The sequence below is a fragment of the Aotus nancymaae genome, unplaced genomic scaffold, assembly GCF_030222135.1.
Source record: "Aotus nancymaae isolate 86718 unplaced genomic scaffold, 86718_ANA_hifiasm-v0.15.2.pri h1tg000022l_1, whole genome shotgun sequence".
NCBI classification, from domain to species: Eukaryota; Metazoa; Chordata; class Mammalia; order Primates; family Aotidae; genus Aotus; species Aotus nancymaae.
The window spans coordinates 37,235,553-37,379,731 of NW_026988435.1; the positions used below are offsets into that span (position 1 = coordinate 37,235,553).

At 42.5% G+C, this 144,179-nt stretch overlaps 2 protein-coding genes, 1 non-coding gene and 1 pseudogene across 8 annotated transcripts; 2 read left to right on the forward strand and 2 right to left on the reverse strand.

Annotated features, from left to right (window-relative positions):
- The first annotated feature begins 6,446 nt into the window (after window positions 1-6,446).
- Window positions 6,447-74,843, forward strand: MRPS6 (mitochondrial ribosomal protein S6). Its single transcript, XM_021669390.2, has 3 exons — window positions 6,447-6,614; window positions 59,685-59,824; window positions 74,225-74,843. Exons 1-3 carry the CDS (start codon window positions 6,570-6,572, stop codon window positions 74,415-74,417), a joined length of 378 nt encoding a protein of 125 aa, XP_021525065.1. The 5' UTR covers window positions 6,447-6,569; the 3' UTR covers window positions 74,418-74,843.
- Window positions 7,091-39,412, forward strand: SLC5A3 (solute carrier family 5 member 3). 6 transcript variants are annotated; one of them, XM_012446008.3, is made up of 3 exons: window positions 7,091-7,453; window positions 7,548-11,249; window positions 27,740-39,412. In XM_012446008.3, exon 3 carries the CDS (start codon window positions 28,072-28,074, stop codon window positions 30,226-30,228), a length of 2,157 nt encoding a protein of 718 aa, XP_012301431.1. In that variant the 5' UTR covers window positions 7,091-7,453; window positions 7,548-11,249; window positions 27,740-28,071; the 3' UTR covers window positions 30,229-39,412. The 6 variants fall into 6 exon arrangements, with proteins under 6 accessions (XP_012301431.1, XP_012301425.1, XP_012301442.1 ...); XM_012446057.2 differs by lacking the exons at window positions 7,091-7,453; window positions 7,548-11,249 and adding exons at window positions 11,258-26,773; window positions 27,008-27,050; XM_012446002.3 differs by having other exon boundaries at window positions 7,091-11,249.
- LOC110567989 (small ribosomal subunit protein uS7-like) lies at window positions 69,817-70,400 on the reverse strand (annotated as a pseudogene).
- A 35,030-nt stretch (window positions 74,844-109,873) lies between the features above and the next one.
- LOC135276473 (U6 spliceosomal RNA) lies at window positions 109,874-109,980 on the reverse strand. The gene has a single exon (XR_010344008.1). It is a non-coding gene; the product is annotated as a U6 spliceosomal RNA (small nuclear RNA).
- Between the last annotated feature and the right edge of the window lie 34,199 nt (window positions 109,981-144,179).

The following is a 144,179-nucleotide window of genomic DNA, read 5'->3' on the forward strand; positions in this document are numbered from 1 at the left end:
AGAACAAAGGCTAGTTGGTCAAGAATGTTTCTGGAGACCTCACTTGACACTGGTCCCACAAGCTGCCCTTCCCCCATCCCAGCACTCGCCAAGCCCTGTGGATTCTGGGCTCCACTGCTCCTCTCTGTGGCCACCACAAAGCCCTCCTCTGTGTTCCAAAGCACGCACACCTGCCCCCTCTGAAGCCATTTAGGCCTCATCTCCTTCTGTCCTTTCATCTCCAGCCTTAAAATTCCTCTGTGCTGAGGGGGCCTGGCACACCCAGCTCTCCTGCCTGCCCCTGAAGACTGCCCCCACAAGTTGATTTTGTGGGGTACTCCTGAGGCCCTTTGTTTAGCACCTGGCCTGGGAGGCCCACCCCCTGGAGACCCCAGCATAGGTGGTCCTCCCCGCCCCCAGCCCTCTCCAGCCCCTGGCCTTTGTTCCCTTTACCAAATCCAAAACACTTCCACGTGTGTTCTTCTGATTTTGCACTCGTGGAAAAAGAACATGAGACTGTTTAATACCTCCAACTTTATTGACATTTAACATTAAGAACACTTGTAGGCCTGTCGGGGGACACTTTACAATCTTGTTACTAGAAAAAACTAACTCAGCAAGTAGTGATGCAAGCAGCATTTTTTGTCTTTTTAAAGCCATAGAATTAAAAAAAAAGTAAGTTCTGTCTTTCCTAAAAAAGATATTGTAGTAAGAAGAATATCTCCCAAAAACACCCCATACTTTTTTTTTTTTTTTTTTTTTTTTTTTTGCAGGGTAAGGTGAGGCAGGACTGGAAATAAGAGAACATGACATTTAGGCAATCTTTAACTTTTTTCTTGTAAGTAGAGCCCAAGTTGAACCACGCCCCCCTTAGTTGATAAAAGTTAGAAAAATAATCATGAAATTGGTGGATTAAAAGAAAGAAAATGTTCAAAGAGCTCTCCAAATGTCTGCCCTAAGAAGAGAAGTTCCATACAGTATTCCATCGTGCAAGGAACACAACCATTAGCACTTGCAAGCTGGCAGAGTTAGACAGGTACAAAGTAGCCTACATAGCACCTGGGGGTTTACAGAGAAGAAAAAGAAGAATCGAAGCAAATGGGCATGACCAAGAAGGTCTGAAAGGGTGAGTGAGGGTGTGTGTTGGGGGATCAGGAAATACCAGCGGGTTCACTGATAAAACCGTTACAAATGAAATACAATTGAAATGCTGGGACTTGCATTTGGGCCATTGGCTGAGGAACACAGAAAACATGCAGGGCAGCTAGGCAAAGAAATGGGGTTTTACAGGTCCAGGTCCTAGGAGTTAGCTATGGAGCAATCCCAGGACTTAGTGACCCAAAATTGGGGAGATGGAGTATACTTTGCCATGAATAGAGGCTCACTTTTATCTAGGAGAAGATGATAGACTGATGAGAGTGATGATTGACAGCTGAACAGATGATTTGGTGCTACTGTGGGATCACTGTCTCCATTAACTGGAAACAGTCACATTTCTCCACTTTCTGGGGGCAGTATTTAGAGACACAAGGTTACCTAAGCAGAATGATGATTTCTGTTTATCTTACCTCTTCCCAATGACAGTTAGAACCCACCTTTTAGGGCCAGGTGCAGTCGTTCAGGCCTGTAATCCCAGCATTTTGGGAGGCCGAGGCAGGAAGATCATTTGAGGTCAGGAGTTCAAGACCAGTCTGGCCAACGTGGTGAAACCCCGTCACCATTAAAAACACAAAAATCAGCCAGGCATGGTGGCGGGCACCTATAATCCCAGCTACTAGAGAGACTCTGTCTCAAAAAAAAAAAAAAAAGAAAAGAAAAAGAACTCACCTTTTACGATACAGGAGTATCACACTCACAATGGATTAATCCATTAGCAACAGTAAAACTGTCATCATAGTATGAAGCGCCTGGGTAGGAATGAGAATATGGTAAGCAAAAGGTTTTTCTTTGAGTTGTGCCACCCCAGGGTTCTATGGCTTGGGATAAATAATGTACCTTGTTTTCTTATCAGATTCTTTATCTACAGACAGGAGATCATTCATTTATACACTTTCCATTGCCCACCTGTACTGTTACAGTATACCAGGATTTTGGCAGGAAAGATCAGTTTAAAGCTGTTGAGGGCCAAGCTCCAATGCACTTGGATCATGGGAACTCATGTTATGGGCGAGTCTTGCCTTAAATCCTTGTTGCTGAGACACGTCCTTGCTTTGCGGAACAGCCACATTTAGGGAAAGGAGGGGAAAAAGTAGCCAGATACGGGGACCAAGGAGGCAAAGGAAAACCCCAAGAGTACAGGATCATGGATGGCTAAAAAGAGACCCTCAGGACTGCAGAGAGGTCCCTGACAATGATGCCAGGGAAACTGCTACTTGGTGGGCAAATGGAAGACCCGTGGTGACAGTGTGAGGGAACACCGCCTGCAAAGGCTGGGAGATGCAGTGGGTCTGGGGAAACGTGGCTGTGAGAAGAAAAAAAAATGACAACTAGAGAGGTTAACATGGTCATAGAAAGGCTTTGTCCCCCCCTCGCTAGAAGATACCTATATATGCTTCAGGGCAGAAGGAAGAAGTCTGTGAAAGGGGAGAATCTGGGGACTCAAGGGAGGGTGTTATATGAGTACAGGGAGTGGGAGACTGCAGTCACCCAGGGGAGAGGACAAAGTAGGACTACAATAAAATTTGGCTGATTGACAGATAGTTGCTCAGTTTGTACTGGCTCAGAAACACTATGCTGTGTGGTATTAGGGTTAAGCATGCAGGCTCTGTGTTCTGCATGACTTGGGGCAAGTTGCTGAAGATCTTATGAAGTCTCCTTTTCCCTATATGTAAAATGGGGGCAGTTAAAATACCTAGCTTTGTGGTGAGAACTGAGAGTTAACACATGAAAATCATTTAAAATAGGTTCTGGCTCATAGTGAATGCTCAAAATGTTAGACTTGGTAATAAAAGTAATGACCATCTTTGAGGATTAACGATTTAAAGCTCAAGGTCAAGTCTCATTAGGCAGCAATATAAAATAAGAAGGTAAAGGTAATTAAACTGAGCCAGGGTCTATCTTGAGGTTCCCTTTTAAAAAATAGGGCTGGGTTTCAACTTCTGTTCTTATTCTTCTTTCCTGTTCCCCCTCAAAAAAACTTACTTGAAAATTAATCAAACTTGTGGTTAATCAAATCTGAAACTCAGAGCATAATAAATGTTTTGGAGAACCTAAGAGGTAGAGTAATTTTAAAATTAATAGATCAAATGCTACAGTATTGTTATACTTCTACTATGCTGACTATACATAGTGTCAAGTTAATTGTTTTGGTGAATTTAAGTTTGTAGTTATAGTAGGAAGGCACTAAATCTGCAACAGCATTCCTCGTGATTTAAAAAAAAATCTTTTTTTTTTTTTTTTAAATGAAGCCCAAGCATTCTCTTTGGCGCTTTTTATTTTTCATTTATCTATTTTTCTGAGATGGAGTTTCACTCTTGTTGCCCAGGCTGGAGTGTCATGATGTGATCTTGGCTCACTGCAACTTCTGCTTCCCAGGTTCAAGGGATTCTCCTGCCTCAGCTTCCGGAGTAGCTGGGATTACAGTCATGTCCCACCACTCCTGGCTAATTTTATATTTTTAGTAGAGATGGAGTTTCTCCATGTTTGTCAGGCTGGTCTCAAACTCCCAACCTCAGGTGATCCACCTGCCTTGGCCTCCCAAATTACTGGGATCACAGGTGTGAGCCACCGCACTCAGCTTTTTAAAAAAAAGTTAAAGGGGAAAATGATGGTAGCTGCCCTCTGTCTTCCTCTAAGAAATGGAATGAGTCTGTGGGTGGCTACCAGATTGGGAGGGCTTGGGGGTGCTGACTCTGTGGTGAGGCATTATGCAATCAGGCTAATTTCCTTATACCACTTGTCAAGTTAGAAAGAGGAGTAGAGAAGATGCCAGGTCTTCACTCATCCCTGCGCATTAGGGGAAAACTAGAGAGCTTCCAAGAGGAAATGCTCAGAGTTGAAGTCAGCTCATTGTGCTGCCTCCATCTTTGACTTGGCATATTACTATGGGGTCTATATTTACTCATTCCTAAGCTGGGTCATGTAATTGACAACAGGAGGGGACAGTCGAGGTGAGACCTTTCTAGAAAATCTGTGACTTTTTTTTTTTTTTTTTTTTTTGAGATGGAGTCTTGCTCTGTCGCCCAGGCTAGAGTGTAGTGCAACCTATGCCTCCTGGGTTCAAGAGATTCTTCTGCCTCATCCTCCAAAGTAGCTGGGATTACAGGCATTCGCCACCGCACCCAGCTGATTTTTGTATTTTTAGTAGAGACGGGTTTTCACGATGTTGCCCAGGCTGGTCTCAAACTCCTGATCTCAAGTAATTCCTGTTTCCTTATTTATTTATAGCATGCTACTTGTTTAAACCAAACATGAAGTTACTTGACACGTAACCAGGCATTTTGGATTACTTGTGTGGCTTCTCTTTCAAAGAATACGGGTTGCAGACAAATCTAAGAATAGAAAATGTGGAAATCCAGCTATCTCAGAAAAACTTGGGTTCATCTTCTACCTGCCATATGCCACAAAAGATGCATGGGAGACAGATGTGAAATGGTAACATCTCTGGGTAAGGTGACAAAGAGACTTTGTTCTTGGTTTACATGGACTACATGGTTAATCCACTGAATAACAGCAGCATGTTGATCTGTGTGGCAGGAGAACCAGAGGCCAGAAGGGTAGAGTGGCGGGTAAAAGTACTTTGTTTCTATTACTGACTGTATGACCTTGGACTAGTTACAAAACTTTTTGTGCCCATATTTCCGAATTCCTAAAATGGGGTTAGTAGTGCTTGGCCTCTGTTAAAAAAAAATTACTCAATTATGCTTTCTAAAGCATGGTAAGGAAGACTTTATTCAGGACCAACGCGATGGGTACAGGGATCAGGGCAACCCGGTCTCGCAGTGGGGAGACAGTGGGCTCAACTCCGAATGCAGCGTGGGCCAGTGGGAATTTATGGCCATGTCAAATCACTAAGCGGAACCATCGGGGGAAGAGGAATTCTGGCTAAACGAGCTAAAGGATTCTTGTAGAAGACAAGCCAGCGTGAAAAGACATGAGGAACCTGATCTGCTACCAGGGGCTGGGGGTTCCATGCTAGAATTAGATTTTAGAAGGAAGTGCACAGATGGCCCTAGAAGATTCAGGAGCCTGACTAAAGTTTGGCCAAGCAAAGAATCGTTGTCACCTCAGGGCTGTCGAGAGAATTTTAGGAGACACCTTCATCAATCAGCCTTGGCAGGGGGCCTGAAGCAGAGTAAGTGTTCACTAAACTTTACCTAGTAACATTAAAGCACTTTAAGTTGACAAACATTTCACTTACAGAGCTTTTTAACGGGACAAGCAAGGGGCAGGGGCCTCAGCTGCAGGGGACCTCTAAGGAGAGGCGCCGGAGAAAACTGCATTTGCGGAGCCAGTGGCTGGAGGGCGGAGAACAGTGTGTGTGTAAAGGGGTGGGGGAGTGCATAATGCGAACCACCGCCCACCGCAGACAGTTGCTAAAGGGTCTCCCAAGCATTCAGCTTAGCAGCTGAGCAAACATTTAAAGAAATGGGATAGAGTTAAGGTGTTCGCCTGCCCTCGGCTACAACACGTGGGGCAGGTCAGGCGCACACCACAAATGCCCGTGTGGCGCCTGTGTGTACCAGGCACCATCCTCGGACGTTTACGTGCATCCACTCACTCAAAGCATCGGGTCCCCACTTTCCGCACAGGCAGCCGGCCCAAGGTCACGCGGCGCAGAGGGATGGAACCAGACCCGAGCCCGCGCCTCGCGGAGCAAGGCCTGTGCCAGCGCGCCCCTCGCCGGGTAGGGGGCCGAGTCAGCCGCGCCAGGCCTGAGGGCTGTGGTTGGGGATGCCAGCGACACCCCTCAGCCGACCAAGGACGGGAAAGTTCCAGAACCCCCGCGAGCAGCCGTGGGCCGCAGAGCCCCCAAGCCGGCTGCGACCCCGCCTTCCGCCGCGAAGGTCCCTAGCGCCCGGGAGTCGCGGGCGAGGGGCGCGCGCACGGACGAGACCGCACCGCAGCGCACGCGCACTGGCGGGCACTCACTAGCCCGCCGCCCGGTAGGAGACGGAAGGCATGGAAAGTTCCAGCCAGTTCTACAGCTGTAGGTAGCAGGCACGGCGGGCGGCGGGAGGCGGGGTGGGGGGAAGCAGGGTCGCGAGGGGGCGTGCGGCCGCCGCGAGCCGCTCAGGACCGAGTCCGCAACGCTACCCCAGCCCCTGCCGGCGGGCTGGGCTGGGGTCCCGGCGGGGGCGGTGCGGTGGGGGCGGGGCTGCGGAGGGGGCGCGGCGGCAGCCCACGGGCGGGGAGGGGGCGGGGCGGCGACAGGGAGCGCGGGTGGGGCGGAGCGCGCCGAGGGGGCGTGGCGCGGCGTCTGCGCAGCTGCCAGTGCCTTTAAGCCCGGGCTCGCGCGGCCGGAGCGTGCTTTCGCCGCCCGGGAGCCTTCCGGCCCAGTAGCTTCTAGGTCCCCGCTGTCCCCGCCGTCCCGCCCCTTCGCGTCCCGGGAACCGGCTCGCTTCTGAGCGGCACGCGTCGAGCTTCCAGGCATGCCTCGCTACGAGCTGGCTTTAATCCTGAAAGCCATGCAGCGGGTAAGTGACCTTCCCTCAGAGCCGGTCTTCCCGCGCGGGCGCCCCCGCCGTCGCTAGGCCGCCGTCCCCCCGCGCGCCCTGGCGGCCGGACCTCGGGCCTCCCTGCGCTGCCCGAGGAGGCCGGGGCGGCGGGCGGGCGGCGGGCGACAGGCGTCCGCGGGGTGGGGGCGCGCGTGGGCCGGCCGGGCCCGGCCGCGTGCGCGCGGGAGGCGGGGGTGTGCCTGCGCCTGTGCGCGGCCTGGGAGGGTGTGCCTTGCTAGCCGCCGGCCGGGCGGGGGGCGGGGGGCGGGGCGGCCCGAGCTGGCTCCGACCCCGACCCTGATCCCGGCGCCTGCCCGCGGGAGTCCAGTGGAAGGTCCGCGGGAGGACACGCGCGAGCGCTCAGCCCGGCTCCGGCCAGTCCCCGCCCGTCGTGAAGCTGCCTCGTCGCCGGCCCCGCCGCTGCCGCCTGCTCCGTCCCGCTCCGCCGCCCGCCTGCCGCCCGGAACGTCCGCGCCCAATAAAGCGTTCCTCCAAAGCGTGTTTGTGCCGTTATCTGTATCCCGGTCGCTTGCGATCACTCTCATGTTAAAAAATCTTTGACTTTTCTTTTTCTGACTTCAGCGAAAATCCCGCTCCGGGTGTCCTTAGCCCAGTTTCATTCATCCAAGTTGTGGCCTTTCTTGCGCCTCCAGAAGACGCTTTCTCTCCCCTGCTTTTGATTGATCTTGAGGTAGGGTATTACAGGTTTGGAGGGATGCTAAAGGAAGCAGCAGCCCATTCCCTTCAGGTGACGGCGTGGCCAAGGACAGGGGCCCGTGGCCCGGAGGCAGCTCTCTTCGTCCTCTGTTCTGGGTCAGGTACTCCTCAAGTCATCGCCAAAATCCCCATTCTCCCGTGAATTTGGAATTCGGTAACGTAGTGTGGTGTATGCTTTTTTTTTTTCTCCACCAGGTGTAATAAAAATCAGTGTACCACGTCTGAAGTTTGGAAGCGCAGCTTCCCACATACAGCGCTAGAGGAGTGGACGCATTTTTACGTTTGAATCAGGCTCCGGGTCAGTTGCAAGGAGTATTACCAAGTTTGGTTGAACTTAAGTTCAGTTGATAAACTAACAATCACGGAGTGTCGGGGGATTGTTTGGAAGTGTGCTTTGCACAGTTAACTGGGAAAGGACTCCAGTGCCTCTTTATCAGGTCCAGACAGCCTGGCCCGGCTTTCCATTGTGTCCCCAGCTTGTTCTTCATGGATTTGGGAGAAGTTAAGTTTGTATTGTTCAGCTCCTTGAGTATCCCTCTTGGTCCTCCTCCTTCCTTAATATACAACTCGAAAAGGATAGGAGCAGTGAAAAGAAAACTTTATTAAAAGAGAAGATTTTTAATTATGTAGAAGTTGTTTAAGCCCTCCATTTAACCTCTTTTTTGGGAAATGTGGAACCTGTGACATTAGTTACTGAAATTCTTTTTGTTTACTTTCCTTGTGTTGGGGAAGTAGCAGGTGATACTGAAAGAGGCAACCTGTAGGCATAATATTTGCTCATTCCGTAAACCTTTGAAATGAAGACTCGAGCTCCTCCCCTTTGTTTCTGCTGTAGTTGCCAAGTATCTTGGTTAACGTGGCTGCAAATATTAGTTAAATATATTTCTTTTATCATGTGGCTTATTTTTTTATGTCCTCTGATAACCAGGGCTCCTGGCCTTTGGATGTGGAGCACACATTTTTTACTCTAGTTCATATAAACGGAGTGCAGTTTAGTTAAAATAATAAATAACCTTCCTTAAATGTTTGCATGACTGCAAGGGGCAAAAAAAAAAAAAAAGCCCTAGAAAGTAGGGTGAATTGCCTCTTGGAGAAAGAGGTCCCATGGCAGGAGACAGAAGGTTGTAACAATGGTGAAGTTATGTACAATGGTGAAGTTCTGTTGAGATCCTTGACCTAAATAAAGTAAGATTAAAAAAAAGAACCTTCTCACTTATTTGTTCAAAACCGTTATCTGTAACTTGTAAATGTTTTAACAAACACAAAGACTTCCAGGTTTTATGCCAGTTTTCTTGCTTTCAGTTTAGGAAAATAGGATTCTAAAATAGGATGGGTATTTGGGGGAAACGAATTTAAAAAGTTAACTCTAGGCTTATGAAATGAAAAATGTGACTGAGCTTACACACCTGTAGCAGGCCCTGGAGAAACCGCAGTTCTAACCTGAGGCATTTTGTGCTTGTGTTGCAAGAAGGGGGTATTATTGAAGCTCCTCAATTCTAAGTTGCGCATCTTTCACGTTTTTAGATTCCGAAATGTATATCTCTTTACCCCTTCAATACGATGTATTTTCCTTTCCTCCCCCAAATCATTTTTTGCATCTTGGAATTGAGGAAAATGCTGTCTTAGGCAACTTTAACAGTGGGTATGTAAGTTAAGAACTATAGTTTTTCCAGCTTTTTCTTGGACTCCCAGAGCTGTTCTGTTTCTTCTCTGTGGTTTTCATAGCCTGGAGAGCATTTAGTCTCTTTGGAGAGTGTTAACGCCTCCCTGTTCATTACTTTTTTTTGACCCTAGTTTGACTCCTTTAGATTGAGCTTAAAAAATTTTTAAATTAAAATACAGGTCCTATGCGGGTTCTCACAGTATCTGCATTGTAGCAGAGTCACTTGTGGAAACTCCCATTGAAAGATTTCAGAGTGTATTATGTAGAATAAGTCCTATTGAACTGTACCATTGTACAGTTAGTCACTCAGAAATTCTAATACTATGTTTTTCTCAGTTTCCAAGTGGGAGTTGATTATAATGAGTATCTACTTTTGTACTTCCAAGTTTGGGCATTTATGAACGTAGATGTTAGCCTTCCTAAGAAGAAATGTATTTGCAGGTATCATTTAGCTTGATTTTTTAAAAACGTGTGTATATAAAATTATTTCTATTTTCTCCCTACTTTAACATGAGAAGTAGGTAAAAGTGTGGTTAAATTCTGAAATATGACAGTAAAGTAATGGATGTTGTGACACTAGGCTTTTAAGGGTGACAAGCAATTTGAAAAAGTTGCTTAGACCAGTCTTAGACCATGTTTATAGAAGAGTCTCCAGAATGAAAAGATTTTAAAAGTCCTGTTACACCCATATCAGATAGCATCAAGGGAGTTTTATTCACTTCTGGAAAACACAGTATTCAAAGGCTGTATGTAATGTGAAAGGATGTAGCCACAAAGGGGAGACCAAGGCTGCAGTCCCAGGTAGTCTTAATTGCAGTATGAGGAAGACCTCTGACAATGGAAAAAGATATGAATTTCCTGTGAGATGGTGAGGTCTCTATCCACCTCCACCCTGCCCTCCTGCAGAGAGAACTTTGAGGTAGATGAGGAGAAGGGGGTCATGCATTTGGTGAGTGCCCTCTCTTGAGAGTGGGAAAATGGTTGAAGCCCTTTGGTTTCACTTGATAATTAGATTTTAAAGGTTGGTATTTCAGTTAGTTTAGTAAAAGACTGAAGTGCCAATACATGAATGGTAAAGCCATAGAGGAGCTTAGGAAAAAACTTTGTAGACAGTTTTTATGCCTTGGATGTACAGAAAGAAGAAATCTGAGGAAAGAAATTATGCAGTACTTATTGCTTGGTTACTTTAGGAACACTAATTACATCTCATGCCCTTTACCCAGAAGGTGTTCACAGTTGGCATATTTAGATTTATGAAAGCCCTGGGATAATACTTTTCCTGAAATCTCACTGCTGTTCAGGAATTTTTACGTGACTTAAAGGTTAATGGCTTAATAACTAGTTCACTTGCTAGATGATCGTATGTACAATAAAATAGCATGTATATCCTCCTGGATATATTTTTCTAATAGGAATAAAGTAAATGGCTATTTTGAAAATCTTAAGTTCTTATTAAACAGATTAGTAATTTTTATGTTCAATATTCAAAGCAGATTATATTTTACATTAACTCTCACTGAAATAGTACTTTGTGTAGGGTAAGGAATTTTATGTATTTTGAGTTTAAGTTGTGACTTGGTTTAATTTAAATGTAGAAAAGTGTAAAGATAATCAGCTCCTAAAGTTTAGAAAGCAATTGGTTTTTTGGTAGAGTGGTGAAGAGTTTTTCTCTAAACTTGAGCCTTTTTTGGTTAGAACACCTGGCAAAAGGTTTTGTATTTGTTCTAGAGTTCTGTTCAAGTTAGGATGTTCTGAAAGTAATTCCTACAAAGTGCCTGTATTTCAGATACCTTTTGAAGATGGAGGGTGCTACTCATGTATGGGTCAGGTCAACCTTAGGTCCTTGTAGCTTGCTTGGCAACCATTTGATAACTAGGAAATAGTGAAGTTTCTGCTGTGTGTTGATGGGAGACATCAGTTCAGAGTCATAAGTTCAAACGGAAACATCTAGGTGTCAGGTGGTCGTCTGGTTGTCTTTTTTTTTTCTTCCCATGGGCCCTCCGTAAACAGCTTAGCCTTGTGTCTTTAATAATCTCTTTGTGTATTATCCGCTTGAAACCAGGCAACTTAAAATAGCCAATAATAGAAGACTTGACCCTGTGGACAATATTATACTTTCATTTGGTATTAAATTTTCTTGGGTTACAGCTTATTGCCGCAGCAAGCTATTGAAGAAGGAAGGAGTCCTGTTCCTGCCCCTGAGCTACAGCTAAAGTACAAGGAATGGCTTGGGGGTAAGGAGTCCTTCCTCACCACATAATGGTTTGTATCTATGGAGACTGCTTGTCAGAAGTTGACATTCTGCACTAATTTTTCTTTCTTAATTCATAACTTACATATTCAATACTGATGTTTCTAGATTTTAAAGACCTAGGTTATATCTAGTAATTATATGCAGACTGCTATTGAAGCTTCTAACCTTTTAGATTATAAAACCACCTTAAAGAAAATTAAGAGTTAAAAAGCAATGATGGGGGAATTCTGAGGTAATATTTTTCATCTAGTGCCTTTGCTGTGTTTGTACTACTACATGTTTAACTCATCTGAAAGAAACCTGGAATACCAGAATGGGGTTTAACATCAAGGTGGAAGGAAGGGTGGAGAGCGGATGATAAAAATACGGTGTGATTACTTATTTTATAAAAAGCTGTTGCAATTATCAAACTTTTCCTAATTCATGTTCTTAGCTTTGTGTTAGAATTTCCAATATTCTCATGAGTTTGTTTTTAGTGGAAGGCAGTATTTTTAAGACAAGTGTTGTTAACACATGCAGTTACCTCTTATTTAGGGGAGTCCTTTTTTAAGGAATTAGTCAAACGAATGTCTGGTAAGTTATCAACTTATCTAAAGGAAGAACTACCCTTGGGTTTGGAAAAGGACGGTGAATTCACTGCTTACCCTTTTTGTTGCTCTTAGAGCAGGGGTTGGCAGCCTGTGGCTTCCGGGCCATATCTGACCTGTCACCTATATTTTTATGGCTTGTGAACTAGGAAAAGATTTTACAGTTCAATAGGTGGGGGAAAAAACAGCAAGTTTTATGACAGTAGAATTTCATAAAACTTCCACATTTCAGAGTCCATAAGTAAAGTTACATTGGAACATCACCCTGTTCTTTTTACATTTATTATCTGGTCCTTTACAGAAGAAATTTGCCAGCCCCTGATTTAGAGTATATAGACACAATTTGCTAGGTGCAGCTTTTTTCTTGGCTTCCTATGGTACTGTTTTCTAATGTTTGTCCCTTGATTTCTTCCTTCCTCCTCTTTTTTTTTTTTTTTTTTTAAGACAGACTCTTGCTCTGTCGCCAGGCTGGAGTGCAGTGGTGCAATCTCGATTCACTGCAACCTCTGCCTCCTGGGTTCAGGTGATTCTCGTGCCTCACCCTCCCAAGTAGCTGAGATTATAGGCATGCGCCACTAGACCCAGCTAATTTTTGTATTTTTTTTTTTTTTTTTTCAGTAGAGACTGGGTTTCACTGTTGGTTAGGGTGCTCTCGATCTCCTGACCTTGTGATCTGCCCACCTCGACATCCCAAAGTGCTGGGATTACAGGCTTTCTTCCCTTTATGTACAATTTATTTGACCTTTGTGTGGATGATTTGCCGTCTTTTTTTTAACAGGCTGACAATTCTGGCTTTTCCTGCTGTCTTCTGTGCTGGTTATAGCCTCCTGAAGGTCCCCTTGGCACTGCAGACTCAGTGTGGTTAAATACTTTACGTGTTGCCTATTCCAAAAGTTGCCTCTGTTACTGCTTATTTCTTTACATTGCTTCTTTGTCTTCTGTCATCTGGTGCTGAACAAATCCAGTTCTTTCTGTTCCTGCGTTCTCAATCCCATATAGTCGTCTCTGCCCTAGTTGAACTGATCTTGTTTGTTTCTTCCTTGGAGTCTTGCAGTTTCTTAGCTGGTGTCTTCTGACATGCTACCTAGAAATATGCTTGTAGTGCAAATATATGTCCTTGAGATACTTTAAAACAACGAAATAAGTGCACTTTTAACAAGGAAATAGTAGAAAGCATTGTTAAGTGGTGGCTTTCTGATTCCCATACTAATTGATTGTATCAACAACACGTTGCCCAATTACTGCATACTTATCATTTTCAAATACATGAAGCGTGAAGTCGCATCCAAGGCTGCCTCTGATATGACTCCCAACTTGTTTTTTTTTTAACCTCATCTTTCAGTTTTTTTCCACTCTATTTTATATACCCAGTAAACAGAGTTGTGCAGATCCTTATAAATAAAAACCTTTTATTTTGTTTGGTGCTGGCATCATGCTGCTTTTCTGTTTGGAGTGCCCTCCCTTTCCACGTTACCCCACCACCTCCGTGAAAAACTAGTCTCATGTTCTTCCAAGTTCATTTTAACCCATTTGGTACGTTAAACAAATATCAAGGACCTGCACCATTAGGAGTATAGACTAATCATTCCTTGGTTGCAAGGATCTTCACATGTCTCTTATCACACGGATCACTTTCTACTTTGTGTTACAATTAATTGGTGAATATGTTTTACCTCCTTTGCTAGATGACAAATTCTTGAGAGTTGTCTTTCATTTCTATCCTGCCATGCTTTGCACATATGGTAGATACTAAGCTGCCTTGAGTTACTACTGTCGTCTCTCTAAAACGGTGCTTGCTATGATACAGCGTGTTGACCTCATGTGCTAGTAGTTTGCTTTCAAGTCAGTGCACTTCACTCACACTGGGCGAGTTGTATGCTTACCAGAAGTTGTGTTGATTTCCAAGACTATTTTATGACAGGTAATCTTCTGTAAAATACTTTAAATATCATGTGAGCTGATGAAATGAGTGCAAACCTTTATTTCCTGAAAACCAAGTTGGATTCTTTGGGAAGACTTGATAAAAGGTGAGTCATTAAAATAATGGCCATAGAATTAGATATGGCTGAAGTAACTCAAAGTTTGAGAGGAAAAATAGCAATAGGAGAATTCTGTATCTGGAGTGTTCTACTAGGATCTCTTAAAACTTTCCACTTTAATGAAGCTGAAACTGGAAATTGTAGATTATGCCATTTGTAGATGTTGCTTAGATCAAGCAGAAGGAACTCAAATCATCATTGATCCCATTCTGCAAATGCTTTGACGCCCATATTGAGGTTTGCAAATAAATGTATGTTTGTGTGTTAAATACTTAAGGTACGTATATATGATTTTATGACTGGATATAGCTTTGGGTATGAAGGCTTCTGCTTTAGAAAAGTGCTCTGATTTTTTTGTTTTCTATTATATATGAGTTGAAAACCTTTTAAGATCTGAAATGAAGATAGTGCATGTGTTACCATAGAACAAAAAAAGACTGGTACTGAGAGACTAGAAGGAGCTTTAGAGGAGATGGAGTGGGTTTTGGATTCTAGCACCTACTTCCTAAGGATGTTAATCTTTTTGGATCCTCAGTTCCTCCTTTGTAAAATGGAAGTAATTAATCTGGGAGGGCGTTTGAAGATAAAGTGGTTAAGTGTAGTCCTGACATTAAAGTAGCTGTGATCTCAGTCAAGTTGCTGTGAACTTCATTGCCTAGTTTTTCATTCCCAGTTTATTGATGAAGAAACTCCGAAAGATGAAACTTATATCTAAGTTTATTTCATCAGAATCACAAACAGTCAAACCTGAAATACAGTTCTTGCTCAGTAAATGTTTGAATTAGTGGTGTTGATGTTACTACTATGCTCCCATCTATTATTGCCATGAGGGGTGTGGGCCTGGTTTTGCTAGCTTTTTTTCTGTCATCTTACTAACATCCAGAAATCCAGATTTTATAGGAAATCTGTTTTTTTTTTTTTTAAAGATGTTGCCAACTAATTGAAGAATACTTAGGTACCATGGATCAAATGTAATGTGTCTATGGGTTGGGTTGGTGCTCATTTCATAATCTAGATATTCAGATAATTAGCTGTAGGTGGCCTGTAAACCTCTTAGCATTTATGTTGACAAAGCCCACCTTGTTAATTGGTCACTGGTTTACAGTAGGACTAATTTCAGTAATGGCAGTTCTTAAAAGTAGAATCTATAGTTTTGGATCGTTGGCTTTTATGTGTCCATTTACGCTAAACTGTAGATGTAGCCTTCAGAGTTGCACAGTGTAAACTGTCAGGGAGTGATATTCATAATCCACTTTTTCTTTCAGTGTCTGAGTGATTGCTTATTTTAAGCATGTATTAGTACTTTTAGTTTGTACCCATTGTATCAACCTCTTAGGTGTTTGAAATACTACTGGCATGCAAAGATTGCTTTGTTTAGAAAATATTGTTTTTGCTCAGTGTGTATCTATGGAATTAAAAGTAGTTTACCCATGATCCTGGAAAATAGTATTACCACAAAAAAAATTCAGGTGCTGTCTTAGTAAAGAGTATAGAGCCAGGGGGGTGATGAGATTTTTATTTGTGACCAGGCTTTGTGTTTCCATAAAATAGAAGCCAAGTTATTAACTTGACTAACCATTTTTTTGTCTTTTGTTTTTTCCACTCCCACTCCAGATAGATGACATCAAATTGCAAATAAAACTAACTCAGATCCCAGGTTGTTCTTACCTACCTTTTGACCCATGGTATAATTAACTTGTTTTGCTTCCCCTTCCAATCATTTTTACTATGATTACAGTCAAAGGTAAGGGAATTTCTATCCACTTTGGGCATACTTCAGTAGAAGTTGATGTAGATGAAAGCTTAAAAATGAAATTGCAAGTGAAAGCACAAACTTAGCAAAACTTTATTGGAACCCTCAATCCTCATAAACTGGCATTTATCTGCTTCTGCCCCAGAATTAAGAATTACTGGTTTTGCTTTTGTTTAAACTTCAGTTTTTAAAAGTTTTTCCTACCTGGTAGTTTCACCTACCCTGGTGGTTAAGTGCTTTGTCAGGTGAAGAATCCAGGTGCAGTTATGGTAGCCAGGTTGCTGTGGATATATAATCCAGTTTGAGAAAATTCTCATCTTGGTAATCAGAAGTACAGTGTTGTGGTTGCATTTCAGCTGCTGGGAATATGCTCCTGTGAATCCATGTGTAGTCTTTGCTTCTGTTAGAAAGGTGCCGAATCAGTATTAAGTTCCAGATACCTGCTCCCTTTTCAGTTTGTGCTCAGATGTCCTGTATATGAATTCTGAATATAAAACATCTGTTCAGTCTGGTTTTGGTTCAGATTTAAGGTGAATTTGTGTTGCTCAGTTGAAAAGCTAAATTTGAGAGCAGGCTCTTTGTCAGGCATGTTGTAGGAAAGGCTCTTTGTCAGGAATGGTACTGAAGAGTGTGAGTTTTTCTGGAGTGCAGTGGTGTGATCTCGGCTCACTGCAACCTCTGCCTCCTAGATTCAAGCAGTTTTCCTGTCTCAGCCTCCCGAGTAGATGGGATTACAGGTGCCTGCTACCATGTCTGGCTAATTTTTTGGAGAAACTGGGTTTCACCGTGTTGGTCAGGCTAGTCTCAAACTCCTGACCTCAGGTGATCTGCCCACCTCAGCCTCCCGAAGTGCTGGGATTATAGGTGTGAGCCACTATACTCTGTGTGGTTTTGTTTTTTAATGCTGTTAAGTAAGCAAATGACCCAGTCATGGGTTGTTTTGATTGCCATTCTTCTGTTGGTGTACTGCTTGCCTTCTGTTTTGTGTACAGTCATATGAGAAAACAATTGTATGAAGTATAATATCTTGAAGCTTTAAGACACTAAGTTTCCATTAGGGAGTATAAATCTGGAAGACTTTGGTAGCACTATTGGTCTCATGGGAATGCCATTCTCATGTGTGGACTAAGTAAGGGCCAGGAGTTTTTGCAAATTCCGTGTAAAAAAATTGAAGAAAACATTTTTCCTAATGTCATTTTCTTAAGTATTTTATCCGATTAGGATGGACTCATTGGAAACTATTGATAACTTCAAGATTTCCTATCATTTGGCATCCAAAGAAAACAGATGTGATCCCATTTCTCTGGATTTCTGTATTCCTCTACTTTTCCTATGTTTGCAATACAAGAGGAAAATCCAGCTGCCTTTATAATCTAGAATACCATGCTTCTGTTTTTATTTCTTAGGTTTAATTCAGAACATAATTTCTACAAGTCCCACCAAACACTGTTAAAGTTACCCTATTTGTGCTTTTACTTCTTGAGTGTTATATTCACCAAACCTGGGGAAAATTAGAAGATTTTAAAGTTTTCCAACTTAAAGTATCTTTCAGAGGAAATACCCCAATTTCTGAATCTTCTAATTATAACTTGGCCTGGAGAATTAGAATATGGTCTAACAGGAAGATGCTTGTGCCTAGGTTTTCTGCCTTAGTCACGTGGAAAGTTGAGTAGAAACTGTTAGTATCTGTTCTTTCTAGACACAGTTTTTTTCTAGGAACATAAAATTGGAACCAAGTAGGCTGAGAACAAAAAAACCCCACAAAGTTGTGACCTGGTTGGATGTTTTACCTCTACAGCAGCTATAAACTTTATAGTTACTAGCCTTTGAGGGAAGATAGATGAGTTGGTTAATAATGCCTAACCTTAGCAATTGATTGAAGTAGGGGTGCAGGGGTAGGTGTGTATATGTATTTAAGATATATATATATATAAACATACATACATATTACACACATAGATATATAATTCTCTTGAATCTTCAGCCATCTTAAGGTTAGGTAGAGTGATTTCCATTTTACAAATGAAAACTGAAGAATTAAAACAGACTTGGGCATATATAACGGTAAATACAGTAGTTTAATGAAACTTGGTATTGTATCTATCACTCAGCTTCATCTGTTAATCTTGATTTCCAGTCTCCTCACTTCTATTTTCTTAAAAGTTTTTTCTTTAATTTCCCTTGGCTATCATGACTAAAAGAAATTCAGACTGTAAGAGCAGTTCATTTAACACTCGTATGATTTTTGGCTAGATCAGTATAATTGTTAGAATATGCCGTATTTTCTTTTTGATAATCTGCATTATTTTGAGAGTTGCAGACATCTTGACATACTTTTCTTAGGAATGAGGGAGGGCCTTCTTCCTAACTACAACATAGCCATCGCATTCAAAATTAACATTGATACAATACTACCACCAAATGTTCAATTCATATTGAAATTTACACTGTTCTCCAGTAATACTTTTTAGTGTTTTAATTCAGTATTCAGTCAAGGATCATATATTTACTTGTTTAGTCTCCTTGAACAGTTCCAAAGCCTTTGTCATTAATATCAGTGGCTCTTTGAAGAGCTTTGGAGTCCAGGCCCACTGTTTTGCATAATCCTTCACTTTGTAGTTGTCTGTAGTTGCATTTTCATGATTAGAGTTAGACATTGTTGACAAATGAATATTCCATAGGGATGTCAGTCCATCACATCGGCAGGCATGCCACTTTGTTAAGCAATCATTTGGTTATGTGGCATTCACCAGAATGCCATAGGGTACATAATTGTAAATGTACCCTATTTCCCTTTTGTATTAAGTGATCTATGGAGTAACAAACCTGAAACTGAATATTTTGTTCTCCAACAATCATTCGTTTTAGCATCTGTTAGTGACTGAATTGTTTATTGTAGGAATACTTCAAAGCAAACGTAGATATATCATTTCATCTGTAAGTAATTAGTATGTAAGAAATAAGGACTTTTAAAAAAACAACAGTAGTGCCTTTATCACACCTAACTACAATTCCTTAACATCTAATGTTGATGTTCAAATTCCCTGAATTGTCTAAAGTGTCTCTTAGAGTTTTGGTTGACTCTGAATCTAAACAAGGTCCACAAGTTATGTTTACTTAATATTCTTAAGTCTCTTACTCTGTAACAACTTCCCACACTCTTTCCCTCTCTGGATTTGGCTGATCCCTTCTGCTGTTTTTTATATGTTGTTCTATTCCAGGTAATTTCTGTAGACCCATAGGTAGAAATTTAATTAGATTTAGGTTTTGTTTTGTAAGAGTACTTAAGTGGTCTTGGGAGGGATAGATCACATCAGGAGGGCACATGTCTGCTTTTTAGAGATAAGATTAATTGCTGGTGTGGGTACAGATGTTGTCAGTGTCATCCATCCATTTTGAAGCCCTCCAGCAGCCATTCTCCTGAAGGTTTTAGCATCCCTGTACTCATAGCCTAGGTGCATTACTTCAGGTCTTACCAATGGTGATTTTTCTCATTGCATTATTCCGTCTGCATCAGCTGGATTTTATCTGACGTGTGTTTATTTCTAGTTTGTGGGTGTGTGTATGTGTGTGTGTGTGTGTCTTCCTGAAAAGTGTTGTAAAAGGGTGCATTCTTCTTTATTTCAGAGAGGGTGTTCATGAACTCCCTTAGTGATCCTCTCAAATGTCCTCAGTTTTCTCATTTGTAAGTTGGGGATCATTATGTCTACCTCTTGGGGTTTTTGTGAGGATTAGATGAGCTCAAACATATAGTGTGAAAATAGTGCTTGGTGCATGGTGTTTGGTAAATGCTAGTTACTAAGTTAACTTATTTGGTTTTGTGGGAACTCTGAACGCAAGTGTAATGGAGAGGTGAAAGAGGGAGTTCTTCATGAGTTGACATCAGGGTGCTTGGGCTTGTGTCGAGTGAGCTGAAGGGAATTGTCGTTTGCAGGCACTGACCTACTCTTTCAGCTGTGTGGAAACAGTTGCGAGACAAACACGCACAGGGATGGTCTACACATAGCACTGCACACTAGGTGGTGGATGTCAACAATTGCAGCGGTTAAACCTGGAACACATTCCACAATGGAGTTAGCACAGTGAAGGGAAGTGGGTCACTCTGGTGGTAGGTTGCGAGAGAGATGGTGGCTCCAGATACAGGTTTTTACTATGTCATGGTCCACTGAGTTTTTTTTTTTTTTGGAGTGGAGTCTTGCTCTGTTGCCAGGCTAGAGTGCAGTGGCACAATCTCAGCTCACTGCAACCTCTGCCTTCTGGGTTCAACCTGCCTCAGCCTCCCGAGTAGCTGTGAATGCAGGTGCTCGCCACCACACCCAGCTAGGTTTTGTATTTTTAGTAGAGATGGGGTTTCACCATGTTGGCCAGGATGGTCTCTATCTCTTGACCTTGTGATCTGCCTGTCTCGGCCTCCCAAAGTGCTGGGACTACAGGCGTGAGCCACTACTCTCGTCGGCCCCACTGAGATTTTTATCTGAATGAACATAGTTGTTTAGTTCAGTTTGCCTTGTCATTCCACACACCCTCAACTGGAGCTATTCAAGATTGCAGATCACTGGTAGGGGAGGGAGGAGGCACTTTTTCTCTTTAGGCCTCTTTAATCTGCATGTCTTGTTGCTTAAAAAACCCACTGTTGATAGTAATATAGGATATTGGAAGTTTAGCAGTCCTGATGGTGAAGAACTTAGTTGTTAATATTTGACTTGTTTGTTTAACAAACATTTGGGCACCTGTAGTGTGTAAGATGGTGTTCTGGACACTAGGACACATCAGAACAACACAGACAAGATTCTATCCTCATGGAATTTACATACATGGTAGTGAGGAGACAGAGGACACTTAAGTTTTATAGCATATTAGGTGTTGAGTGCTATGGATAAATAACAAGGCTGGAGAGGAGGTGTTGAGATGGTCAGGGAAGTTACTTTTGTGCAAAGACATAGAGGAGGGCAAGTTTTGTGGAAATCTAGGGGTATAAAGTTGCCTGCATAGGGAATGGCCAGTCCCAGTGGCTGGTTTGGTCCATTGTGATGAAAGGGGTGACTGCTTGCTGTGTTAGTTTCCTGTAGTGGGCCAAGGGCAGAAGCATGGAGACAAGGGGCCAGGACAGTGATCGGGATGTGGTGGGATGGTGATTGGAACCAAGGTGCTAGTAGTTGTCTTTGATTCTGGATATATTTTAAATAGAGCCAACAGGCTTTGCTGATGGATTGATTGCATATGGGTTGAGGGGGAAAGTGAGCAGTCAGGATGACTAAAATTTTTGGACTGAGCAATAGTGAGGATGAAGTTACTATTCTGAGATGGGGAGGATTGAGAGTAGAACAGGTTTTATGGGCAAAGGCAAATTATTCATAACCCTGAACAACAGGATAGGCAACTACAACACTTCATCCATTAAGAGCAGTGGTCTATAGATTTTACTGTGAGAACCCTTGCATCTGTAGATTGTACAGCTAGTTCTTTTGATGTTTTAAAGTTGTGGGAGTTGATAAAGATTGGCTCAGATAGAATCATATAGCCCCCGTGGTGACTGGGTCAAGTATAGAATAGACCTTAAGACATATTTTTCACCCTTTGGTGGAATGACTAATTAACACTGATAAGAAGAATGAAGGCAGAAAGCCTTGAACTTGGATGGTGAGAACATCAATAAGTTCTGGTCTTAACAGCTGGCTCATCAGGGCTTTGCTGCTGTATGTGAAGTCTATGCCTGGGACTTCTTTTTGCTTTTAATCTCTTCATTTTCTCCATACACATCCATTCACATGATCACACAAAGAATTTCAACTGGTTTTTATCTTATGTGCTGTTTGCAGTCTTATTTTGTTAACAGTTGCTACATAACCATCTTGGGTTTTCTCTTCGAGCACAACTTTTTAAACATGCATGTTCTTGAATGATGAATGATCTTTTATCAGTATCATTAGTGTTCCTGCCTGTCAGTAAGGAAATGTCCTTTTCATCAAAAGTGTAATATTGCATAGTGATTAAGGGCAGAAGCTATTCAGATACATAGATGTGAGTGCACGTCCTTGCTTTATTTAACACAGACAGCTGTGGCCTGGGGTGAGTTATACTACCTACCTCCTTGGCTTCAGTTTTCTCATCTGTAAAATAGTCATAATAATTGCACTTATCTCATGGTTATGAGCATTAAGTAATGCATGTAAAACTAGACACAGTACCTAAATAGTGTTAGGACTTAGGTTAGTGTCAGATTTTTAAAATTTCCATTATTTATAACTCACTTATCTTTGATAAACAATCTTTTACAAGCAGATAGTGTTAAGCCTCTTGAATTCTCATTGAGTTACACAAATGTTTGGTTGCGATTACATGGCAATAGGCACTGCTGCTCTGTTATTTCATATTTTCTTTTCGAGATTGTCTTACTCTGTCACCCAGGCTGGAGTGCAGTGGCGTGATCTCGGCTCACTGCAGCCTCCGCCTCTCTGGGTTCAAGCAATCCTCTTTCCACAGCCTCCTGTGTAGCTGGGATTTCAGGTGCATGCTACCACACCCGGCTGATTGTTATGGGGTTTTTTTTGTTATTGTTGAGATGGGATTTTGCCCTGTTAGACAGGCTGGTCTGGAAGTCCTGGCCTCAAGTGATCCACCTGCTTTGGCCTCCCAAAGTGCTGGGATTACAGTTGTGAGCCACCATGCCCAACCTGTTGTTTCACGTTTTCATTTATCTTTAACAAAATGGGTTGTTGGAGTTTGCTCCAAATGTGATCTAGTATTCACATACATGTTAAAACCAGTAGTAGTTTCATAGTTGTTCTTTCCTCCCCAACTGCCATATCTAGGTCTTATTTCTCTGAAATATCTTCAAAAAAAATTCATGATGAGCCAAACTTATTGATAGAATCAGGTTAAAAAGAATAAAATGAATATATCTTGGGCGGAGTGTATATGGATGAAGTAAATCTGGTGGTTTATGAGCTTTTCTAGTTGAATAAGATTTTGAGGAAATAGTTTACTTGGAAAATTCCAAATCCATTCTTCACCCCTCCTGCTCCTGCCCCAGGAGAAACTGGTAAAAGTAGAGCTGTTCTGGTGGTAGAGGGTTGGGAGGAGAGCCACAGTCCCTCTCTACTCTGCCTCCACTTCACTGTCTGAATACAGCTTGAGCACTGTTTGAGTCCAATCAGGGCTTCATATAATAACTTTTAAAAACTTGAAGGGTGCAAGTTTAATAGAAATGTTTTGTCAAAAAGATTTAAGGGCAAATTTTTTATATTTTAGGGATGATTAAAACAATATGGTACAGGTTGAATATCCCTTATCTGAAATGCTTGGGACCAGAAGTGTTTTGGATTGTGGGATGTTGCATAGTACTTAGTGGCTGAGCATCCCAAATCTGAAAATCCCAAATCCAAAATGCTCCCGTGAGCATTTCCCTTGAGCATCATGTCAGTGCTCAAAAAGTTTAGGATTTGGGAGGAGCATTTCAGATTTCAGATGTTTGGATTAGGGATACTTAATCCATAGTGTTGTCCTTAGCTCCACTTAATTTTAAAACTGGCTGGAGTTCATGTCAGTTATATTAGAGAAACCACCTGTTTTGCTCTTTGTGTCATTGATGAACCACTACAATATCCTTGCTCCACATTTTTAAGGTAAGTAGGGGTGAGGACAGTCCTGGTGTGAGTACACATACACTTTGCTCTTTACTGGTCGTCTATCCACGACTGGAATTTGCTTTCCTAGACCTTGAGTCAAGGTGACAAAAGTGAAAGCATGTACGAAAAGTCTTAAGAATTTTATGTAAATTTTTTCTATTTTACTTTAGGAGGTAATAGTTGATGAGGTAGTTGGGAGTCTAAAATGTTGGAAAGAACTGCATCTTTAATGCATTATTGTATCTAATTCTTCTATATAAATAACTTGTGAAGATTCTAATATGCCTTGTACATAGTTGACAGTTTGAAAGGAACCAGTATCACTTCTAGTATATTCAGGATATATATTCTAGTATATTCAGGTTGTAGGAAGTAAACTGACGTTTACTGAACCACCTTCGTATTGTACTAGGCAATACTAGCTTTTTCTGTGTTACTTATTCCTTATTAAACCATAAGGAGCGAGTTGGTTTCATTTTAAAAGCCAGACAGTTGAGACTTGTTGAGGCTCTTAGGGATGAAGTTGTTGCCTGAGATCCTACAGTTAGGAAGTGATAGAGCATGGAATGCAGCCCTTCAAAGCTGTGCTGTTTTCTTCTGTACCATGATCTTACAGATTATGAAATCTGTCTGCTGGGGTGGGAAGAAAACAAGCTTGGGTATGCCCCCCCCGACTTTTTTTTTGGTAGGTTACACAAATGTGATTGTAATTCAGGTAATTAGGTTTTCAGAGGTGTCTATGTGTTCTATACCCCTTAAATTATTAGCTAGTTAAGTGAAGATTTTTCATTTTGATCAGAGGATGAGCAGGGCTCATCAAGCCTACCATTGACAGAGTGCTGGGCTAGGCCTCTCATATCGTACCTTGAGTGGGTGGTTTGTAAATTGAATCCAAAGCTAAAGAGGTGATTGGTCACATTTAAGGTTATTGTATACTACCCTTTGCAGGCCTGCGTGTGTCATTGAACTTATGACTTGATTGAGTTTAGGAGATCATTTTCCTTGTTCCTTGTTTGGTTTTTATGGCATATGGCAGGTGATTTTTTTTTTGATAGAGTGCCCGTATATCCTGCAGTTTACAGAATTATTGTTCCAGAATAATGTTCTGGTTTGGAAGATAAATTATGTGGTTATCCAGATACTACAAGAGAGATCTGGTCATTATAACTAATTATACTTTGGTCAACGTGGTTATATTACCTTAAGGAGTGCTTATTTAAATTTGGTCTTACCTTTTTTCTCTTATTTGGTCAGATGCAGCAAATATTTATATTTACACTTCTCTATTTGGATTAATTCTTCAGTTGCAGTTTAATTTATCCAGATAAATGGAATAGAACCAAAATTGCATTCTAATTCTGTGCAAAACAGTAAAATACTTTCCGAGAAGGATGCCTTTTCTTTTGGGAAGAGGGAGAATCTGCTCTGTTTCAAAGCACCTTTGTGTTCGAGGTTTGGCCAAATACGTCCATCACCACTAGAGGACTGTTTGTTTTTGCATTCTACCAGTATTACTTCCATTACAAAAGTTTTTTTAAGGAAAAAAAATAGTAGTACCAAGGAACCTGTCTACATGCTTTTCATAACTATACCTATTTTATTGTCTCAATTTTTACTTGAGAGGTTTGCCTGAATGGTGAACTGTGTGTGACAAAAGGCATATATAAATATAAAAATACAAGTTAAAAAACCTCATGTTAGTTGAAGATTCTTCCATGTATATTCTTGTAAAAATAAGGGAACCCTGGAACCCAGTGCTCATTGTATTTTGTTGAAGAAATGTTCACTTCTTTAAAAGGAAGGAAAACATATACATAACTTTATATTTTATTTGGAACCATTTTAAGGCATGTATAGTTTATCTCTTGAAAGACTGAAATTCAAGGCTGTGACTATGACTAGAGTGTAAAATTTAGCTGTATTGCATTATAGTGTTTTATATATTTCTGCAAACTAAATTGACCTGTTTTTTGGTTTTGTTTTTCCTTTTCCAGTCTTTACCAGGTGCTGGTCTATGGATGTATTTTGTTTAAATTGGAAAAAATCTAAAAACCTACCCACAGACTGGTATGGTATCCAGTGAGAAGGGAACTGTCCACAGTGGCTTTGAAGGATCTAAGGAAACCTAGGCAGAGAGTTGAGAATTCAACCTTGAGCTAATGTTTGGCTACTCTGCTGCCTCTCCTTGTGGGCAGAGCGACTTTACTAGAGAAGTTAGGAGTTAGGGCTAGCATGAGAACTTGATGCAGTTTGAGCATTCAACAGGCAGCAGAATATAGCTTTTATATCAGAATTGACAGTGAAAAAGTGTTGCTGATAGTAACAGTGCTTCCCAGTGATTGAGGAAGTGCTTGTTTTCTTTTTGAGCAGCAGTTACTGTGACATATACCCCACCCTATTCCACCCTGCCCCCAGATAAACCCAGAAATACCCACTTGTTCTTCTCTCCCTTCTTTGGAAAGCACATGGTTGCTGCTGCCATTGGGAAGAGTGATACTCGATCAGCCAGCTAGCCTCCTGAAAATTGAAACAAGTGGCCAGAGGATGACTTGGATGGATGTTGGGTAGCAGAGAGAGCCCTGGAGGCAGGGTTTCATAACTGCAAACAGCAGTTTTCATTGTAATTGATGAGCTTCCCTTATGCAGAAACATTTAAAGGTACCCTTTTAAATAATGTTTACTAATCATCTGATTAAATTTTATTAAAAATTTGGATGATTCTTCATAATATCACAGTGTTTAAAAACTTGAAAGTGTTTAGGGGTGGGGAAGGTGGTCATAGAAACATGATCAGCTTCAGGATTTGGCATGTATGAAATGATAATACATTTCAACTTTTAAGATTTTTTTTTTTTTGCTTTTCTCTGACAATTTTATTTATGTCAGCCATTGAGACTTAGAAAGGATTTAAATCACTTTTCATAGCACAATTATTGTAGTGCTTAATTCTTTAAAAAGGCATACAGATGGGATTGAGACATTCCTATCTAGGCAGTTTTTTCTGCATTAGACCTAAGAACCTGATTTTGTAGGGCAGTAGTCTCCAGGTATTATATCTAGCTCCTTTTGACAGTGAGAAGTGTGTTTTAAAGTTTTTAATACTGTGGTCGGTTTTGAACAGTTTTGAGAAGAGGTGGCTTCAGTATCATTTATAGGACTCAAAAGGAAAATGCCTTGGAGAAAGTATGGAAAAACATTCTGCTCTGAGGTTGCCTTATTGCAAAAGGAGATATCATTTAGAAGTTCATATTTGGAGGGCATTAGGTTGAATAAAAATGTTTTTTTGTATTGACCTATCAGCTACAATTACAATTAACTTCAAAGATTCAGAATTTGTCTCTTTTTTTCAGGAGAAAAGCCATCAAATTAATAAATTTAATTTTAGATAAATTTAAATGTCTGTTTTGCAGAGTGGTTGTCTTAATCCAGAACTGAAAAATTCCTGATGGTCTTACTGAAGATTTATCTAATGGTCAACAAATATCTGTTTTGTTGAGGTTTGGTGGACATAATAATCATTTTTTAGTCTTCAGAAAACTTTTCTCCTCCTCCCTCTTTTCTCTGTTTTCTATACCCTTCAACAAAAAGCATTAAAAGGAAAACATACTCAATAAAATCAAACCTTTAGTCAGTGCCTTTATCTTCTCAGAGATTCTCTTGGAAATACTGCCTGATGAAAAGGAAGAGAAGGAAATTATCTCTTCTAAAATTTTCTTTTTATCTTCTTGCAGCATCTTCTAACTAGCAGAAATAATACAATTTTCAAGTTGTTTTGTAAGTTGGATGTTTCTAGTTTTGTGTGGAATGTCTTGTTTCCCGTTAGGGCAGTGGGTGTCTTCAGAAGTTCTAGGTTACTGTATGACAACTATATCCATTTACAGACATTTAAGAAGCTTTATAACAATATATTTCCAGAGAGTAGGCAGTACTTGATTTTCTGTATTTAAATTTTCTGAGGCAGATGGTAACATCTAGTAAACACCACCTGCCTATTCCATCCAGGACCCTAACTGGCTATAAGGTTAGCCCCAAACTCTGTTAGGATTCGTAGTATTTTAAGATTCATTTTTGTGTCCTTTATTATGAATAGAATTAGTATTTTCTCCCCTTTAGGGTGCTTTAAGATATTAATACCTGTTCCAATATGAGACTACCACAGTAAGATAAGAAAGGGCAATGCTGTAGTAGGCAGTTAGTTAAGCGCTTAAGTTAGGCCACTTTGTTATGAGGTTGATGAGTTTTTGTCCTTAGTTCGAAATGATTAATATTCTCACTGACAGAAGTATCAGCTGTGATCATACAGATTGCTCTTTCCCGTGGAACTGAAGTGTATTTTAAAAGTTTTTTTTCTTTTTATAAAGAATGTCTTGTTGTGCCGTGATTGCTAGACTGAAAGTTTCCTCATCACGTGGTGAGACCCTCCTCTAATTCAATCTTTGTCTTTTGTCTTTGCTGCCTTGCAGGGTTGGTACAGTAGGCTTCACTAGACTTAGCTGCAACTCAGAATTTCTCCTCCAGCACCTGAGTAAATGCTGATGGTCTTGTGGAGAGTGGATTAAGAGTACGAGCTAAGTTCTCAATCCCAATTAAGAAGCGGAAAATTTAAACTGTCTTCTTCAAAGTTTATCACAACCACCACCATCAAGACAGCAAACCAAAGGACAAAGACTTTGACCTGCTGTGTTGCTCTGTATAGTCCAGTTCACGTATGGTTTACAGACTTGGCTGGGGTTACTAAAAATAAATAAAGTTGGACACTTCTGTCATTGGATGCTATTATTCACAAGTTACCAGAATGAGAGCTGTACTGGACACAGCAGACATTGCCATAGTGGCCCTGTATTTTATCCTGGTCATGTGCATTGGTTTTTTTGCCATGTGGAAATCTAATAGAAGCACCGTGAGTGGATACTTCCTGGCGGGGCGCTCTATGACCTGGGTAGCAATCGGTGCCTCTCTGTTTGTGAGCAATATTGGGAGTGAGCACTTCATTGGGCTGGCAGGATCCGGAGCTGCAAGTGGATTTGCAGTGGGCGCATGGGAATTCAATGCCTTACTGCTTTTACAACTTCTGGGTTGGGTTTTCATCCCAATTTACATCCGGTCAGGGGTATATACCATGCCTGAATACTTGTCCAAGCGATTTGGTGGTCATAGGATTCAGGTCTATTTTGCAGCCTTGTCTCTGATTCTCTATATTTTCACCAAGCTCTCAGTGGATCTGTATTCAGGTGCCCTCTTTATCCAGGAGTCTTTAGGTTGGAATCTTTATGTGTCTGTCATCCTGCTCATTGGCATGACTGCTTTGCTGACTGTCACCGGAGGCCTTGTTGCAGTGATCTACACAGACACTCTACAGGCTCTGCTCATGATCGTTGGGGCACTTACACTTATGATTATTAGCATAATGGAGATTGGCGGGTTTGAGGAAGTTAAGAGAAGGTACATGTTGGCCTCACCCAATGTCACTTCTATCTTGTTGACATACAACCTTTCCAACACAAATTCTTGTAATGTCCACCCTAAGAAAGAAGCCCTGAAAATGCTGCGAGATCCAACAGATGAAGATGTTCCCTGGCCTGGATTCATTCTTGGGCAGACCCCAGCCTCGGTATGGTACTGGTGTGCTGACCAAGTCATCGTGCAGAGGGTCCTTGCAGCCAAAAACATTGCTCATGCCAAAGGCTCTACTCTTATGGCTGGCTTCTTAAAGCTTCTGCCAATGTTTATCATAGTTGTTCCAGGAATGATTTCCAGGATACTGTTTGCTGATGATATAGCTTGCATCAATCCAGAGCACTGCATGCTAGTGTGTGGAAGCAGAGCTGGTTGCTCCAATATTGCTTACCCACGCCTGGTGATGAAGCTGGTTCCTGTGGGCCTTCGGGGCTTAATGATGGCAGTGATGATTGCAGCTCTGATGAGTGACTTGGACTCTATCTTTAACAGTGCCAGTACCATATTCACCCTCGATGTGTACAAACTTATCCGCAAGAGCGCAAGCTCCCGGGAGTTAATGATTGTGGGGAGGGTATTTGTGGCATTTATGGTGGTGATCAGCATAGCATGGGTGCCAATCATCGTGGAGATGCAAGGAGGCCAGATGTACCTTTATATTCAGGAGGTAGCAGATTACCTGACACCCCCAGTGGCAGCCCTGTTCCTTCTGGCAATTTTCTGGAAGCGCTGCAATGAACAAGGGGCTTTCTATGGTGGAATGGCTGGCTTTGTTCTTGGAGCAATCCGTTTGATACTGGCCTTTGCCTACCGTGCCCCAGAGTGTGACCAACCTGATAACAGGCCAGGTTTCATCAAAGACATCCATTATATGTATGTGGCCACAGTATTGTTTTGGGTCACGGGACTCATTACCGTAATTGTGAGCCTTCTCACGCCACCTCCCACAAAGGAACAGATTCGTACCACCACCTTTTGGTCTAAGAAGAACCTGGTGGTGAAGGAGAGCTGCTCCCCGAAAGAGGAACCATACAAAATGCAAGAAAAGAGCATTCTGAGATGCAGTGAGAATAATGAGGTCATCAACCACATCATTCCCAACGGGAAATCTGAAGACAGCATTAAGGGCCTTCAGCCTGAAGATGTTAATCTTTTGGTAACCTGCAGAGAGGAGGGCAACCCAGTGGCTTCCTTAGGTCATTCAGAGGCAGAAACACCAGTTGACGCTTACTCCAATGGGCAAGCAGCTCTCATGGGTGAGAAAGAGAGAAAGAAGGAAACGGAGGATGGAGGTCGGTACTGGAAGTTCATAGACTGGTTTTGTGGCTTTAAAAGTAAGAACCTCAGCAAGCGGAGTCTCAGAGACCTGATGGAGGAGGAGGCTGTTTGTTTACAGATGCTGGAAGAGACTCGGCAAGTTAAACTAATACTAAATATTGGACTTTTTGCTGTGTGTTCACTTGGAATTTTCATGTTTGTTTATTTCTCCTTATGAACTTACGGATATGGTGAGACACTAACTTAAGACAATACTGACTGGTCTTTGGGGAAAAAAAGTTACGTAACTGTTGCATCTCTCAGGCATTGTTTACGCTGTAGGTTTTAGCCAAATTTTACTTAGCAGAAAATCATCTATTTACAGGACTTTATTTTCCCAGAGATGGATGAAAGTAAGTCTTCAACTTAAATGAAGCAAAACTTAACAGACTGAATTGTGCAAATGTGGTTTTAAATTTTACATACCAAAGTAAGGAGAGACCAATTATTCTCACAGAGCACTTAGAGCAGAATATATGTTAAGTTACCATGAATTAAGGTATACTGTCTGCACTGCCAAGTCTTGGCAGACCTTCTTACCCTGAAGTGTAGAAGATTTGCTCATTTCTAAAAATTTTTTCTGTCTCTGTAATCCCCACCATTTTAAAAAACTGATTTCTTAGACATTGTACAATCAGTTATGTACTGAAAATCTAATGTGCTTGTGTGATACTTGTTTCAGGACAAGTTTGTTTGCCAGGTTCATTTTGTTAGCATGAGCCTATGGATTCTGATTGCCAAAAGAAAGAATGTTTTCCTGTAGGTGTTTTTGTACCACAAGTATAGGGAATGTTAGGGAAAAACGTTCCAGTTCCTTTTTTTTTTTCCTACTTGAAGTTTAAGTGAACCATACTGAAATGAGCAACAAGTCTGCCTGTAAAGTTACATGTCATGATTGTATTGTTAAATAATTATGGGGGAGAAAATGAAGTAAATGTTGCTGATGATCCCCATATTTATTGATCAGATTAAGGTCGTTCCTATAGTTTGGAAATGACCAGCCCCCAAGCAGTGTTTGACTAACTTATGCTAAATGGATGATTCCTCATATATTCTGCTAATTTTCTAGCTTTGTTCTTGTTATTTGGAAAAATTATTAGCCATATGCCTTCCTTGGTGGATCCAGTTGGAAGATATGTCCAGAAACCTGAAGAAAAATTGACGCTGCCTTTGTGTGCTGGATTGCTCTACTTGATATATCAAGGTTGAATTTTTAGAGGGAAAATATAATTCTGTTATCTTATTTCATCCTTGATACGTTTTTTCCCTGATTTTTTTTTTTTTCCTCAAAAGACTTGCCATCTGTACACAGCCTCTTCATTTTTGTTATAGTAACTTAGCGCATGAGGATGTTTCAATGCAAGCTGGCCATCAGTAACAGAAAACTCAGTGCATACTTTGCTGTTGATAGGTTGTCAGTATAGTCTTTCTGTAGGATGGATAGCATGTTTGAGAGGTGTCAAACAACTTTTGGGGTTAGTAGTGTGTCTTGTGGAGGGTATTGCAGGACTGTGTAATCATAGAATTCTAGCTTGACGTGGCTTGGCACCCAGTTGCAACATCTGTGGGTGGGAATGTTTTTCACAGGCTATTTCTCCGTAGTGGGTACAGGGTACAAAAGATGTTAGAGAAAAGCTCTACAGATTATGTACTGTGTCTTTGTGTGCTCAACACTGTCCTTTGTCCTCCATGAAAGATGAAAGAAGCAAATTATGTATGTACTTTCTTTGACTTTCTTTAATCTCTGATACTTTTTAGATTGCATGATTTTGCTAGGCTTGTATTTAGGGAAGTTACTTTTATAAATACTTTTGTAGATTTTGAATCAAAACTCAGTCTTGATTTTAATTTTTTTGTAGTCTGTAAACTAGTTTCATTATGATGGACTTGATTAGTCCAAAGTTAATTTTAGAAATTATCAGGTAGTGTAGTGTCTTCCCATGATCAGGAGGCTTTCTGATGGACTGAGTTTATAAATGAAAAAATAATTTATGTACGAATAGCATGTATTTCTGAAGAGCTTAGAGTGCCTTGTAGAATTTTTTTCTCAATTTTATTCTTGAGGTTTATAATTTGGGGGCCAAATAGAGATCATCCTTTCCTTGTTTGGAGATTGAGGCTGTGACATGTCCAAGGTTATGAAGTCTTATTTGGGAAGAACAGAAATCAGGTCTCCAGATCTGGACTCATGGTTTGTTCAGATGTGTCTGGACAAATGATTGTCAGTGTTTTGTTCTGTTTTCTCAAAGGAACTGATCTTTCCTTGAGACAACCTTTTGGTGTTTGGATTTTTCAAATTGCAATTAAGTTATAAGAATTAAAATTTTCTTTGAACCACACTGCTGTGTAATTTGGCAGTGATAATTGACATATTGGCCGGGCAGCCTTTCTATCTCTTCCATATCCAGCATAAATGACTAGGAAGTGTTTGTGATTTTTTTTCCTCCTTTTATTTAACATTGAGTCCTAGTAGTTTGGAGAATTAGGGTCCCTCTACCTTCTCTCTGCTCTTGTCTTAGTAAGATACATAAGGTACATCATGTTGTGTCTGTGTGTATATAGCAGTAGGTCAAGTTTAGAGTACTAAAGTCTGTAAATAAGGAATGACTATTAGCATATTCATTAGAATTGTTTATTCTTGCCAGTATAAACATCACTTTATTTAGACAAAAGTCCCTGAAACTTGTCTTTCTTATTGCTTCCCAGTAATAGATAATGTGCTCGAATAAGTATGTGAATTGCTGATTGCAACTTCATTCAGGGACCAGTCTTCAGTCTGTATTTCATTAGAATGATTGTTGCTGGAATGAAACATGGACTGTCTTAAGCTAGCAAAATGTTCGTACTTTACACTGACTAAATGGGTCCTAAGTGACATTGGTTTTTAGACATTAACGTGTGCATATTTTTATATTAGCTCAAGCTAAGGTTCAGAATTGAAGATTGATATTGACTAGAATAGCTAAAAGTCAAAATGAGATGAGGACACTGGTCTTGGAAGGTAGAGAAAAATACATGTCTTACCAGGTGTTAATGGTATCCCCGGTTCTTAGACTTTTTTGTCTTCTCAGGCAATTAAAATTAGTCTCAAGAGCTGATGAGAAGAGTGTATTACATTTCATATGCTGGTTGATTATTGTGTATTTTGTGGGACCTCTAATTTCCCTGGTCATCTTTCAGAATATTCTGTTCTGTCACCCCCAGAGAGTAAACAATTGAGTCAATTTCTTCCCCAGCTATTCTTTCCTGGGGGTAATTATGTTTTGTCTTTAGGTTAGAGAAGCATCAAGCAATAGCAGTGGTGCTGTGTCCTTTGGCCTAAATTCAATAGATCTGATCTCCTAGGGCTTCCTTTTCACTTAGCTCAAAGGATCCATTGTCTTTTGGCACAAAGAGGCTGGCTAGGGTCATGTAGCCATAGCTCTTAGGGATAGTACCTCAAGAAATTAGCTGGGACCCATCACTCTTTGAAACTTCACATTTTAAGAACTGAGTTGAGGCCTGATGCAGTGACTCACACCTGTAATCCCAGCACTTTGGGAGGTTGAGGTGGGCGGATCACCTGAGATCAGGAGTTTGAGACCAGCCTGATCAACATGGTGAAACCCCATCTCTAGTAAAAATACAAAAATTAGCCAGGCGTGGTAACGTGCGCCTGTAATCCCAGCTACTCGGGAGGCTGAGGCAGAATTGCTTGAATCTGGGAGGTGGAGGTTGCAGTGAGCTAAGATTGTACATCACTGCACTTTAGCCTGGGTGAGAGCAAAACTCCATCTCAAAAAGAACAAAAAACAAAACAAAACAAAAAAACAACAAAAAAATGAGTTGAGAGGGTTGTTATGCACTTTTGTAACCTGAGGCTAAGCAAGGGGTTAAGTCTTGTCAGGGTAATTCCAGTGTGTCTGTATTCGCAGCCCATGGCTTATTTTCTCTATCGTGGGCACATGATCTTCCCCTCTGACCTTGAATATCATTTGGTGTAGCCTATGGGTTATTTTCATTCTTTACCACCAAATACTTTGGCTTATTAGCTCCCCAATTATTTGCTACTCAAAGGTTAGGTCTTCCCTGTTCCTACTTGACAGTGTTAAAGCTTATGGAGTTGCCTTATGTTGACTCCTCTGGCTCATTTTCATTAGAGGCATGATGACTGGAAAAGGGATCACATGGTTCAATGATGGTGACACCTCACTATTTCCTAGGTTTGGGTAGAGAGAGTATACAAGACCATTCCTGTTCAATGATGTGACTACAGAGACTTGCCAGGACAAAATTTTCCTAAGAAATCAGAAAAATGATTACGTGAGATAAGTACCTGGGTGACACAGACATTAGCACATTGGTAAAAGACAACAGATACTAGCTTAAAATCTGCAGAAGTAGAATCATTTTCATTGGATTCTAGAACTTTGAAGCACCTTGGTTCTCAGCTACTTTAAACTCCTCCCCATATAAATTAGGGCACTAATAACTAAGTGTCAGCTTGTTAAACCTGGTTTGATGTTAAGCATTGTAAAGAACAAAATTTATTAACACATTAGGGATAATTTAGTAGAAAAATGTTTTGAGGCTTCAGTATTTGTAAAATTTTGCATTAGCCAGGTGCTAGGTTGCTGAAGCCATTGCAGTGTGTGTAATAGCCTGAGGAGACTTCTTTACCAGTAGGATATATTTCTGTATGTGCATATGCCTGCTTACCATTAGAGAGACTGGATTTTCTCTTTGTCTTCCTTCACATTGCTGTGTCAGTTCTACACCTAGTCTTTTCAACACTTAGCAAGTTCAAATTTTGATTTTGTCAGCTTAGTTCACTTTCAGGCATAGTGCCATTTTGCCCCAGTATTGAGGACTTTTAGATCCAAATAATAATTCATTAAATACAGTTATATTTTAAGTATACTGAATTTCTGTTAGCTTAAAATGTTAATTCTCAAGAATGATATTCTCACACTTTGTGTTGGCTGATAATAAAAGCACTAATAGTTCATCAGTATTTTATTCTCAAAACTCCTTTTTCAAAAATTAGGGAGAGAGCAGTAGTGAACATTTATGTGAGCCCCTTTGAAATGATGGTGTCAGAGTGCAGAGAAAAAGTGGAGTTTTTATGCCAAAAGGCATATTGTTTGCTGTAAAAATTTGGAATTAGTTGGCATATAGAGGAACCCTTTTGTACTGGAAGATATGAGGCTGGATTGTGAAAAAGTAATCTTTTGATTGCTAGACTTGGTTAACTTGGGGCTGCAAATCTTTTTCTTCCATTAAGGTCGCTTAACGTGGAATGTTTTTGTCAGACTCTGTCCTCTGTTGGAATACTTTAGCTTTTCGGCTACTTTGACTCCTAGGAGAGAATTTAGTTAAGGTTCAAAGTAATTAACAGACTTTGCCAGTGATGAGTCCCACACCATTATTCACTTAGTAGTCATATAAATGTTATTTAAACTTCTCTTTCTCCAATGCTGGGAATAAGGTTTTAAATTACTGATTCACCTTTAAAGAAATGTTGTGAGAATTGATGTAATTTCTGTTTGTTTCCATCTAAACTTCTTTGTAAAAAGAAGGATTAGTTTTTTTGTTTTGGAGTAAGCACCTAATTTATCTGGTAACCAACAACCCTAATCATTGGCATATAGTCTTTCACTCAGAAATAAACAAAACAGTTTGGTATATCTGTATCATTGCTGATCTTGTACATTTCATTTTTTAGGGCAGTACCATACATGATCTGAGGCTGTTGACTTAAACCAATAATCTTACTTTATGTAACAACTTTATGTAAAGTAAGCAGCTGAAGAGCAAATCAAGACAAAGCACAGTGGTCTCACATTCTTCATAGTGTATGAACAGTGGTTTTGCTCTATACCACAGAAAAGCACTGTAACGTAGTTGTTGCCCCTGATAATGAAGATCTCTCCCTCACTTCTACGTGGTTCAGGTTCAGAGCTCTGTTAATAAGGGAAATACATACATATTATAGTGAATTCAGCAATAGCACAAGTTGGCAGTAGCTATCCCCAGCCTAATTTATCTTGGTAAATTCACCTTGTTCCCTAGTGCTGCTGGAAAAGGGAGTGTTTACTTTTTATTGCTCTTTAACAGAGTAGTCAATTTATCAATGTAGCCTAGACTTCTATAAGTGGAATGTTTGTTAGTAACTCATCTTTTTGTTATTATAATTGGAAATAGAAATGAGGCTTATTGCTATTGTAGAAATCCCGAACTGGCAAAGGCCAGTATATATGGTATTCCATAATATAACCAGCTTTTGAAATTTATGTGTTTGGATGAGTGCCTTCTGGTTACCAGTATTGACTCTGCTAGTTTGCACCTTTCTGTTCTTAACAGAAATATTTGCTACTCCTCTTAAATTTTGTTGTAACTAGTGAAGGAAGTAAAAAACAAACCATACCCCTTATATCTACATACTTTATGTGTAGCCTTTATTTAGGTTCAGTGAAACCAGGTAGTTCTTTATTTGTGTTGCAGCCTGAATGTTAATTATTTGTTTCTTTTATATCCATAATTAAAAATTTCAAGTTACTTATGTTCTGTGATCTTGATTTTGTTGTTTTTCGATTGTCGGTTTGATAGGTATATCTGAGAACAGGTTATGTGACAGCAGTTTATATTCCATGATAGAGAAAAAGCTAAAGTCCTTAGAAAGCACAAAATCGTGTTCACACATTAGTGTATCCACATGTAGAAAGCACAAGACTAATAGTATTCTGAGTATCCCACAAGTGCCAGTCATAAAGGACACCAGGTATTTGTCTCAGAGTTGCTATGAGGACTACAGTATTGATAAGCCCAAGACAATGCGGTATCTAAGTTATTGGTCCTAAGTGGTAAGGGATCCAAGGGAATAATCTCAGTAAGTTTGTGCCACATCGATGGAGGAAGAAAACATAAATGTCAACAATGCCAAAATTATATTTGGAGGGTACTAGCTAAAATGGGGTTGGAGGGCTTTTTACTGCAACTTGAAACTAGAGAAACAGGGACGAATGTCTAGATTTTTGGTGTGTGGAGCAGGTGACACATTTCTGCTTTAAGCTGTAGTGTCATTGGAGTTTTTAAAAAATCTTAAATCTTTTAAGAAATATTACGTCTCATCAATAGTGCCCCCCGCAAACATGCAGAAAGTCATACTTTAAAAGAGCAAATACTACTTGTCTTTGATTTTTTTTGTGTAGTTTTGTATGTGAGGTAGGAAGTTACCTTTATTTTTTTCATATACTTGACTGTGCTTCATTTTAATAAAGGAGAATTTGATCTGAGTGTTCTGAACATGAGACTAATTCTGAAGCACATTTGCCAGAGGAGCTACTTTGCTTTTCACAATGGGATGGAGAAGATTGTTTTACCTGTTCCACGAACCCTCTTCTAGTCTAGACGAGATGAAATCTGTGAATGTGTGTGCAGAAGAAAACGTATGTTGTTCTACTCAGTATTGCCCTTTTCCAACTCGTCACTTCATCTCTGAGTAGCTTATCAAGAATGAATGAATGTGTTTGTCTTAAATTTTGCCCATGTGTCAAAAGATGTAATTCTCAGAATGGGAGAGAAATGACTACCTTTGTTTCTATTCTTTTCTATTTTATATAATTATCTTTTTAGGGAAAGACCTGGTCAACTCTAATATATCTAGAAGGAAGACTATATCTAGTGTAGACTAATATGAGATGTTTTACAAGAGTTAACCTGAACACTTTGAGGGAGAGATTATTCCTGCCAGCAAAAAGCTAGCCAGGTGTGAGCCTACAACATTATTTGAGAATATCAAACCTCAGGCCTGCGGGGATGAGGGCAAAAAGAGTACCAGAAATGTAGGAAAAAGAAGTTTGAGGAACATCCTTGGCTTAGCAACATGTGATAATGCAAAGCTGTTATAACCTGTTAATCCTACATATTATATGTTCTGTACCTTTACATGTTTTTAAATTTAAAATCGTTTGTAAGAACTGTACAAAAGAATGCTTTTAGAGATTTCTTTGGCAGAAATGCCTTTCATTTATAATTTCATGAAAAACTGCTTTAATTAGCCTGGGTGAAAAGTAGTCCTAGCAGTGTAAATATGTATAATTAGAGTTTTCTAATTTCACTGTGAGATCTCTAACTTTTGAGTGGCAAACAGATCAAGTCTTTTGCTCATAGACTTTTCTGTGGGGTTATTAAAATGCAAAAGCTTTATTTTTTTTAATAATGCCATACTCCATTAGTGTCAGATGATGGTATGGAATTTGTTCCCTGCTTTTCCCCACTGTTACTGCTTCAGTTTATAGATTGCCAGGAGAGTTCAGAAATAGAGCAGGGACTTACCCATTCTTTGCTTGGACATACCGTTTTCTTTTGTCCAGACCCATGTTGGCAATCATGTATGAACTGTGTTACACTTCTCAGTGCTTTTTTTTTTCTTTTGATAAGATGGTTATCAAAAATAGTTGCTGTGCAAAAGTTAGTAGTCTTCTTCAAGAAGAAAACCAATTCTTTTTCTAATAGTATCCTGTGAAATTGCTTCATTCATTCATTTATTTTTAAGCCAAATGTCAGCAGAGTGCTGCTGCTTTTATCTAGTAATTTTGATATGTAAGTATTAATGCATTTTTAAAAGATGTCTACATTGAAAAATGTTCTTCCCAGTGTCCTGCTTATGTTGCTTTGTTCAGACTTTTTTGTAACAGACCAATTAATACACTGGGAGTGTGTATTGTGTACATGTGTCATTTTAGTTAGGCATTGTAGACCAAATGTGATTATAAATGAAGTTGATGAACATTAATTTTATCAGTGAGTTTTTTGAATTGTTAATGGATTTCCAGTTTACCCTCTGTTGTCCACAGCTTTTTTAATTTTAAGGTTTGACTAATTGGATCCATCTCATTGTACAACGTTTTAGTTGCAAGCAGAAAGTAGAATTTGGTATAAAGCAGGTTATTTCTATATCGAAAGGAGTACAGTTGAAATTGTAGATTTAAGAGTGTTAAAATCATTCACGACAATTCTAACTTGTTTATTCTAACCTGTGTACAATCTGATTTTTTAAAATTGTAAACATGTATGATCTTGGTTTCATGTGTTTTTGAAAGTGTTATTGTTTAAAAAATGAAAAAAATGAAGCATATCTGCTAAAGAGCTGTCAGTTTTCATTACTGATTCTGTAAAATACACTGTTCTTTGTGTACTGTGTGTTATTTTGCCAGCTGCTGCATTAGCCTTCAAAAGTATTTGGAAACTTAAGATGAACTACATTTCTTGCAAAGTACATTCCTTTCTGTGGTATTTTGTCCTGTAACTGAAGTATAGTAATTATTTTATGGAAATGTTAGCAATTCTGTACCAACTTTGAATAAAATGAAAAATTTATATTTCTGTGACTAAGTATTTTCGGTATGAACGCCTCCGCAATTTAGTGTCCTGGGCCTCAGAGTTGAAGAATTTGTACCTCAGTTTCCTTTGCTCTTGGCCCATGAATGGTTTCCAGTGAGTTTCCCCTACCAAGTTTTGTCACTTTTAATGTTTGTAAACACTGACTCCCAGGTATTGACTGAGAATAGGATTCTATTTAAAACATTGAGTAAATTAAAATACTCTTAGTTTTTTCACTTCTAATTTTGAAATTTCAAGTTACAGGAAAGTTGTAAGAATGGAATGGGGAATTTAGGACCTGACTTCATCCAGGGTCACCAGTGGTTAACATACTGCCTGTCATATTGGCTTTGCCATTCTTCTGAAGCATAAATATTTTTTTCGAAACCATTTGAGATACTATTTGCAGACATCATTCGCCTTTACTCCCTGAGTACTTTCCGGGTATATTTCTTAAGGACAGTCACTCATAATTATCAAACTCTGTACAGAAACTGATTTTAAATTGGGAGACTATTCAAATATTGCTGGTTCTAGTAATGTCTTTTTAGCAACTTCCCCCCGACCCGCCTTCAGAAGCCAGTCCGTTGCATTTAGCTTTCTTGTCTTTTGCCCCCTTTAATCTGGATCATTTCTTGGCCTTGTCTTTCATGATATTGAGTTGTTTTTTTGGGAGATGCAGCTTGCTCTGTCACCGAGTCTGGAGTGCAGTGGTGTGATCTTGGCTCACTGCAGCCTCCGCCTCCCGAGTTAAAGCGATTTTTGTGCCTTAGCTCCCCGAGTAGCTGGGATGACAGGTACATGCCACCACACCAGCTAATTTTTGTATTCTTAGTAGAGATGGGGTTTTGCCATGTTGGCCAGGCTGGTCTTGAACTCCTGACCTCAGGTGATCCACCCACTTTTGCCTCCCAAAATGCTGGGATTACAGGCATGAGCCACTGCACCCAGCCAGTATTGACATTTTTAAAGTAATAGAGGCCAATCACTTTGTGACTGTCCCTTTTCTTTTTGGTTTTATCTCTTCTCTCATTATTAGATTCACACTGTGCATTTTTGGCAGAAATAAAACGTGATGCTGTGTCCCTAAAGCTTCACATTTTAAGAGGCATTTGATGTATTGTCCCATTATCATTGACATTAACTTTGCTAGTTAAGGTGGTGTCCACCAGGTTTCTCCACGGCTGCTATTTTTTCCCTTTGGTAACATGTAATTTGTCGGGGCCGGGGGTGGGATACTTAAAGACCATGTAAATAACCTATTTCTCATCAAACTTGAACCCCTGATTTTAGCATTCATTTGTCTATGAATCTTGCCTAAATTGTTACTGTGATGGTTATTTTCCAACTTTTTTTGGATGGGGAGGTTACTGAACTCAAGCGTTTCCCCTTTTCCCGTTAATTTGTCAGTGCGAACTCTTGGATGATTTTGTTCGGTGAGTTATTACCCATTACTGTCATTATTTTGCTCAGATGTTTCCAGATTTAGCTGGTGACACCTCTTTCATTTTTTTTTTTTTTTTTTGAGACGGAGTTTTGCTCGTTACCCAGGCTGGAGTGCAATGGCGCGATCTCGGCTCACCGCAACCTCCGCCTCCTGGGTTCAGGCAATACTCCTGCCTCAGCCTCCTGAGTAGCTGGGATTACAGGCACGTGCCACCATGAGACCCCTTTCAATAGTTTCTTTGTCCTTTGTGACGTTTCCATCAGTTCTCGAGTGCTTTGCATTTTCCGGCACACTAAGGTGTTATGGGTGCACTGTGTCATTACCCTGCCTCAGTCTGGGGATCGGGCATTTAGTAGAGTGGCTTGGAGTACTCGTTGCTGCAGGGGTATCATGGCTTCTGGGCCCTTTCAGCTTACAGAACTAGGAAATACACATAGAGTCACACGTCTTATAATGGTGTTTTCAGTCAACAATGGATGACACCAACAGTATGATAGTGGTCCTATAAGGTAATGGAGCTGAAAAATTTCTGTAGTCTAGTGACCTTGTACCGTACTATAACTCCTGTTTGTGGTGGTACTGGTGTAAACCCTGCTGCCAGGCATATAAAAGTGGACAGTAATGTCTTAGGCTTTCACATTCACTAACCACTCACTCACCCAAAGCAACTTCAGTCTTGCCAGCTCTGTTCATGGTAAGTGCCCTTTATGGGTATACCATTTTTTATCTTTTATACCATATTTTGGCTGGACCTTTTCTAAGTTTAGATGCTCAAGTATCGTTGTGCAGTTGCCTACAGTATTCCCTGCAGTAACTGCGCGCGTTTGTAGTCTAAGAATGGTAGGCTATACCACTTAGCCTAGGTGTGTAGTAGGGCATGCCATCTAGGTGTATGGAGGTACACTTTATGATTGTACACAACAAAACTGCCTAACTACACATTTCTCAGAACATGTCCCTGTTGCTAACTGTGCACATCTATGGATGTGCAGTTCTAAACCAGCACCAGAGGTTTCTTTTTAGCCTTACCTCGGTGTTTGTATTTCTCTTCTCCAGCTGTAAGAAACCTGCTGATAATACTGATGAAACTTTTTTTTTTCCCAGATGATAGAAAATGGTATAACCATAAAGGACATATACCATGAATGGAGCTGGCACTGTTGCCCAGGCTGAAATGCAGTGGCACGATCTCAGCTCACTGCACCCTCTGCCTCCTGGTTTCTAGCGATTCTCCTGCCTCAGCCTCCTGAGTAGCTGGGATTACAGGTGCCCGCCACCACACCCAGCTAATTTTTTATATTTTTAGTAGAGCTGGAGTTTCATCAAGTTGGCCAGGCTGGTCTTGAACTCCTGAGTGATGTGCCTGGCCACAACTCATTTTTTTGAATACTATAACTTCTTAAAATTAATTTTTGCATGGATAGAGTCTTTATTCTACCTCATATTTGTTTGCAAGCTTGGCTGAATGTAGAATTCTAGGTTAGAAAGCACTTTTCCTTCAGAAATTTGAAAGCGTAAGACCATAGGAATTTTCTAGCCTCTAGCCCCTGTGCTCTGAAATTTTAGTTAGGTGCCTTGACAAAACTTTTTCTTGGACAGTACTGGCCATTGGTGGGTTCTTTGAATGTAGCAGCTCCTCTCGGGGACTGTGGTTCTCCCTGCTGTCCTCCTTAGAGCCCCTTTGGACCTCCTGGACTGGTACACTTGGTTTCATGTCCTTGCTCTTAATTTTCATCTCTTTGCTCTTTCTAGGGCAGTTTCTAAACTTTATCTTCCAATCCTTCTGTTGGAATAAAATTTCTGTCAAGTTTTTCAATTTTAAGAGCTCTTTTGTTCCCCAAATCTTTTTTATAGCCTCTTATTCTTGTCTTATGGATACTGTATTTTCTCATCTCTGAAGGTACTGTTGTTTTCTACTCCTGCATTATTTACTTCAAGATAGTTTTTTTCTGTGTTAATCTTCCATGTTAAAGGCTTTTCTCCGATATATGCTGATCTGCTTATTTTTAATAGGGTGGAACATGCTGGCATCACAATTGGGCCTGCACAGCCTGACCGTGTGTTGGGTTAAGTCCTGCAATATCTTTAGAACAAGTCAGGTTTTCCAAAGAAAGTTCTTTGAGTTTTAAACTGAAGGGCAAAAGGCCTTTTGCCATGATTGTGAGAGCCAAGTTGGGAGAGAGCACATTCACAGCCTGCAGTTTTTCCTTACTCTCTTTTGGTACAGTACTACTATTTACCATTGGATATCCCCCAATGCAGAGATGTCTCTCTTTTTTGTCTGTCAATGCAGAGATGTCTCTCTTTTTTATTTGAAGTATAAACCTTCAAATACGCATCTCAGGATCCAACTAGTTCTTAAACTTTTGACCAACTGTATGTATGTTAGTGTCACTTCACCCTCACTCCAGAGGTGCCCAGTGTTGGTATGGTTGATTCTTGGTTTTTCCCATTGTTAGTTGTCTACGTCTACTTCCTTTCTTCCAAAATTTTATTGCTGCTGTTTCTTCTCATATTCTTGTAAGGTTGTACCTGTGAAAAAAAATCCTGCTCAATATGTGCATCGAAACATCACGTTGTATGTACCTTGAATATCTATCATTTTTATTTGACAATCATACTTCCATAAAGCTGAAAAAAAATCTCTTTATAGTAGTTCTAGTAGGTTTTCAGGTGGTACTTGTGTTGAATCCTCTGGCTTGCCTGGAAACTCTGGTACCCACTCTTAAACCTTCTGAAGGTTGAAATTTTCAGAGCCTACTGCCCATTTCTGTCTTTCCCTCAGATAACAGGTTGACTACAAGAAGCAGAGTTGGAGTTTTAAAATTCTGCTTATTTCTAAGAGCAAAACTATGCAGATTGTTCACATTTCTCAAAGAGGCCTTAAAAGCTGTGTAGGTGGCTGGGCATGGTGACTCATGCCTGTGATCCCAGCACATTTGGGAGGCTGAGGCCAATAGATCACTTGAGCCCAGGAGTTTGGGACCAGCTTGGGCAACATAGTCAAACCCCATATCAACAAAATATACAAAAATGAGCCACCTGTGCTGATGAACACCTGTAGTCACAGCTACTCAGGAGGCCAAGGCAGGAGGATTGCTTGAACCTGGGAGGTCGAGGCTACAGTGAGCTACTGTGTGCCACTGTACTCCAGCCCAGGCAACAGAGTGAGATCCTGTCTCATTTAAAAAAAAAAAAAATAGGCTGTATAGGTGATTTGTTTACACAATGTGTGAATACCACCCATTAAAGCTATTTTATTGTGAGTTTTACCATATTCTGTAAAATGACACAAATGTACAGTGTAGTAAACACAGTTATTGGTGGTAGTTATGTTCTGTAAATTTACCTCAAATGCTGCACGAGTGAATTCTGAATCATTGCCCATTGCGTTAGATTCCTTCCAGTGTATGGTCATTTCATTTTGTCAATACATTTTTGTCAATCAATACATGACCTCGCTTTATGTGTGTTTCTGTTTAAAGATACCATAATTACTAATTGTTGATAACATTGCTAACAATGATAATGTTGCACTCAAGACCGAAAGCACTAGAACTCATGCTTGCATGAAGCTTATCTAGCACAAATTTTCTCCCTAAGGCACATCACATCCTTGCGCTTAGGAACACTAGACGGCCCTTCAACACTACACTTGAGAGCCATTTTAAACAACGAATGACCACCAGAAAGCACACATGCAAAAAACTTGATACTAAGCAGGTGGCAGAAGGACACTTGTTTATAATATGTGAGCTGAAACGAGGGCAGAACATTACCTTTTTCTACCTCAGCTGGGAATGTGTGCAATAGGCAACTCAAATTTTCCACCACACTCTACGTGTGTGCATATCTACACATGACTGCAGTATTGCTGGGAGTATTGATTTGGGGGTTACAAATAAATTTTAGCAAGTAGGCAAAGGGGCATGTATGGATTCCATGAGTAATGGGAATCACCTGTAATTAGCGAATACCTATGTAACCACCACCCATAAGAAATAGAACATTACCAGTACCACCACCGTCTTCTTGCCAAGGAGGCTCATTCCACTTTCAGAAAGTTGTAAACTTTAAGGGATTTTCTCATTGACCTTAAATCTGTCCCTGGCTTTTACTCCCAAGTTCTGCCTCTGAAGTGTTATTCCCTTCCCCACTTTTTTTTGAGATGGAGTCTAGCTCTGTCGCCAGGCTAGAGTGCAGTGGCACCATCTCGGCTCACTGCAACCTCCACCTCCTGGGTTCAAGCAGTTCTCCTGCCTCAGCCTCCCAAATAGCTGGGACTACAGGTGTGTGCCACCATCCCCAGCTAATTTTTGTATTTTTAGTAGGGATGGGGTTTCACCATTTTGGCCAGGATGGTCTCAATTTCTCTATCTTGTGATCCGCCCACCTTGGCCTCCCAAAGTGCTGGGATTACAGGTGTGAGCCACTGTGCCCAGCCCCTTCGCCACTTTTATTTGAAGAGAAATGTTGAAGATAAATGTGCTCCAAAGTCTCAAAATCAGATATAATGTTCTTCACTCCCTGGGTTTATAGCACAGGGCATAGATTTCAGACCCTTCACCATCTTAGTCTTCTGTTTTTCCTCTGGATAACTTTGAGGCAGTTGAGGTTCCTTTTCATATGTGGCCTCCGTGTTTCAGTAATTGAGGATAGACACTGCTAATAATGCAACAAAATGAGAGCCACTGTTCCCTCAGGCTTGCCCCCCTTCCAAGTCTAATTTGCAGTCTCACTGTCACACCCTAAGGGAGGCCCCTGTAAAGTCCTGTTGTCTCTTCATAGGGCTTGCTGACCATTTCTAGAAGTTTTCCATGGCTTTTCAGAGTTGAGGTTTTTTTTTGTTGCTGTATTCCCACATGCTTCAGGAGTTGAACATCCACTGGGTTTTGTATTTTATCTCAAGAATTTTTAGAAGTTTGGATCACTGTTAAGTGTTTCTGCCTGTGCCTTTGCCTTTGTTTCTGTCTTTTGTCTTATTTCTAGTTCTTTTACTCTCTATCTGTCCTTTTGACTAGTGGAACGTTCATTAACTTCATTATGCATCTCTGTCTTTCAAAAAATAATATGTTTTCCTCTTTGCAGTGAAGATCCTACTCACAAATTTTATGACTCAGTTTAATCCTTTCTTCTTTTGTAGTTGGATTAAGTACAGTTAGCAACTTTTATTTCTCAACTCTCCATTTATTCTTTGACTTACACAGTCATCAAACGTTTATTGAAAGTGTATTATGAGTCAGGTTCTTTGGACCTTCGGCATCTAATAACCATGAGTAAGAGGGAACCTAGAAGAGTTTAAGGAAGGGGACAGACTCCTAAATAATTACACTTGCAAGATGTATGTGGAATGAGAGAGATACCTGTGGGATTACAGGAGAAAGGCACATTTATAGAAAGTAGCTGGATCTTTTTGAAAAAATAGTTTCATTGAGATAAACTTCATATATCATACAGTTCACTGATTTGAAGTGTACAGTCCAGTGGTTTTTAGTTTGTTCAGGGTTGTACAACCATCACCACAGTCAATTTTAGAACATTTTTTGTCACCCCGGAAAGAAGCTTCATAATCATTAGTCATCACTCCCCAATTCTCCCTCCCCACACCTTTTCTCTCCCCACTACCCACTAGCCTAGACAATTATCCACTTTCTATATTTGTGGATAACCACCTAAGCCTCTGATAACCACCATTCTAGTCTCTACTTCTATGAGATCAACCTTTTTAAATGTCATGAGTAAGATCATACAGTATTTGTCTTTCTTTGCCTGGCTTATTTCATTTAACATAATTCACAGAAACACAAAACCACATTGAGGCCGGGCATGGTGGCTCATGCCTGTAATCCCAGCACTTTGGGAGGCCGAGGTGGGTGGATCACTTGAGGTCAGACGTTTGAGACCAGCCTGGCCAACATGGCGAAACCCCCATCTCTATCAAAACAAACAAATGAAAAACAAGATACATCGAGATACCACCTTATACCTGTCAGGATAGCTTTATGAAAAAGACAAAATAGAAATTTTGACGAGGATATGGAGAAAAGGAACTCTACACCATTGGTGGGAATAAATTAGTACAGCTGTTGTGGAAAACAGTATGGAGATTTCTCAAAATATTAAAAATAGAACATATGATCCAGCAGTCTTACTACTGGATAAACAGACCAAAATCAGCATTGAAGAGGTATCTGTATTCCTGTGTGTGTTGCAACACTGTTCACAATAGCTGAGATGTGGATCAACCTAAGTGTTCATCAGTGGATGAATGGATAAAGAAAGTATGGCATACACAGCAGAATACTCTTCCGCCATAAAAAAGGAAATCCTGTGCAACAGCATGCATGAGCCTGGAGGACATGCTGTGAAGGAAATAAGCCAGACACAGAAAGATAACACATGATCTCTATCATATGTGGCATCTGAAAAAGTGGCTGAATCTTGATGCATGTTTTTAATCCTATAATTCCTTTGTATTTGTGCCCTTTCTCTGCTCTGCAGAGTAGAGCAATCAATCCATCACGGTGCCTTCCTCCCACCACTTGAATGTAAGCATCACCGCAGTGACCTGCTTGGTGGACGTGCTTTTGGTCTGTTGTTGAGCAAATTAGGCAAATCTGACTTTCTTGTCAAAGTCCATGTTTGTCATTCTATTAATGCATGATTTTAAGAGCTTCTCTTAACCCAATCCACCAGGTAATATTTTTGCTAAACCTTACATGAGTATGTAGAAGATTCATTTTCTTAAAAACCTTTTGTCTCTACCATCTGAATCTTTGGTTGACTGTTCCCTCCCCTGGTTTTCCTGTCATTCCAGTGTGTCTCCCATCTACCCTGTGAAGAGGTTGAAATATAAGGTGAAGGCAGGGAACTTAATTGTGTATGAAGGCGAGCAGTCAACAAGGCAGGTGGCTCAGTGATGTCTACCTGATTCTTGCTCCCACTATCCATTTCACAAGCTTAGGCATTTCCTTTATTTGCTGTCATAGTAACCAGGACTCCTGCCAATCTTCCTGTTTATCTTTTATCTGTGAGTGCATTGAAGGGGGATGGGGAGTTTAGAAATGAAAACCTCCCAGCAAGAGGATCATGGACTTCAAAATGTCCTCAGAGTAGCAAACAGGGTACCTTCATTTCAGTGTTGTTTCTAGCTTATGCAGTAGTATTTACCCCAAATAGTCACCCACTAGGGTTTTCATTTCTCCATTCATGTTCAGACAAGACTCCAATATTATTGTGAGAAACAGTGAAACTTTTATGTTCCTTAAATTAGAGTTGGAGAAGATTATTGCTTAAAATCTTTTACAAACTGCAATTCAGCCAGAGTCATTCATCTTTGGGAGGACGAGAAGCCAGCTAGCTTCCTACTAGAGTGCGGTTCTCACTTTTGTCTGCACCTGGGGAGCTTTAAAAAAAAGTCTTAGTGTCCAGGAGTTTTGAATCCCTAAGCCAATTGAATTGAAATATCTGAGAGTAAGATGGAGGCATCTTTATTTTTAAAGCTCCCAGATGATTCCAGTGCTCAAGAATTCCTTGGTGATTTCTGCCCTTTTTTATTGTCTAGAATTTTTGAATCTCGAAGCCAATTGAAATATCTGAGGGTAAGATGCAGGAATCTTTATTTTTAAAGCTCCCAGATGATTCCAGTGCTGAGGAATTCCTTGGTGATTTCTGCCCTTTTCCTTTGACTTACTCAAATCATGAAAGGAATGATTGATTATATGTAAGTGAGCCCCCAAATTTGTCCTTAAATGAATGATATCTGAATGGTATTCTTTGATTTGAAACCTTGAAAATTAGTTGATTAAGGAACAAAGGTACATTATCACTGAACTACAGAGATTAATGCAGTTAATCATGTGGTTAATAATGTGGTTAGGCACATGACTAACACATAACTAATATATAGCTGACAACTAGTCAGTTCACATAGGTTGGATCTCCTATAATTATGTCTTTCCTCTTGCTCAGTGGGTTCCTTTTTTAAATTTATTTGCTGATTTTGATGAGCCTTTTGATTCTAATGCTGTTATTGATGGCTCAGCCTGCGCTTGGTGCAGGGATCCCTTGGATGAGTAAGCCTTGTTTATAACTTAAAGACATTTTGCCTACCTTGCAGCTCAAGTTGCATGGTCAGTCATCCTACTGCTTTTTATATTTGAAGATTCAGCTGTGCATTATCTCACTGAGAAGATAACAGTGCCCCTGCTTTGTTCTTGGTCCTTTGTTTTAGCTCTTATCAGTTGCTGGACCAGTCATTGTCCTCTTGATCCTGTTTTGTTTTTTTTTAACCTCCATTCTTCCCTGAGTTATTTTCATTTTTGTCGCATAGCCCAAAGAATACTTTTTAATGTTGGATTTCCCAGGCCTCAAGAGTCTTCTTCCTGGCCGCATGGCCATAGAATGGGCAAGCTCCTGTTCCCGCATCTCTTGGCTTCATTGGCCACTGTGGTGTCATGGACAGACTTGGTCTTCTCCTGTCATGTCTTTTTGGTGTGCTCTGATTCTGGGACCAGTATTTCTGGATTCCAGTTTTTCCTCTCATTCCCTAAGAGACAAAATAACCAGTTGTAAAAATTAATGATGCTGGTGGAAGTACCAGCTTGCAAGGCTCTTTCAGTAACCTCTGGAAGCCACCTGTTTATACCTCTCAGATTATTATATTATTAAAAGCCTGGATGGACATGGAGTCAGTGAATGAGTTTTCAGTGTTCAAGTTTAGATCTGGGACTTGAAGACAGAATTTACAAATTATGGCATCCGTGGCAAGACAGCGGTTGAGATAGACTTAGGAAAAGAAATTCTTTTAAGAAAAAATTGAATTTGTCACCAAAGAAGTTTGTCTCTGTAACACCTTTTAATTGCTCATCATAAAAGAAATCAGAGTGTAAAAGAAAAAATGGAATACTCCACTTGTTTTACTGCCTAGGGAAGACTAATGTCTTGCATAGTCATCCATACTTTTTTCCATGTTTGTCTACATAGTCCTTTTTTCTTTTTGAAAAAATGTAGATGTACTCTCCATGCCGATTTTATTTTATTTTATTATTAAAATGTTTTTACGCCAGTATGTAAGGATCATTCTCCCCCTGCCCCTGACAGGGTTTCACTCTGTTACCCAGGATGGAGTGTGGTGCCGCAGTCATGGCTTTCTGCAGCCTCTTCTTCCCTGGGCTCAAGCAATCCTTCTATTTCAGCTTTTCTCAGTAGCTGGGACTACAGTTGTGTGCCACCATGCCCAGCTAATTTTTTTTTTTTTTTTTTTTTTGTATTTTGTAGAGATGGGATTTAACCCTATCGCTCAGGCTAGTCTCAAACTCCTGGGCTCAGGCGAATGCCCGCTGCAGTCTCTCAGTCATCCATGTTAATTTTTTTTTAAATTTCTATAGGTGTTTTTTGGAAACAGGTTGTGTTTGGTTACATTAATAAGTTCTTGAGTGGTGATTTATGAGATCTTAGTTATTTAAATGGTTGTATAGTACTTATTCAGTCAGTGGAGATCATTTATTGAACCAGTCTCCTGTTGGACAATTGCCATTTATTCACTATCCTAATAATTTTATGATGAGCATTTTTCATAGCTAAGTCTGGTACATGAGTATGGTGGTTTGCCTAAATTCCTAGAATGCCGGGTCTGTCCCGCAGACCCTGGCCAACGGATGAAATGAGTACTCAGACATAGGTATGCAGTGTAAGAGCAGCTAGGTGACTGTCTGGCCCTAGTGGCCAGAGTGCATCCGCCAGAAGCTGGAGCTGCTTGCTTTTATTCAGTGTAGGCACAATGGCAAAAACCTGGAGCAAACACAACCTATAGGTAATTAACATTCATTGCTCCCCTTTCAGGAAACATCACTGCATGATGATCAAAGGTCAGTTCCTGGCCGACATAAGTAAGCAAGCCTGTTTAAGATAAATTCCCCTACACTCTCTTGTACCTACTCCTTGTCCTCTGCCTCAGGGTTATAGAACAGATGCCTTCAGCTGTTCTCCCCCGGGGCTCTGCATAACTTTCCGACCTTTCAGAAGATTTGTGTCCTTTCCCTGTAGTTAGTCCCACCACTCTGAACAATCCCCCACACTAGAAGTGGCTGTGGGGTTGAAGGGATGCACATTTTAAATTAATATACTTTGCCAAATTGCCTTGCAGAAAGTTTACGTTTTTACCAACAGTGTAGGTGAGTATTTGAAGAAGCTGAAATCTTAATGTTCTAGGCAAAATAGTGCCATGGGTGGAAGAAAACAATGGCTTCTACCTGTACCAAATATAGTACCCATGTTGATTCTACCCCAAATATAAATTTTATCAGAATTTTCTCCCTGCCTTTTTTTGTCTGCTGTTAGTTCAGACCCACTCTGGTGAGAGCACCTGAAATGGCCCTCTTTTCCCCTCCTGACAGGGTATTCATTTTTCAGGGTCTGGCTGAAATCTGCCTTCTCTAACCAACCAGTTAGTAGTAGTAATTCCTTTTTCTGAGTGTTTGTGACATCATTGCTTTCCACAGCAGTGCTGTCTGTATTTCAATCTGCCTTTCATTAGTAACTTAAAAGGGTCTGTCTTCCTATCTGTATCGCAGACTTTTTAGGGACAGAGACTTGGTGTTCCCGAGTCAACATCAGTAAGTAAGCCTGTTTTAGATAAAAGCCTGTGACCAACCTTTTGAAGATGGACTTCACAGCGAGCAGCTTGGACATACTTATCTTGAGGAAGGCACTTTGAGAATAATGTTTCCAGATAAATGTTAAGTTGAACCAAAATGGCAATTTCTTAAGTTTCAAACTACATTTCTGATGCCTGCACAATTTGGTCTGCCCATAAGAGATCATTCAGTTTGTCCTCTCACTCCACATGCAGGTGTCAGAATGTTTGTATCTCCTCTCTACACCTGACTTGTGCCATTTAAGTTATTTTAAAATGGCTTCCCCATAAAGATGCTTAATGTTTTTCCCCTGTAACTATTTCTCAGAAAGATGATTATATAAATACCATATTCATGAGTGCTTTTCAGTTAATAAATACTTAAGCAATTCTTAAGATTCTGTACTATAACCTAACAAATGACCACTTGAAAAGTCTGACCTATGAATCTGCAGTATTCTTTTTCATCATTATTTTTAAAATTTTAAAATTTGGGTATTTTTGTTTTTGCAGAGCACACAGCATTGATTTATTAAAAAGAGTTTTTCTCTGTATTACACTATTTGTTATTTTCTTATTACACTTTATGTACAGGCAGACCCTTGAACAGTGTAGGGGTATGCATAGTTGAAAATCTGTTTGTAAACTTTGACTCCCCAGAAACTTTTCCAATAGTCTTCTGTTGACCTGGATGCCTTACCAGTGTTATTTTGTATGTTATGTATACTATATGCTATATTACAATAAAATAAGCTAGAGAAAAAGCAAGTTTTTTTCCCAGAATGTTGGGACTCTTCAAAAAATTTTCCTATGTATTTATTGAATAAAATCCACTGTGAGTGGACCTGCACAGTTTCAACCTGTATTGCTCAAGGGTCACTGTATATTGGTTCCTGTCTCTTCTTTCCACTTCCATTTACCTACTTTTTAAAGCCTGTTACATCTTTATTCAGTAGTTACTCCATTTTTTTTTTTTTTTGAGACAGAGTCTGAGCTCAATGCAACCTCCTTCTGGCTCAAGCAATTCTTATCTTTTTTTTTTGAGACGGAGTTTCGCTCTTGTTACCCAGGCTGGAGTGCAATGGCGCGATATTGGCTCACTGCCACCTCTGCCTCCTGGGTTCAGGCAATTCTCCTGCCTCAGCATCCTGAGTAGCTGGGATTACAGGCAGGCGCCACCGTGCCCAGCTAATTTTTTGTATTTTTAGTAGACACGGGGTTTCACTATGTTGACCAGGATGGTCTCGATCTCTTGACCTCGTGATCTACCCGCCTCGGCCTCCCAAAGTGCTGGGATTACAGGCATGAGCCACTGCGCCCAGCCCAAGCAATTCTTGAGCCTCAGCCACCCAAGTAGCTGGGACTACAGGCATGTGCCACCATCCCTGGCTAATTTTTGTATTTTTGGTAGAGATGGGGTTTTGCTTGGCCAGGCTGGTCTCAAACTCCTGGCCTCAAGTGATCTGCCTGCCTCGGCATCCCAAAGTGCTGGGATTAGAGGCAAGAGCCACTGTGCCCAACCTACTCCAAATTTCTTACATGTGGCCTGTTAAATATGATTCATAAGCAAAGTAGTATAGCATTTAAATTTTCGTAAGTATTTTCTCTCTTTGTTACTTTTCTAGTCACTTCAAGTTATGACTTCAAGTTCAGGCCTGTAGAGGTAAGTAGTCAATCACATTTGCACATGTACTTAGGCATCTTTACGTTTCTTAGTGTTCTAGACCTGTCCTTACTGAATTTTATTCTAATTTTAAAAATAGTTTTTGTTTGATAATTTTTATTTCTTAATTACTTAGAGGACTGCAACTCCTGATTCAACAAATTGTTGGGCAAAAGGAGTTCTCTCCGTTGAAGATTGTTTGATCAAACAGTTCCTGTGGAATCAATTTCATAGTTGGGCTTTGTATATGTCATTAGGCAAGGCTGGCACTTCACATATTTTTACGTAGATGTTTAAGCCATCTAATTCTCCTAAGGTCTGCTAGAGCTTCAGCCACTTTCCATGAAACCCATTTGACTGTTGAAAAGTTAGGGCTCACAGATTTTCAGATTATTGTGAGAATGTCAATGCAGAATTCACAGGGACAATCTATTTGAAAATTTAAATTGCAAGGAAATTTTTTAAAGGAGGCAGGATTTGGAATGAAGATTCAGCAAAGACTTTTACATGCAAAGAAAGATTGGAATTAAGATTCAGCAAAGATTCAGCAAAGACTTCTATGTGTACATTTTCACAGGTTTTGACAGTTGTCTGTCTTGGCTCTGCCTTCCCTGAGTCCTGCCTGCTCTTGGGTATTGTGTAACTCTTTGTAACACGAGGAGGGCAGACTGTAGGTAGATGCTGCATGGCATTGAATGTTGTGGATTCTGTGTGTGTTTTATTTTCTGGGAAACTAGGGTGTAGTAGTGCTAGCTGGGTACATTGGAGGCCACTGGCTTAAAACTGTCTTTCCTGTGGAGTCTAATTTGCAAGATAATTTTGTTGAAAAGTTTCTCTTCTAAGACGAAAATACGTTTAATTAGGTTAAATGTTGGTCATTGAGCCATGGTGGTGGTTATGATATTTCCATGAATTCTTTGCTTTAACAGCCTTCCTGAGTAGGGATTTTGTTTGGGGGACAAGGAGAGAGGCCTTTCTTCCTTTTGTTCTCACCATCTTTTTGCTCTCCTCTTTTACTATAGCACCTTTTCTCATTGGCATTTCTAGAACTGTGATTTTCAAAATATGGTTTGAGGACTCTTGGGCTTTACGGGGGACCCTTTCAGGAGACCATTGTGAAAACAGTAGTGAGTAGAATAGCTGGGACATTAGCAGGAATGTAGTCAGCAGCATTAACGTTTACTAGTCATGTATTCTTCACCGCTATGCAATTGCAGCTTTCAAAACTAGCTTCACTGCAGAACGTCCTTCAGAATGATAGTGGTAAAGAAGTAGTATTTAGTCTTGGTAAGGACTTTAAAAAGTTGTTGAGTTCAGCCTCTCACCCATGCAGATATTAATCTGACAGCCATCCTGTATCTATTTGTGTATTTCAAGTGATGAGAAGGTCACTACTTCACAAGGCAGCCCACTTCATTTTCATACAGCTATATTTTTTGGAAATGTGTTCTTTTTTGCAAAATACAGCTTGCTTTCTCTCATTTTTACCCTTTGATTCTAGTCCACCCTTGGGATCCAATCAAAATAAAACAAATCTACCTTTTGCATAGTAGCCCTGCAAATATTTGAAATTAACTGTTGAGTCTTCCCTAAGTCTTCTTTTGTAGGCTAAACATTAGTTTTAGTAATTAATAATATCAAAAATTAGTTTTAATTTTTTCCAGGATTAATGATTTTTCTTTTTTTAAATATTATACTATTTAGTTAAATTTTTGGATAGTACTTTATGTTATCTTATCAGCAAATAATTATATGAATGTAATTTTAACATTTATATTTATATGTGTATTGGAATTTGATATTTGAAATGTATAAAATACTTAATTTTACTTCTAGATAAATTGTAGATCTTTTTGAAATACAATATTGGTATGAACAGCATTTTGCTCTTATGCGTAAAGGGGAAAACAATAGTATTGTAATTTTGCTTCAGTGTTACAGTCGCCACCCTGGCAGTGAGCTTTGTTGTATATGAAAAGTGGCTTTAAGTTATATTAGAGATAGAAGGAAACTTAGAATTCCTTGAGAAAAGATAGGAGTAAGTAAGCAAGAGACCCTTTTAAGGAGGTACAGTTGGCACAGCTATTTGTAGCACGTGTTCCATGACATGTGGATCATTTTAGACTTTGGGAATACAGTTATGTAAAAGATAGACAAAGGTCCCTGCTTTTCTGTCGCTTACATTCTAGTTAGTGAAAGATTATTTATAGATTGCCGCAGTGCTGTTAGAAGTAAACATCAGGAGAACTGGGGGATGGGGGTGTATTTTGGGTGATGAAGATATCAGAATGGGGGGCATAAAAAGAAAGACTTTCATCAAACTTTGTATGCCTCCAGCAGATGTTGAGAATTGCAATACAAATGTTGTTTATTCATGTGAAGCTTGTAGCAACAGGAAAACTGAGAACTACCAATTTAGCAGATAAGGAAACTGAGGTACAAGTTTAAAATTGACAAATTTTAATAACGTGTGCAGGTTCACATAACTCATTAGTGAATGAGCTAGGACTAGAATCCTAGTTTTCCTAGTTCCCATTCCCATTTATTCTTTACTGTATTTTTTTTTTTCAAATGAATGTTTTCAACCCTTCAGTCCATGCCTTGCCAAAAGTGTGTTTCACTGATGCATTTGGTAGGTTGAAGGAAAGTCTTGGGGAGTTGCTTTCAGGTAGAGTAAGAGAAGCCCATCAGAAACCTGCATAACTTCTCTTAGAATAGTTGGAATTAAATGGTTCAGAGATCTTATAAATGAGAATTATGACAGCAAGATCATTTGCTTCCTGTAAACTACATGCTTTTCTAAGGTTAACATTGTACTGGATTGAGCAGAACTTTTTCTCCCCTAAGTATAAGAATTTTATTTTAATAGATATATAGGTTTCATCAATTGAGGAACATTGAAGTTGGCAACCCAGGTTGATAAAGACATTAGGAACTTGGTGGATGGAATAGTGGGTTTGTGGAATCATTTCTGAGCCCTGCAATGAGTTGAACAGCCAGGCTGATGGTGTTCATTAGGGGGTACCCTGTGTATACCTGATGACACATCCCATGAGGAATACACGCTCTACACTTCAGTGGCCCAGGCTCATGGTTTTATTTGTGGTGCATTTTAGGGTGACTGGATTAAGCTTCCCTTCACCCAGGGGCTGGCCAGGTAGTAAATAGTTTAGGCTCTGGGGCCACATGGTCTCTTGTAATTACAGATCTACCTTTAGCACAGAGGCAGCCATAGACACTATGCAAATGTATGAGTTGGCTGTGTTCCAGTGTAACTTTATTTGCAAATACAGGTAGCAAGCCAGATTTGGCCCACAAGCCCTGGTTTGCCAACCCTGCTTTCTTGTGAGGTAAAGTATATGGGGTGTTATTTTTGTTCCTCCTTCTTTCTTTCTTTTTAAAACTTCTGGGTGTTTTGAAATTAAAGTGAGATGAATGTGGCCATTCCAGTAGTTTACAGTTTGACCTTGACATACCAAAGTCAAATAAGATGTATTTTTGTATTTTCCTAAGTTACATTCTTGTTAGGTAGCCTTTCTGCTTTTTGAGACAGATGTAAGAAGAAAATGTTTTTTACTTGATGAGCTCTTACTTCAGAAGAGGGTAATGAGTTTTATACTGTAAACACTTCAGTTGGAACTTAAACAAAAGATACTGAGATACATTCTTTTTAATCAGGCAAAACTGGAATTAAAATTTATTTGGGTAGCTAATCAGAAAACTAATCAATCAAAGGATTTTTTCCTTTTTTTTTTTAGTGCAGGTAACAAAGCTGAGAACCCCACTCTTTATTTGGATAGACTGGAAGTTCCTTTACCTTATCATAAGTTAATTGATGTAATGCCAGGTCAAGAAACAGTATTTTCAGTGAAATGAAATACTGCGCTACTGTTAATAATGAGTCCTCTGCAGATGTATGGCGATGTCTTTGTGAACTATAATGAAATGTGGGAAGGATGTAGTCTTCATGTGATTAGAACTGTCTAGGAATGTGTTTGATTCAGTCATAAGGATCAATTGCCATGGACTTTTTACCTAGTGTTAATGGGAAGAGATTTTGGCCCCAATTTTTACTGTCTTCAGGAAATTTCTATTTTATCTTAAGGTTGGTTAAATATATAAACAACGATTCAGTAGGAATTTTTTAAATCCCTGATGGGCTTCAATATGAAAAGAAAGTAAAGAATGTTTTTTTGAAGCCTTAAGCCATACTTAACACATTTCATACTATTTTAGCAGTACTCTTAAGAAAGAAAAATAAAATATAATAAAATACAGCGGATTTTGTTTGGTTACCAGAAAGCATATTTGTTCTGCAGTTTTCTCTTCATTTGACCCCCAAATGAAACACTGGGAGGTAGCCTTAAGTTTCCTCTTGCACTTTAAAATCTCCCTGCTTGCACCCCTGCACTTAGGTCTTTGAGAAGTGCTCCTTGTCTTTGCCAAGGTGTGGCCCTGGCCTCCTCCCCCACCGTTTCCACAGCTTTCCTTTTCCTTGCAGCAGGCATTTCCACTTACCAGCTGCCCTGTCGGCATCTCTCAGAGGCCCAGTCCCAAATCTGTAAACCTTCTTGGCTTTTTTTTTTTCTTTGGTGAAGACAAAATATGTAACAAGACACTAGGCCAATTTCGAGGATGTAGCAGTTATCCAGTAAATCATAGCTGTCATCGTTGTTGTTATTTTAGAACTCCTACATTTTATCCTCTTACCTGGTCCACTCCCTTTTGACTACCAACTTGCTCACGTGTTTTCTCCTGAAACACCACCGTTGCTCAAATTGCTTGTCCCTGGAGCCCTGGCGTTTTCTCCTTCACCCTGTGAGTGGAGATCCTGTAAGGAAGCTATTGCTCACACAGGTTTTCCAAGTCCCTCACTATTGCTACTCTGTCCATCAGGGCCTCTATCTTAGGTTTCAGAGCAAGCAGGGAGATTTTAAAGTGCAGGAGGAACTAGAATGATAAAGGTTCCATTGGAACATTTGCAGTCTGCCTTCTGGCCCCATCTTGCTAAATGCCCTTGCAGCTACCACACTGCGACTTTTTCTTTATCTCTGTCCTCTACCCCATCGTCATTCTGGACAAGACAGTCTCCCGATTTTCCTTGTCCTGTTTGACTGTACATTTTCTATTTGCTTCTCTGACTTTGAGTCCTCTCATTAGCCCCTAAATGTTTGTTCTCCCCAAGGTTCTGCTGGGTGATCTCCTTTCCTCTCCCCCACCACCCTTTCTAATGATCTCACCTCCTTCTCAGGCTTCAGATAGCTGGCTGTGCAGGTGACTATGAAATGTGTATTTCTGATCCACCTGTTTTGAGCTTAAGATTTACATCTGGAGAGGTCAACCTAGGAGAACCGTGGCATCTCAGACTCCACGTGTCCTAAACCAGATTCATCTCTGACTGTCCTCACCAGCTTCTCCAGCTCTCCTCTTAGCTGTAATGACAGTTCCACTCTCGCAGCCACCAGATTGTAGTGCCCTTCTTTGCCACATTTTGCCCTCATTCTCCACATTGTATTTGCTGCAGTTTTCAGGCTTATCCTTATAAAGTATCTTTTCTTCCAAAAATTGCTCATGTATACATATGCATGGAGAGCTATCTGGAAAGAAATTCACCAAAAAGTTTAATTCACCATCCAGTCTATCTCTGGATGATGGGATTCTGTAGTGTTCAAGCTTTGTTTTTTTATAACAGGCCTTAATTACTTACAGACTTGTGGCCAGCCTATATCCAGTCTGTCTTCTTAGCTCTCCCTTGCCCTGAACCTCACCACTGGGGCGCCTTGCTGTTTGCTCAGTGCACTCATGCTTTCTTGCCCTTGCTTCTTTACTCAGTTGATGGTTCATTCATTCTTTGTATCTCTGCTCATTGTTTTCCAGGCTCCTTTCAAGTAAACTTTCTTTAGTGAAACCCTTCTCCGAGCTGAACGTTTCTACCTTCCGTGAGCCCTCTGGTCTCTAGACATGTGTGTTTTGTGTTCTGTCCTTTATTAGATTGTAAGCTCCATGAGGGCAGAGATTGGGTCTTACTCATCCTTTCCCCCTTTTGGTTACAATCTCCCAATTTTACTTTGGGGGACAACACCTTTTCCTCCTGGCTACAGTTTGGGTGGGATGGGCAGTTCAGGTGTCCTGACAACAGGATGCTCTTCCCCTGGAATTTGAATTTTGAGTCATGGGATACGAGGACTGACAGTGATTGGCACTGATTCAGCCTGGCTGAGGTGCTCTGAAGAAGCCACTCATTAGTTCCTGCCTCCCAGATCCCTGGTGCTGCCCTGGTCCCTGAACTCTACGAAGCCTGATTCTTCAGATATTCCTTCGTATCTGTGAGCCATCTCATATCCTTACAATAAATTCTCTCTTTCTTTTATTTTAAATTAACCAAAACCAGCTGCTATTGCTTTTACCCAAAGATCCCTACCAGTAGAGCTGTTATGATTGGAACTGACCAGACTTAATCATTCTAGTTCTTATATTGATACTGATGCTTTTTTTTCTTTTCTTTAAAAATACAAACAAAAACAGCCAGAGACTGCTGCTGCTTTGAAACGTACGATAGAGGCCCTGATGGACAGAGGAGCAATAGTGAGGGACTTGGAAAACCTGGGTGAGCGAGCGCTTCCTTATAGGATCTCCGCCCACAATCAGCAGTACAACAGTGGCGGGTAAGTTTCTTCATGAAGTGCCTGGAAAACATTTTTGATAGGTTCAGTGAAGAGCACTGTTCAATTAACATTAGAAGTTCTTACAATTTCACAGTCAGACCCCCATTGCGCCTGAGTGTCCTTTGGGTACACACGCTGGCAGTATTGTGTTGCACGTGGGATATGGTATGCTGGCCCTTAATGGACTATGATCTGAGTTCAAAAATGGGCACTCCTAGGAGCAGTGGGCTTGTAAAGTCTAGCTTGTGGGAAACTTTTCTTGTCAACCTTAGTACTGTTTTCCCTGGCATTTGTTTAACTTTTGCCTTTAAAATACCTTAGTGAAGAGTGCTGTCCATATATATAGTGTATCCGTTTTAAACATATGAGTTTCAGATAACAGAATGTGCTGCTTTTGACTAACATGTATGTAACCCGAGCCTAATCCACAAGAGAAAAATGGTTATACCTACTCCAAGTAGTGATCACAGTTTGGAATTTTGTCTACTACTGTGTACAGCAACTTCCTCAAATACACGCCACAGATTTGATTCTGTAGTAATAACTATCTATGTAGAAGTTCTTTGAGAACAATTTGTAGAGTAGGTTTGAATCTTCCTAAGTTGTAGGGTTTCCTAGGAGTGGGTGTTAGAGAAGATGGGAATCAGGTTTTAGCACAGTGGGGAGAGAGTAGAAGAGTTGTCTCCCTCTGGCACTCAGGAACTCTGTGACCTTGAGGAGGTCCCTTCTCTGCTTCCGGCCTCTTTGGGCACTGAACTCAGTTAATGGGTCTCCCATCTGCATTGCCACAAGGACCCAGCAAGACAGTCTCTGCAGATGTGCTCTGCGGTGAGAGTGCTGCATTTAGTCATGTGGATTTAGCCGTCTTGTGCAGGTACACTACGTGTGATAGGGCCTGAGTGGAGTCACGTCTCACATCGAGGCTTTCTTACTGCATTTAAACCTTCTACTGTGCTGCACATTTCATCTTTTGATTGCTTCACCTTGTTTTATGCTAGTGTTCAGCTTCTTGAGAACACCTCTGAAGAGAGTGCCTGAGGTGTTGCTAGGCAACAGGAAATGCACAGTGGCTAGGCTTCTTCCACAATCGTAACAATGAGGGATGGAGACCCTGCACGTGTCTGTCTGTCTGTTCTTTTAAACTTAATCACAAATGGGTGTGGTTTCAGCAGCACAGTTATGAATCCTTTTGCCTTTTTATTTAAAGAGGAGCATATAAAATCTGTCCAAGAATTATTAGCACAGTTCTTGGATGGAAGGCAGTGAATGGAGAGAGAAGTCAGTTTCTTCACTCATGTAGTACTTCCAGGCGTTTCTGCCCTTTTTCCAAGTAGAGGATTTTACTTGGTTTAAGGTTGGCATGGCCAGCATCCTAGAATCTGCACTAACACATAGCCTGCGTAATGCTGATGTCGTTGTCTGAGGACCACGCTCAAGAACCGCTGTGTTAAGTCAGTTCATTTTCAGACCTCTGTGTGCAGTGCTGGGGGTTGGGGGTGGGTGGCTGTTTTTCTCTTTATGGGTGGAATAAATTCAGGTCCTAGAACAGCCCATCCGGGACCAAGCCAGAACTGCTGGGAATACTAGCCCTGCTTCTGGGTTCCCCCTGACAAAGGTGCATGTACCTCACTGAGGAATACATTGCAGTCACTTAGTTCATTGACATTTAAAGATTTTATTTCTGTTCTTTTACTTTCAGACTCCTCAGTAAAGGAGAAGTAGCATTCTGTATTCATATTTTTATTTTTATTTATTTATTTATTTTTTCATATGTTTATTATATATAGACAAAGAAAGGTGGTGCCCAGCTGCAGTGGAAGAGGTTCATGCTTTAAGCCTGTTTTCTGGATAAGTCATTGTTTGGTTTTTATTTGTTTAAGGTAATGTTTTTTAAAGTGTGGTCTCGGGAACACTAATTCTTTAGAGATGTTCCATCAAAAAAAGAAAAGTAGGATGTGTGTGATCAGTGAGATGTGGGAAGCCTCACATGATCTAATTCCTTCTAGAGATTCACAGTGCACATTGGCACATAAAGGATGAGAAGCCCTTCAGTAAGATCCCTTCCGTAAGATCCCTTCATTGATTCACTGTATTTGATTATGTTACCTTTTATTTCTAGAACACTCATTATTCTCCACAGTGACTTTTGGGAAATGAGGATATGAGAAGCAAGCGTAGTTTGGAGCTACCTGGGTGAAGATTTGGAATTGGGTGGTATGTTTACATGTCTGCAGTGTGGAGCTTAAGGTTAGTCTGATATTCTCTTGGCTTCAGACAGTGCCCCCATGATCACTAACCCTAACCACATCAGTACCAGGCATTTTGTTCATAATTCTTCATGTGCATTAGTAATAGCTACAGAAATCGTTAGAAACATGTAGTAAGGATTATGTGCTGGGAGGCTCGCTTTTCTCAAGTGGTTGAGAAGAAACAGTGGTCTTACTGGTTACATGTTTAGCAGTCAAAGTTTTGGGTCTTTTTGAACAGCCCTGGAGGCCATGACACGTATCTGAAATTATGGTGAGGCGCTGATTTAAATCCTGTCAGTGTTGTGCGAGAGCCAGCTTTTGGCTGGCTAATAGAGTGAGCATAGATGTTTCTGAGAATTCACATTTTCTCATGGTACTGTTGGTATCGTGTGTTTGTTGCTTTTACGTTTTGTGGGGAGAAATAGTATGTCCTAGTGGCGTCCACAGGTCTCAGATTGATTCTCACGATTGTTGTGGTTCCTGGTCTCAAGGAGTTTTCAGTCTAATCAGAGAGTTGGCTGCATAGTGCTAAACTAGGCACCAGCTAAGGGAGCGTGTGTGAAAGTGCCCAGCACAGCAGGGAGTAATCTAGGCCTGGGGCTGACAGGTAGGCATCTCTCTTCTAATGACTTCACTACATATTGGGCAGTTGCCTCTACTCTTCTCCCATGCCCACCCCCCAAATCAATCCCCCTACCCCCAAAATCAACGCCATTATCACATACATGCCCAGTAGGCTGGAAGAAAAGAGTAGGTAAGAGAGAGCCTGTTACTTTAGGGTTATCTGGGAAATCTGCCCAGAGGAGGAGGAGGGTATACTTTGGAATGATACCTGATGTTTATTATTATATCAAGACTATTTCCAGCTTATGCCAAAAAGAAAAATATAGTCATTATATTTCAAATATTAGTTTGGTCAGACTCTACTTTAGAAACAGGTTATGTTCCAGAAATTTGTCTGTAAGTCCGTTGTTTATAACTGAGAACTTACTTTCCCAATGGAACAACTTGATGGTTAAGTTCCCAGACTAGTCCACAGAAATTTTCTTAATTCATAATCTCTGAAGGTCCTTAGAACTGGGGGAGTCCAGTCAGTCATTCGTGTTCAGCTGAGGACCATTTTAAACTTGTTTTTGAAAATGCGATTCAGTGTTCCCCCTGGCAGCAGAGTGGGGCCTGGATTGGGTCACCCTTATCAAGGATTGGGACGGTATCTCAGGCATCTAACTTACTAATACTAAATAAATCATTGGCACATGACCTGGAGCTGCGCTGCTCAGAGGCCTGGGAGTCACTCCCAGCTCTGGATTTGCTGGGGTCTCTTTCAGGCCCCCGAGATTACCTCCCCTTTGTGCCTGCACATGCTCGCCCTGACAGTCTAACCTGCTCTGTGGGACAGACAAGGTGTTGGTGTGGAAAATTCTTACCGTATGCCTGGGTGTCTGAAAGTAGAAGATGTCATTTACGCTCGAGGGAGCAGTAGTAGGAGAGGCTCATTTAGACCCATGATAAAAAGGGGCAGGCATCTTACTGAATCATAGTAACAGTCACCCTTTTCCAGAACCACGTCACTCATTCCAGGGCTGCACGGAGTTTACGGTTTTCTTTCCACTAGATGGGGCTGAACTGAGACTGAGAGGAAGCTATACAAGATAAAATGTGGTCCGTATTTCAGTGTTGGGCTTGCGCTGCTTTGTAAAAGGTTGCCTCTGCCCTTTCTACCAGGTCTGATTTTACGGCAATGAGATTGGGCTGGCTTCCAAATGCCTGCACATAGGAACTCTTAAGGAGAAGATGTTTTTCTTGCCCGTTTTGCCCCTTCTTTGCCTATTCTCATCTGCTTTAAAATTTGGATAGGTTCTTATAGCAGAGATCTGCTGGCCTACATATAAGATGCCCTTCTATTTACGGGTAAGCAGAATGATAAAAATAACCAGCTCCATGGTGAATCATTGGAATTTTACTGACTTGCTTCCCAAATGTGTCTGCAGCTTACTCCAGGAGCGCTGGCACCCTCTCTAGAGGAGATTGATTCTCCTCTGTAGTTTTCCCGTTAGCTAACATTTCCATGTTCTCGTGCCTTCCTGCCAGCATCCTGACCCTGTTCTCGTGTGTAGGTACTCCACACCAGGTTTTCAGACAGGGCTGCTATGGCCTTGGAGGTTTCTTTTTAGTGGCACTGCCCCAAGATATGTAAGGATTCTGCAGCAGGTTTAGTGTTAGTGGTTTTGAGAATGTATGAGACCCAACAGATGTAAAAAGAAATGGGGCTTTTCCATGCACAAGGTACCTCAGTTTGAAGGTGAATAATTCACTGCCTCAGTGAACCTGAATCCAATAAGGTTTAACTGAGACAGTCTAGGAACTGGCATTCAGACAGATCTGTTTCCTATCTTCAAAAAGGCTCAAGGATGCTTCAGGGCTGCAAAACCCTCCCCTCCTCCTCCCCTCCCCTCACCCACTGTGAGCCACTGAGTGCTTCAGTGGAAATTTCCACTTGTCTGCTAGGGAGAAGGGGAGGGTGAGAGAGACAGAGACAAAGAATGTAACTCAAATTCAGGCAAGCTCTTTTTATGGAAAACTTGTAAATACAGGGTTAAGACAAAAGTGAATAAAGAATATATAACCTTTACATTTAAGGGCACTATAAGAAAATACGTATTCCCCTTGGACAACTAGGGGAGTGGGGGAAGGCCTGGCAGCACCAAACAGTCTGTCTGCATGGGTGACTGAGTGGTGGAGGGGCAGAAAGGACATGAGAGCTGCTGGCTCTCTTACGACCATGCTGCTGTGAATGGAGTGTTTTTGGCGGCATTGTTTTGTAGTATTGGGCACAGTCTGTCTTGGGGAAGCCATTTCTCTGAGTGTTTTCAGATCTCTAGAGGGTTTGAGCCTTGTAGTAGAGAGTTCTGTGGCATGCGAATGTCTTAAGAAATACAAAGAGGGCACATTGTCATCTTGAAGACTACGTGGACAAGTTCTACCTCGGAAGAAGTTCACCATTGCTCCAGCTTTTGAACATTGGTATCTGCAGTGAGAAACGCATTTGTGTATGAAACCTTTCTTCGTTCCTTGTTGCCTGGAATCACTCATCTCCTCACTTCCACTTCTGCAAAGTTAGTGTGCATAAGTTACGTGCTTTTCTATAGAAAAGAGAGATGCTTTTGTGAAGCTAATACCAACTTTATAGGTGAAGTGATTTCGTAATTAGCACCACACATGGGAAAACAAACCTTTAAAATGTAAACACTGCTTGGCTTTGTGTTCAAGGCGATGCTGGTGCTTGCATCGACCCTGGCTACCTTGTATGCGGAACTGGGTCATTTGTACCAGGTAGCACATGGTCGAAGGTGCTGGGAACGTGTCATGTAATTAGATTTTAGACTGTTTTCCCAAAGTGATCTGTCAACTTATTGATTCAGTCACCAAGAGTAAAAGTGGAAAATGGAAAGCTAGCTATTTGGGGAGCTTTTGTTCAATAAGAACGTCAGCTTTGGGGCATGTCTGCGCAGTTGTGATGTAGTCAGATCCACACTTTTGTACCTGGAGTGAGGAGTTGATTGTGAGTTCACATGCGTTGGGACTTCTGGCCTTGTGTGTTTTGGTTCTGCCTGTTTGGCGAGGGAAAGAAGCAGGGACTGACAGCTCATTGTGGCTGCAGAGTCCTCTCGATTCTCCTGTTTCCCAGGGTCAGGAGGAAGGTGAGGTAGAGGGCTCTCAGACTCCCTGGAGACACTGAGCCCCCTTTCTGGCCACCTTCCCTTGAACAGCAGCTCCTCTGAGTGTTAGAATGGTTTCTCCATGGCAACCTTCATGAGGATGTAAGGAGCAGGTATCAAGGGAGTTCCAAGGCCATTTTCTTCAGCCTAACTCCCATTTTTGTAGGTCTCTTGTGGACCTTTGCTGTCATGAGAAAGGGGTCCTCACAGGCATCAAAAGCTGCCCAGCCCACCACTCCACACAGGTTGTTTCTAGGCCTTACTTTCTTCATGTGTAAAAATAGAACTGTGGGACTGTATTTGGTGCTGTCATAGTGTAAAAAGTCTCATTCTTAGTCCTCAGGTTCTACCTGTGGTTAGCAAAGCCCAGCGGTGAGTCAGGAGTCCATGACCGCCATGTCTTTGCCTAGTCTCCCACAGGACTTGAGGGGAAGGCTGGGTTTCTGCTCACGCAGCAGCTCTTACAGCCTCTCTGCCCAGTTGGGCTGCATATTCCAGGAGGATGAGACCACGTGTGCCTCATCCTTTTAGCCTCCTGAGGTTTACCTATAGTAGATGCTCATTAACAAGTTAAGTTTGCCCAGATAAATAGTTAAGAAGAAAAGGATATATACTGGAAGCAACCAGGAATTGGTCAAGGTCCTTCCTGTGTGAGAAAGCCATGATGGACCACTTATCTGTGTATTGGGCCATGGAAGCAGACAGAGATTGACTTTGTTCTGGACTTCTGGTCAGTTCTCTCATGGCCTGGGAGGGACAACTTGGTTTCCTGGGAGAAGAGGTCGGGAGGCGGGTGGTAAGAGGTTCAACTTTGAATGGAGAGTGGCGAATACAGTACGGTCTGCCCATCTCGGAGTCACTTCTCACCTTTGCCGTTTTGGTGGCGTTTCCTTTCTGTGGAACCTTCCATGGTATAATAAGGAGCGGTGGGAGCGGAAGCAGTCTTTGGCCACATCAGCCCCAGGCGCAGATCAGTAAGAAGACAAGCATGAGATGCCGGTCACCAGCTGTGCATGCTGGCTTGTGACTTGTTTGATTGCTTGCTGAAGGAGTGTTGTCATGCCTGGTGGCAGGAAATCAGAGCAGTTAAGAGGGTGAAGGCAGGAGGGGTTTTGGTAGCAACAGAGAGCCTCCTGAAGCTAGGAAAGCCCAGTCTTAGGATTTCTAGGTCTTTATCTACTATTTCTTTTTATCCTTGAGAATCCTCCAGTATGCGGGTGCTAGGTAGCAAGAGATAGAGTATACAGAGTAGGGAGCTGTGGGATCTGGAGTCCAGAGCTTGACTCTCACTTTGTAACCGCGGGCCTATCAGTTCCCTTCTGGGCTTCAGTTTGCTCCTGTGAAAGGTTTGGGCTGGATTGTCTTTATGGTGCTTTCCAGCACTTCCATTCTGTGATTCTGTAACCCATTTGGTCCTAAAGCTATCTGTGGTTTCTTGTGTCCTGGAGTCAAAAGACCTGCTCTGTTTGAATCCTGGCAGTGACCACTTCATAGCTGAGTGACCTTGGGCTAATGACTTAACCTTTTTGAGCCTCTCTTCTTAACTCCATTAAATTGTAAGACTCAAAGGAGGCAACGTGTAGGAAACCACTTTGAAGACCTCTAGAGGAGTATTGTTGCTGGGAAGAGGGCTGCTGGGCCCCAACCCGTACTCGGCACCACTTCCTCTTCTTCCATTTCCTCAATTGCTGCACGGAGTGGAGCTGACACTTCTCTTTCATCCTCTTCCTCAAAAGCCGTCTGAAAGCTGTGAAAGCACTTTGAAAATTAGAGAGTCCTAAAGACACTTCTAAGTTCTGAAATAAAAGGTTTCTGATATATCTGGCTTCCAGTTCCCGTCCTTGGGTATTCTTTTTACCCTTATCACAAAATAGAATCCAAAAGCTTTGGGTGTATTTCTTAGGATTATTTAGTGAGTGCTAAGTATACAGACAACACTTTCAGGAGGGCTGGGTGAGAATTGATTTGTGGGAAGTTGAGTTGGTTGTTGGCATCTGTAAACACACTTTCTCTTAGAACATATTTAGACTCCTAGGCTAGCCCACAAGCCTTTAACCCTGTGCAGCAGTTGAATGGAAAATGGAAGAAAGCAGTACTTGCTATGAACAATATCGTAAGTAAAACCAAGACAGCCCCAGAGGTGCTATTTGAATAAATTCAATACTTGACTGTAAGGAAGGGCAGCCTTAACCTGTGGACTTGCTGGAGGGAGGGGAATGGCGCACTCAGCAGTGGTGGTGTTTGGGTTACTTGATGCCCAGAGCATGTCAGGCCCTTGCTAGGCACCTCCCTCCTGATGCATGGCATTTCAGCAGCACACTACTCTTAAGCACAGGGCTTCAAGTGGAATGAATCAAGGAGGAAGCCTTCTAGGGAAAGTGGACAAGGCCAAGGAAGAGGAGGGGACTCAGAGAAAAACTACCTGCTATAGACTTCGGTATGGTGGGAATGTTGGCAGGCAGGGTGAGGTCGTAACTTATCTGTGGTAGGTTGAAAGGACATTTTGATGAATACCGAGTGAAAGAGCAAATGGATAAATGGGAAGGAAAAAATGTTGGGACTCTGTTGGGTCAGAGATCTGTGTCCTGGCCACCAGGTGGCCAAATGGAATTATTGTGGGGCAGTGGGAGTGACTGGGTGAAAGGCTGAGGGTTGCAAGGAGGAGGTGATGTGAGGTTGATCACACTATTTTAAACTCTGTTCTAGCACCCAACTCGAACAAATAAATTCATATGTTGGGTCATTGCAACCCTATTACCTGCTATATGGAATAGAAATAAGCCAGTGGAGTTAAACCTTGGAAAATGTGGCCAGGATTATGTGTAGTTTCAGAGTGAGCCCAAGCGGCAGTCTTATTCCTGAGCAAATGTGCAAGTCACTGCTTCAGGAAGTTGTGAGATAGTGGATTAGTTTGTACCATTTTTATTTCGTTGCTTGAGGAACCCTGGGAGTCTTCATCAGCTATAATTGCTCCCCTGTTGTCCCCGTCCCACATCAGCTCATTCCTCACTCCTGCCCATTCAACTTCTGAACTGCCATTTTAAAATCAACAGCTTTATAGAGATAATTAGCATACAATAAACTGCATATATTTAAAATGTATAATTTAATAAGGTTTGACATGTATACACCCACAAAATCACCACAATCAAGATAATAAACATATTTGTTACCCCTAAATTTTCCTCCTGCCCCTTTGATTCCTTCCTGTACTTGTCCTTGATCCCAGGCAACCACTCATCTGCTTTCTTTCACTGTAGGTTTTCTTCGACTTTATGATGGTGCGAAATTGATGCAGATGCAGTAGAAGGCGTACCTGAGTACCCAAACAACCATTCTGTTTTCACTTTCAGTACAGTATTACTGAGCTATTCAACACTTCATGTAAAATAGGCTTTGTGGTAGATGATTTTACACAACTGTGGGCTAATGGACGTGTTCTGGGCGTTTGTCTAGGTGATGTTAGGGTAGGTGTATTAAATGCGTTTTCAACATAAAATATTTTCAACCTACAATCGGTTTATCAAGATGCATATATTGTAAGTTGAGGAACATCTTTATTTTTTAGGCTTACATAGATAGAATTGGACGGTATGGACACCTTTTACTGTAGTTTCTTTCACTCAGCATAATTATTTTGAGCTCAATAGTGTGTATCAATAGTTTACTCCTTTTCATTGCTGAGTAGTATGGCATTGTGTATTTATCATTTTACATGTTGATGAATATTTGTGTTTTTTCTACTTTGGGGTTGTTATAGGTACAGCTGCTGTGAACATTTGTGTACAGGTTGTTGTGTGGACATACGCTTTAATTTCTTTTGGGTAAATACCTAGGAGTGGAATGGCTACATCATAATGGTAGGTGTATGTTAATTTAGGCAAATGCCAAACCATTTTTTCAAAATCACTGTCATTTGCATTCCCACTAGCAATGTATACGAGAGCCAGTTTTTCTTTTTTGTGTGTGGTGAGGTGGGGCTGCCCCAAAGGGCGGCCTGGTTTATTGGCAGCAGCTGGGAAAATCAGCGGTTGGACTTGGCCACACACTCCAGCTTGTCCTTCTTCTTGATGCCATAGGAGTTGGAGGAGCTCTTGGTAGCACTGATGAGCTCTTCTGCCAGGCACTCAGCAGTGGTCTTGATGTTCTGGAAGGTGGTCTCAAGGAGCGCCTGTGCACAGCAGCCAGATGGCCTGATTCACGCGGTGCAGTGGGGACACGTCCACAGCCTGTCATCTCACAGTCCCTGCTCCCCCGATTCGGTGGATCCCTCCCAGGGACCACCGTTGATGATGATGTTCACCAGGACCTGCAGAGAGTTCTCGTCTGTGAGCAGGTAGATGAAATCGAAGGCATGCTTGATGATGCGCACAGTCACGAGCTTCTTTCCGTTGCTGTGACCGTGCATCATCATGGAGTTAGTGAGGCGCTACATATGGGGCACTGAGCTTTGTGGAATCGTTTGGCGACATACCGCACAGCACTGTGAGCCAGGTACTTGGCATACTTCTTCTTCACTGCAATGTAATCTTGCAGGGAAATGTTACTGATTTGCACATCATCAGTGTTCCACTTCCCAAAGGGCTTGATGTCAGGGTTCTCTGCCATTGCTGGTGCTGCTGTCTCCCACTCAGTCACCCTGAGGTCACAGCCCGAGTGTCTGTCGCTTGGCATGGACCACGTGCTGCCCTGGAGTGCCAGTTTTTCTACATCCCTGCCAACACTTGCTGTGGTCAGTCTTTGTAATTTTACTGCACTCTAGTAGGTATCTCTTTGTGGTTTAAATTGCAGTTCTCTCACAACTAATGATTTTAGGTATCTTTTCATGTTCTGCTTTGCTATTGTACGTCTTCTGTGAAATGTCTGTTCAAATCTTATGACCATTGTTTAAATTTTTTTTAAATTCAGTTTTGAGAGTTCTTTTTATTCTAGATGCAAATCCTTTATCAGACTTGTAATTCACAAGTCTTAGTGGCTTATCTTTTATTCAAAGGGCAGTTTTTAATTTTGGTGAAGTTTAGTTTATCAAGTTTTTCTATTACGGATTTTGGTTTTGGTGTTGTGTGTAAGGAAACTTTGCTTAATCCAAATTCACATACACTTATAAGTTTTATAGCTTTATATTTTACATTTAAATCTGTGTCCCATTTAGAGTTAATTTTTTAAATGGTACAAGTAGGGAGTAAAGTTCCCTTTTTTTGCATGTGGATACTGGATTATTCCAGCACCATTTGTTGTAAATCTCTGTTTGGGTACTCTCTGTACTAGTCTTTCAATCTCTCTATTTGTACATGAATATCATACTGTCTTGATGGCCATAGCTTTATAATAAAGTCTTGAAAATCAGGTAGTATTAGTCCTTCAACTTCCATTCTCTATCAGAGTTGTTTTGGCTGTTTTAGGACCATTACGAACTTTATAATCAATTTTCTAGGGTTTTGATTGATTGAGGTTCTACTGAATCTCAATAGATTTTATTTCAGTAAAATAAATAATAGATCTCAATTTATGTTTAACTTGGAGAGAGTTGACATCTAAATTTTGAGTCCTGTTACCCATGAACAAGATATGCCTGATAGGTTTTGTTTCTTTCAGCAACATGTTCTAGTTTTACATACCTTTTGTCTGATTTCTCTGTAAGTATTGAATGTTTAATTTCAAGATCTGATAATTTGTTGCTAGTATATAGGAATAACATTGACTTTTGTAACTTGCAATCCTGCTAAACTCATTAGTTCTACTTTTTTAATAGATTTCTTAATATTTTCTCAGCACAATCACATCATATGCAAATAAGACAGTCTCACTTTTTCCTTATCAGTCTGGATACCTATTGTTTTTCTTGCCTTATTGCACTGGCTAGAACCTCCAGTTCAGTGTTGAATAAAAGCGACAGTGGACTTCTGGTTTGTTCCCAGTCTTAAGGGAAGAGCATTTAGGTGTTCACCAGTTGGTGAAAAGTCAGCTGTAGGTTTTTCAAAGATGCCTTTTATAAGTTTGAGGGAGGTCACTTCTAATCTCTAGTTTGCTGAGATTTTTTTTTTTTAATCACGAATGGCTGTGGGTTTTGTTAAATGCTCTGTTTTTCTTTTTTCTACTTTAGGAATTTCTCCTCCCTCCCTCTCTTCCATCATCTTCCTGGATTTAATTTGCTCTTTTCCCAGTTTCTTAAAGTAGAAGCTGAGACTATTGATTTGAGGCCTTTTTTCTTTTCTTACTGGGCATTTAGCAGATACAAGTGTGCTGACAATACTGTTTTAGTGGTGTCCCCTGAAGTTTGATTTGTGGCATTTTCTTTTTCATTCAATTCAAAGTACTTTGTAATTTCCCTTTTGATTTTTCCTTCTGCCTGTTTGTCCAGGTTATTTAGATATGTGTTTAGTTTCCAAGTATTTAGCAATTTTTCCAAGATCTTTGTGTAAACCTTGAATCCCTTTATGTTATATGGCCCAGAATATGGTTGACCTCAGTAAATTTTCTGTGTATACTTAGGAGGAATGTCTATTATGCTGTTGTTGGGTAAAGGGTTCTATAAATATCAGTTAATTCTAGTTGGTTAATGTTGGTGTTTACTTTTTCTATATCCTTGCTGATTTTCTGCATAGTAGTTCTATCGATTACTGAAAGAGGAATGTTAAAAGGCTTCAGCTGTGATTGTGGATTTGTCCTTTTTTCTGTTCAGTTCTGTTGTTCCTATATGTTGAAGCTGTATTACCTGGTGCATGTATATTTAAGATTTATATCTTCTTGGTGAGCCCATCATTATGTATCGTCTTTGTATCTTGTAATCCTGCTAAACTCGTTACGTATTGTCTCTTTTTATCCCTGGTAATTTTCTTTGCTCTGAAGTCTGCTTTGCCTGATATTATGATAGCCACTTGAGCTTTCTTTCAATTAATGTTTTTGGTTGGCATATATTTTTGTCCTTGTATTTAATTATATGTTTATTTGAATAATTATTCCACTAGGCTTGGCCAAGAGCAAATGGTCCCTTGGTAAATTTTCTTACACGTTTTGAACTTCTTTGCCCTTTGTCTGGAATTACACAAGATGCCATCCCTTTTCTCGTAAGTTTCTTCCTTGGTGAATTTTTTCCTTTTCAGTTTGATCTTTCAGCTTCCTATGAGAGTTCCACAATTCATGCTAACACCACCATGGTCAAAGACTTACTCTGGACCTGCTCCGTGTTCATCTCTATTGGTGTTATAGGGATAGCACCAGAGCCTTTCTTCCTATGGCAATTGTGCTATAGTGGAACGAGGCCGACAGTAAGCAAATGCACACTGTGCCAGAGGTGAGAAAGTGCTCTGTGGAACAAAACAAAGCCTTGAGTGAGGGTGATGGAGAGTGAGGGACCTTGTTGGGGCTAGGAGGCTGCTGCTTTAGGAGAGTAGGCACAGAAGGCCTCTCTAGGAGGGTGACATTTGGACAGAGACATAGAAGCAAGGGATGAGCTGTGTGGAATTTGGGCAGAGAACATTTCCAACAGAAGGATCAGTGAGTGCAAGGCCCGAGAGGAGAATGTGCTTGGGAGTTCTGAGAGCCGTATGTATGGCTAGAACAAGGCAGGTGATGGCGAAAAGATCGTCTTAACCAGCTAGAACATTGCAGGATTTTGAAATACTGTGCTGAAAACTGACCTTTAGTCACATAATGGTCCAAACCAAACAGTACAAGGGAGGCTTAGCCTTTTAGGTCTGAGAGGAGGGGGAGTGGGTAGGGGAGGGCTCTTTCCTTGCACTGTCATCCAGCAGGCTGCTAAGGACCTGTTGATCTTTGAAGACCTGTGAGCTGCATAGGATGCCTGTGGACCTTAGTCTGGTTTGAATGATGAGTGGTAAATTATTTTTCTTACCTGAAGTTCAAGTAATTTTCTTGTTCCTTGTGTGTATTGAAAATATTTGCAGAGCAGTCCCATGCCTTTCTTAATCTTTTCTCATGTTTGTGGGTTCATGGTTCTCTTAGGTGTGTTAGTTCACAGGAAAAATCCTTTGGAAAGTTAGAAGAATATCTAATAGATGTTTACACACACACACACACACACACACACACACACACACACACAGCATGAATTAATAGTTTGGAAAATTCAGTCTTGTCAATGGGTTAGGAGTTACCTGTGCTTTCTAGTACTTGATGCTGTCTGTAATGTCACAGTGTGTTTTTGCTGCCATAAAGTTGGTTTGGATTCATATTTTCACAAGAGTGTAATGGGAAAGGCCATAGAAAAAGGGAGATTGGGCATCATACTGCAGTTCTGTTAGCTGGTCAGCTTACCAGCTGTTTCTATTTTGACAAAAGTATGTATGTGTATGTATGTGTTTGTGTGTAATTGATGTCTGTCTGGGAAGAGTAAAGTGGAAACATTGACCAAAATAATAGAATTGTTACAGTTCAAATGCAGGCACTCACAAGTTTTTATTTCATTGCAGGTATTTCTTGGTGGATTTTTATTCACCTACCACAGCTGTTGAAAGCATGATGAATCACTTGTCTCGAGACACAGATGTCATTAGAGGGAATATCATCAAACACCCTCTGACCCAGGAACTAAAAGAATGTGAAGGGATTGTCCCAGTCCCACTTGAAGAAAAATTATATTCCACAAAGAAGAGGAGGAAGTGAGAAGATTTGCCAGATTTTAGCTTTATGTGTAATTGCTTCACATTTGAGCAGCATGGACGAGAAGGAATACTTTGCAGGCTTGGCCTTTATGTAAGCGTGTGTTGCAGGTGCTGCTTGATTTTTCTAAGGTATTTTTAGCCCTTGACCCCTTTGCCGTGAGAGGTGGGGAACTGCTCACTGACAGCTTCTCTGTAATCTGAAGTACCAGTGGGTCATTCTTGATTGTGTTTTCATTAATGTCATTTCTTTGTCAGTGAGGACTTTTCCCCTTACAACAGTAACATCATTTTGAAGAGCAGCACTTATAATACCTCCTGGGATTGTGAGCTAGTCATTCAGCCTGTATGACCATGCAGAAATAAAAATCGAAGACCAGTGTATTCTATGGGCAACTTTTGCTTTGAGTAATAAACTTGATTGTAGAAATGCTGGTGTTTTGTCCCTTCACTTACCCCAGTGCAGTGCTCTTCCCAGGGCCTCGCAGCTCCGGTCTAGCTGTCAGTGCCTGGCAGTGTGGGGGAAGCATCACCCAGTACCCACTGAGGTCTAGAGCCTAGGTGGGGCGGGGAAGGAGGGATGTGTCTGTCTGTTCCTTACTGGCCAGGCAATAAAATCAGTGACTTTTCCCCACACACCTCGTTGTCATTGTGGTGAGTGCTGCTCTTTGTGGAGGGACGTGTGCTCTGGCGCAGTTAAGCTCTGATGCTGCTCCCTGTCATTGCTTTGCCACTTGCACCTGTCTCTTCTACTGTCCCTCAGCCCAAGACAAGGCTCTTGTAGGAAGTAGACTCCTGGCAGTGGCATGGCTTCCAGGATGGGTGAGGATAAGGCTGTTTCCCAAAATAGTCACCTGCATCTCATCCTCAGTCTCCTTGGGGCTGGTTGGAAAGACTTGACCCGCCCGTCCTCCTTCCCAGGTGATGGGAAGGAGGTTCCCTGCACAAGGTGTCTGTCACCATCCTAGATGACAGAACTTCTGCGCATAAAGTGTTGGGGAAGTGCCAGTTCTAGGAATCTCTGAAAAGCAGGAGGGAGCTGAGAGTTCTGGCCTCTTGGCTGATTTTTAACCATGGCAAGACCGGATGACGGAGAGATGTGCAAGAGATACCCAAAGCGCCAGGAGGGCGCAGTCTCCCAGCTCCGGCCCGGCACAGTCTCCCTCTGCAGCAGCTGTCTGTGTCTGCACTGGGGCATCAGTGTTGTCACCTTGCTTATTAAGAGCTTAGGCAGTATCCAGCTTAACTTCCTCCAGAGGCAAAAAGCTATTAAAAAGTCTTTGAAGAGCAATAATTCAGCGAAGAGGCTCATTAACAGCTGTAGACTAGAAACAAAAGGGGTAGAGTGAAGATTATCTGGGAAAGTATGCTATTTCCTGTTTTATTCGGAATTTCCTGAAAGCGCAGGCCCTCAGCCAGGGCCTGCGAGAGCACCAGCTCTCTAGCAGACACTTTGATGTTCTTTGACCTGGTGCTATCTGAGGTCTGTTTTGCTTGGAGTTTATTAAGCGCACACCATGTGCCATGCTGCACACTTTGCCATTCCCTCAGTTAACTCAGCAGCCCCAGGAAGGCAGCATTGTCAGACCCGTTGTTTGAATGAGGAAACCCACTCAGATTTGCCCTTGATCCCACAACTGCCAGTGAGAGCTGGAATCTTGAACTGGGGACCTTGATGTCATCTGGTTTTGCCCTCCTGTAATAGTAAGGTTGTCTTTGCCTTCTGGGGTTAAACAAGGCACTTGGGTGTCTGGGGTGAACTGTCACCACTCAAGTAGTGGCATTTGGCCTCATAGCCCGAGTGTAGCACTGCCACGTTATTTTCCTGCACTTGCCAGTCCATGACAAGACAATTGATGGCATTGGGTATTCCAGGTCATGCAAGTGTTCAGAATCCCGTGGCACAATTTAGAGAGCATTAGGAAGGAGGCAGGCAAAGTAGGGCAGCCAGGCAGTGTGCCAGTTCCCCTCCTTGGAAGTTCCAAAACGAAGCCACCATCTTTCCCCTGTGAGTGACCGGCACATAGCTGGATCCTCAGCAGCTGAGGGGTCCTCACCCCTGGCAGCCGGTGGTCTGTCAGGATACCTAGTGTTGGAGCGGGGCGTGCCAGTGGGTGGTTTCAGGGCCAACTGTTTGTCAGAGTAGAGCATCAGGTCTCACTGCCCAGGCTGGTGGTGGCCCGAGGCTCTGTGGTCTACTTCAGAGGACGATGATGGACAAAGAGCTGGCAGTAGAGCAATGGACAAAGACAGTCCCTGGCCTCATGGAGCTGAGAATTGGCATGGAAGCAGGAAAGTGTGTATGGTGCAGTTAGCTGGACAGGAGCTGCTGGGGGAAGTGCAGAGGATGGAGTGGGGAGGGGATGAGCAAGCTGAGCTCTGAAGGGTGAGGAGCCAGTCATGCGATGAGACAAGGAACTGAGGGGTCACATCTGGGAGACCCGTGAGGAGTAAGTGCAAAGGGATAGGAGGTTGCCAATGGGAAACGAGGCCCCAAAGGTGAAAGGCAGGATTGGGTGAGGCACCAGCTCCGGGATGCTCCCTGGGGGCTCGTGTCCTGGGAAAGGGCCTCTTCCTGCGATTCGCAGCCTTGGCTGTTTGTGGTCCTCATTGGGCAGGCTCAGTCTTCCGGAAGTACTTGCTTTGATCTCACCGACACTCTTGGCTTGACCGGCTGCATTTTAGGACACCAAACTTGGACTTCTCAGAGGAATTTAAGAGGAACATCAGCATTTAAGATAAGTACTCAAGGTGGATGACATAGGTGATACTTATCCTCATGATCCTGTCAGCACTTAGAGTCACCCCTTCCGTCTTCCAGCGTTTCCGGAAAGGCTTATTTTTGCCAGTGGGCCCTGCCCCCTGGCTGGAGGAAAGTGTGACGGCTCCAGTCTATCCGAGTGGAGGTCCTGAGAGAAGGCCAGGTGTTTTTTGTGACTGTAATGCCTCCAGGAGGCTGCACTCCCAAGTCCAAAGGTAGTGGCCACAGTTCAGGCCTGTGACAAGCCAGGGAATTGTTTTTTGAAGGTAGGCCCAGGGAGGTGGAAAATGAGATGGAGGCTGGGGGCCCAGGAAGCTAATCTCGGGTATACCTTAGAAGCTGCTGCCATGACATTCACAGTGGTGGGCGCCGTGGATCGCTGACCAAGCGTTTGAACAGAGACAGGCGTTTGTCAGCAAAGGACCATGGAACCTAATAGATGTTTGCTGAAAGACCAAATGTATGTTGATTGAGATGAAGTATTTGGTTAAAAGATTGGAGGAGTATGGAAAACGTGAGCCGCTCTAACAAGCTGTTAATTGAGTCTGGAAGAGCCCTGGTGTACCCCCACCCACCTGAGGGATCCCACAGTGCTTTCAGCCGGAGCTCATATGGATATTCCTTTACCCTCCCGACAGCCCCCGGAGCCAAATATTCTACCATTTTATGAATAAGACACCTGAGGCTTCGAGGACAATAGATAACTTCCCTAAGGCCGCAAAAGGAGGAGTTGGGGTTGGGAGTCAAATCTCTGCCTCTTTCCAAAGCCCATTTTGGCCTGCTACAGGCTCCTGGGGGTAAACGTTGCCAATCCCTGCAGTCCTGGTCATGCTACGAGGGGCTAACTCTGGATGACCTGCTCCCCTGGGCCCTTACGACCTTGCACCTAGAGCCAAGCCCCAGGCTTCCTCCCTGCCAGAGGAGGGAGCATTTGGAGCTGGGGTTCCTTGGGAGTGTTTTAAATCAGGTCTTCCAGTGGAAACCCTGAGAACATCAGAAGATGTTGGTGTCTCCTGGAGAAGAGGCATTCTTTTCTCCTGATTCTCCCTGCCCTGGAATTCCCACCGCTTGTTTCTCTTCACATTGCTCCAGGGGTGTCTTTCAAGAGACACAGCAGGTACTGCGCTGGGAAGGATACAGAGATCAGAGACACGGTGTTCCTGGCCTCAGGGCTCTCCCAGACGTGGGGGTTGAACTGTTAAACTGTCTAAAACACAGCCCATAATACAAATAATAATAGATGTTTAAACCAAGGGCTAGGAAACTGGGGTTGAGGGAGAACTAGGTTCACTGGTGTCTGGAATGAGAGTGGGGCCAGGTGGGGAGGTGGTGAGACTGCATGGTGGGCTTCGGGAGCCCCTGGAGGGTACAAGGACAGTGCAATGGTGGGAAGGATGGTGGAATGTCGGAGCTGCGGGACTTGTGGCTGGAAGTGAGACTGGGAAGGCGGGTTGTTCAGGGTTTCTTGAAAATGAGGAGACAAGACTTCAGGGCTCTTCCAGACTCAATTAAAAGCTTGGAAGAGTGGCTCGTGTTTTCCATACTTCTCTAATCTTTCAACCAAATACTTCATCTCAATCAATAATGAGTCTTGTGCATGTTAACTTGCTATAAAATATGCCTCCTAATTGAGCAACCCCATGCTGCCTGCATATTTGTGAGGAAGGAAATAACCACGGATTTGCCATGGAGAAGTACAGAGGGCTGAGGAAAGGCCTGCAGATGTTTACAAGAGGGTAGGCAGTGTGGATTAGAGTACGAGTGCTTGCTAGGTGACCCCTTCCTGACAGCGAGTGCTTTGAAATGTGCGTAGGAGCGTGTGAAAACTGCAAATTCTTCTCTCTCTGCTGTGGTCTGGGCTATTGCCATTTGTGTTAGGAGGTCTCAGCAGAGAGATGGCTGTACCTGTAATGGCCTTGTGATGCTACCTGCCAGTCCCTGGCCCGTTTTCTGCACCTGGGAACAGACAAGTATGGTGTGGATGGTGGGAAGTTTCCAAGGCAATTTGTGGGCTTCTTGGTCACCTTGAAAAAAAATTCAGTATTGGAATGATCATAGGGCTTTGGGTTGGAGACGTGCTCAGAGAACTCTCCACCCACCAGCCTTGACCATGTTCAGTTTCTTCTCCTATCCTAAGTGTCCTCACATGGAAAATGTGGCCAGTGGACCAGATGGTCTCAAAGAGCCTGTCCAAGTCTCTAATGCCCTGGACCGAATTACTACCTGGTTTGCTAAGGAGTTTTCCATCAGTGATTTAGGAAGTTGGTAGTTGTAGGATATGGAGGTGGTGAAGGGTTAAAATAATTTCTTAGAGGCTTAGTCTCTGCATACTTCTTTTCATCTTCTGATAAGCATAGCTGTTGTTTTCATAACCTGCGACTATTACTCTAATTCTAAACAGAATAGGCACTGTCTTTAATCACAAGAAAACAGCAAAGGAGTCCCAGAGGTCAGCACAGTCATTCGCTGGGCTCAAATTGCCAGCATTCTTTTTGTTCTCTGAAAATGAAGCTTTAAGGGACATGGGCTTAGAGCCAAATACAGGCAAGACACATTCTGTTAGTCGCAGGAGGAAAACCATGTTGAAACTGAAAGTGCATGTTGGTAGCGAAGTAGTTTTTGGAGAGCTACACCATAACCCCAGAAATTGGCCTCTAAGTTTAAAGTGACAGCAGTCATACCTGGGTAATCCTGCACATTCCTAGCACCGCCACAACCTAGTGAGATTTACAACAGTCAGACTCATGGAACCAAACTTCATCTCCGAAGTATTCAAGTCCGTTGGGTTGCTGAAGGGGAGCAGCATTGGTGTCTGAGCGTTGCATCTGAACAGTTGCTTCCAGAACACCAGCATCATCACATTTCTCAGAGAAAGCAATTTGCCTTGAGACAATTCCACTGTGAGTGGAAGGGACAAGGATGCATTGTTCAGCAGACAATGCCCGAAGTAAGGATTATGCACAACAGACTCTTGACCCCCCATTCCAAATAAGTAGGAGACTGTGGAGCTAAATGACGTGACTTGGATGTAGCATCCTTTGTCCAGTCTGATCGCAAAATGTAAGCACCTCTTTGTGGAAGACCAGATATTACACTTTGGCAGAAGTGTCAGGCTCTGTTAATCGGTATCATCGATGCTCATTATTGGCAGATTCTGTATTTGTGAATCTGCTTACTTGCTAAAATTTATTAGCATCCCCAAAATGAATACCCGTGGTGTTTCTGCAGTCACTCACAGATATGTGTAGAGAAGCAAAGAATTTGAGTTGCTTGACAGATCTGTTCCCAGTTGAACAAAGCAACAGTCTGCCTTCTTGTTCCAGCTCTCATACTGTAAACAAGTGTCTTTTTCACTATTTAGTGTCATGTTTTTTGCATTTGGGTGCTTTTTCCTGGTGCTTTTGCTGTTTAAAATGGCCCCCAAGTGTAGCGCTGCAGGACTGTGTTCTAAGCGCAGGAAGGCTGTGATGTGCCTGATGGAGAAGATATGTGTTAGTTAAGCTTCATTCAGCCATGAGTTCTAGTGCCGTTGGCCTTGAGTTCAGTGTTAATCAACAATATGTAGTAAACGTCTTTAAAACAAAACACACATAAAAGAAGCCCATGTATTGATGGGTTGACATAGCGTTGTGACCAGAGGCTAACCTAACCCTGTATTTCCCCTAGGAGTGATGTTTCAGGGTTTTCTAAGTCAGTGTTGATAGCAACTTTAAAGAACGTAACTACTGCAGACAACAAGAATTGGCTGTATTTGATGCTGGAATTTTGCTTTGTTTTCTGCTAAAGATCTCTTTGACATCTTTGTGTAAATCTCCAATTTTTATGTGCAATAAAGGGGAGTGTGATTCCCACCGTTTTTCTTATTCTGCCTGTCTTGTCTCCCACCGTGCTGCCTCCTCCTCTGGTGCACACACACTTTCATTCTCCACCAGCTCCTGTCCACTAGGCAGCTATGACATCTGCATGAGCCAGGGGCCTTCTCTTTGAAAGGAGCCCTTAGAAAAGTACCTTGGCAGAGAGTTTGGTGATGTGGCCAGAAAGAACCAGATTGTACTAGAAGAGCCTGGATGCAGTGCTCCTATTACCTTCCAGCCTTAGGAGCAGGCAGATTGGGTGGGGTTCAGTGAAGCCATGGAGAGGGAAAATTAGGTGAGTAGAGCAACTCCCCTCTGCAGGCACCATGACAGCTCAGGAGTTTTCGAATATTCTCCAAATAAAATATGTTTTAGGTACTTTTAAAACACCAGCAAAGGGTCATTTACAAAGCAAAATCACAAGGAAGTTTAAAGGCGCTGATTTTAAAAAGTTAGCAGTTACAACAAAGGTTTTAAAAGTTCAGTTCTCTTCCACATACCTTACCAGATCTAAAAATAATATGAAGAAGTTATTTAATGTGGCTAAGTGAAATGTTAATACCATCTACCTCCTAGTCATAAAGAAATGGTTTTGGGGTTAAATCTCTATTCTGGCAAACACGGTGCTGTAACAGTGAGCGTCCGCACCTTGTAGCGCTGTTCATACTTTCCTGAAACTTCCACATGGATTGAGAAACAAGAAACGTATGTTGGTAAAAATCCAAATATACCTAAAAATAGCAAGTCAATGTAACAAATCTGAGGAACTTACCACTCAGATTTAATAGATACTGTATTTTTGCTATATATGTTTCAGAGCTTTTATTTAAAGAAATAAAATATTAGGTATAGTTGAAATTCTTTGTATCCCCTCTTACGCTATTCCTTCCTTCTCAAGAGGTAGCCCTGTCTAAAGTCAGTGCAATAGTCCGTTCTTGCACTGCTGTGAAGGGTAGTTTATAAAGAAAAGAGTTTTAATTGGCTCACGTTCTGCAGGCTGGATGGGAAGGGTGGTGCCAGCATTTGCTCGGCTTTTCGGGGAGGCCTCAGGAAACTTGCAATCATGGCAGAAGGTGAAGTAGAAGGAGGAATGTCTGACATGATTGGAGCAGAAGGAAGAGAGAAAGTGGGGAAGGGCTATACACTTGTTTAAACAACAAGATCTCTCGGTAACACTATTGCTATGACAATGCTTAGAGGGATGGTGTTAAACCATGAGAAGCGCCCCCATGATCCAGTCAGCTCCTACCAGGCCCCTCCTCCAGCAGTGGGGATTATACAATTCAACCTTAGCTTTGGGCGAGGACACAGATCCAGACCGTATCAGTCAATGTGTATCATATCCAGATTTCATATTTTTGCTACATATATATGTAGCTACAAGTCACTATTGTTTTGTGGATTTTTAATTAACCAAATGGATTCGTGGTATGCAAGCTTCAGTGATAATGCTTTTTTTTCATTCATTCAGCACTCATTTTGAGATCTATCAGGTGGATACTTGTAGACCTAGTTCACTGATTTCTCCTGTCATATAGTATGCCATGTGTGACTCTATCCGATTTGTTCACTTGCCTATTCAAGGGCATTTCCAATTTGACAGTTTCAAGCAATGCGGCCGTGGAGTTACTGGTAGTTAGCTGTCTCCTGGGGCACACATGTGAATGTGCACACTGAGAAGGACTGCTGGCTGGAGAAGGAAGAACTGCTTCATTGGGTATTTTCATTTTCATCTCTGTTATAAACAAATTTCTTTCCAAAGTCATTGCATCAATTTACACACCCATCAGCAAGATTCTGTTTTCAAGTACCTCCCAATATGTGGTATTATGTTTTTTAAAGCATTGCCAGTATAATAAGTGTCAAGAAGTGTCTCTTTAAAGTTAGATCTTCTCATTTTTTTTTTTAGACGGAGTCTTACACTGTCATCCAGGCTGGAGTGCAGTGGCACCATCTCTGCTCACTGAGGTCGCCGCCTCCCAGGTTCAAGCAATTCTCCTGCCTCAGCCTCCTGGGTAGGTGGGATTGCAGGTGCCTGCCGCCACGCCCAGCCAATTTTTTTTTGTATTTTTAGTAAAGATGGGGTTTCACTCTGTTGGTCAGACTGGTCTTGAACTCCTGACCTCAGGTGATCCGCTCACCTCAGCCTCCCAAAGTGCTGGGATTGCAGGTGTGAGCCACCGCGGCTGGCCTATTTTCTCTATTATTAATAAGCATGAACTTTCACGGGAACGGCCATTCTGAGTTTTTCTCCCTGTTAATTGCCTGTTTATAATATTTTATAAACATAATAATTTGCTGATTTCCTTCCTGGATTGTTTGTCATTTTTCCAACCTAAGAAAACAGAAAATCAATGCTTACTATGCAAGTGCAGTTTGGAGAGGGTTTAAGATCACCACCATGAATTCTCCATGCTGCCCCTTGCACTTCTGCTTCCCTCATCGGCCCTTGCTTCCCACCTCCTGATCCCCAGAGCCTGGCTCTATCACCTTCCTTGAGACCTTTGGGACTAATTTTATGACACCCTTTATTCTTGACTATTTTCACAGTCACCGTGAGAATCCCAGGGCCTCCTGAAAACTCCTCACCCTTAGTGACCCAGTCTCCACTCAGCTCCATACATTCCTGCCTTTGACTCAACTTCCTCTCCAATCCTGAAACCTCTGAAACTCATAGTCATCAGCAGTCTCTGATCAGCTCCACCTCTTCTGTGAGCATTTCCTGCTTGTTGCTCCAGTGGAAATGGGCCCCTTGAAGCCCCTGCTTCCCCTGTACCCCTCTCAGGAGTGGCTCTTTTCTCTCCTGTGAGGCCTAGAGGTAGAGCAGGTGTCTTCAGTCCCCTCTGTCCCATCCAGACCATTGCCCCCTTGCCCTTCTGAACCCCTAGCCATGAATTTCATGCTATTGGGCTAAACAAGCCATCATCAAGTCTCAGTCATCTGTGGTCCCCAGGCCACCTCCTGTGTTCCTTCAAGGCTTCAGCTCCCGGCCGCTGTTAACTCTCTCCAATCCAATCTCATGTGACTCTGGGTGACCTAGGTGAATGTTTCCAAAAGCCTGGCCTCCTGGCTACCCAATCTCCTCCCCTCCACCCTGCCATTCATCATTAGTCACCCACTCCCGGGTTACACCTCAGGCCCTGTCATTGCCGAAAACGACATTATCCAGAGTCCTAATTTCAAACACCCCGCTCTTCCCTCCCAGCTCACTCCCTCTTAAACCCACAGGGCCCCACCTATCCTACTGGCTGTCCATCGTCTCTCCTCACGTCCTCACTGCCCTCCCCACCCTTCTTAAACTTCACGTTCACCTCTGCAGGCAACTCTCCAGAGCCTCTCTTGATGATAATTCAGACTCAACCACAGCCTGCGCCTGTGAGCTGAATGTGGCTGGGGACAAGTGCATCTCTGCTGACTGGTCTCATGTTCACAACCACACAGGGGCCTGTGGTGCTCCCCGAGGCAGCACGGCTCATCACCTTCCCAGGTAACTAGGCCTCCTTTCCTTTCTCAGTCTTTCAATACCTTTTACCTCTGCTGATGGCTTTGTTCCCTATTTTACTAAAAAAAAAAAATGGGGAAATCAGAATAAATGTTCCACAAATGTTTGAATCACTTGTGCTGTCCTGTGTCTGTGACTGGACCCTCCAGCCCCGCTCCAGCGAATGTTCCTGATGCTGCATCTCATTGCAGGGGGAAGGGGGGGCTTCTATCTCCTGTGCCCAAGGTCTGGTCCCATCGGACCTGCTGAGGGCGTCACTCCACAAACTTCCCCCCACCCTGCTGCATCATCAAACTGTCCCTTGTCTTCTGGTCATTCCCACCAGCAAAAACCTGTATTGATTTTTCCTGGAAAAAACTCAAAATTGAGGCCAGGCACAGTGGCTCATGCTTGTAATCCCAACAATTTGGGAGGCCGAGGCAGGTGGATTACTTGAGGTCAAGAGTTCGAGACCAGCCTGGGCAACATGTTGAAACCCCTCTCAACAAAAAATACAAAGATTAGCCAGGTTTGGTGGCAGGTGCCTGTAATCCCAGCTACTTGGGAGGCTGAGGCAGGAGAATCTCTTGAACCCAGGAGGTGGAGGAGGCTGAAGTGAGCCGAGATCACACCATTGCACTCCAGCCTGGGTGACAGAGCCAGACTCTGTTTCAAACAAAGAAAACAAAAAAAACTCAAAAGAGTTAGCTGCAATTCTTGCGATTTCCTCTCAATCTCTTTAATGAAGTAATGGTGAAGGAAGAGAAGCCAAGCTTTGTCCCGAAAGCGCCCCCCACGCCTCTGGGACTCCCCTGCCTCCTGCTTTGCCCCGAAAAGGGACCTTCCTTGGGGTGCTGTGTGCGCCACAGTGGGTTTTCTGAACTGCCTACGGGAGGGCCCTAATGTGAGCACCAGTGTTGTAACTGAAGGAGCGTTTTTGTGGCCCAGAATGGCGTGTATAGGGCCAACCCAGTCCTTCCTTTCAGATGTCCCTCACGCTGGCTGGTTTTCTTCCAAATTGGTGCCAATCTAATGATGTTTCCATGCTCAAAATTATGTCCATGGGGCAAATGGGGAGATATTGGTCAAAGCCCACAAAACTTCAGTTAGACGGGAGGAGGAAGCTCAAGAGATCCATCGTATGTCACGTGACTAGAGTCAATAACGATATATAATATATTGAAAATTGCTAAGAGAGTACATGTTAAGTGTTTTCATATAAAAAAGTATGGGAAGTTTTATATGTGTTAAATAGCTTGATTTAGCCATTCCATGATATACGTGTGTATCAAACATCAGTTTGTACACCATACAGATAATACAATTTGTACTTGTCAACTGAGAAATTAAAAGGTGGCCGGGCACGGTGGCTCATGCCTGTAATCCCAGTGCTTTGGGAGGCCGAGGCGGGCGGATCACAAGGTTAGGAGTTCAAGACCAGCCTGACCAACATGGTGAAACCCCATCTCTATTAAAAAAAAAAAGAGCGAGAGAGAGAAATTAAAATGTATGTATACATATCAACTCAAGCCTTCCTGTCTGAGCACTGTTGCGGGCCTGTGGCTGTTGTGTTCTCCCACTTGCTGAGCTGATTTCTCTCCAGGGTAAATGAATCAGTGTGGGTAGATCCATTTCATTTTGCCTCCTAGGCCTATCTGAACCTCTGTGAGGAATGGTTCCGACGTAGGAGTTGCTTTTGTGTTGAATTGGGTTTGTGGCAATGGTGACAGTCCAGTGCTGTTGGAGGTGACGCCACCCTGAGCCAAGAAAGGGTGTGGGGCACTGGTTGTCCACCCATGTTCCATGTTACCATGTGAAAAACACGTAGCTTACGGCGCATGTCAGTATAGCCCGATCTCTTCTTAAAAGAAAACTGGCCACCCACGGTGGCTCACGCCTCTGAGGTGGATCACCTGAGATCAGGAGTTTGAGACCAGCCTGGCCAACGTGGTGAAACCCTGTCTCTATTAAAAATACAAAAATTAGCTGGGCATAGTGGCACACACCTATAATCCCAGCTACCCCAGACACTGAAGCTTGAAAATTGCTTGAACCTAGAGAGGTGGAGGTTGCAGTGAGCCAAGATCACGCCACTGCACTCCAGCCTGGGCAACAAGAGTGAAACTGTCTCAAAAAAAAAAAAAAGAAAAAGAAAAAGGAAAATTATCTGGGAAAAGCAGACCTAAATGCTGAGCACCAACATGTGAGATGTTGTCATCTCAGAGTGTGATGATAAAGACTTTATTTTCTTATTTTTAACTACGATTCCTAATTTTTACAACCAAGGACCCTGTGTTAAAAAGCCCATTAGAAAAATTTCCGGTAATGATCAAGAAAGAACTAGCAAAATAATATAAGAAGCAGCCTAAAGGCTGATCACGGCAAACTTCCCAGGGTCGTAAACATGTGAGAAATGCCAGGCTTTTATTTAGAGGAAGCTAATTTGATTTGGAAGATCCTCGACCTGGTTTGTGAAGTCATCGTCCCTGGGGCCTTATTATGTTCTTTCTGTTCTTAAGAGAGACCTGACCTGAGAGGCACAACTAATAATAGAATTAATATGATAACAGTTTGGATTATTTAGCCTAACAGAAAATTATGGCTTAAAAATGGTCTTTACATTAGTCAAGAGGTTTTAGATGAAGACACTGATCAATTGTTAGCCATTTTCATAGAGACAGAACAAGAAGAAATGGCCCAAAATTCATAAAGGGAGAGCTTAAGAGATCCATGCCAGGGAGGCTCATGAAACACTGGCTATTGATGAACACTGGGCTCCCTCAGTCTACAAGCACTCAGAAGAGGAAACACCATCTGTCGTAGAAGATCTAGGGGACATTTTCCTGAGCCAGGCTGGCCAGAAGCTTCCTTCGAGCTCCAGTCTTGTGATGTCTTGATGAAGGTGTGAACGCACCTAATCCATTCCTGAATGACCTGTCCTGGAACTCGGTGTCTCTATTTTTGGCCAGGCCCAGTCCTGGGAGAGCTGGTGGCCATCTGTGTGATTGGTGGGCTGCCAGAATACCATTCCTGCTGCCAGGTCATGTCTGAGATCCTACCGGGCACCTGTCACATTTTGGTCACCGAGAACTCGATGGGGTGTGAGTGATACACTTAGGGGTTCATTTTTTTTTCTTATGTTCAGGAAGGAATGTTTGCAGATTTTGAGATAACTAGTTTAGAATTTTCTCTCTTAAGGAATTCTTAAGAAAAATTATCCAAAACTTGGAACTAAGGCAAAGCGGAAAGGGGCATGTCCTCTCAGTGTTATGCCGGGACATTGTTTGACAGGCTAACCCAGGAGTTATTTTATTTTGAGGGAGAATATACCTGTATTTAACTTTACGATTTACTAGATGATAAGCCCAAACAGTGAAGTCACATGTTAACTTGTTAATTTCCGTTTCCTAGAAAAGAGAACCAGAAAGGTTGTGGTCTTATTCCTGTGTAGGACATCAACGTGTGTGTGTGTGTGTGTGTGTGTGTGTGTGTGTGTGTGAGACAGAGAGAGAGAGAGAGAGAGAGAGAGAGAGAGAGTGTCATGCTCTTGCTCTGTCATCCAGGATGGAGTGCAGTGGGACAGTTCACAGTTCACTGCAGCCTTGACCTCCCAGGCTCAAGTGATTGTCCCCGCTCAGCATCCCAAGTAGCTAGGACCCAAGGCTGCTCGCCACCTACACCCATTTTTTTTTTTTTTTTTTTTTTTTTTTTTTTTTTTTTTGTAGAGACAGGATTTTGCCATGCTGCCAGGCTGGTCTTGAATTCCTAGGCTCAAGTGATCCACCCACCTCAGCCTCCCGAGCTGGGATTACAGGTGTGCAGCACCGTGCCTGGCCCGGTTTTGTATCTAACCTAGCAGTTCTTCTCACATTCTGTTCTGTTCTTAAATGCTGATGAATTCCACAAATGCTCTTTGATTCCTCTTTACTATCCTACTGGCTTGCTCATTAATGAGTTCAATGTTCATTTTATATTTGTGTGAGAGTCATGTGTTTAGATTTTGGAAACTTAATACTTTACAGGAAGGAGAGGAGACATTAGGGTAATAACTTTAAGAGTGTGACATTGATTCTCCTCTGCCTAAGATGAATATAAGGTCATTCCTTGAAGCAGGAAGATGCATTAGTTCTCAGGTGACCCATCAATAGCCCCTTGGTGAGCAAGAGTTTATTGGATTTTTTCTAACCTTAACAGCTAGCTAAGCAAGGTCTGCCTGGTGGGTTGTGAGTGAAGCCACCCTGAGAAGCCAGGGTGAGAAGGAAGGAATTTTTTTTGAGACAGAGTCTCGCTCTGCTGCCCAGGTTGGAATGCAGTGGTATGATCTCAGCTCACTGCAACCTCCGCCTCCTGAGTTCAAGCAATTCTTAAGTCTCAGCCTCCTCCCGAGTAGCTGGGCATGTGCCACCACGCCTGGCTAAATTTTGTATTTTTAGTGGAGATGGGGTTTTGCCATGTTGGCCAGGCTGGTCTCAAACTCCTGACCTCAGGTGATCCGCCCACCTCTGCCTCCCAAAGTGCTGGGATTACAGGTGTGAGCCGCTGCACTCTGCCTGGAAAGAGGGAATTCTGACTGTTGTGTGACTGAGGTTCTAACAAGAGCCCTGGTGGGGTCAAACAATAAAGAGCCCAGGGTCAAACTGCAGAATCAGATTTCAGCAGGGAAGGAATTCAGGGAGAGACAAGTCCTGGTGCGGTTGCTGGAGAAGGTGGCTGAAGTGGGGTGGGAAGCTCACTGGAGCAGAGGAGTTAAGGCAGAGAGTGGCTGGAAGCCAGAGGAGCCACCTGTGGGGATGCCGAGCTCCTCCCTGATGGTGACAGGCCCTGGGTGGCAACAGGAGCACCTGCCCTGGGCTGCCCGGAGGGAAGTGGAGTGCTTGGGGGAGAGCCAGGCCTCAGCCATGGCCAGAGGGTGGAGGGGTCCCAGGAGGACAAAGGGTGGCAGTGACAGGGAGTCTCTTTTAAATGGAATAGGGGGTAGGAGTTGTGGGGGGCATGTTGCAGATCTCTACAGGGAACCAGGGTCTAGGAGAGAGTGGCAACAAGAGGAAACTTTTTTTTTTTTAAATGAGACAAGGTCTCACTTTGTTGCCCAGCCTGGAGTGCAGTGGGATGTTCATGGCTCACTGCAGCCTCAACCTCCCAGGTTCAAGTGATCCTCCCACCTCAGCCTCCCAAGGAGCTGGGACTATAGGCACCTGTCATCACGCCTTGCTAATTTTAAAATTTTTTTTATAGAGACGGGGTTTCACCACGTTGCCCAGGCTGGCCTTGAACTTGTGGGCTCAAGCCATCCTGCCCACCTCGGCCTTCCAAAGTGCTGGGAGTACAGGTGTGAGCCACTGTGCCAGGCCAGAGCCAACATTTTGGACCAAGCCAGACGATCTCCAGGATGACAGGCGTGAATGGAGGAGGCTGTGAGAGACCCATCCACTGTGAAATTACCTGGTGACAGCACCAGAGGGTCTGAGTGCCTGAGTGAGGTCGCAGCCTATGCTGCCCAAGCCCAAAGGCACAGGGGAGAGCAACCTCAGACACCTGCTTGTAGGGCAGGGACGTCTCCTGCTAAGCATTTTTTTTTAATATACTTTAATTTCTAGGGTATGTGTGCAGATCTTGCAGGACTGCTACATAGGTACACACATGCCATGGTGGTTTGCTGCCTCCACCCCACTGTCACCTACATTAGGTATTTCTCCTAATGTTATCCCTCCCCAATCCCCCAACCCCCTACTATTCCTCCCCTAGCCCCCCACCCCCCAACAGACCCCAATGTGTGATGTTCCCCTCCCTGTGTGCATGTGTTCTCATTGTTCAACACCCACTTATGAGTGAGAACATGCGGGGTTTGGTTTTCTGTTCTTGTGTCAGTTTGCTGAGAATGATGGTTTCTAGATTCATCCATGTCCTTGCAAAGGACATGAACGCATCCTTTTTTATGGCTGCATAATATTCCATGGTGTATATGTGCCACATTTTCCCTGTCCAGTCTATCATCGATGGGCATTTGGGTTGGTTCCAAGTCTTTGCTATTGTAAACAGTGCTGCAATGAACATAAGTGTGCATGTGTCTTTATAATAGAATGATTTATAATCCTTTGGGTATATACCCAGTAATGGGATTGTTGGGTCAAATGGTACTTCTATTTCTAGATCCTTGAGGAATCGCCACACTGTCTTCCACAATGGTTGAACTAATTTACACTCCCACCAACAGTGTAATAGTGTTCCTATTTCTCCACATCCTCTCCAGCATCTGTTGTCTCCAGATTGTTTAATGATCACCATTCTAACTGGCATGAGATGGTATCTCAATGTGGTTTTGATTTGCATTTCTCTAATGTCCAGTGATGATGAGCTTTTTTTCATGTTTGTTCCGTTGGCTGCATAAATGTCTTCTTTTGATAAGTGTCTGTTCATATCCTTTGCCCACTTTTTGATGAGATTGTTTGCTTTTTTCTTGTAAATTTGTTTTAGTTCTAGATTTAAATTTAAATTTGTAGATTCTGGATATTAGCCCTTTGTCAGATGGGTAGATTGCAAAAATTTTTTCCCATTCTGTTGGTTGCCAGTTCACTCTAACGATTGTTTCTTTTGCTGTGCAGAAGCTCTTTAGTTTAATTAGATCCCATTTGTCTATTTTGGCTTTTGTTGCCATTGCTTTTGGTGTTTTAGTCATGAAGTCCTTGCCTATGCCTATGTCCTGAATGGTATTGCCTAGGTTTTCTTCTAGGATTTTTATGGTGTTAGGTCTTATGTTTAAATCTTTAATCCTTCGCTAAGCTTTTCTCTGGAAGAAAAAAGGGAGGATGCGGCTTCCCCTGCCTCGTCAGCCGGCCACTGGGAAAAGCCGAGGGCAACTGACCCACCTGCCCAAGCCAGAGAACGCAACAGCGGTGCCTGCAGCCTCTGCGCCCGCGGGGCTTATTTTGCTGGTGGCGGAGGATCTGCAGACTTCTGCCTCCCACCCTGGGGCTGCTAATCTGCCCCAAACTCAGCTGCCTGCTGGTCTCCTCTGCGGACGGCTTGAGGCCCCCACTCAAGGGGCCTGAGCTTCTCAGAGGCTTCTCCTGAACGAAACAAAACGCCGTGTGCTGCGCGCTGTGGGTGGGCTGCTTCACTCCGTGTCTCTCCATCACAGCTGCAAATTCCAGTTTTATCTCTGTTGTGTTTCTGAGCCTGTTTGCCTTTGATTACAGTTTGGTTTTGAAAGGGAAGAGGCACACACTCTCCAGCTCCCTTTCTTCTCTCTCAGATGGAGCAATAAAGCTTATTTATAGTGGAATTGGTTTTTTCCATGATGGCGCATTTAATTTTATTATTCTACCGCCTTGCATGTTGAATTGCATAGGGAAAGGAACACATAAAAGAATACTCCCCAGCCTTGCCCTCTTAGTTGATGGTGGAAAACAAGCTGTGGCATGATGATTTTTTGCCTGTGACCATCAGAATTACATTTTACGTTCAAAGGAACTCTCCGTGTGAACGCTGTCAACGCAACAGAAGTGGATACAACATTCAAAGTACGGCCAGCCCCACGCGTCACACGCAAAGTCCGTTTCCTCCATTGCTGCTGGTTCTCTCCAAGGCGCTCCGGCTTCCGAAAAGAAGCTGAGTATGCTATTCATTTTGTGCTTCCGCCTTTCTATTCAAACCAACTGAAAACATCGTTTAATTGTAGGTACTTCGGTCTAGCTTCGGTTATAGCCATGGTGGTTCCCAGGTTACTTCTTCATTGCCCTGGTGTTTGCTTTCTCGCTCTGGAAAGAGGACAAGGAAAACCTCCGTCTTTGGAATCAAGTGGGTTCCTTAACTTGCTCAAACAGGCTTGCAAAAGATCTGGTTGTATTTCACACGAAGCCTCATTACATGTGGTCAAGTTTTCATTCTTAGATCTGAATCCACATGGTAAGCATTTTCTTTTTCTTTTCTTTTCTTTTTTTTTTTTTGAGATGGAGTCTTGCTCTGCTGCCCAGGCTGGAGTGCAGTGGTGCGGTATCAGCTCATTGCAACCTCTGCCTGCTGGGTTCAAGCAATTCTCCTGCGTCAGCCTCCCAAATAGCTGGGATTATAAACACCCACCACCATGCCCAGCTACTTTTTGTATTTTTAGTAGAGATGAGGTTTCGCCATGTTGGTCGGGCTGGTCTCGAACCCCTGACCTCAGGTGATCCACCTGCTTTGGCCTCCCAAAGTGCTGGGATTACAGGTGTGAGCCACCTCGTCCAGCCACCATTTTCTACTATGTGTTATTATTATTATTTTTTACCACAGTGCTGGGCTAAGTAGGTATTTAAATAAGGGAGTGATCCCTCTGTTATCATTTCTAGTAAGGAAGATGGAATCCCAGGGGAGGAGATGTGCCTTGCTGGAAATCCCCACAATTTCAGGGAAGGGCTTTGATAACGCCCCACTGCTTCTGTTTCAATTTGTACAAATAAAAGGGAAGCAGCCATATCTAATCTGTAAGATAGTTTTTATTTATTTATTTTTTTTAAAGGGAAGCAGATTTTTATCAACTTGTAAAGCTCTCCAGGAAAGACTTGGGGATACCGAATATTCTATTTTTTTTTTGTATTATCATTGCTCATCAGTTGCTTTAAAGAGCATCCTAGCAAAGTGGAGAAATCAGACCACTCATACACCGCTAGTGGGAATGTCAGATGGTGCAGCTGCTCTGGAAAGCAGTCTGGCAGTTCCTCAAAAAGTTGGATGTACAGTTACCGTATAACCCACTGATAGATATATCACTCCTACATATATACCCTGGAGAATTGAAAAACATGTGTCCACACAACAACTTGTGTACAGATCTTCCCAACAGCATTATTTGAAATCACCCACAAGTGGAAACAACTCAAATGCCCATCCACCGATAAACAGGTAAATAACATGTGGTCTCTCCACGCAATGGAATATTATTTGGCAATAAAGAGGAGCGCAGTTCTGATCCGCAGATAAACCGCATGCTAAGTGGAGGAAGCCAGTCCCAAAGGGTGACGTATTGTATGATTCCATTCGGATGAAAAGTGCCAAAGATGAATCTACAGACAGAAAGCAGATTCTTGGGACATTGAGGGGAGATGGGGAGTGACAGCTAGTGGGTAAGGGGTTCCTTTATGGGGCGATAAAACTGCTCTGAATAGATTGTGGTGGTGGTTGCACACCTCTGTGACTATGCTAAAAGTCACCGCATTGTTTGCTTTAAATGGGTGATTGCCTGGCCTGTGAATTATGTATCAATAGAGCTGTTACTTAAAAAAGAGTCTAAGTTCACATGGGAGAGACAGAGGATGTGGACACCATCTCGGCTTGTCGGGACTTCTGAATTTAGCTTTCCCAGGGGGTCAAGACCTCTGGGACCTTGGGGAGAAGACACGGACACTCTGGATGTACCCATAAGATGTGTGATATGGCTTGAATATCCTGGGGCTGCTAATCTGCCCAAAACTCAGCTGCCTGCTGGTCTCCTCTGGGTGTCCCACCCAAATCTCATGTTCAAATGTAGTCCCCAGTGTTGGAGGTGGGGCCTGGTGCGAGGTGATCGGATCACAGAGGCAGTTTCTCGTAGTTAAACACCCTCCTCCCTTGGTGCTGTCATCGCGATAGTTCTCATGAGATCTGGTGGTTTAAACGTGTGTGGCACCTCCTCCTTCTCTCCCTCTCTGCCCTGCTCCTTCCAGGTAAGACACCTGCTCCTACTTTGCCTTCTTCCATGAGTCAAATCTCCCTGAGGCCTCCCCAGAAGCAGATGCTGCCACGCTTCCTACACAGCCTGCAGGACCGGAGCCAATTCAACCTCCTTTCTTTAGAAATTACCTGGTTTCAGGTATTTCTTTCTAGTAGTGTGAGAACTAATATAATGTGTCTCAAACCACACCCTGGTGGCCTCTGCAGGTTCTCAGCCCCAGGCAGGGTGGAGTGGGCCTGCACATTTGTAACCACTTGGCCATAGCATTGAAGGCCAGCAAGGACATTTCAGGCAGGCATGATTGTTGCAGGACTTTTCCTTAGTTCAGCTAAAGGCGGGATATTTTTGTCCCATGGCCATGAAAATTCAGTCTCACAGACAATTTGAATGGTGAGTGAGACAGGATTTTATCAAGTGAAAGGAAGCAAAGAGGGAAAGAGGACTGGCTAGGCTGGAGTTCCTGCTAGAACGCTTCCTGCCCACAGCTCGAATTCCAGGTTCCACACAGGAAGAGGAGGGGCCAGGTTCAGGCTCTCCCTGCTGCAAATGCCGAGAACTTTCTGAGGCTCCAACTCAGTGGGGAGGCTGGTTGGAGTTTCTCCAGGACCCTCTTCCACCTGGCTGTCTCATTCTCCCCTCTAAAGAATTACATCTACCTGAAGTCAGGAGTTGGAGACCAGCCTGACCAACATGGTGAAACCCCATCTCTACTAAAAATACAAAAGTTAGCTGGGCATGCTGGTGGGTGACTGTAATCCCAGCTATTTGGGAGGCTGAGGCAAGAGAATCTCTTGAATCTGGGAGGAGGAGGTTGCAGTGAGCAGAGACCACACCAATGCACTCCAGCCCAGGTGACAGAGCGAGACTCATCTCGGGGGAAAAAAAAAGTACATCTAATTGCTGTTAGATTTAGGATAAGGACAAAGACCAATCTACTTCCTGCTGACAGGGGGTGCTGTTTTGGGGAAATGGCAGTCAGACCACCCTCAGAGGCGTATCTAAGGGTCCCCTGGAGAACGGGCTATTGTCAGAGGCTCTGGGTGCATGACCCTTTGGAGTTTGATAGCCTGAAGGCAAGAACAGACAAATGGGGCTATTAGAAAACATGAATCAATATGAAACAAGAGGAAGGGTAAGGACACCTCAAAAATTCCGAGGCATTTTACCAGTTTGCACAGGGAGAGGAAGGCCAAAAGCCCAACTAGTTAAAAAAACTTTACCTTTTTGCCGGAATGTCAGGCTTCTGGGTTTCCTTCCCCAGCCCAATCCTAAGCCAAACAGTTTAAGGTTTGGGAAATTAACCCTTTCATGTTTGGATGATGCATCTGAGGGGAGTGTCTTGTAGTACAAAGACACCATTACCTATCCGTGAAGAGAGGACAGAGGAGAAGAAAGGATAAAAAGAAGGCATTTTTTTCAAAGGAGTCCCAGGGTTCAGGATGTGTTCTAAAGGGATACAGATTGAAGATGAATGGCTACCCATCTAGAAAGAGGGGAGCAGGTATCGCTGGTTCCCTTCTCTTCTAACAGATACTCGGGGTTCTTGAGGGAGAGGGAGAAGAGCGTCTTTTTTCCCTTTTCCATCCTTCTATCCTCAAGTCCTGGTGACCTTGGCGGGTCCCACCATGAGTGCCAAGGTGGCTGGCATCCATGAAGCAGGGAGGGTCTAGAGAGTAGGAATTATCCGCTCTCACCTACGTCTCTTTCCCACCTATTGCCAGTAGCTTTGGAGTTCCCTGGACCTCATTTATGCCATGGATATTAACGTGGCCTTTATCCATGAAACAGGAAGCTTGGGCTTGGCTTAATAGGCCGGAATCAGCCACACTCACCTGCGCTGTGTCTTTAAACTTCTGTTATCGTTTGCATCTGGATCCCCTAGATCGAGTTTTCTTTCGTAGGGCTTTGACCCAAAGCTTGGAATTCAGTTTCGGATAAAAATGTGTCTAGGCTGGATGTGGTGGCTTGTGCTTGTAATCCCAGCACTTTGGGAGGCCGAGGCGGGTGGATCACCTGAAGTCAGAAGTTGGAGACCAGCCTGGCCAACATGACGAAACCCCATCTCTACTAAAACCACAAAAATTAGCCAGGCATGGTGGCGGGCACCTATAATCCCAGCTACTCAGGAGACTGAGGCAGGAGAATTGCTTGCACCTGGGAGGCAGAGTTTGCAGTGAGACAAGACTGTGTCATTTTACTCCAGCCTGGGCAACAAAGGCAAAACTCTGTCTCAAAAAAAAAAAAAAAAATTGTCTCTGGGGGGTTGCTTGGACTCCTTATCATAAGCTGAATGCTAAGGTGAAGCTGTGGAACTGAGAAGAGAGATAAAGGCTGTCTTGAGACATACCCAAATAACTGGTAGCTATAGTTATGCTTTCTGGAATTTGGGTGCATGGCACTTGGCTTTGGTTACCTCCTTTGGTTTTATTTTCCCCCCAGAAAACCTCTGGGTGATGGGCATCCTATTTATTCCCATCACCTGGCAGGATTTGCAGGATAATTGCTCAGAACTAGAATATTGATCCGGATGTTTATATTACTCATCCATCTTATATTTTCTGAGCTGCAGCTGGAGATTGGTGGTTGGTTCACAGGAACAAGCAGGGTTAGTCTAAAATGTAAGCAAAAACTTAAAAACAACTAGTGAGTTTAGAATTTAATGACAAATAGATGATAAGTTTTGAAACATGATTTCTTTCTCTTCAGTCCTCATGTTTGTTAAAAAAAATCACCATAGGACTGAATGGTTTGCAAAATAAACTTCAGTCTTATTCTTGGCCTGATTATTTGCATAAAGTGCAGCAAGAATAATTATTTCTACATAGGCCTTTTGGATTGGTTATGATGGAATTTTGCTCCACAAGGAGTCTCAGATAAGACCTTTTAAAGCCAAGCCCAACCATGAGTTCGTATCCTCAAACACCTGTGAGTTGGTGATTCTCTCCTCTTAAGGTCCCAAGGGAAACTTGGAGCTCCTAGACTTGTTAGAAAGTGACATTCTTTACTGACCACAGGTCAGGAACCCTGTACAGGGACTGCACAGATGAGGGTATGAGGCCAGTTTCCCCCATGGGGCTTTTATCGCCTCTGCAAGTCGAGCTTGACTCTTTAAAGGGAAGCATACCCTTCCGGTTAAAACCTTGGTAAGATAACCACTTTCTCCAGTTGTGTCCTGTTGCAAAAGAAAAATAGATTCCAATTGCACTGATGCAAACAACTATATTGCCATAAGAATACTCACAGATAGTTTCCAAATTCTAGAGGAACCAGGCAGAGAGAAACAAACAAGCTCTACATTTTTGTTCATAGGAGTATACCTTACTCAATCTAAAGGCCATAAATAGTTCAAAGTAAGTTTCCCTGATTATGAAAACCAAAACAAGGATCAACAATAGTTCAACGAAAAGTCAAAAAGTTTGCTTCAGCTTCCTGAGTTCAGCCCATTTAGTTAACTCTGGTTTTGCTTGATATTTGTGAAGGTTTCAGCTTTTTATGAATCCTATACATTTTCCTTTATTCCGATGCCACAGTCTCCAAAGTTATATGAAACCTGATTGTCTCAAATACAGCCAGAAATTGTATCTGAGAGCATCTGTCAGAGTCTTATAGCCTATTATAAATCATCTTTTTGAAAAGGATTAAAGCAAGACAACAAGGGGTGTCTGTGAATAGCAAAGAGTAGTTACAGTTAGAAACACAGTTGACAAAGAAGTTTGGTTATCTCTATGATTTACAATAACTTAACATGAAAACCTTAATTATGGTTAAGAGTATATATATACTCAGACATTAGAATTTTAGAAATCCCATACAGTTTTGGAGCATATATTAGCATTATTCACCAAGATATAGCCTAAAAAAGATTGAGCATCATTTTGGCAATCCTATGTACCTAAACATGTCAAATAATCCTGTTTACCTCTCTTTTCTGGACATTTCAGGGGCCCTCTGAAGTATTCAGAAAGTCAGGGTCAGGAAAGACAGTTTTGAAACTGAAGTGTGATTTTGGGAAGGCTACTAAATGTTCAAGGTTTAAAACACTTGATATTATGAAATAGAGTTCCAGATTACTGTAAGTTATTTATTTTGCCAAAATGATGATTTAGAAATTTAAAGATGCAAAAACCTTTTATAACCCTTTATAAATTTTGCCAAAGGGCAGATTCGCATTTTAAGAATTACTCGTTGTGTTTTTATTTTAATGCTCAATTTAAAGAAAAACCATATAATACTCTTTTGAATTCAGCTAATGTGTTTGCATAGAGACCCTCTTCTGCAACGTTAATTTCCACAATTCTTCCGCCACTTCTTTGAACCTTCAGCTTTTTCCTAATTTAGCTTGAAATAATCTTTAAACTCTAGTCAAAGGTTGACATTTCCATGCCTTCTTATAACCTTTTACTAAAAAAACACATTTTACATTTCTTACACACCTTGCATGTAAATCTGTTTCTAGTAGTTTCAATTAACTCCTACCAATTTTTAACTTTAAGGTAAAACTTGGCAAGTTGCTTTAAGTTTGTGCTAGGTGCAGCTGAGGTTTAACTCCAGCATAATTAAGGGCGTGGTTAGTTCCATATGTCCCCAGGCCCTACCAATTGTGAAGCTGACAAGTCAAATAGTTTCTCAAAACCCCAAAAGCAGTTTGTAACTTCAAAATACTTAGCAAACCTTGCATCTGACCTGCATTTTACCAATAGTCTTTAGGGCTGTTTTTATTTCTTTTACGTAAACTGAAAGGTACCACAGCTTTTAACTTCCCTTTAAAAAAATATTAGATCCACCTGCTTGTCTTTTTTTTTTTTAATTGACAAAGGACTTTATTTATTTGTTCTTTAGATGCATTGCTTTTATTGAGCTTAGAGTTCAGAGGACAACTATGGATCAAGTCAGCGAGCGGGATATCAATAAAGAAACTTTCAGAGGTAAACTTCCCGAAAACCTTGAGCCTAACCCTAGAGCAGTGTTGAGCAGGTAATGAGGAGCACCTCCTCAGTCTACAGTGGCTTCAACAAGCGAGGAGCACTACTTCCTCACATTCCTATTTTTTTTTAATTTTACTTTAAGTTCTGGGGTACTTGTACAGACTGTGCAGGATTGTTACATAGGTATACACATGCCATGGTGGTTTGCTGCATCCACCTCCCAGTCATCTACATTAGGTATTTCTCCTAATGTTATCCCGCCCCAATTTCCCCACCACTTGCTATCCTTCTAGCTCCCACACCCCGACAGGCCTCAGTGTGTGATGTCCCCCTCCTTGTGTCCATGTGTTCCCGTTGTTCAGCACCCACGTATGAGTGAGTACATGCAGTGCTTGGTTTTCTGTTCTTGTCAGTTTGCTGAGATTGATGGCTTCCAGATTCATCCATATCCCTGCAAAGGACATGAACGCATCCTTTTTTATGGCTGCATAGTATTCCATGGTGTATATGTGCCACATTTTCTTTATCCAGTCTATCATTAATGGGCATTTGGTTGGTTCCAAGTCTTTGCTATTGTAAACAGTGCTGCAGTGAACATACATGTGCATGTGTCTTTATAATAGAACGATTTATAATCCTTTGGGTGTGCTTGTCTTTCTTTAGACTAAATTAATTAGAGCTCTTTTTACAGACATCACACACAGTACACACACAGACAGGCAGAAGAGAATCCAGTCTCTGGGTGGGGCCCTTTAAGAGACAGGGCTAGGAAAACATTGCAGGTATGGAACCTGAGAGGGCTGATCCCTGCAGGCTGGATTGCAAAACAAAGCCCTGCCAAGCAATTACCAGCCATGACCCCAGGATGTAAAGCAAGATGGAGGCTTGCAACATAAACCATACAGACATGCAAAGCGCACCAGATTGGCCACAGCCCAAGACTAGCCCCACAAATCCTTTTTCTCAATTAAAACTTTACAGAAAATTCAAACAGTTATAGTTGGTGGAAAGCTGGGCTAGTTAAATGTTTTCTAAAAGAAAAAACCCTTAAAAGTAAACTGCTGACTGAGTAGATAAGGGGAAAGAAAAAACAACAACAAACAGTTTAAAATGCCTGGGGAAGAACCTGTTACTCTTACACAAGTGTTACTCCACCAGGGAGACAAGTTCAAGCTTCATTACCGTCCAGCAGAGTTAAACCCCTTGCCATGGAAGGGTAAGGCTGCAGCAGTGGCCTGTGGCTGGGAACCAGGGAACCAGCCAGCCAGCTGTGCAGGACCCTTGGGCCATGTGTCCCAGCCCTGGCAGGGCAGGGAGCTGCCAGTCAGTGGTGGGTCCTGAAAAAGGAAGGAAAAGACCATGAAAAGGCCCTGGAGCGACGACGGGGAGGGTGGAGTTGAGGGGGGCAGAGCAGGGTGTGGAAAAGACTTAGAAGCAACAATGAGAGGTTTTGAGTCCCTATTCACTGACGGCTTCAGAAGACCCATATTAGGCGCCAAAAATGTTTCAGGACTTTTCCTTAGTTCAGGTAAAGGTGGGGTTCTTTGAAAATTCAGGCTTGCATACAATTTGAATGGTGAGTGAGACAGGGTTTTATTGAGTGAAAAGGAAGCAAAAGGGCAAACAGGGACTCTCACTAGGCCAGGGTCCCTGCTAGAGCGCTTCCCTCCACCCGCAGCTCAAATTCCAGGCTCCACACAGGAAGAGGAGGGGCCAGGCTCAGGCTCTCCCTGCTGCAAACATCATGAGGCTGGTTGGAGTTTCTCCAGGGACCCCCACTCCCACCTGGCTGTCTCATCATCAGGTGACCACTGTTCTCATCCCAAAGCGCTGAGCTTTTCTCTATAAATTACAACTTTTGTCAGGAATTTTAGCAACATATTGAAACCAAAAGTAAAAACAAACCACTGGGGGCATTTTTTAAACTTCAAATCAAAGAACCTATTTATACCTAAATTTATTTGCTATAGTTATTATTCTATCTACTGCATGATAACCTTCGAAAATAGTTGCGATCACTCCCATTTTCCGATGAGGAAACAGGTTCGAAGAAGCACAATCCTTTTTGAAAAGCCCCCCAGCTCTTGTTTCTCCAGAGCCTGGCCTTCCTCACTGTCTTACAATCTGCCTTCTGATGGTTTCTGAAATGTGCAAGGCCCACCATGTAGCTGGTAGCACAGTGGCATTTTCAGAAGGGTGCTGCCTCATGCAGAATGCACTTGATCTCGGGCAGCAGAGCAGGGTGCGGTAATGGTGACAAGAATCAGTTGCAGTGTGGTTTCGTTGTTTTCCAACAAACATTTCTCTGAGTGCGGGAGCAGGGAGCACAGGCCATGCCACTGTCTGCAGTTCTGGTGGGTGCAGTTCTACTTGATAATTAGGTAAAAGATTTGGGCAGATGCAGTTTTGCATCTGCACCCCATAATGAATGTGGGGGCAGTTGTGAATTCAGGGACAGGAGGAAACCACAATATATTCATTCATTCTCATTACTTGTGGGTAGTTCTCATCCCCCAGGGTTCAGGCTGGGTCTGAGGCAAGCATCCTGGGCCTGTGGGTAGAGTTCTAGTTCGGTTTCAGAAGCAAAGTCACTCTGGGTAACTCCTATTTTTGTGCTGGCAGCTCCTTCCAGTTCCCAGTCTGGGATGCTCTTCCTGTGTGGACCCAGAACCCCAGCTCAGCTGGCTAGACCAATATTTGACTTTACTGCACCTTGGACTGTTTATGAGACTTTAGCTACAACTCACTGCTCTGTATTATACCTTTATTTCTGGACTTTCTGTTTGGTTTTGAGCTCAGTTATGGAATAGTTTTTTTTTTTTTTTTTTTTTTTTTTTAGACAAGGTCTTGCACTGTTGCCCAGGCTGGAGTGCAGTGGCACAATCATGGCTTATTGCAGCCTTGACCTCCTGGACTCAGGTGATCCTCCCACCTCAGCCTCCTGAGTAGCTGGGACTACAGGCACCAGCCACCATGCCTGACTAATTTTTCTTTATTTTTTGGTAGAGGTGAGGTCTCACTATATTGCCCAGGCTGGTCTCAAACTCCTGGACTCAGGTGATCCTCTGCCTCCCGAAGTGCTGGGATTGCAGTCATGAGCCATCACAACTGGCCTGAAACGGAATTCTTGTGTTTCCTTTTCTTTCTCTGGTGGCTGGATTTTGGGAATTTCACCAGGTGATGTCCAAATGGGATTCTCTTTTATGCTTTTCAGATTATTATTATTACTCTTGCTTGGTACTTACTGGTTTACATTCCGGTCCCCAAATTGGTTTTTATTCAATTAAGGAGCATTTTCTTCTGTTTGTTTGTTAAGTTTGTTTCTCCATATCTCCCCTACCCCACCTTTTTTTCTTTTTTTGGAATTCCTAATATTCAATACTCAATAGTCAATATTCTCCCAGTAGCCAATATTCTTGAAACTGTATTCCTGCCTCTTATATTTTTATTTATGATTTTCACTTCACTGAATTTTTGCTCCATGTTCTGAGACAGTTTCTCTCTGCCATTCAGATCAGCTTGTTTATAGGTACCATCAGGAGACGGGTTAAGGCTGAAGGATGGATGGAACTCTGCATTTTTCATACTCATTGCTCTGGGATGGTTTACACCTGGATGCCGACAGGATCCCAGATCCCTTGTTGGGGATACTACCTTGGTGAGGGCGCAACTTCAGACTCTGAGGCTCACCCCAGATGGAGTTTCTGCTTTGAGAGATCCCAGGATAAATTTAGCTTCTAGAGGCAGTAGCAATATGGACAGTTTCAAAGTTTATCCTCTGACCCTCTTGGTTATTTGCTGGACTCAGTTCTCTCTGTGCTGTTTAAAGGCCCACCACTTGCTGATCACTCCACTGCCTCTTCTGGTTATTGTCACTGTTTGTCTCCGGGTCAGCTTCCTCACAAGCCTGTGAGTTCCATCCATCTTTGCAACTGTTTTAGTCCGTTCAGGCTGCCGTAACAGGATACCACACACAGTCTGGGGGCTTAAACAGCAGACATTTATTTTCTCACAGTCCTGGGCACTGACTGTCCAGATAAAGGTGTTGGCAGGTTTGGTTTCTCCTGAGGCCTCTCTCTCTGGCTTGCAGACAGCTGCCTTCTTGCTGTGTCTTCATGTGGTCTTTCCTCTGAGTGCTACACTCCTGATGTCTCTTTCTGCTGTGTTCAAGTTTCTTCTTCTTTTTTTTTTTTTTGAGACAGAGTCTCGCTCTGTCACCCAGGCTAGAGTGCATTGGTACAGTCTTGGCTCACTGGAACCTCTGTCTCCCATGTTCAAGTGATTCTCTTGGCTCAGCCTTCCAAGTAGCTGGGACTACAGTTGTGTGCCACCATGCCTGGCCAAGTTTTTTGTATTTTTTTGTAGAGACGGGGTTTCACCATGTTGACCAGGCTGGTCTCAAACTCCTGACCTCAAGTGAGCCACCCACCTCGGCCTTCCAAAGTGCCAGAACTACAGGTGCGAGCCACTGCACCCAGCCAAGTATCCTCTTCTTGTAAAACGCCAGTCAGATTGGATTAGGGCCCACTATAATGACCTCATTTAACCATAATTACCTTTTTAGAGAACTTATCTCGAAATATAGTCACATTCTTAGGTACCAGGGGTTAGGACTGCAACATATGAATTATAGGGGGACACAAGTCAGTCTGTAACACACTCCTAGAGCTTAGTGTAGGCTTGGCTTATAGTAGGTGCCTGAATGAAGCTTTTCTAAATGTATTCTCTTTCCTCATTTTGATTTTCAAGCAAATTATGATGCCTGGGATGGCATCACATTTTTTTCTTTTTCTTTTCTTTATTTTTGCATAGGTTCTTATTCTGTTGCCCAGGCTGGAGTACAGTGGCATAATCTCAGCTTACTGCAACCGCTGTCTCTCAGGCTCAAGCGATTCTCCCACCTCTGCCTCCTGAGGAGCTGAGACTACAAGTGCACAACCCCACACCCAGTGAATTTTTAAATTTTTTGTAGAAACAGGGTTTCACTATGTTGTCCAGGCTGGTCTTGAACTCCTACATTCAAGATATACATCTACCTTGGCCTCCCAAAATGTTGGGATTACAGGTGTAAGCCATTGTGCCCAGCCCAAATTTTTTCTTATGCTAAATTAAGAACTATTACTATCTCTTATTGCCTATTTTCAGTTTATCCTTAGTCATCTTTTGTAAGCAATTCTATAGTGGTGTGGATACATGGTCTTTTTTTTCCTTCTATTTCATGGAAAGGAGATGAGCTCCATGCCTGTGGTCAGTTTTAGCTCATAGTCTCTGTGGCAATGCCACTGAATTTTTCACAACAGGCCTGTGTGTGTTTCTCTACGGGGATTTGAATTGTATTATAGCATGCTGGATTTGCCTTCCTGGGAATTTAGTTCCTTTTTTATTTCTAAACATGTTTTCTCCATTTCATTGTATTTATTCTTGTGCTCTGCCTTAAGCTCTGACAAATTTGAATTTTTCAAAAGCACAGAGAAATGCTTTATGCTGAATATGTCAGTTATTTGCAGGTGTTCTTCTAGTTTATAATAATAATAAAAGATGGAATTAAACGTCTTTTCCTTCGGCTATTCCATTCGTTTTCATTCTTCGTTTTTGTATTTTGCTTTGTCTCCTCATTGAATTTTTGATTTCTGAAACAGCAATTTAAAATAGCTATCCAATCATATATGTATCCACAACAGTTTGTTGCCAAGCATGCAAAATGAATGGATTCCTTCTTCACATGTTAAATGCCTACATAGCAGAGTCTATGTATAGAAGTGAGAAGGAAGTCTGGAATTGGGTTCTATGAAGGATATCATCAAGATGACAGCTTCCAGTGGATATAGAATTTCATTGAATGTAATAGTTCACCAGTGCTGTCTAATAAAACAATGTAATTCTCTCCTCTACGTGGCCTCAAGAGCCCACAGAAATTCACATCGTGGCCATTCTGAACTTCTTGCAATGGCCCACACTTTCTTTTTTCTTTTCATTTTGACATAGAGTCTCACTCTGTTGCCCAGGCTAGAGTGCAGTGGTGCCATCTGGGCTCACTGCAACCTCTGCCTCCCGGGTTGAAGTGATTCTTGTACCTCAGCCTCCCGAGTACCTGGGATTACAGGTATGTGCCACCATGCCTGGCTAATTTTTTTTATATTTAGTAGAGACGTGGTTTCACCATGTTGGCCAGGCTGGTTGAACTCTTGACCTCAGCTGATCCACCTGCCTCGGCCTCCCAAAGTGCTGGGATTACAGGCATGAGCCACCACACCCAGACTATGACCCATATTTTCTATGCTCCGGTTGTTTTCTGGCTTGTGAACATGACTTTCTGCCTGATGAGCACACTTTTTCTCCCCTGCTTACTGGGAGGCCTTCCTGAGCCCAAACTAGCCTAGGTGCTCTTCAAGCTCTCTTCAAGAGCTTCAGAAGATCCTTGCTACTTCTCCTGAGCATGTGCTGGTTTGCAAGCAATTGTTGATACATCTCTTCCTTACTTTTGGCTAAGGGTTCTTTCTGTGCCGTGGATTCTTCTAGGCAGCTGATGAGGCCTATTGATCTTTTGCCAGAGTTATGTTTTAAATGCCTAAAATAAAACACATTGGGTTCTAGTTCAGGGCAAGATGGAGTAAGCACACTCCACCCTGACTCCCAGTGAATGTTGCTATAAAACCCATACAGGAATGTATGGAATAGCTACTAAAAGACTCTGAAAAGCAAAGGGTAGCCAGCAAATTGGTAAAGAAGACAGAACTCAAGTACCGCTGAACTGGTGGTGAGTTACCATTTTTCTTCCTTTCAGAATCACCTGGTCTGGATTCAGTGCAGTCTGAAAACCCAGAAGTGGGCACTGGTGCAGATGGAGAGAGCCCCAGGAGGCGCTCTTTAGTCTGGCTCAAGGGAGCAGAAAGGAAGTCTCCTAATACTTAGAAGGAGTGAAGAAATCCCCTGTTTTGTTTTGCTTTTTCTTTTCTTCATTCTCTTGTGTCTCAGCCCCCAGGCAATCCTGGGGTAGCAGGGACACAAGAGCTCACAGGAGCAAAAAAGTCTGAGGCAGGAGAATCTTTCCCGTGATCAGAGGATCTGCTGTCCCAAGAGAGTAAAGAAAATCCCCAATGCTTTTTTTTTTTTCCTACTCTATTATCTCACTGCTTGTCCCTGGACACAGATACAGTTGTGGGAAGTGTATAGCAGAACAGGCTAAGTAAAGACCCAGCTTTCTGGCCAGATGACCAAAAAATTGAGCTCCTGGGAACAGGAAAGTACCAGAAAGTGGGAAGAACTGGGAAAAGCAACCCTATAAAGTTGTTTACGAACTTCTAGACTTACCCCTGGGACATACAAGAATAGAACTTACCCTAAATAACATACATAGACTAAGAGAACTGAACTACAAAATAAACTATTGCCCAGGTCTCAGACTGGTCACTGGATAGTTTACATGTACAAAGGGACAGATCTGAAAACAGAACTGATATTGGAACCATAATCCATAGAAGACCGGTAGGACTGGTGACCTGAACTCAACGAGATTGATTTCCTACTTTAAAAATAAGCAAAACAAAACAATATTCTCTATAAGATTTAGAGAAGATCTAGAGTCTTATAATCATCAAAATGTCCAGGATACAATCAATAATTATTCAACGTATATGAAGAATTGGGAAAATTTCAACTAATATGGAAAAAGACAGTCAACATGCCAATGCTGAGATGGCACAGAATTTAAAGCAGCTATTATAAAAATACTCCAACATATAAGGGCAAACATTCTTGAAATAAATGAAAAAAAAGTCTTAGAAAAGAGATAGAAGATATAAAGAAGAACCAAAAGGGAATTTCAGAAATGAAAAATACTATAACTAAAATGAAAATCTCACTGGATGGACTCAATGGCAGAATGAAGACAACAAAGAAAAGAGTGAATGAATTTCAATATAGATCTATAGAAATCATGAAACCTGAACAATACAGAGAAAACAGATTGAAAAATAAAGAATAACCAAGCTTCATGAACCTTTGGAGGAATACCAAAAATCTAACACTCTTATAATAGGATTTGTAAAAAGAAATGAGAAAGAATGTGGTACATTGAAAAAATTCAAAGAAATAATGGCTGAGGCCAGGGGCAGTGGTTCATGCCTAGAATCCCAGCATTTTGGGAGGCCGAGGTGTGTGGATCACCTGAGGTCAGGAGTTCAAGATCAGCCTGGTCAACATGGTGAAACTGCGTCTCTACTGAAAAATACAAAAATTAGCCGGGCATGGTGGCGGATGCCTGTAATCTCAGCTATTCGGGAAGCTAAGGTAGGAAGAATTGCTTGAACCTGGGAGGTGGAGGTTGCAGTAAGCAGAGATCATGACATTACACTCCAGCCTAGGCAACAGAGTGAGACTTCATCTCAAAAAAAAAGAAAAAAAAAGAAAAGAAAGTTTTTCAAATTTGGAGAAAAACAGAAACTTACAGATTTAAGAATCTGTAAGGAAATCTCAAACAGGATAAACCCAAAGAAATCGATTCCCAAACATTCTTATTAACTGCTGCAAACTAAAGAAAAACATATTTACAGTAGCCAGAAAAAACAGCACATTACTTATAGGGCAACATAATTCAAATAGCTACAGATTTTACAGAAGGAAATGGAATATTTTTTAAGTGCTAGAGGAAAAGAACTGTCAAACTACAATTCTATAGTCAGTAAAAAATCCTTCAAGAATGAAGAAAAAATAAAGACATTCCAGGTGGAGGAAAATGAAGGCTTCATCGTCACCAGCACTATTGTTACAGGAAGTTCTTCAGGCATATGGGAAATGACACCAGAAGGAAGGTTGGAATATCAAAAAGATATAAAGAGCAACAAAAATGGCAAATACCTGGGCAAACATAATAGACTGTTCTTCTCTTGAATTCTTTAAAATATATTTGAAGGTAGAAAGCAAAAATTATAACATTGTCTAGTGAGGTTTTCAATGTATGTTGATATAACAAAGAGACAACCACAACATGAAGGAGAGTGGGTAAAAAACCCATATGTGGTGGTAATGTATCACTTGAAGTGGTAAAATATGCACTGACTGTAAAAAGAATATGTATTTTAGTCCCTAGAGCAACTACTTAAAAATTACACAAAGGGATAGGCAACAAAAATGCAATAGGCAAAATAGATAACTAAAAAATGTTTAAGGAACCAAAAAGAAAGCAAACAAGGGGAAAACATAGAAACTAAAAATAGAGTGACAAACAGAAAACAAACAATAAAATGACAGGCTTAAATATAAATATCAGTGATTACATTAAATGTAAATGGACAAAACATACTAATTAAAAGATACATTTTTAGAATGGATTTTAAAAAAATGATTTAATTATATACTGTTTACAAGTATATAAGTAATACAAGTATGTCATTATACTAGTTTCAAGTATAATGACATAAGTGGGCTAAAAGCAAATAAATGTGTATATTCAAAACATGTATATTACTAATCAGAATGAAGGTAGAGGTGTTATAGTAATATCAGACAAAGTAGACCTCAGAGCAAAGAAAATTACCAGGGATAAAAAGGGGCAATACTAATACATTTCATCAAGAGGACCCAACAATCCTAAATCTACACATACCAAACAGCAAGGCTTGAAAATACATGAAGCAAAAACCCATAGAACTGAGATAAGAAATACGCAAATTCATAAATATAGTTGGAAACTTCAACATTACTCTCTCAGTGATCAATCGAACTTAGTAAACAGAGTCAGCAAGTGTATAGTATAGAAAATGGAACTAAATGATAAACACTTGTTTCTAATTGACATTTATGGAATACTGCACTCAATAACAGCAGAATATACATTTTTCTTAGTTACGCATGGAACTTTCACCAAGATAGACCATATCTGGGGCTATAAAACAAATTTGTAACATATTTAAAAAACTGAAATCATGCAAAGTATGCTCTCTATCATGGGTAGAAATAAAAAACATAATGACAAGAAAATTTACAAACCCTTAGAAATTAAACAACACACTTATACATAATCCACAGGTCAAAGAGGAAGTCTCAGGAAAGTTAGAAAAGATTTTGAACTGAATGAATATAAAAATATATCAAAGTTTGTGGGATGCAGTTAAAGAGTTAGATGGAAATTTCATCATTACCATGCATTTGTATTAGAAAACAAAAAGGTATCAAACCAATATCTAAGCTGCTACCACAAGAAATTAGGAAAAGAAGAGCAAAATAAACTCAAAATAAGCAAAAGAAAGGACATAGTCAAAATAAGTGCATAAATAACAAATGAAAAGTATTTAAAAAACAATAGAGAAAAGTAATGAGTTCAATAAATCTCTAGTGAGACTGGCAGAGAGAATGAGAGAGCACAAATTACTGACATCAGGAATGAAAAGGGTTATCACTACACATCCTACTCATAAATTTGACAGTTTAGATAAAATGGATGAATTCTGCAGAAGACACAAATTACCAAAATTCACCCAAGATAACATTTAGGTAACTTAAATAGCACTATTAGTATTTTAAAAATTGAGCTTGTATTTTAAAACCTTCTATAAAAGGGTTCTTCAGGCCAAGATTCTAGCACACAGCATATAGCACATGCCACTGAATGCTTTAAAAAGAAATATGATAAATTCACTAGCGAATTCTACCAAATTTTTCTAAAAATAAAATGAATTGTACACAATCTCTTCCAGAAAATAGAAGAGGAGGGAAAACTTCTAGACTCATTTTTTTTTTTTTTTTTTTTTTTTTTAAATATGGAACGCTTCACGAATTTGCGTGTCATCCTTGCGCAGGGGCCATGCTAATCTTCTCTGTATCGTTCCAATTTTAGTATATGTGCTGCCGAAGCGAGCACTCGACTCATTTTATAAGGCCAACATTGCCCTGGTAATGCAACCAGACACATGGTACAGAAAGTACCAAGCAATATCCCTCATGATCATATATGCAAAAATTCTGAACAAAATATTAGCAAATATCCATTCATACATAACTATACAAAGAGATAGTCAACATTATTGACCATTAGGGAAATGCAAGCTAAAACCCTGATGAGATCTAACTACATACCGTTTGAATGGCAAAAATAAAAAATTCTGACAATACTAAGTACTTACAATAATGCAAAGCAATTGGAACTCTCCTATGTTGCTAATGGGAATGCAAAATTACATAGCCACTCTTCCCGCTTCAGCCTCCTGAGCAGCTAGGACTACAGGTGGGCACCACCATACTTGGCTAATTTGAAATTTTTTTTGTAGAGACAGGGTCCAGGTTGCCTGGGCTGGTCTTGAACTCCTGGCCTCAAGCTTCCAAATTGCTGGGATTACAGGTGTGAGCTATTGTACCTGGCCCTACTTTGCAGTTTCTTATAAAGCCTCCTGCCTCAGGCTTCCAAATTGCTGGGATTACAGGTGTGAGCTATTGTGCCTGGTCCTACTTTGCAGTTTCTTATAAAGCTACACACACAATTAGCATATGACCCAGCAATCCCAAGTGAACTGAAAACTGGTATTCACACAAAGACCTACGCATGAATGTTTATAGCAGCTGTATTCATAATCACTAATAACAGAAAACAACCCAAATGTCTTTCAGTGGGTGAATGGGTAAATAAACTGTAGTACATTTCTACAATGGAATACTACTCAATTTAGCAATAAAAAGGAATGAACTGGCTGAGTGCAGTGGCTCACACCTGTAATCCCAGCACTTTGGGAGGGCGAGGCAGGTGGATCACCTGAGGTCAGGAGATCAAGACCATCCTGCCCAACATGGTGAAACCCGTCTCTACTAAAAATACAAAAATTTGCTGGGCATGGTGGCACGTGCCTGTAATCCCAGCTACTTGGGAGGCTGAGGCAGGGGAATTGCTGGAACCAGTGAGTCAGAGGTTGCAGTGAGCCGAGATCACACCACTGCACTCCAGCCTGGGCAACAGAGCGAGACTCTGTCAAAAAAAAAAAAAAAGGAATGAACTATTGACACACCCAACAACTTGGCTGATCTCAAAGGTATTATGCTGAGTAAAAGGAGACAATCTCAAAAGTTCTACATACTGAATGATATACTTTATATAAAATTCTCAAAAAGGTGAAACAAGTGACGGAGAAGAATCAGTGATTTCTAGGAGTGAGAGCTTAGTGAAGACAATGTTGTCATTTCTTCCCATCTAAATTCCTTAGACCTTTGAGTTCTAATTATGAACTACTTGGAGGGAGAGTCTGTGGGCCCCAAGTGAAAACCCTGCTCTATGCTATATGCTGTGTAGGAGCTGTATCTTTTTTGTTCATTCTTCTGTGCCCCATGCCTTGCAGAGTAAACTGGCATAGAATGGGCGCTCAGTTATTTGGTGAACAAAAAAATAAATGAATGAACAAACTATGACATGATTTCAACATCTGACAATGCATTGAGAGGCTCTAAAACCTTTAAGAAAAATGAACACATTTTGTTTAACGCAGCACATGATCACTGTTGATAATTGTAGGCTGGACTCTCTCTAATGGCTCTCCTGACTGTACGCTTCTGTTTGGGCCACTGAGCAGCTTTTGTCTTGTGTGGTTCTACCTGCACCGTTTCTGAGCATTTCTCCTGCTTCTGTCCTGTAGAAGCAACAGAGTTAGATACCCAAATCCCTTCTCCTGAATTATGCAGCTACTGTCACCAAAGATGGTAGATAACTGTCAACGATGTACATATTGGAATTAGTTTTTGAGATTTACCAAACACTACCATATGACAGGACTTGGTGGGCGGTGCTGAGATCATAATGAGAATTTGCAAATGGGCATCTGCATTGGCGGAAGTCCAGAGTGAGGGGCAGGACTGAGCTAGCTCAACAGAGTACTTGGCATGAGGGGCAACGTGGGACATGCATGAAGACTTGAAAACTATAGTTGGTATTAGAGTCAGAGGCCCTTTTTCTCAACCCTCACCAGGAGTAGGGGCCCACAAAGAAGTCAGTCACCAGAAGGTTCTGGGAACGTTGTAGAGACCGAATGAATTGCTACACTACTGACCCTGCCATGTGCCAGCAATCTCCTTGATGGTCTCTGGGCAGTCTGTTTCATTGACCTGAATAAAAGATTGGGAAAGGCTGTAAAATCTTATTTCATCAAGTCCAGTCTACGCTGCCTTGATGCTAAGACCAGCCATTATTTTATATACCAATAGGAGAGGAAAAACACTGCCAGTACACTATGACAGATGCCTTTAATGACAGTTCTGAATGACATATAGACCAATGACATCAGATTCCTTTTGAATTAATCTTCATCTCTTCTGAGAGATTTGGCAATGTATCAAGTAACTCGGCAATAGAAGGTAACACACCTTGTCCAACTGGTGGGTATCTTCTTTGCAAAATTTTTAGGTACTTGGTTGCTTCTTTGCAAGAAAATATGGACTCATGATCATTCCTTCTGTGATAAATGTTGTTCACTGACACCACCTTTCCATCCTACTGTTTGGTTTCTGTACCTTTCTGACTGCAAAATAGCTTGTTATTTCAATGCTGAATCATAGTGCAGTTTCTTTGGAGAGATTCCTACATGGCGGTTAAACTCTCAGGTTAAACTAACAAATGCACAGATCTCAATCTGTGATGACAGTGTGAACAGCTACAGCTGAGTGGACATAGAGGCAAGGGCGGTGGCCGGAACGGTATGACTGCCACGTGGCTGATGGATTTTGAAAGATACCACTGATTAAGATGCATCTGGATCTCAGCGATGTTAGCTTGTGAAAACTGTGCCTCTTAAAATCCGTAGAATACAGTACTTCTGTCCGATTCCGTAATTTGGGAGGGAGAGTTCTGCACTCATGACATGTTTCTTGAACATCCTTTGTCTGCTGGGGAATGTTCTAGGGCTTCAGTGGGAAACAGGCTGACTCCCCTGCCCACATGGAGTTCACACTGAGTAAGGAGAACAGACAATAAAGGAATAAACAGAACAACGTTCATGTTATTTTAAGTGCAAGGAAGGACACAAACAGGAGGCTGAGACGGAGCCTCACACTGAGGCGGGGATGGGTGTATATGAGCATTTGTGATGAGCCCTCTGATTTCCAACTAAGTCAACACTTGGATTTTTGTGTCTAAGAGTCACTGGCAGTCTGTAGGGCGATCACCTGTCCCTGAGTTTGCCCAGAACTAAGGGGTTTCATGGGATGTGGGCCGTGCGGTCCTATAATGGGGCAGATCCAGCCATACAAGTACTGTTCGCCCCCTATGGGGATTCGAACTCAGTTTCCTTGTAGTTTCATATTTTTATTACTATTTCCACATCTAATGAAGTTTGATACTTAACCATCCACCGTGGCTTTTGTTTTCTTTCACTCCCATCTCTCTTATTTTCATAAAAAGAGATGAATTCATTAGTACAACTAAAGTCTTATAATTCTTAAATGCAGTCTCTCAACACCACCAGTTAAACACCTACGTAAAGACCTTCAGGGCCCTCAGTGATAGGTCAGGGTAGCCGTCAGGGGTAAGAAGTGTCCATCGACAGCTAGAAGATCAGGTGTGGCACAACCCAGCGTCCACCGAAGGCTCCCGCTGGGAGAAGGTGGGCGGTTGCTAAGCAGGGATGAGGGCAGGGCGAGCTGCTTTGTTTTTCTAATTTTATTTTGTTTTGGATGAAGAATTCCAACCAAAGGCTTTGAAGAAGAGCAATTTTCTTTGCCTTTGAAATGAGTTAAAGGCAAAAACAACTCCATCCTTTCATGTTAGGAATCATTTTGGTAAAATAGTGTGGCTTTGTTTCTTAACTAAAAGACAAGCTGAAGTCTGGATTGCAAATGCTTTCATGGCTATTAGAAGTAAAGTTTGTTTGTTTTTTCTCTTTAAAACAATGAAATGCAAATTCTTGGCTTTCTCTTCAAGCGAGGAGCGGCCATGGGAAGTCACTCTGGATGCTGGATGCAGACGTGGTATTGTCAGCGACACCACAATACTTACTCATTTTTGCAAAGTCCCAGTGAAGTTCATGTTCATTCCCTGCCTTTTCAGTCTCAGGGTCAATGTGTGATGACTCCTGTGCCCACTGTAACATTCCAAAACTACCATGTCCTTTGCATTCTCTTCCCCTGACCCTGTTGTGTTTCATTTTGTTTATCTTTTTCTTTCTTTTTTCTTTTTTTTTGAGATGGAGTCTTGCTCTGTAGTGCAGGCTGGAGTGCAGTGGCATGATCTCAGTTCAATGCGACCTTCACCTCCCGGCTCCTGGTTCAAGAAATTCTCCTACCTCAGCCTCCCAAGTAGCTGGGATTACAGGCATAAGCCACTATACCCAGCTAATTTTTGTATTTTTCAGTAGAGACAGGGTTTCACCATGTTGAACAGTCTGGTCTTGAACTCCTGACCTTGTGATCTGCCCGCCTTGGCCTCCCAAAGTGTTGGGATTACAAGGCGTGACTCACCGCTCCTCGCCCTCCACCTTTTTTTTTTTTGAGATGGAGTTTCATTCTTGTTGCCCAAGCTGGAGTGCAATGGCACAATCTTGGCCCACTGTAGCCTCCACCTCCCAGGTTTAAGCAATTCTCCTGCCTCAGCCTCCTGAACAGCTGGGATTACAGGCATGCATCACCATGCCTGGCTAATTTTTGTGTTTTTAGTAGAGAAAGGGTTTCGCCATGTTGACCAGGCTGGTCTAGAACTCCTGACCTCAGGTGATCCGCCTGCCTCAACCTCCCAAAGTGCTGGGATTATCGGCATAAGCCACCATGCCCGGCCTTCTTTTCCTTTATTTAAAATTTAATTTAACTTAATTTTAAGTTCAGGGATACATGTACAGGGGGTGCAGGTGTGTTCCATAGGTAAACGTGTGCCATGGTGGTTTGTTGTACCTGTCAAGCCATCACCTAGGTATTAAGTCGCACGTGCATTAGCTATTTACCCTAATGCTCCCCCTCCCCCGGCCCTGCTGTGTTCCACTTTTCTCTCCTATCTCATGACCACCCAATTCCTTCTTTAATGACAAGTTGTATTGAATGCTGTGGCCAGTCTTAGAACTGCTGTAATCTGAATGAATAAAATGAAACTTTTCAATTGATCACTCTAGTTTATTATTATTTTTAAAAAGATGGAAGTTGTCATATGGAAATGGAGACATTAATTCCTTAACCTATTCCAAAACTTTAGCTCATATTTGCCAAGAAAATAGAATGGGAATGTGAAGCCGTGTGTGTGCCTGAGGCAGCAGGAAGCAGAAGGAGACCAAAAAGTCATCTTAACGTTTAGCAAAACTTTGAATCAGATTTAAATTAGATATGCTTTAATGGCTGATGTTATTTGAAAGCTGAATAGCCAATGTCAAAAATAGATTTTCCTTTCTTTCCAAAGTACAGACAGGGTCCAGAAAGTGGCAAAAATAACCACATGCCTTTCTTGGACTCCTGACTCTCACCCCCCCAAAGGTTTTCTTGTGTAGGAACCAACAATTCCTTGGATGGAAACACTGGATAGGCTAGTCATTATTTTGAGATTGAAGGGACTGCAGATTCTTGGCAGACCTCTGTTGTTTTTCTAGAGTTGTAGGCAAGTAGTTGGACAAAAAGCAAGAAGCTGATCCATGTTGCTGGCTTTGGATTCTTTGTGAACAAATGAGACAAGGTGAGTAGCTGCCCTGCTCAACTCCCTCTTTGTTTCAGGGGAAAAAGGTTCTGATGATTGCAATCCTGGTGTTGAATCTTGGTCTGTTGGAAAATAACGGGCTCGCTGGTCTCTGTAGGAAGACCTAGGTAATGTCTGCATGCTGCCAGTGCAGTCCATGGAGGGGTTAGAAATAGTAGGATTGCTTGTAGAAAGAGAACAATCACTCAATTGTCAGATTTTTTTTTTTTTCCCACTTTTCATCCACACGCTGGGTGGCTTTGTAGCACAGTCAGAGATACTGTGTTGAGGAGCCTTTGCTCATGGCAATGTTTCCTCTGTTCACTTTCTGCTGCTTCTGCATTGGAAAATTCCATCCTTTAACACTGGGATTATATGTCACCGTTGCTGAAATCATAGAGTCCACTTAATTTGCTGCGAGCATGAGAAATAGCCAGAGAATGGGAGAAGCATAGCATTCCCTTGTATAAAGAGAGGATTGAATAAGGTCAGTGAACCAAAGAGAGAGCAGGTCACAAACACTCAGAGGGTCATGAAAATCTTCCCAGGTTTCCTGTCTTTAGGAGCAAAACGGATGCTTGTTTAATTTTTTTAAAAAAGTATTAAAGATTAGCCATAATAGTTGTTTGAGCTGAGTGAGTTATTTGAGGGCTCCTTATACTAGTTTCTGTACTTCTGTACATTTTTGGAAATTTCAAGTGATAAAACATTTTTTACGAAGTATTTAAATACCTCCCTGCTTAATCTCGGAACGATTCCAGAGGCCCTGAGTGGGTCCTATGTGCGCATGCGCGGCAGTAGGAGCTGCTCAATTGCGCATACTTGTGATTTGGCCTCAGTCAATTTCACTGTGTGTTGAGTCCCCAAAGATGCCGACCCCTGTACAATTTCAAATGGCCTTTATTCTCAGCCATCAATTCTTTGGCTTATATCCTGAATGAATCATTTTTTAAAGGCTAGAAGCATTAGCAACACAGATGTTGAAATTCAGGTTGATAATTCAGTAAATTGCCTCATGATAATCTTCACTTTATCTGAAGATGGCCTTTGTTTAGTCAAAGTCTGCCCCTGGACCTCAGAAACCCATTGTTACAGCAAGAAAAGTCAGGGACAATTAGGTTTAATTTTGGTTTTCATTTATACAGAACAAATGGTTGTAAAGAAGTGATTACAAATAGCAGCTAGCTGATATTTTAAGCACAAAATATAAGAATTTCAGACATGAGGTCATGAAAGCAATTTTTGATGCCCCAATTCCTAGTTAATTTCAATCTTGAAAAATCTAAGCACCCAACAACTGACACAAAATAACTCTTTTATTGGCTTCCTCCTTGTATCTGGTGGCCCTGAAATGGTTATCATACAATTTATTGTGTAGTCACTATTTCCTAGATCTTATGGACACAGAAGTGGTAGATGGTTCCAAAAATGAGGCATGTAGGCACTTTGTAAGGTTTATGAGTTTTAGCTACACACTCTTGAAACCTGCTGTTAATCTTCACATTTGATTAAAATTTAAGATATATTGATATTATTAAAGATTATAGCCAACATAAAATTTATGTTGATGAAATAGAAAATATTTGGACTATCAGTTTCTACGTTTGCAAATACACTACACTGGACATCTTCTGTGTGTATCTCTCACCTTCTGACCCATCTTCCACATCGTCCATTGCTGGGGCAGCCAGCTTTGTGCAGGTCTAACCCAGAAGGGGGCTTGTTTCAGCTGCACCATGTGTCTCCATTTCTGCTCTGGGCCTCCCTGAGACAGTATCCTGGTATTGAGACTTGTGCAACCTGGAAGTGTAAGAGAGTCAACACTCTATGAGGCAACCCTTGGCCAAAAGGAGATGGGAGTCTATAAATTAGTGCCCCTTTTTTCCTTCCTGTGGGCTGGAAATTCTGAGGTGCATTCCACATGGCTTCTCAGAGGAGCCTCCCAGAAGATGAGATGGGTCATGTCACCACCTTCTCTCCCTCCTTCCCTGCTTCACGCCCTCAGTCCCTGCCTCCTGTCTGCTGAGATCACTCTTCCAACCAACCTTCCTTTTACAAAGCCCTTGTTGCAGGCTGTGCCTTCTGAGGGGAAGACACTAAAATAAATGACACCGCAACATGAAGACATGAACACAAATTGCTAAGGGATTGGTTGGATTGCATATCTCTGTGAATGGGATTCAAGAGAAGTTTGGGAAATGCTGAACCAAATGACCCTTGCAGTCATGGTGCACAGAATTAAAACCATCGTGTCCCCATCCATCTCTAAGAGATGGATGAGAATCTGAGTCTTCCTTGATTGAAGAGCAGTGGGAGAAGAGGCCCCATCCTTGTTAAACCCATGGAATGTCTTTGGGTATGTGTGAAATCAACAAGAAGCAGCAAACGAAACAAAATATTTTCACCAACATCCAGAAATCCCCAAATCTTGTGAGTCCTCGGTACCATTTGTAGATCTAATTATAAAATGGCATGTGATGCTGACCTATTCCAAGGCAATTGTTCATCTCAGGCTAGGGTGTCATCTCTGCCTATAGATTAAGGCAGAGGAGACCAAGGAGGGCTATTTATTCCATCATGAGCCATCCCAGGGGAGGGTGGGTTTTGGACCAGCTAGGTTATGTGGCTGGCTGCTAAGGATTTTGAACATCTAGTTACCTCCCCGTACGTCTGTCCCATATACTCTAGGCCAGTGGTTCTTCCCTGGATTGGGCCTTCATTTTCTGAAGGCAAATTTCCCACGAGGAGGAAGGTTAGAAATGCCAGTTTCAGGGTTGCACCCCAGTTTTCTGGTAATCTGTTGCTACAGATCTTCCAGGCGACTCTGATGCTGGCTGAAGTTTGAGAACCATTACCCTTGGCCTGTTCCTGCTCATCCTGGCTTGCAGGCTTTGGGGGCCTTCACCCAAATGATTGATGATTGATTACACTCCTGTCCACACAATGGGCTCAGGAAACAAAAGATTACTTGATTAGCTGGGAGGTGAGGAAAAAGGGGCTGGAACTGTGTAGGCAGCCACCCAGCTTACAAATTGATTATGTTCTGGACTTTGGAAGTCAGCTGTTTGGAATAGAAGCTCTTTTCCTCAAAATGGTAGATTGCTTTTTATACCAGCACATAGAGGCATATGTAATTCCAAACTTGGCTGAAATACTGCTGCATCACAATGAAAATGAGCAGATCCCACTGCTCCTGGTGTATTAGTACTTAATCAAAGCAGAACAGAACAGTAAAGGAAACACGGAGATAGTATTTTATGTATGCCAGTATTGCTGGTCAAAGGAAAAGGTTGATTTGGAGATGGATAAAGTGGTAAGTTGGAATATGTCAAGATTCCCAAGGAGTATCTGGCCTTTCTCTAGAATATCATGATGCTCATTTATGCAGACTTTCCTTAAATGTGGTTCTGGACTGTTACCTTTCTTTTTTCTGAAGGCAGATTTTTCACTAGGAGGGAGGTAAAGAATTCTGAGACCAATTGGCAAGGGTTGAAAAGGACAGCAGAAAGAGTAATGGAATCGGAGGGAACGCAGGTGTATTTATTTATTAATACGAGCTAACATAACTAACACGGGTTGTGAGCGATGAGAGGTGGATGGGCATAGACGGAGGTTAGGATTCTCCTCTGAACTTGGCAAGACAGGAAAGAAAGCAGACCCACAAGGAGCGCACAGGCTGGGAGCTGCCATTCTGGAAACCTTCCCTCCCATTGTATTTGCCTGTCCTTGTCCCTTACACAGTTTCATTTTGTGTCACCTGACTCCTTTCTTCTCCCTGGTTACTCGCAGGGCATAAGAAGATGAGCTGGACCAACCCTTTTTTTCTTCCTGAAGATTTGACCTAAGGAATAACCAGATACATTTCAGTCTGTGATGGGAAGAGGTTTGCGGCTGGCCATGAGCACTTTACACATTCACAAATCACACACTTCTAGTTAGCTTTCTTGTGATGGAGAAAATATTTTCTTTTTGGTTTCATTATGCATTTATTAACCATTCTATTTTTGTATCCTACAAATAATCAGAGCTGACAGCTGAATGGCTGGGTTGGAGAAGTGTGGTAGCCCTAATGGAATTAATTAATTGAATAATATTGCCTGACAAATGGCTCCATTATACCAAAGAGGGCTTGAGACTTAATTACCGATGTCATTTATCTCTCTATTTTCACCCCAACAATAAGTGACTCAGTTCTCATTAATATTGGGTCATCTTCCAAAAGGAAAAAAAGAGGCCAAAATATCAGGCGGGTGGGTGGGGGGTGAAGAAATGTCTTTGTTCCCTATCTCGTTATTTTGATAAATCATAACAGACTCTGTTAATTAGGTGGGCAGGCTTAACTGGCTGACTCCTGTCCAACAATTACCTCAGAAAGGAGCACCGCTGGGAACACATCCTTCCCTTGGGAGGACATCAAAGGAAGTCTCTCACAAAAAAGGGGATTGTTCTCTCAGCCATGCTGGGGGCATCACAGTTGTCAAGACAAATTTCTAGACGCAAGGGCTGGAGTTGTCTCAGGGGATATCGCCTGTGCATGATGGTGATGTCTGGGGGTCTGATGCTGTCCTCCTAATCCAGGCTTGAGCTAATGGTTCTCAGTGCCTTGAGTCCCCCCCAGAAAATGAGAACTTAATTAAGCAGGGGAACAGGTGTAAAGAGCACCTGATTTGATCTGGCCACATTAATTGCTGAGATTGGGCTTGCATTTGATCAGAGGAAACAGTGAATTAACTACAGCCGTGATACAGCTAATCCCTTGGTTTCACTGCGACTGTGTATAAAACACACTGGACCTGCTGGGGAACACAAACAGAGGGATTTGCAGCAAAGGTAAAACGACATCCTTGCATGGGAAGGGCTGAGAAATGAGCTTAGCTACAGAGGGTGGCCGTGTGGCCTGGACTGGGCGGCGCCTGTTTTCCCTACAAAGTTATCGACAGCACTCTCTTTTATTCTCAAAAAGTGTTCCAGTTTGGACAATAAATTAAATGGTTATTGTATTTCAGTGCCAATTTTAAGTTGGTTTAAAAGATGTTTTTCTTTACCAGAGGAGTGGTATTAGAGGTTGAGGAGTTACAGGTTGAATCTTGTCCCTGTCAACAAAGATGTTGAAGTCCTGACCCCCAGTGTCTGTGAACGTGACCTTATTTGGAAATAGGGTCTTTGTAGATGATCCAGTTAAGATGAGGCCATAAGGGTGAGCCCTAATCCAGGATGACTGGTGGTTTTTAAAAGGGGGAATTTTGGACACAGTCACAGGGAGGGCACCACATGAAGGTGAAGGCAGAGACTGGGACAATGTTTCTAGAAGCCAAGGAATCCGAGGATTGCTGGCGACCCCCAGAAGTTAAGGGAGGGGCCTGGAACAGATTCTCCCCCAGAGCCCTCAGAACCAACCCTGCCAGCACCTTGATCTCAGACATCTGGCCTCCAGAACTGTTCAACAATAAATGTCTGCTGTTTAAGTTAACCTGCCCTTGGCACTTTGTCACTGCAGCCCTAGCAAACTAACTCATGTGGGTACTAGTCTCAAAGCGTCTGATAAGACTAACGACTCTTGGTTCATACAGTTCACAGAACTGAGCCGTCCTGGTGGTGAAGGCTGGCTGCAGGGTTAGGGAACAAAGCCGGCGAGAGGACCAGTACCAATTTCCTACCTCCCCGGTGCCAAGTGCTGGGAAGAGGGTGACAGAGATGGCCCTGGTTCCTGGCCTCAAGGGGCCAGCAGACTGTGCAGGTGACCTTGTACTTCATTAGCTAAACATGAACATGTATCTATGTATACATACCTGGGAAGGAGGGAGCTCTCTATGGGTGGGGGGTGGGTATCCCAAGCTGGGCTGAAAAGAAACAGCCTCTTCAGGATGAGACATCTCTGCTGAAACCTGAGAAGCAAGGGCCACCTGAATTTTATTTTATTTTATTTATTTTATTTTATTTTATCATTTTTAAGACAGGATCTCATTCTGTCACCCAGGCTGGAGTGCAATGGTGCAATCATGACTCCCTGCAGCCTCCACCTCCACAGGCTCAAGTGATCCTCCTATCTCAGCCTCCCAAGTAGCTGGAACCACAGGCACACGCCACTATGCCTGGCTAATTTTTGTATATTTTGTAGAGATGGGGTTTTGCCATGTTGCCCAGGCTGGTGTCAGACTCCTGGGCTCAAGGGATCCACCCACCGCAGCCTCTGAAAAGTGCTGGGATTATAGGTGTGAGCCACAACGCTGGGCTGCTACCTGGATTTCAGAGAGGCAGGAGAAATGGGGAACAAATGTGAAGGTTTGAGGACCAGGGGAGCAGGAGCTTGAAAATTCCAACCCAGGAGCAGGGAGTGACTGGGGGAGGTTGTTTCCCAGTTCTTTTTCTCAGTCTTCATTGCTCGTTTACGATGCGTGTCGAGCCCACTGCTGTGTACCAGGACAGAGCCACCGCTTCTGTTGGGAGAACTCACTCACGGCAGGAGAGGAGGCCCCTTGAAGTGAATCCTAGGAAAAGCCGTAAACGGGAGAGGATAGGAGAGATGGAAAATGTTCACCCCCGGGGTCAGAAGACAGGGGCTCTTTGGTCCCTGACCTCTCTGAGGGTCAATTGTTTGCATGTGGCTGAGCTTGGAGAGGTCACAGGTCACATCCAAAAGTGCTAAATTATTTCTAAGTGTATAATGAGATTCTATGTCCCTGAAGCAGAATTTTGGTTGCAGCTTGTTGTGAGTTTCATTCACAGATATGGCCAGACATTTTAGAACCTTCTAGAGAACACTTTGGTGAAGTCTCCTTCCTCTTGAGGTTCTGAGCTCCATATCCTTGCACCTCAGACACCACTACCATCTTGAATTTAGGTTTTTACCCCTTGGCCTAGAGTCTAAGGAAATTATGAGATCCATAGACCCAACCCATACAGTGTTTTTGCTTCTGAATGCCAGCATTGGCACTTCTCAGGTGCTATTTTCAAGGTGGATTTCTAGGTTGGATGTTAAAGTCATCGTTTCTCTTCTCTAGTTGACTTCAATGACCTGTCACCAGTGGGCCCGAGACAAAAAGTTTGGTAAGGCAAAACTGGGGTCTGATTTTGTAGACATGGCATGGATTATGTAAGTGTACAGGTCTGCATTTCAAAATGAAAAATAACAATAATAATTAGGGTTTCTCTGGGCTCCTCGTGTCCAAACCACTCTTGCAAAACCACCTTTGGATGAGCCTGAAGTGTCAGCAAATCAGAAACATGTGGATTTAATTTCCTTTGAAATACAGCAGTGGGAGAGGGAGCTGTGGGACTTGGCAGCCGGCTTCTTCGGGTTTGCCAAACCCCAAATATCTCACACTCTGAGAGAGCTGTACGCTGGCCCCCAGCAGTCTCGTCTGGCCAGCCCAGCCTGTGCATTTCTTGCTGTACCATGTAGGTCTCCTGTAACCATGATTCCCTTCTCTGGGTCCATTTCAGCTGCCAGAGGGATGCTAACACCGCCCACGTGCTGCAGCAGGACTTTGGAAGGGGAGCCAGCACTGTAATGAACTGTTGGGTTGGCTCAAGCCTTGTCTGGACCCACAAGCCATTTTTCAACCATTGCTGTGCCTTTAAAATCCAAACCAACTGTGAGAGTGGTTTTCTACTTTGATTCTAGATAGGAAAATATTTTGCTTTTTCGGTGGATGATAGTGTCAGGTCCCAAATACATTAGGTTTCACTGTCCTCTAGCACGCACGCACATAATGTGAAACATGCCCCATGCTCTGCAAGGGCCACAGCCACCCCATCATTAGGTTCCAAGGCAAACATGCATCCACAGGCCCCCGGGAGAATAAAGGAGGAGTTTCATGTCGAGGAGCCGAGCCACACAGTCTAGCAGATCTGACGTCTCTCCAAGGCCCACAGAGCTTGGTCTACTAACATAAGAGTAAGGCTGTATAAATGACGTCTGCATCACTTGCTGGTTTATTATCTTTCTTTGTTGATAGTAATGCCTCCTCTTTTATTCCTATATATTTTCTGTGTCTGACAGACCCTTTTGTCTAAAATAATGATGTACATTAAATGCAACAGGCAAACGGAACCATTGAAAAGTACTTTTTGCCTCCAAAACAGCCAACGTGTTGGTGCCTGCTGTGTGTCAGACACTGGCTCTTCTGTCGTCCTCATTCTACTGATGAGGCAACTGAGGCAGCTCCAGAGAGTTCGAGTAACCTGCAGATCACACAACTAGGAAGTAAGAGAGCTGGAACTTGAACTTGGGCTGTTGACCTCCAGAAATGGTGTTTTTTCCAGCACTCAGTGCTGCCTTTGACTCCATTGTGATGGTTGAATTTATGTGTCAACTTGACTGGGCCTAGGTGTGCCCAGATATTTGGTCAGATATTATTGTGGGTGTTTTGTGAGGGTGTTTTGGGTGAGATAAACATATAAATTGGTAGACTGAGTAAAGCAGATGGCCCTCCCTGATGTGGCCAGGCCTCATCCAATCCGTCAAGAGCCTGAATAGAACAAAAAGGCCAACCCTCCCTCAGTAGAAGGAAATCTCATCTGCTTCACTGCATTCCAACTAGGACATCAGCTTTTTCCTGCCTTTGGACTTGAATAGAAACATCTGCTCTTCCTAGGTCTTCAACCTGCCAGGCTTCAGATTGAAGTTTATACCATCAGCTCTCCTGGTTCTCAGGCCTTCAGACCCAGACTGGAACTGCACCACAGGCTGTCTTGGGTTTCACTTGCTGACTCATCCAGCAGATTTGGGGACTTATCAGCCTCTGTAATTCCACGAGCCAATTCCTTCTAATAGATTTCTCTATACGCATCCTGTGGTTCCGTTTCATTGGAAGAACCATGATACGGTTAGCCTTTGTGTCCTCACTCAGATCTCATCTTGAGTTGTAAATCCCATAATCCCTGTAATCCCCATGTGTCCGGGGAGGAAGCAGGTGGAGGTAATTGCATCACAGGGGCAGTTTCCCCTGTGCTGTTCTCATGATAGTGAGTTCTCATGAGATCTGATGGTTTTATCAGGGGCTCTTGCCCCTTCGTTCTGCACGTCACCTTCCTGCTACCGTGTGGCCTTGTGAAGAAGGTGTCTTGCTTCCCCTTCACCTTCCACCATGATTGTAATTTTCCTGAGGCCTCCCAGCCATGCAGAGCTGTGAGTCAACTAAATCTCTGTTCTTTATATATTACCCAGTCTTAGGTGGTTCTTTATAGAAGTGTAAGAATGGACTAATACAAACCCTAATACATCAGTTTCTTTTTTGATCTACGCAATCCTGTGAAGTAGATGGGTCAGGTGATATCATTGCTATTTGACAAATGAGGGAGAACAAGACCTAGAAAACGAACATGCATGTGTGTACATGCACACATAGCCACACACATGCTCGCACACACACATCCAGATGACACACTTCAGGGCTAAGGTCAGAATCCAGGCCTAATCATTTTTTCATCCCCAGGATGTCCACAGAGCAGCCAGCCATGGAGGGCAGTGCCAGCTGACTTTTAAAGTGTCCTTAGTGCCCAGGATCATGATAGCAAGTCCCCCTTTATCTGGGTGTGCAGAGAAGCTACTACTGTTATTCTGTTCTTCACATTCCGTGTTGTAAGTTCCAGCTACAGAAAATATTGTAGCAAAGTGCTAGCAAACCTAGCTCGTTTCCACCTGGAGACAGCGAATCCAGAGAATGGATCCTCGAGGCTAAAATTATCCTGCAAGTAATTGCATGTTGAGTGGGACAAGGATATCTGGCCAGTAGAATGTCTGTATAAGAGAAGGCGGAAATCTCATTATCTTTGTCAGCTGATGTAAAATCCAAGGTCATGCAATGTGTTAAGACTGTTGTCACTTATTCTAGGTGATGACTCAGTCTGTTTACTTGCAAGGCTTTCTGTTTTACAAAGCCACCCCCATCTCAGGATTCAGAAGAAATACAGGGTTCTCCCCGACCCGCTCTGGTCTTCACAATGTCCACTCTGGCAGGCCAGGGCCATAGTCGAGCTGTTAAATATTGAAGATGTGTCCTGATTGTGTTTAAATAGTATTGTTCATTGAAAGTGAATGGAAGATGGGAGAAGCAATGTTTATACGTCTTGAACTGCTCTTATCAAGCAGACAAAGTTCTGACGGAGGTGGCTATGACCTTCTACTGCTGTTTATAAGCAGCAGGGAAGTCTATTTTGGGTTCTGGCAGCCACAAGATCCCCACATAATGCTTCAGTCCTCCCCTGTGTTCCCACCTCCCGCCTCAATCATTTTTGTGTTGAAATGTCTGTAGAAAATGGATGTGGAATGGCATGCTTGTCTTGGGTAAGTTTTTCACTCAAGGCACAAAACCCCTGTCACACACCTACCTCTGGTTCTGCAGGAGCCATAAACTGGTGCCAAAAGAGGAGAGGCTGAACTGATACTGCAAAGATGTGGCAGCAGATGGAAACTTGTGCCTGCAAGCGGGGAGCCGTGGTTTTAATGAATGAAATCTAGCAAGTTCCCATCTGGAGATAGTGAATCCAGGAAGAGGATCTTGGATTGGACGAGTGGATGGGATTCAGATTGGCCAAAGGGCCAGAAAAAACTTTCATTCCTTAAGTGAAAACCTTCTCGCCTCTTCCAACATCCTCGTCTTAGGACAATATCATTTTTAAAAGATCTAGTTTTGTGGCTTCACACCATGAACGAGTTGCTGTGAGTCCCAAAGAAGAGAAGAACATTTTTTCATTTAAAAAGCTTCAAACTCACTAGTTCTGCCTGAAGCCAGAAACTTCTGACTTCCACCGGCATCCCTCTAACCCGCTTCTCTCTAATGGGATAATGAGTAGTTTTCGTACTTTGAAAAGCACTGCTTTTTGTCTCTGCCGGTTGAGTGAGCTTTTGCAAGCCGGGTTGAACAAGAAACACCATTTCAGATGAAAATGGTTTTATTTACATTATGCCCACATAGGAGCTTGTTTTCCTAGAGGGGCTCAAACATGCTGGACGATGGACTCTGAATTGAGGAGGAGTGTGGAGATCATTGAAACTTTTGCTCTAGGGGAAGAAATCAAGCAAAGAGATTTATTTATTTATTCACACTGACCTTGGAGATAGATATCAAATCACGGATCATGGGTCATGCCACAGAATAACACAGACCTGACTGTTTAAAACAGGTGGCTTTCTGCTTGGGTCCCCTCTGGGATATTCCCAGCATGCAAAAGGGGTTTGATTGCACACACACACACACACACACACACACACACTCTCTCTCTCTCTCTCTCTCTCTCTCTCTCTCTCTCTCTCTCTCAAACCCTCTTTGCAGTTGGAAAGCTCTCACAGGAGTCCCCTGGTTGGGCCCATATGGTATCTGGTAGCCACAGAAGCTGCTGTCCCCATGAGGTCAACTTGGAATCTGTTCTCTAATTCTTTCTCACCTGTATCCTGGTTTCCTGTTGATTAAGAAGATACTTAGGCAGGGCACGGTGGCTAACGCCTGTAATCCCAGCACTTTGGGCGGCTGAGGCGGGTGAATCACCAGGTCAGGAGATCAAGACCATCCTGGCTAACACGGTGAAACCCCATCTCTACTAAAAACACAAAAAGTTAGCTGGCATGGTGGTACGTGCCTGTAGTCTCAGCTACTTTGGGAGGCAGAAGCAGGAGAATTGCTTGAACCTGGGAGGCGGAAGTGGCAGTGAGCTGAGATCACACCACTACACTCCAGCCTGGGAGACAGAGCGAGACTCCATCTCAAAAAACAAAAACAAAAACAAAAAAGAAACAAAAAAACAAGATACTTAGTTTATGTCAGTGATGTTAAAAACTCATCTTACGACTCTTGGGGACTTTCTTAGCCCTGTAAATTCCGCATCCCTCTTCTACCAAATAAATGTTAGTTTTTCTGGAGTGCATGGCCCAGTCCAATTATGACAAAAAGGTTTACAAAGAGACACACTTTAAAGATAAGGACATGGATGGGCTCAGAGTAAAACGGTGGTAAAGGGTGTGCTGTATTCTGCAAACTCTAAGCATAGAAGCATAGAAGGCTGGGATGACTATCTTATGATCAGACAAAGTGGACTTCCAGGTATAGAGTGTAAACAGACGATCCCCCCAGACATCCCCTCCCTGTCTGTCACCCCTAGTACCACCTTGGTACTAGGTCCTTCAGACCCTGCAGCTGGGCTGTGTCTCTGTGGTATGGTCTGTGTCTAGTGATACGGTTTGGCTGTGTCCCCACCCAAATATCTTGAATTGTAGCTCCCGTAATTCCCACTTATTGTGGGAGGGACCTGGTGGGAGATAACTGAATCATGGGTTCCCCTGTACTGTTCTTGCGGTAGTGAATAAGTCTCAGGAGCGCTGATGGTTTTATAAGGAGTTCTCCCTTTTGCTTGGCCCTCGTTCTCTCTTGTCTGCCACCATGTAAGATGTGCCTTTTGCTTTCCAGCGTGACTGTGAGACCTCCGCAGCCACATGGAACTGTGAGTCCGTTAAACTTCTTTTTCTTTATAAATGACCCAGTCTCAGGTATGTCTGTGTCAGCAGCATGAGAATGAACTAATGCATGCAGGCATCTTGGTCAGGAGCAGGTTGCCTGGGTGGGATGCTTGAACTCCCACTCTGGTGTTCCCCAGACCCCCTGAGTCTGCACAGCTGCTCCTTATATAATCCGGCTCCGGATTCTTCCTCCTTTCCTTCCCCTTCTCCTCTCATCTCTCAGGCCTTTGGCATAATCTCATGCAGGGATTTAGTTTTTACAAAAGCCAGGAAGAATCTTTTTGGCCAGCTCAAATCCCTAAGGTCAGGAAGCGTGAAGTTGGGCCATCAGCCAGGATTTGATGTAGGTGAGAATAAAGGGAACGGAACCCGGATTAGTAACAGAGGGTCCCGCAAGGCCTTGACGCCATGACACTTTCCCCAGGTGCCCACCGTTAGGGATCATCGCTTCTGCCTCCTGGGCTCCTGCAGGCTCTCGTCTTTGTTTATTTTAGATCATTGCTTTGGAGGTACTTGGCTTTCTTGGCCCCTCCCCAAACTTTAACCTGTTTAAGGCAGCCGTCACTTTTTGCAGGTCCTTCAAGCCCACTCAGAAGTCTTGTGTTGATGGAGCAGAGCTGAGTTGTTCATTCTGCAGTATCATGTGAGGAGAGATTTGGTTTACACTGAATCCACTCTGACGATGCTTGTTAGCTTGACCCTCAGGTGTGCAAGTCGGTTGTCTTCAGGGAAGAGAGCTGTTCTCACTCAACCATCAGACCTAACTCTGTGTCATAATGAAATTGCAGCAGTGGGGCATCTAGAACTCCCTACCCAAAGTGTGGTCTGTGAGCCAGCAGCCCTGTGTCATCCGGGAGCTTGTGAGAAATGGGCTTCTTAGCAGACCCCAGCCCCTGCTACATCAGAACCTGCATTTTAATAAGATCCCAGGTGATTTGTATACCTGTGAAAATTTCAGACGCCCCACTTCAGGGCATACACATCCCACTGATATGAATTGAATCAGAACTATTCCATATTTTGGACATATTTTTAAACAATTAAGAAAAAACTTATAAAAATTTCCTTCTTAAATTAGCAAAGACTCAAAATAAAAATATTATCCAGTATTTTTGTTAAATAGATAGTTTTTCTGTTAGACAGCTGGTGGGAATGTAAGTTGGTACAATGTCTCTTAGTACAATGTTCCTAAAGGGTAAATCGTTAGAGAAGTCTGAGAGCAAGTGCACAGCTTTTTTTTTTTAATTGACAGATAAAACGGTATGCATTTTTCATGTGCAACATGATCTTTTGAAGTATTTATACATTGTGGAATGGTTAAATTTAGCCAATTACCTCACAGAGGTTTTCTTTTCTTCTTTTTCTTCTTTTTTCTTTTTTTTTTTGGGTGAAAACACTTAATATCCACTCTCTTTGCATTTTTCAAAAATACAGTGTATTTTCATGAACTGTAATCACCATGCTGCAGGATAGATCTCTTAAACTCATTCCTCCTACGCAGTTGTAATTACATATCCTTTGGCCAACAGCTCTTTAAAGAAACAATTTCCTTTCTGTGACTTGATCTTAAGGAAAAAATTAGGTCGTGATGTAGCTCCAAGGATATGGGGAAAAGGATTTTCATGACAAAAGTTTATTTGTTTTTGTAATCTTTTCTTCTTCCTAGCAGAACCCCAGTTTTGTGGCTGGATGGGGGCAATGCAATCCACATGTTCTGAATGCTTTGCAGGTAAGAGTGGCCAATGGGATGTAAGCAGAAGTCACTGGGAGACACCAGGCAGGAAAATGCTTTCTCAGGGGAATCCACTCAGTTACCAGCATCCTCTGACCTATAATTGGGCACGCCTGCCCCCGTTTGTCCTGCTCTGGAGCCCTCATGGGCTGTTGGACATGACCATTACCCAACAACCAATGTCAGTACAGCCTCCTTCTAGAATTTTTATTTTATATATATATCCTAATTTGTTCAGGTCGGTCTTTCAGGAGTTTGATATTCCCAGCTGAACACAACTCCTCACTTGCACACAACCTATATGTCCAAAAATAGGGGCTTGATGAATAAATTATCATTTATCCACACAATGAAATGCTATACAGCATTAAAAAATCATGCAGAACTGTGGTTTCAAATTATTTCTAGTAGAGGGCACCTCCCCTTTTTCATAATCAGTTTTTCTAGAATCCCAGTGTATAGAACTGTTTACAAGTAGAGCTCTTTCACTTTGGGAGGCTGAGGTGGGCGGATCACTTGAGGTGGGACTTCCAGACCAGCCTGGCCGAGATGCTGAAACCCTGTCTCTACTAAAAATGCAAAAGTGAGCTGGGCATGGTGGCACGTGCCTGTGGTCCCAGCTGCTCTGGAGGCTGAGGCATAAAAGTCGCTTGAACCCGGGAGGCGGAGGTTGCAGTGAGCTGGGATCGCAGCACTGCACTCTAGCCTGGGTGACAGAGAGAGACTCCATCTCAGAAAAGAAAAAAAAAAAGGACATTAAAGTCATTAAAGTCTGTGAAAATGGCTATAACAACAACAAAAAATATAATTTTACAAAGAGAAACCTACAGACTTGTCAACCAAATGTAACGTGAACTCTGGATCCTATTCTGAATATTGACCAAATATCTGATGATTTAAGAACTCTTTGGGAATTTATTTTATTTTCTAAACGTGTTTGTTATTGTGACTTATTTCTCTAAGAAAACATTTTCTTGTGATTAAAAAAATAAATAAATGAATAGTAGAGCTCTTCTAGGTGGACAGGAGGGTAGGGGCTCAGCACCTCTTCCTTCCATCTGCAAAATGTCCTGTCCCTTCCGTAGGGGCCCTGAAATGCCTTCACAGGTCTCCAGAATTTGGTAAAACTATAGAACACAGTTTGAAACCCATTATTATATAATCGCCTCTTAATCTACAGGGGAAAAAAAAAGCCCATGAGATCTTCTTAAGCAAGTAGCTTACTAATTGAATTATGGTATGATCCAATTTTATACTTAAAATATATGTGTGTATATATTATATATATATATTTTCCCAGTCTTCAACAGTCTGGAAAAAATAAAGTCACATTCATGATCATGACTCAGATCCCCTGGCTGGTGGACTTCGCCTGCGGAACAGCAGGACTTTCTCCCTCTGTGTCCCTGCTTATTCCTGAAGGGCCTTAGGGGTGTTTCCTGCATGTTAGGAGCATGAACCCTCAAATTCTCTCCCTGGCTTTATGGTTCCTATGGCCTACTGAGGTGTCTGAGGACAATGCAGCCCCTGCTGGTGCCCTGGGAGGGGACACCATCTGGTCAGCATGCCCACCTGTCCCTCACACGTCTCAGTCCTGCGAGGGGTCGGGCTGTGCCGATTTCTGCAAAGAACCAGGAGGATAAACAACCTTCCATGGGGCTGAGCTGTGGCTCAGGGGCAGGCTGGGTACCAGAGGCCATGCCAGCAGTCATGCTGTCTTCATTGCTGCTAGTCTTATCTGGCTCCATGCATCCATGCACCTAGCTTCAACCTCCCAGCAGAGCTCTCTCCATCTTCACCTTCAAATGAGCTAGGGTGGGAGGTGGGGGTCCCCTCCCTGATCCTATGTGTGTATGTGTGTGTATGTAAATTGGAACTTAATTTTTTTTTTTTTTTTTTTTTGAGATAGAGTCTTGCTCTGTCACCAGGCTGGAGTGCAGTGGCATGATCTAAGCTCAGTGCAACATCCAACTCCCTGGTTCAAGTGATTCTCCTGCCTCAGCCTCCTGAGTAGCTGGGATTATAGGCACGTGCCACCACACCCAGCTAATTTTTTAGTAGAGACGGGTTTCACCACATTGGCCAGGATGGTCTCGATCTCCTGACCTTGTGATCCGCCTGCCTTGGCATCCCAAAGTGCTGGGATTACAGGCATGAACCACTCACTGTGCCCGGCTGGAATTTAAAAATTTAATAGTAGTTTCTGAATGGCAAGATTGGGATGCTTAAATTTTTCCTATTGTTTTCTGCATAATTGAAATTTTAAAAATTTCTACAATAAACATATTACTTGTATTAAAAAAAAATAGAGGCTGAGAGGGGATAATTGCTTGAAGCCAGGAGTACAGTGAGACCAGCCTCGGCAACGTAGTGAGACCTCCTTCTTCTCTAGATTTTTAAAAAAATTAGCCAGGTATGGTGCAACATGCCTGTAGTTCCAGATACTCAAGAGGCTGAGGTGGGAGGGTCACTTGAGCCCAGGAGAGGGCTCAATGACTTCTATGACTGTGCCACTGCACTCCAGCCCAGGCAACAGAAAAAATGAAGTCACCCCATCTCTGGAAAAAAAAAATTAGGATGCACCTGAAATCAGTTCTGACTCTGATCTCTGAATCTTAATCCATTTAACCGTGCATTTCCTGCCATCCAACTTATTTTCCCTGCGTCAGTGTTGGAGGGGTGGTGGTGGGAGTGGCCAGGGGTGGCGGTGGGAGTGGCCAGAGGACAGTGTGTGTGTGTGTGCATGTTAGGAGGGGAAGAAATACTATAGACATTAAAAAATCATGTAGAACGGTAGTTTCAAATTATTTCTAGTAGAGGACACCGTTCCTTTTTTGTATTGTCTTTCATAGAATACCAGTATTTACATACTGTTAACAGCTAATAAAATGTGTGTATGGAAGACAGTCCGAAGAAGCATTTTCCTTTTTTTTTTGAGACAGAGTCTCGCTTTGTTGGCCGTGCTGCAGTGCAGTGGTGCAATCTTGGTTCACTGCAACCTCTGTCTCCTGGGCCCAAGCAAGTCTCCTGCCTCAGCCTCCCGAGCAGCTGGGATTACAGGTGTGTGCCACCATGCCCGGCTAATTTTGTATTTTTAGTAGAGACAGGGTTTTACCGTGTTGGCCAGGCTGGTCTTGAACTCCTGACCTCAGGTGATCCACCCACCTTGGCCTCCCAAAATATTGGATTACAGGCATGAGCCACTGTGCACGGCCCTCCTAAGATGCATTTCACCAAGTCCCAAGGCTCCCTTCCTCTGCGACTCTCTTGCTAGTTCATTGGGCTCCTTGCTCTGAGGCTGGCGGCAACTGGATTTCAGGACACAGGCTGACCACACAAGGAGCTGTATCGCAGACCTTCCAACTGGGGCTCCCCTCGGGCCCCACACTGGGGTGGCAGTGGGTTAGGGGCTTCAGGCACAGGAAGGGTAGGAGGACAATGAGGATGGTAGTTGATACTATAAAGGACGAGTATGGTTTTCACCACAGAAAACCACACAGTGTCCTAATTCCCATTCAATTCTGCACCTTGCAGGCCTGTCTTTAGCTGCTAAAGGCTGTGAGTCTTTGCTGATTTACAGAAAGTTTCCAGCTCAAGATGAGGCTTTCAATTCCGGTGGGAACTAGACCAGCAGGTCAGGGACACCTGTGTGGAGGGCCCCTGTCTCTGTGGAGTGTGCATCATTCGTGGTTTTCCCCTGAAGGAGCTGCTTGTGTGGTGGGTTCTGCTTTGAGAGCTGGACTTTCCAAGTGCCCCCATGGCAGGGAACCAAAATTCAGAGCTCCTCTTTCACTGTTCAACAAAAGAAGGCTCTTCCTGTGTCTGGTGGGACCCCTGAAATACGAGTCATCCCACTCCTGACCCACTCCCAGTACCTTTCAGCTGCTCCTTGCTTTGGTTTCAGAATATCCCTTTGACCTTTTCTCTTCCTTCTTGTCACTGTCCTATGACCCAGAGTTTCCCACATCCTGCCTTCAGTGCTTCATTGCTTTAAACGATTCACAGCCCCTTGCTCCTTTACTTTAAGTGATCTAAGCCGAGCTGGGTTAGCAGGGCCACTTGCTGTGTAGCTAGGGGACGTCCAAGGCTGCAGCCCAGCTGGGTTAGCTGCTCTAGGGGACTCCGGTCTTCCTCGCCCCACCAGGTCCTCCAAAGAGCAAACGCACTCCATGTTTCTTTTCATTCATCACCTGTTCCTCAACAACACCAGCTGACATTTGTTAAGCACTTACCCTCTTTCCGGCCCATGTGTTCCTGAGCTTAACACTGACTGCAGCCCCCTGCGGTAGGTGCTTCAATAAGCCCCATTTGTGACGTAAGAAAATCGACTCTTGGCCGAGGTCCCTCATGTAGAAGGTGGTGGAGCTGGGGCAGATTCCAGCCCAGGAGCCTGGCTCTTGGCATGAGCAGTCTACCGTAGCACCAGTTCTGTGGTTCTTCCGTCTGAGAAGCCTGTATTGAATTTTTTTAAGAGTTGTATTTTGTGTTTAGTGGAAGCGCCCAGTCCTCCCACTCAGAGTTCTCAGTGGAGCCCGGTGCGGCGGTGGTGCACAGCTGTAGTCCCAGCTACTCAGAAGGCTGTCGTGGGAGGATTGCTTGAGCCTAGTGAGGCGTGGCATCACTGCACTCCATTGAACTCACTGGGTCAAAGCAAGACCCTGTCTCAAAAAAAAATTTTTTTAAATATGGTTTCATGGTGCCTCAAGGCTCTTCGGCCTGCAGGACTGACTGCTGTGCAGGACTCTGGTCCTGGAGTTCAGATGAACAGCAGGAAGCCTCTTGTTTCCATGGATCCGCATGGCTGCAGCTTCCTAGCCCAGGAACCTCAGGGCAGTACAAGGTTCCGTTCCCGGTTGATGCTCCAGTGGCTGCTGGGTGGGCCTCAGGTTGCTTGAGTTTTAGCTGTATGTTTGCAAAAGTGATACTTAATGAACCACTCTAGAAATAAGGTAGAGACTCAGGAAATAGGGTTTTTAGGTTGCTCAAATATCTCTCCATAGATTATCACATTTACTCCTTCGGCAGGTTTTTTAACTTAATTTTGGTTTTAAGACAGAGTGTCGTTCTGTCACCCAGGCTGGAGTGCAGTGGTGTGATCTCGGCTCACTGCAACCTCCAGCTCCCATGTTCAAGTGATTCTCCTGCCTCAGCCTCCCCAGTAGCTGAGATTACAGGCACATGACACCATGCCCAGCTGGGCAGGTCTTTTTATTATTAGCCCCATTAGAACTTTTTTTTATTGAGATGAAATTCACATAACATAAAGTAACCATTTTAAAGCATGCACAATCCAGTGGCACTTAGTACATTCACAAGGTTGTGCAACGACCTCCTCTATCTAGTTCTAAAACATTTCATCATCCCCGGAGAAAGCCCCATGCCTGTTAAGCAGTCACTTCTTATTCTCCTTTCCCCCAGCCCCTGGCAACCACCAGCTGTGTTCTGTCTCTGTGGATTTACCTGTTCTGTATGTCACATAAATGGAATCACACAATATGTCATCACATATGGCGTGTGGCCTTTTGTGTCTGTTTTTATCATTTAGCATGTTTTTGAGATTCATCCATGTTGTAGCAAGTGTCAGAATTTGCCTCCTTTTTTTATGGCTGGGTGGTATTCCATTGTACACTGGACCACATTTTGTTTATTCATTGATGGGCGCTTGGATTGTTTCCGCTTTTGGCTCTTATGGATAATTCTGCCTTGAACATTTGTGCACAACTCTCTGTTTTGGGTACTTGTTTTTAATTCTTTTGTGTATATGAGTAGGAGTGGAATTGCTGGCTCATAGGGTAATTCTCCATTTACCTTTTGAGGATGTATTAGCCTCATTTTAAAAGCAAGGAGTCTGAGGCTCAAAATAAATTATGATTTGCCTAAAGTCACATGGGAAGTGTATGAGGGGCCTGGCGTGGTGGCTTATGACTGTAATCCCAGGACTTCGCTGAGGCAGGCAGATCATCTGAGGTTAGGAGTTTGAGAACAGCCTGGCCAACATGGTAAAACCCTGTCTTTACAAAAAATAGAAAAATTAGCCAGGCATGGTGGTGGAGGATTGTAGTCCCAGCTACTTGGGAGGCTGAGGCATGAGAATCGATTGACCTCGGGAGGTGGAGGCTGCAGTGAGCTGAGATGATGCCACTGCCCTCCAGCCTGGGTAACAGAGCAAGGCTCTATCTCAAAAAAAAAAAAAAAAAAAAAAAAAAAAAATGGTATATGACCGAGCCATTGATGAGGAGCTAGAGTTCATACTACCTTAATTCAAGGGTCCTGACTGCCAGGAAGAGCATTCATTCACTCATCAAACATCTTGTGAGGGCCAGGGCTGCCTTTGTGGCAGATTTAACCGTAACTCTCAGAAAGGAGCTTCCTAATGCAGTCACTCCAGGAGCAAATAAAACAAGGGGGCTATTTTAAATCATAAATCAACACGACTGGATCACACATAAATTCCATTAAGCCAACACGCTGCTGAGTCAGGTGTCTTCTGTCTTGGTGCATATTTTAACATCGGGGTGGGCATTTCAGCTGATTCTCCCACAGTAAGGTCCAGTCCCCTTAGTTCTATTTGCCTGCCACCTTCTGCATTTCTTGTTCGACCCTGGGCGTGGGGGAGTACTTGCTTGGTCCTGAATCACCGTCGGGATTGGGATCGTGAAAAGTCACTGCAGAAAGAGAGTTTAAGGGGTTAAGTGCCAGGGCCAAGAAAGAGTAAGGTCCTGGTTTCAGCTCTGGCTTACCCGGGAGATGGGGGAGATTGGGGAGATTAAGAGGAGGTGGGGGAGGGGGCAGGGTTTAGCTTGATAATCCTATTTTGCAGTGGTTTCTGGGGGGATTTTACGATGAAGAGGTAAATTCTAGGGTCTGCTGTCGACTGTTCCCTGCTCCCTGGCGCACTTTCGGTGCAGCGAGGGGACGTCCAAAGGCTGCAGCCGAGCTGGGTAAGAAAACAGACTCCCACCCGCCCTCCACTCCCCTGCCTGGCCTCGCTGACCTGATTAATCAGAGCCCTGCAAAGCCCACTGAGGAGGGCTCCCTGGCTAATCTCATCTCCGCACCCACGCGGGGACAGACACCTTCGCTCGGCCAATGAGACGCAATCCTGCAGGCTCGGCCGAGCGGTGGAAAATTCCATGCGCTCGGCGCTGCCCTCGGTGGCGGCCCCTGGCGGGATCGCGCGCTCCGAATGCCGCAGCCCCGGGCCGCCAAGCGGCCACCAGCTGGGAAAGAGCGGAGCGAAACCGCTCCGGGGTCCAGGCGTTTTGCCACGAGTCGCCGTGCGACAAGTTGGGGTCTCCCTTGTTCTCCCACCTCTCTGCACCAGAAGCTCTTGAAGCGAATCAAAGAAAGCAGGCTATGCCTGTATCAATGCGGAGTGGGGAATGGAGCTGGGGGACAAATGGTGACAGTCCCCCTCCCTGCGCGCGCGCGAGCGCGTGTGTGATTGTGAGTGTGTGTGTGTGTGAGAGAGAGAAAAACCAGAGTCCTCCATCCCCACGCTTGCCCACCTAAACTATAAATCCTGCCTGTAATTGTCCCCCTGCCTCCACCAGGCTTTCCACCCAGAAATTTTGGGGGAGAATGAAGGAGACACCTTTCTAGATCAATCCATCTATGAACTATGGTGCCCTCTTAGAACCGGCCGGTGGGTGGGTCCTGGAGAGCAAAGGGTGATGAGTTCGCAAAGGTGTGCGAAGGAGTCCAAGACCAGCGGTCAAAACCAATGAAGCAAGACCGGTGCCTTGATTCAGAAAAGCACAGAAAATTCCAGGACCACCGAGGAGGGACACGTGGCGCATTCTGCCAGTGCGGGGGAGGAGGGGATGGAGGCGAGAGGGAGGACAGGACTTAGCTAGGCAGGGAAGGGGGAGAGCCCCGAGCTTGCGTTCCAGTCCCCGGAGCTAGGGCCGCAGCTTTTCCGCGAGGTTGGGCTGTGTTAGGAAATCCTATCTTTCTTAACTCTGTGTAAATATGGCAAAACCTCCCTATTATTTCAGAGGATCCAGATCTGTTTCTGCTCCTTGGAAATGTGAAAGAACCTGGTGAACGCAGTCCAAAATGTAGAATGCGACCTGGTGCACGGCACTCAGCTCGACGAGACTTGCAATGGCTTCTTCCGCCATCTGCATTGGACAGGGGTGGGGAACCGTGGGCCCCAAGCTCTCTGGGAGGAGGGAGGAGAAAGAAAGGGGAAAATACACGGCTTTTCTTAAAGCAAAGTAGAAAGCTTCAGCAAGAATCCAGGGAACAGAAGGCTGAAGCCCTGAGGTTAAGTCCAAATCCCGGAGGTTTAGTAAAACAAAGCCCAGCACAGCGACCTGAAACCTGGATGCCCCGGTTCTGCTAGTGACCAGTTGAAGGTCCTGGGGAAATCTCACTCCTCAGAGTCTTCATTTTTGTCTCAGCAAAATCAAGGTCATAACCATTTCTGCCCCATCTAATCAAGTAAGGTCATTGGTGAGACCCAAATAAAATAGAACTACATCTATGAAACTGTAAAGAAATATAGGGAAGTGTTTTTAATCCATGTGCATAAGCAAAGTAAAATCTATATGGTTTTACTTCAATCAACTTCAAGAAAGAGCCCCAGCTAAATTAATCAATGCATGTATTCAGTAAATATTTATTGAGCACCTACTAAATGGCAGGCACCGTTCTTTGCCTGGGGGATGCAGAGCTGAACAAAACACAAAAAGCCTTCGTCTTAGGAAGCTTAGATTGGAGGAGACAGGTAATAAAATAAATAGGAAAAATCATAGAGTTTTTAGGCGGTGTAAGTGATACAGAGAAAAATAAAGCAGGAAAGGGGGATGGTGAATGGGGAGAGGGAGGAGAAGGGAGAGTGCTTTAGAATAAGGTGATAAGGAGGCCTCATGGAGAAGGTGTTCTTTGAGCGGAGACCTGACAGGAAGATGAGGGGGTGAGCTCCATGGATTTCTAAGGGAAGAACATTCCAGAAGTGGGCAGCCAGCAAGTGCAGTGGGTCTGAGGGGAGATGGTGGGGTGGCCTTTCCTGTTGGAGGAACAGGAAGGCCCGCACTGTCCCTGGAGGGGTGTGAGTGACAGGGTCAGAGGCTGATGGAGGCAGGTTCAGATAGAGTCTGTAGGGCCTTGAAGGTGACCTGAAGGGTCAACTTTTGCAATGAGCGTTCCTGACAGCTGCAGGGCACGGCTGAAGCTCCGCCTTGGGTCTTACCTGAACATAAGGCGACTCCATTATTAGCTTGGATCCTGGCAGGCAACCAGCAAGCATTTATTGCATGGCTGGCTGTGTGTTCTCTGCTGAGCCGGGAGCTCGCTGAATATCAGGAGATAAAAGACGGATCCATAGCTTTGAGGAGCCCACAGTCTTGCTGTGAATAAAATTTAGCTGCAAAAAGCAGTTAGTGACCAATGCAAGACTATATGTGCCACTCGCTGCATTGCGTGGAGCGCCTGGGAACCCCAGGGGCCCCCAGGATTGTGCTGGGATCATGGTAGGTGCTTAATGATTGTTTGCGGACAGACGGAGTGATTCCGAGTTGCTTACGCAGGGAGCTCTTTGTGGCTAATTAAGTCCTTTTCCTACCCAGGCCCAGGTGGCCAGCGGCTCCGCAGCCGCGCACGTGCTGGTCAGTGTAGCCAGCGTACAGCTGGGGCTGCTGCAGATGGTTCTCCAGCCACAGGGCGATAAAAGCCTCCCGAAGAAGTAAATGACCCTGCTGGTTGCTGTATGGAATGTTTCCTCCAGGGAAATTAAAAAATGGAATCCAGCGTCCAGGCCTCAGCCTCACTTCTTTAACAGGCGGGTTAAGATCCTGGAACCAGGGCCTGTGGGCAGCTGCTTCCTGCTAGAGAGACCAGTTTCTTTCCCGGCCTCTGACCCTTCTCAGTTTTGTAATCCTGCTTGAGACCTCTCAACTCTCACCAGGCGAGGCGAGGAGGGTGATCTGGGATAGAGAAATGACATGAAGTCAGTTCAGAAAATCCCACAATGCCTTGTCACCCAGAATCCTTTGCAGAGCCGGCTGACTGGTCCTGGGCTCCCTCTCAGTCGCTCTAGAATGCGGCAATGGTGGGCTCCGTTGGGGGCCATCTAGAAGGGCCCTGCCCCTGGCCATCTGCCTCCTCACTGGAGAAGACAGAGGCTATGTCCCAGCCCTGTGCTTTTCTGGAACTGCCCTTGATTTCACTGGACAGGCCTGAGCAAGTCATGTAACCTTCAGGGACTCAGCTGTGCCCACCCCAGGCTCCGTGAAACCAAGACAACCTCACGTGCTCAGTTCTTAGCTCTGCGGGAGCCAGGCTGCTCTGGGGTAAGGAGAGGGAGAGAGGGGGATATTGTCCTGTGCTTCCTTCATATAGCTGAACGTTTTATTTATTTAACTTTTTGGATAAGTAATGCATTGTATGGTTAAAAAAAATCAACAAGTATAAGATGTTACACAGTGAAAAGTGTCCTTTCCTATCCGCCCAATTCTTTTCTTTTCTATTTTTTTTGAGACCAAGTCTCGCTCTGCCACCCAGGTTGGAGTGCAGTAGCGCAATCCCGGCTCACTGCAACCTCCACCTCCCAGGTTCCAGCAGTTCTGCCTCAGCCTCCCCAGTAGCTGGGATTACAGGCACGTGCCACCATGCCCGGGTAATTTTTGTGTTTTCAGTAGAGACGGGGTTTCACCATATTAGCCAGGCTGGTTTTGAAACCTGACCTCAGGTGATCTACCCACCTCCGCCTCCCAAAGTGCTGGGATTACAGGGATAAGCCACCACACCCAGCCTCCATCTGCCCAATTCTTATCCCGCACCCTAAAGACATAGCCACTGTTACTACTTTGTTGTTTATCCTTCTAGAGTTTTGTGGGGATTTTGCACATACAAGCAAATAGAATGTATATTCTTCCCCACTCCCAACTCTTTCTACTTGATTCGTAAAACACAGTGCAGTGTTCCTTATCTCGCTGTTTTCAGTTGACAGTGCATCTTGGAGAGCTTTTCATCATAGCACATAAACCATTTCCTCATTTTTCTTTACTAATGTTTGCTGTCTAAAATGTGCCCAAACAATCCCCTATACATGGACATTTAAGTTGTTTGCAATCTTTTGCTTTCAAACAATGCTGCTGTGGATAACTGAAATTCTTTGTTCAGCACACTATTATGTTTATGCATAAGGTAAATTCCTAGAAGTGGAACTGCTGAGTTAAAGGGTAAATGCATCTCTAATGTGGACAGATGTTGCCAAATTACCCTCTACAGCGGGTATGTCAATTTATGCTTTCAGCAGCAATGTATCAGAGAGAGTGCCTATGTTTCAAAGCTTACGGACAAACTTGGCTTTTAAACTTTTGGATTTTTGCTATTCGATAAATTTTTAAAAACCAGTATGCTTTTAATTTGTATGTTTCTCTTTGTGACTGATATTGAGCCTATTTTTACATGTTTAAGAACCATGTATATTTCCTGAAACTCTCGATATCCATGCCCATTTTTCTGTTGGTTTGTTTGCCTTTTGATTCAGTTTGCAGGAGCTTATTATATACTAGGGAAATTAATCCTTTGTTTGTGATGTGAGTTACGCATCTTTCTCATTCTGTCATTTATTACTGATTTTGCTTAGTTTTTTTTTTTTCAATTGCTTTTGGCTATGCAAAAGTTTTTGGTTTTCATGCAGTTGAAATTGTTTACCATTTATTTCATTGTTTTTAAATTTTGAGTTGTAGTTAGCAAGGCCTTCCTCATTCTCCCATTTTTGTTTTAGTATTATGTTTTTTCTTTGTACATTTAAATCTTTGACACAGTCAGAATGTATTCTACTATAAATGCGAAGTCTGTATTCAAAATCCAAAAGTGGTGGTTATCAGCACCACTTATTGAATAATCTGTCTTTTCCCCATATAGTTGAGGTGCCACCTTAATTCTAAACAAAATCATTGCCTGATTTCAATATTTTTCAGGATTTCAATTCTGTGCCTTATGTCCATCTGATAAGTCATATGACACTACCATAATGTTTTCATTATTGAAGATTTAAAATATATTTTAATATATGGTATAACTGTTCCTCATTTATTTTATCAGAAATATAGCTATTCTTATTTTTCCATGTAAAATTTAGAATCACCTTGCATAGATAAAAACTTCGTTTAGAATTTTACTGGGATAACATTTATATGTTAACATTTATAAGTTAAGGGAAATTGACAACCCTATGAAGCTAAGTCTTCCTGTCTAAGAACACGATAGGGATTTCAATATATTCAACTCTTTTTGTTGTTGTTCTGAGTGTTTAAAAGGTTTCTTAATGTCAGTTTGCATGTTTCTTTTAAATCTATTTTAAAAATATTTTATCTTTGGTACTGCTTTTTTAAATGAAGTCTTTTCTCTCATTATATTGTCTAACTGAATTTGTTTGTATTGTATAAACAAAAGCTATTGATTTCTATTAATTTTACATATCCTACTATTTTATTGAAGTTTCTTCATGATTTCATAGTAGTTTTCACTTATTCCTCTTTTTTTTGAAGGCCTGAAACCAAATCACCTACAAATAGTGATAGTTTTACCTCCTTCTATCCATTTTTTATACTTTTGATTTTCTTCTTTTTCTAATTGTGTTGGCTAATATCTCAAGTATAAAATTAAATAACAGCATGATGGTGAGAAAATACTTGTCTCATTTCTGACTTAAGGGTAAAAGTTTTTAGTATTTCTTGATTAAGCATACTTTTTGTTTTTGAGTTGAGACACATCCCACCCAACACAAACAAACAATATTTAGGGGTTTCTATGTTATTGACTATGAAAAATCGAGAAGGGATTGTTAAATTTTGTTGAGTTCTGTTTGCACATGTACAGGGGTGAATACATGATTTTCTCCTTAGAATTATCATCATTTGAATTGGATTTTTAAACACTGAACCATCTTTCTCTTCCTGAAATAAGGCCCGTTTGGTCAAGGTTAATGTTATTGTTTCACTTGCTGATGAATTCAGTTGGCTGATATATTTGCTAACGTTTTATTTATAAAAGTGCAGAAATCTTTAATTTATACAAAGTATAGAGATATGAGGCATACAAATATATGAATTTATACATATGCATACATGTGTTTATATATATAATATATACATCAGAATTTGCATATAAAAAGTATAATGAAAAGCTAACAGATGAGAAAAATGGAACAGAAAAATACATGATCAATCCTGAAAAAGGCAGAAAACAAGGAACAAAGGAGTAGAACAGATGAGATAAATAGAAAATAAATACCAACATGGTAGGACTTAATGCACTTGTATCAGTAACTAAATATAAAAAGGTTTTTGGATTAAATGAAAAGAAAAAGGATTTTGGATTAAATGAAAAGAATTGAGACCCATGTGTATATTACAGTGAATACATACTAAATATAAGGATAAAGTTAGGATGAAAACAAAAGGATGAAAAAGTTGTACCATGCAATACTGACCCAAATAAATTTGGTGTGGCTGTGTTAATATCAGAAAACTATAGGTTAGGGCAAGGAGTATTACTAGAGAGAAAAAGAGACACTTTCTTATAATAAAATGATCAATTCAACATGAATACCTAAAAACTGAAACTTATATGCATCTAATAACATCATTCAAAATATAAATCAACAAAATGAAAGGAAGAACAAAGCATCAATCATGGTTGAGGATTAATCATGTATCTTTCTATTCTATGTTCTTATTTATTAGCTTTTTAATTGTACTTTGTGTGATTGCCCTAAAGATTTCATTATGTATCCTTAAGTCCGTTACTCCTTCCCACACTTGGTGACCCCGCCCAAATCTCATGTTGAATTGTAATTCCTAGTGTTGAAGGTGAGACCTGGTGGGAGGTGATTGGATCATGGGGTGGAGTTCTCATGAATGGTTTAGCACCATCACCTCTTGGTACTATAGTGAGTGAGTTCTCACCAGATTTTGTTATTTGAAAGTGTGTGACACCTTCACCCTCTCTCTCTTCCTCCTGCTGTGGCCATGTAAGATGTGTCTGCTTCCCCTTCACTTTCTGCCATGATTATAAATTTCTTGAGGTCTCTCCAGAAGCTGATGCTGTCACGCTTCCCATATAGCCTGCAGAACCATGAGCCAATTAAATTTCTTTTCTTTATAAATTACCCAGTCTTAGGTATTTCTTTAAGGCAGTTGGAGAACAGACTGATGCACTTGGGGTATTGTTGTTGTCTAATTTTATCTTGACATGTGTCATAAAGTTTTTAAGACATTATCTTTTTTGTTTCAAACA

Bases quoted from the DNA above. Each gene is read 5' to 3' on its own strand.
- MRPS6 (XM_021669390.2), top strand. From the start codon at position 6,570: ATGCCTCGCTACGAGCTGGCTTTAATCCTGAAAGCCATGCAGCGG. The intron at 6,615-59,684 runs GTAAGTGACCTT...AAACAAAAACAG, and splicing joins TCCTGAAAGCCATGCAGCGG to CCAGAGACTGCTGCTGCTTT. The intron at 59,825-74,224 runs GTAAGTTTCTTC...ATTTCATTGCAG, and splicing joins CAGCAGTACAACAGTGGCGG to GTATTTCTTGGTGGATTTTT.
- SLC5A3 (XM_012446002.3), top strand. From the start codon at position 28,072: ATGAGAGCTGTACTGGACACAGCAGACATTGCCATAGTGGCCCTGTAT.